Here is a 121,896-nt window from a genome sequence, read left to right on the forward strand (position 1 = left end):
GTGTTGCATTTTGCCTTTACAGACGCAACCTTGAGATCTCAGCTGTCCGTGTTATCACTGGCTGAGAGACTGCAAAAACTCCAGAAGAGACTGCAAAAAAGCAAAGAAGACGTGCTGCACAAAGTGATGCATCAATCTCTTACAGAGAATAAAAAAGCGCAGGAGTGGAGGGAGAGCAAAAGCAGGATCCGCAAGGAAAACGCAGCGCACCGGAAGCAAAGCACGGAGCGGCTGATAAGCATCGTGGAGCGCCAAGCTGACTCTATCCAGGTGCTCGTAGCCATGCAGGCAGAGCACTACCGCGCCCGACCTCCCCTGCAGCTCTTGTCCCAAAACTCTTTCCCTTGTGCCCCTATGTCACCTCCAACCCACTTTCCCCAACATCCGGGTTCTTACCACCACCAGCTGCCTCCATAACCTGTATCTTCACCAAGCAGCCCTGAGAACTACAACCCTTACCCTCTGCACTCAACCCCCATCACCATGCAGTATACCCATCCTGAAGTGCAGCACTCAATGCACAGCGCTCCAGATAGGACATACGCAAATCTGTGATTGTACCATTCCCCACTCCACCCCCTTGCCCTTTCTGATTCCCAAACAGTTGTGTTTCTTTCAATAAATGAATTTTCTTTTCAATAAATGGATTTTTTGGCTTTGAAAACATTCTTTATTATTGCATAAAGTAAAAGATACCTTAAAAGATACCTTAGCCCAGGAAAGAAACAGGCACTGCAAATCAACTTAGCAAACACAGATTCCTACTAACATTGTAACCACTGCACTTCACTCCTATGCAGGGCACCAGACATTACTGCTGGTTTTCAGCCTCAAATTGCTCCCTCAAGGCATCCCTAATCCTTGCAGCCCCGCGCTGGGCCCCTCTAATAGCCCTGCTCTCTGGCTGTGCAAATTCAGCCTCCAGGTGTTGAACATCAGAGGTCCATGCCTGACTGAATCTTTCACTCTTCCCTTCACAAATATTATGGAGGGTACAGCACGCAGATATAACCGCGGGGATGCTGTTTTCGGCCAAGTCCAGCTTCCCATACAGAGATCGCCAGCGGCCCTTTAAACGGCCAAAAGCTCACTCCACAGTCATTTGGCACCGGCTCAGCCTATAGTTGAACCATTCCTTGCTGCTGTCAAGGCTCCCTGTGCAGGGTTTCATGAGCCACGGCATTAACAGGTAAGCAGGGTCTCCAAGGATCACAATGGGCATTTCGACTTCCCCTACTGTGATCTTCCGCTCTGGGAAAAAAGTCCCAGCCTGCAGCTTCCTGAACAGGCCAGTGTTCCAAAAGATGCATGCATCATGCACCTTTCTGGGCCAGCCTGCGTTAATGTCAATGAAACGCCCACGGTGATCCACAAGCGCCTGGAGAACCATAGAGAAATATCCCTTCCGATTAATATACTCGGATGCTAGGTGGGGTGGTGCCAGAATAGGAATATGCGTCCCATCTATCGCCCCTCCACAGTTAGGGAAACCCATTTGTGCAAAGCCATCTACAATGTCCTGCACGTTACCCAGAGTCACGGTTCTTCTTAGCAGGATGCGATTAATGGCCTTGCAAACTTGCATCAACACGATTCCAACGGTTGACTTTCCCACTCCAAACTGGTTCGCGACCAATCGGTAGCTGTCTGGAGTTGCCGGCTTCCAGATTGCAATAGCCACCCGCTTCTCCACCGGCAGGGCAGCTCTCGATCTCGTGTCCTTGCACCGCAGGGTGAGGGCGAGCTTCTCACACAGTCCCATGAAAGTGGCTTTTCTCATCCGAAAGTTCTGCAGCCACTGCTAATCATCCCAGACTTGCATGATGATGTGATCCCACCACTCAGTGCTTGTTTCCCGAGCCCAAAAGCGGCATTCCAAGGTGCTGAGCATGTCCGTGAATGCCACAAGCAATTCTGTGTCGTATGCGTTACGCGACTCGCTATCATCATTGGACTCCTCACTGTCACTTTGGATCTTAAGGAATAGCTCGACTGCCAAAGGAGACGTGCTGGCGAGACTCGTCAGCATACTCCCCAGCAGTTCAGGTTCCATTTCCCGCAGACCGAAATGGAACAGAGATCGCGCTGCACAGAAACCGTTGAAAGATGGCACCAAATGTGGACAGAATCACAGGGATTGCTGGGATGCGAAGCGATGCATCACGGGGCGTTGGGACAGGACCCAGAATGTCCCGCACCCGCTGCCCCCTTCCCACAACCCACGGCGCCAGAATGGGAAGAGGTGCTCTGTGGGATAGCTGTGGGACAGGTGCCCATAATGCACTGCTCCCAATGCCGCTGCAAGTGCCGCAAATGTGGCCACAACAGTGTGCTGGCAGCTGTCAGTGTGGACAGACTGCAGCACTTTCCCTACTCAGCTGTACAAAGACAGGTTTAACTCACAGCACTGTACAGCTGCAAGTGTAGCCATACCCTTATAAAGTGGCAGTGTAGACAGTGCACCAGCGCTACACCCCTCATGGAGGTGGGTTTTTTATGCCATGACTACACAAGCCACATTAAAGCACTGCCACCGCAGCGCTTTAACGTTGCCAGTGTAGACAAGCCCTCAGAAAATCCTTGGCCCTAAGCCTGTTCTCAGACCATTAAATCACTCCTCTTTCTGGGAGTATCAGGGAAGTCTTATCATATGTATTTTCCTGGACAATGCACACCATGTTTAAGGGTCATTTTCCAAATGTATTTATCTTTTGCTATTCCTTTGCTTTTACATTCATGAAAGAAATGTTAACTTCCCCATAAAATATCAGAGGAGCCAGACAGCATCTGTCTTTCCTGACTATTCTTCTGTTTTGAAGACCACCTGATGCAAATAATACTTGCTTTAGCTAATTATTATTTTTGGCATGAATCAAGTCAAGTCCGTTGAATTTAGATGCTCTAAACATTTTTTGAAATACCAATTAGGTATATAATCATGGCCACTATCAGTAGTACTGACTATTCTTTTTCTGATAATGCCACAGCTCACAGGAGCTCATTAGCCATCCCCATATAGACAATCATTTAAGCATCCTGTAGGATAAGAAGAATGAGTTAGAGAATTAGCAAGTGGCCTTTTACTACGATATCCATCCATAGTTTTGGCACAGTTTATCAGACAAGGCCCAAAATTAATGAATACATAATCTCCAAACCCCCTCACACTCAGAGACAATATTGTCCTTTCTTCTGAAGTGTTTCTAGTGCAATTTGGATGTCCAATCCACATGTACTGGGTTGGGGAGAAACTGGACCTATATTCTGCCCCATCAACCCCCAATATTTCCAATACTTCAACATTTTATGAAAACTAGGGAAGACAAGAAAAGAAAAATATATATCAGCTTATTTCCCACTTCAATACACTAGGGGAAACATCCTTATCTGATTATAATGACTGTAAACCATAAAAATAGTCGCTAGACTTCTGTATCTTACTTCTATTACAATATGAAAGCAGTTCATTAATGCTTAAAGAATCAAGTCTCCACAGGAGGTTAATACTGTACTCGTTCTGCTGCTGGCATGATAATTTTTCCCAAGGACTTCAAAGTCTTTCTTAGGACCCTATGGAAGACAAAGGCTGTTGCAGATAAAGAGAATGAAATGTCTGCACATCACCTTAGAGGTTTTTGTTTGGACATGTACAAGGCATTTACTGTAGACGTAACAAGTTGCACCATTGCTGCTACAGAATGGCTACCTACTAAATAAGTCCATTGTTACCCATCTTTCATTATATAGAGACCAAAAGGCCAACAATACAGATTTATTTGTTTCTAACAGTCGCCTTCAGAGTGATGGAAAGAGGACAGGAACAAAGGAACAAATTAAAAAGGATATTGTTATTAGCCTTTGAGAGTAAAATGACGCATTTCAAAACCCATTCAGAAATCAAATTAGAGCATAGACATCATAATGCACCAGCCAAGGAAAAAATGCAGTGCCCCTTTCTTGTCGTTTGTATGCAGGCCATTGGTGACCCATGTGGACATTCACAGAGATGAGGCACCTTACCTTAGTTGTAGCATTAGCTGGACACCCCACTGAGCCAGACAGTAGTATGGAGATTTTGGATGCCCCAGAAAACTATCCAGTAAATAAATGTGATACCCCAGAGAGGGCTTTTTTCTGCTGCACTTGGGATTTATACTGAGATTCTGTCTAGCTGCACGACAAACCCTGGCCCAGCCACACAGCTGTTCTTATTTGGGTTGCATGTAAATGTTAGCCTTCCAAGTTATATTATAAAGGTGATTATCACAATGTAGCAGACGGACAAGTCTCTTTTAATTTCCACATGTCTCCTCTTAAAGAATGTATTGGTGGCACAGGGCTTAGAGATTGTGGGTTCCAAGACACTATATATTTTCTGTAGTAACTGAAAATAAATTGAAAGACATCAAGAAATGCTAGTGGATCCAAATTGTCTCTTTATGATTATAGCTTTTCTCCATCTCCCTTAGCACAATACAGTACTGCAGGTCAATATTTATGGAAGAAGAAAGTTATGGACTGATATAACATCACCTGGAGTCAGGTATAGTACAAAGGCAGACAGATGCTATGCAAGCTACTGAAGAACAATGCTAATACAGAGTGGGAGTATGCAGCAGGACCTGTGACAACCTTGATATTTAGTACTGAAACATCCTATTATGCTGAACAATATTCAGCTGTAGCCAAAACCAAATGGAACTAGTTTTCAGAGGTGAAAAGTGCAATACCCTACAGTGACACTATGCTAAATACTCCCTGTGGGTTTTGTTTCTTCTAGTCAGAATGTTACTTTCCCCACCAAACACTCATTTGTCATCTGTTTCACCGGTTACACTGGTATAGTGCTGGTGTGGGACATTGAGCTCCTGTGCATCCTTCCTAAATCAATTCCTGCCAATAGTGAATGAGCTGTTACATTTGCCTACAATGCAAATCTAATGGCAAAGGCAGCATCACTTTCCGCATTTAAGTTGCACTGATACTTGACGCTGAAAAGGGCAGAGACACATTTATGGGTTCCGGTAACTTAATTAAAAGTCATGCTGTGAACTAAGGTTGTACTTTTGAGCATTATGGTCAATAGAAGAATTTTTTTTCTAATGTGTACGCACACACACACACATGCACACACACAACCAATTGGAGTGAAGGTTAACCTAAGTAATCACAGACTATGAAACTTTCTGCACTAACCATAGCTCACTCTAGGAGTCAATTTTAGCTTTTTCTACAGGGCTGATGCCTTAAATAAATCTGCATACCCATCCACAAACTATCAAGCTAGCATCACTGTGGAGCAAAGCTACAAATCAACTGGCCAGATCAGATCAGATTCTCAGCAGTGGAACTTCTACCAGAGTAGCCCAACTCTAAGGGCATATCTACACTTACCTCTGGAGCGATCGATCCAGCGGGGGTCGATTTATCGTGTCTAGTGAAGACGCGATAAATTGACCGCCGAGCGATCTCCCATCGATTCCGGTACTCCACCAGAGTGAGAAGCGTAGGTGGAGTCAATGGGGGAGCGTCAGCCGTCGACCTACTACAGTGAAGACACCATGGTAAGTAGTTCTAAGTACGTCGACTTCAGCTACACTATTTTCGTAGCTGAAGTTGCGTAACTTAGACCAACTTAGCTCATATCCCCCCCCCACCCCAGTGTAGACCAGGCCTAACTGTTCATATCCAAATACAAGACCCACATCTTTAATAAAGACTCTTCAGTATCACCCTCAGACCTAACCATAGGCATGTTAGTTCTGTCTACATTATGAACTTATGTTGATATAACTACGTCACTCAGGGGTGTGGAAAATCCTGTAAGTGTAGACAAGCGCTTAGAAATATTGTAGATCAGACAGATAATTGTTTTCATTGTTTTGAGGAAGAATGGTAAAACGCAGAATACCGAAGTGTATAGGTACTGCTGCTAGATTCTGTAGATTCTGCAGTTTGAGACAGGTTGCTTTGATTCCTATTGACATCACCCCTCCACTCCAACAGGTCACAAAGAGGGTTTGTGAAGCTGCATGACTGCTGGTATATTTACTCCATTGAAAACAAAACGAAAACTGATTGTCCCTTTTTAGACTCAGGAGAGGGAGATAATCAATAAAACCCTAAAAAGGGAAGTAGACTGAGTTCTCAGATCACTAATAGCTGGATTGCTTTTCCTATTTGCTCTTGCTTTGCTCGTGTGTATTTATTTCTCTCTTGTGGGTTATCAATCCTTAGTCACCCAGTGATAAAACAGTCAGAATTAACATGCCAAAAAGTAACAAAATATGGGACACCTCATCAATCATGTAGGAAGGAACTCTGAAACTAAATGCAAATCGTCCTTTGAAACTTGTAAATGCTACTTGGAAGTAAAGTTATTTACTTACATTTTTTTAAATCTTATTTTGCATGTTCGCACTAACATTTTCCTACAATGGTCCTGCGCAGCTTTTCCTACATGCTGCATCAATTCATTTTTACAGGGAGATTTGTCACATTAAAATACACATTGCTCATTGAACAGATGGATGCCTAATAAACTTTTGAAACACTCCAAGCATAGAGCTAACTGAAATGGGATTCATTATCCTCACTTGAAAGGAGCTCATATCTCAACACACACACAAATAAGTCATCTTCCACTATCGAGAATCTAGGTAGGAGGCTCCCTTTGAGACTGAACAACTTCACACCATTAAAAAGAGGCTGGCTTTCTAGGTCAGGGTCGAAGCTATTAGAGGGGATACTGTGGAGCATATTGTGGTTGCCTGCATCATACTAGGTTTGGATAAATGGACAGCCTTAGCTCCCAGCACAGCAGCTTTCAAGTTTTCAGATGCTGATGCAGATTAAGAGAATCCAATGTCACTGGTGATGTGGGATTTTATACCAAGAAAAGCCTAGGGAAATCTAAGTATATTAAGATAAAAAGAAACATGAAGCCATCAAAGAAATGTTTTGGAGGCCTCCTGTGTGTATTATTTATAAAGATTCATGACTACTCATTAACCTTCAGAACTCCCACACTAGAGATCACCCACACTAGGGACAGCACACTGATTGTGCTACACCAGCACATAATATCACTAGTATAGACAGGGCCTAAGCTTGCTAAAGCAATAATGTACAACAGGCTGCACTGTTCACAGGACACTCGTGTCCATGGGTATGTCTACACTGGAGTTGGAGGTGTAATTTTCAGCTCGAGCAGACATATTCGAACTAGGTCTGATTGAGCTAGTTCATTCAAACTAGAAGTGTAGCCCTGTGGCAAGACAGGCTAGTCACTCCAAGTATGAGCCCATCTTAAACCCTAGGCAAGTACTCAAGGAGGCTAGCCCATCCCGCTGTTCACTTTGCTGAAGTGAAACTCTATTTTTAGTGCACTAGCTTGATCAGAGCTAGCATGGGTATATCTATCCAAACTGGAAATTATACCTCCAGCTCCAGCGTAGACATACCTTATATGTCTCAACTGTATTTTGGTGTGTGGAATGAGGCCAAATGCCTTCGACCACCCCAGAATTTTCTGTAGCATTCTGTTTTTATAACATAGGTTTTATTGCATTTCTGAAGATTGTTCATCCATATTATATTTTAATTGTATATGTACAACGTTCTGTACAGTGCTGAGCATTGGGTCATCACTGAACACATACCTAGAATGAGGGATTCAGTGTCAAGCATGGTGAGCAAGTCTGAATGGAGGCTGTGTGAAGGCAGAATGCTAGGTTCAGTCTTCTGCAATAAGTGGCAGCAACTCTCAAGCTTCCTCTGCAACTGCTCCTTTACTCACAAGTGTACAAGATAAAAAAATAAATAGGTATGGATAGATAATGTATGTGTCTGGGGAGATGTGCACTTGTATGATTACTATCATACTAATGAGGTGTTTACCCTTTAAGGCCTAACAACTGCACTCTCAGAGGAATCTACATGTATGCTATGCAGGATCAAGTCCACAGTGTATTTGTGTGCACAAGTAGCTAAACATCCAATTAGCCAATTTTATGCACAAGCTCCCTTTTTGCCAGCATAAGTGATTATGTGCCCAAGAGTTGGCATTTAACCAGAGACTGATTCTGAAAATGATCCAGACTAATGGCCCATGGCTGCAGGAGTGCAGAGATCACTGCCTGTCATGCTGACCAATACTGTCTCATTGTTTTTTTGCACGCAGGTTTGTATCCCTCGTAGGTCTGTATCCGTCTGTTACTTCTTGTCTTGTACTTAGACTGTAAGCTTTTGGGGAAAGGGACAGTCTTCTCATTTGTTCTGTGTTTTGCACAGCACCTGGCACAATGAGTGGAGCTCCTCTACAATCTGATACTAAAATAATAACAGCAACAATAATAAGGAAAACCAAAGAAGAAGAAGTGCATCTGAGAACCTAAAATGTAGGAATTCGGTGAAGGGTTTAACAAAACTACCCAAACCTATGAAGCTGGTGCATGGTCGGGATTTATTGGTGACTCCTGAGGATAATTTTAGACAGTAGCTTTCCCCTTTTTATGATTAAAGAACTTGTATGTTGGGAAGACTGTTTGTTTTAAATACATCTATCTATCTATCTCCATGATGTAATATCAAAGAAGAATAATTATAATAATAAGAGTTATGTGTATGGTACTGGGTTGTTAAATACACAAATCACTTCCTTTGAAGCTTCAGGGGCTGTTCTTACACAAAATAAATCTGAAATGTTTGGGTTGAATTGCTTTTGTTGAAGACTAATGGAAACCTTTGATGTCATAGAAACGCTTTTAACATTTCTTATTTCTTGTGTGTTTCGCATACAATACAAGTGTGGAGATGATGTCGATAGGATGCATTACAGAGTCCTGTGATAAACATATTTATCATTCACCTTTGACTGCTTCATCTGTCCTCAGCACACTAATCCATATCTGCTGAAATTACTTCCATTGTTCCCGAGTTCAAGTCCACTGACCATTTCATTGCCGAATAACTGCCTCTCAGGGGTCCCCAACAAATTCCAGCTATGTAAACACAGCCCAGAGAGAGAAATGTAATCCACTCATTAGCTCCCAAAATCTTCATAGACCAGGAAGTAGATCCCAACTGCTGCCATCTCCCTCCACTCTATTTAGTTGTTGCCTTCTGTGGAGGAAGGGAGCAGAAAAGGCTCCTACCCATATCTTCCTCCTCACCTTGGAATAAAGACCAAATAGGATACAAAAAAGCACCTATTTTTTTAAAAGCAGTAAAATAGATATTTTAAACATTTTTATGCTCCAACTCATACTTATAAAACCTTTATACCACCCTATCCCATCATACACACACACACACACACACACACACACACACACACACACACAGTGTGGTATATGTCTGAAACAAATGCTTACAACTAAACCAGAGAACTTGCCTTTTGCCTTACTGCTTGAGCCTAGTAGCAAATTATGCCTAAGAAGAAAATAATAGGGTATTGCTGTAGTCTGCTGTGAAAATGAATAAATCAGACATGATCGCTGCTTGAGCTCAGCTTCTGAAGTGTTGATTTTTAACAGATCTGTGAAGGAAGCTGATGGGCAGAATAATCTCTCTAATCACTAGGGATGAAATCCACTTTACCTCCATAAAACTTAAGTAATCAGGCCTTGTGCAGAGTACCAAATGAGGGGCTAGGAGAGATGACATTCATAGATACACATCTCTACCTGTGAGCAGGCCACGGGGTCACATAATGCAGATACTACTCTAATATAGGCATTAAAATAACAGGTACTGCGCCATCCATCATTGCTCTGAAGGGACTGGACCCCCATAAGCACAGATCCCATGACCTTTCCCTGGCTTACTATGCCTGCCCAGCCCCAACACAAGGCTTAATGACGTGCAGAGGATTTGCACCAGCCCATCACACTGGAATAGATTTCACTCCAATGGGGCTCCACTATAATAGACAATATGCCAAAGCTGTCTTGTATTATTCACACAAGTAGTTCAGAATGAGGCCATGCCTATACTATAAACTTTGGTTCAGGAGTGTCAAAGCACCATGGGCAGGTATCCCAGTGTGCAATCAGCCACCATACAGCGCACTGTCTTTTGGAAAGTTTTGACAATGTATGGTGGGGCAGAAATGACTCACACAGGAATGACTATCACGCACTGCCTCCTGATAGTCAGGCCTCGTGATTGGAGCGGAGGTCAAAACCCAGACATAGGGTTAGGACTGGACTGAGGGTAGCACTGGAGTCGAGATCCAGGGACAGGCAAGGATCAGAACTGAGTTCAGAGTCCGTAGACAAGCCCAAATCAGTACAATAGCCAGAGTCCAGGTGCAAGCAAGGGGTCGAAGACAGATGCTCAGAGTCCAAGGAGGGCCAGGAGGCAGAGGCAAAGCTGGAGGGAGTTTGTAACAGGGCTGGAGCAAGGTCGGAGTAGGACAAGGATCAGACTGGACAGGGCTCAGGCAAGGCTGGGCAGGAGGAGGAACAGGTTCCAGAGCAGTCTAGAGAGTCTGTTACACTGTGTGGCAGCAGGAGGGTCCCTCCCTGGCCAGGTAGTGCTGTTGCACACACGGATCTGCAGCTCTGGCAGGGTTGGGGAAATACCTGAGCCTGAGGGTCATCTAACCAGGCTCATCTTAGGGATTGCTACTGCGTACCTGAAGGCTGAGTCACTGCAGGTTCTGTTGGAAGGGTAAATCAGGGCACATACTGAAGCACTGGGTATGGGCCCACCCACATCTAAAGGCCACTCCCTAAGCCTAAGGGAAGGAGCCACCATACCCAGGCATCAATTAATCACGGGGGACAACTAATGAAAAAACAGGGATGGGAGTGAGGGTCACAGTTTCAAAATCAAGGATCCAGAGGGGGACCCTGAGCAGAGAATCCTGGACAGAGCCCATTGCTCCTCAATGGCATCCGGGGAGCCAGTGGACACTGCCCAGAGGAACGCTGCCCAGAAACATGACAGAAGAGAGGACCTTTACAGTGGGGCCATGGAATGGGTGTGCATAAATAAGGAAGTGCAGGAAAAAGTGCAGCCAGAACTTAAGGAAGAGGTTCTGGAGGAGCCATAAGAGGGGCTGGAACCTGGTGCACTCAATGTAAATGTGTGCCAGGGTCACCCTCTCGCCACAGAAGGAGCAGGTGTCAGGGGAGGCTGTGAATCATGCCAGGTACATGCCCATGCTCATAGCTCCATGAAAGAGCCACCAACTAATATCCCTGTCTGTTGGAGGAGCATCTATTGAGGCTCTGGAGAGCTGAGCAAGCAGCCCTGGTTTGACTGCAGGTTTGCCTCACACTGACTGGGAGCAAGGGGTCAACTTCCCAGTATGCAACTGTCTCCAACCCATAATGTCATGCATATCCCATAATTTTTGCACCTTTTAAAAAAATACCATGAACCTTCATGGCCCTCCTCTGGGTCTGCTATCTCTGACAGAAGCATGAAGCCTGCACAGCTCTGCACTGTTGTCATAAGCGTTGCAAGCACAGGATGCACAATCCTCCAGTATTTCCAGAGCCTTAAGAAGAACCGAATCAGCAGAGAACATAATTTCTTGGAGGACAGATTGCTGTGGGACAATTTGTCATTGGTGTCATTCCTGTAACAGCTACAGATGGAGGAGTGCCATTTCTAGACCTGAGAAACAAACACTGACAGGTGGGATCACATAGTAATCCCAGTTTGGGATGATGAGCAGTGGCTACCAAACTTTTGGATGTGCAAGGCCACATTCCTGGCTCTGTCTGCCAAGCTTGCCTCAAACCTCCAGCGCAGGGACACCAAAATGAGAGCTGCACTGGGAGTGGAGAAGCAAGTGACGATCATACTGTGGAAACTTGCAGCACCAGATTGCTACCAGTCAGTGGGAAATCATTTTGGAGTTGGGAAATCCACTGCGAGGCTTTTGTCATGCAAGTTTCCTGCTACACGGGTCTGTGACTCCTGGCAATATGCAGGCCACAGTCGATAGATCTGCAGCAATAGCGTTCCCAAACTGTGGTGGAGCAATAGATGCCATGCATATCCCTATTTTGGTACCAGACCACCTTGCCACAGAATACATCAACAGAAAGGGCTACTTTTCTATGGTTATGCAAGCACTGGTGGATCACTGGGGATGCTTCACTGACATTAATGTTGGCTGGTCAGGAAAGGTGCTTGATGTTCACATCTTCAAGAACACAGAACTGTTCAGAAAGCTACAAGCAAGGACTTTCTTTCCTGACCAGAGGATTACCTTCGGCAATGTTGAAATACCAATAGTGATCCTGGGGAACCCAGCCTACCTCTTGATCCCTGGCTCATGAAACCATACACGAGCCTTCTCAACAGCACCAAGGAAAATTCAACTACCTGTTTAGCAGGTACAGAATCACAGTTGAATATGCTTTTGGTAGATTGAAGGGATGCTGGTATTTATTACTTACAAGGTTGGATATCAGAGAAAAAAAATCCCAATAATTATAGCTGCCTTCTGTGTCCTGCATAATATCCATGAAGCAAAGGGGGAAAAGTTGCCACTGGGGTGGAGGTGGAACAGCTGTCTGCTGAGTTAGAACAGCCAGACACAAGGGCTATTAGAAGAGCTGAACACAGAGCTATTCAGCTGAGGGAGGCTTTGAAAGAGCACTTTAAAAGTGAGCCAAAGTAATGCTTTGGGGTGTGCTGTGCTCTACCTGACCCTGCTGTTTGGGGGCCTGTTGGGAATTGCATGGTGCTTGGTGTACATCTATGAATATGACACAGTCAATGACCTATTAATTTTGCAATGCTTCCTGTACATTTATGATTATTTCACTTCTTTGTCACTGATCCTGTGAGTTGTCACACTGAACAGTAACAAATAAGTAGGTGCCTTCAGAACTGCTAGGCACTTTGCAGCATATGTTGTGAACTAATAAAGATGAATTATTTTCCAAATAATAGAATTGTAGTCAGTAACATAACCAGTGCAAAGAAAAATCTGTGGAATTTAACAGCAAATATATTAAAAACTTAATAATTTAATGGAGCAAAACTTATGAAGGGGAAAAACATTCATGTCATTTTACCTACACATTCAGCAACAGTGGCTTTCACAGGTCAGTGTATGTGAAGCTGTGGTTGTCTCTAATGTCACCCAGAGTGGATAGTAGGGATAGGGATGAGACACCTGATGCCATGTGGAATGTTGAGGGGCAGGGGTAGGGAGGTGCTGTAATGGAGATCTCCGTGGACTGCAAAGAGAGGAGAGCCTGTGATTGTTAAATCTGTAGGTCCATAAGAGTCTGCAGCATCTGTGTTTGCTGCTGGAGAAGCCCCATTATGTCCTGGTGCATCTCCCTCTTCTTTTCCTGCTGGGACGCCAGAGCCTTTCTCCAGTCTGCTCTTTCCTTCTCCAGGATGTCTGCAATAGTCACCATCCAGGCCTTTGCTCGAGGTCTGATGCAGCACTGGCTTGCAGGATCTCATTGAACATATCATCCCACATCCTCTTCTTTCTCCTCCTTTTCTGGTGCAGCTGTTCTGTAGGTGTGGAGGGGTGACACCTTAGTGCTGCAATGGCAGCAGCTGCAGATAAAACACACAGAAGTACCATTTTCAGTATAGTCACAACAAAGAGCAAAAGTTAAGATTCAGAACTCCTTTCCCTTGCTCCCCTAAAGTTTTAAACAAGACATGTCTATTGACATTTCTACTTGGGAGTGCTTGTATATGGCACTACTCACAGCACCTGCCAGGGTGAGTATGGCCTGCCGGGGTGAGGGAAATGAGGAGGGAATTGCTCGGTTGCATGGAACTATAAGTATAGGGCAATGGCATGAGTATTGGCACCATTGTCCACAGGCAGTGGTGATTTTACCTGATATCTCACTTTTGTGTGTAACAAAGGCACGGAAAGCACGGCTTCTGCTGGTGTCTCACAGCCACCTGGACCTGTATGCTGCTAGCTTGTGTAATGCAACGGTGCCTGCCAAAGTTATCTCTGACTGGTGTGGGGAAATGTTGTACCGCAGAGGAAGAAATAAGGCAGCCATCACTAGAAGACTTTGGGGAGGATTGCAGAGTCCCTCCATGAAAGTTTCATTGAGATCTCTCAGGAGGATTCAAGGGGCATCCCTTTGTACATAAATAAACAGCTCTGCATGGCCCCCTGCCTAACTCCAGAGGGGAATTAAAAGCAATTAACACCTCTCTTTGTTGTACCCTACCTTTTCTAGTACACGTAAATGTAATGAAAAGTTGATAGCTGTGTCCGGAAAGTTGGGGTTGCCATCAGTACATTAATGCAATGGGAAATACAGTAGAACACTTACCCGAGATTCCTTCCTCTGCATCAGCCTTGCCTGTGCTCAACTGCCGGGACTGAATGGAGTGTGGTGGATTCTCAAACAGGTCCTGGATTGTGGCATAGCGGGACCCCGCGATTGCATGTCCCCCATCCTTCTCCTCTATCTCATCCTCACAGTTCATGGCAGGGGGTCTGTTGCTCAAGCTCCTCAGAGGAATCCATGGTGGTCTGCAGGGTGATGGTGGGGTCCCCACAAAATATGTCATGAAGCTCCTTGTAAAAGTGGCAAGTCTGCAACTTGGCACCAGATAGACCGTTGACCTCCCTGGCCTTCTGATTTGTCTGACACAGTTCCTTTCATGTTCCACTGCTGCTGATCTCTGTCATATTCCTTCTTCTGCATCCCCCAGGCAATCTGCTCATAGAAATATGGACATGTGTGCAAGCCTCTTCTCCCCACACGCCCAGGAGATCCAGTATCTCCTGTCTACTCCAAGCCCAAGCACATCTGGAGCGTGTAGCCAGTATGGTCAGCTGGCCAGCTGCACACAACAATGGAGTGCAGCTAGGTGAGCTGCTAGGACAATCAGGAAAAGGCATTTCAAATATTTGCAGCGCTTTAAAAGGGAAGAGAGCCTTCCTTTCTCCATGACCCCTGAGCAGTAGAGTTCACAATGTGACCAGAGTAGTCAATGTGGAGTACTGTGGGACAGTTAGGGTCGACATAAGCAATACAGTGACTACACTTGCACTGCATCAACCTCAGTACATTGATCATGGCTCAACTCTACTTAAGGAGGTGGTATCACTACGTCGCTGTAACGTGGCACTTACATCGGTGGGAGACAAATCTAAATGTACATTCATACATAACTAGGTTGATGCATGGTGGCTTACATCAACCTAACTTTGTAGTATAGACCAAGTCTGAGTAAGGCAAGCAGGAGCTGGTCCTATGTTTGAAACAACACACTCTAATTGAAAGGCACACAGCTGGGCTTTCCAAAGCAAATGTTGGCATTCTTTATCTCAGATAGGGGCACTATGTTATGTATGCTATGGGACTGTCCAAATCCCTGACAGAAAATAAACCACCAGTATTCAAATAACTGCAGATTTAGAAAATCCACATCTGTTTGTTTTAGAAGCCCTAACAATACTCCTAAGGATACCTACAGCTCCAGGAAAATGGTCACTTTGGGAATTCCTCATTGCCAAAAGAGTGATCTTTATCAAATAGAAATCAACAACAGGCAATATGTTGTTGCAGGGATGCATTGCAGGAACAAGCACTGAATTGCAGCATTTTGTCTTTAAAAGGAATCTCATTCCTTTCACTATCCAGGATCACTCTTATTAAGGGCTAAATCCTGCTCACTTGATCATGCAAATATTCCCTTGGGCTTTGTCCCTAAACCAGAAATTTGGGAAAGAAGCTGAATCTACACTGTTTGCCATGGTTTGCTCATCTCCATCACCCACTCTGTTTAAATCACAATCCACAGTGGATTCACTGAAATTGTTCCCCAGAATACTTAAGGGATACAGTTTAGTAAATACCTGTAGACTTGATACAGTTGATAACAACTGGATGAAGGTTATGGGTACCAAAAAAACCCTTCTCTACTTTTGTATGTATCTTCTTGATACCACCTCCACAGTCATTCATTTCTGTCAATTCATTATTCAACACCCTCTAAAAGCCCTAGTTCCTCCCATGGCACTCCTAGACTGAAGAAATCAGATTTAACTAGCAGACAAATAAAAGCCATCAATACAAAGCATAAAATATTAAAACCTAAAATAACACACCCAAACAGATCCTGTGGCACTAACACAATAGCTGCTCAACTTCACTCATTGCAACCTAAGCTCAGCCTTCATTTGTATGCTGTCTACCTACATGGCAAGCTGTTTAGGGCCAGGACCTTCTCTTTTTGTCCATTTGTAAAGCACCTAGCATGATGCTGGCCTTATACAAGTAATAATTAACCATAATTATACTCTATATCAAAAGTTTTGCCTGTTACAAAGGTTGGTCCCAAAAAAGAAAGCTGGAATTGGAAGGTATGTTTACCAAAGAGTTTACACTTAAATTCTGCTGAGAGTAAGAACACTGAATCTTTAAAATTCATTTTATTTCTAAAGGTCCATCCTTTACTGTTTAATTTTCATGCTAAAATTACCTGTCAACCACTAAGAAAATAGAGCAGGAGTACTGAGCTGTGGATACTGCATTTTTATTTTCATGCAATTATATATCATTTAAAATCTTTTTCACAAGCTCATTTTCTTTTCTGTTCATAACATTTTGTTTTATTGCTTTTAATCACTTCTCAGCAATTTACTAAACAAATATTATCAACTACTCTCAATTTATTTTGAAGATTTAGAGCCCAATGAAGTAAGAATTTGCAATCAATGCAAATAACACCCTTTATCTACTCTGGTATCTCTGTTCATGAATCATGATATGACAGTATCTATAGCTACAAGGTGCAACACTATTTCTAATTCACCTTGTTTAGTACCAGATCACAAAATCTTCATAAATCATATCCTGTTTTTATACATCTCAGCTGCAGACACATTCATTTTTCAAACTCCTCATTTCAAGCAACATTTATTTTCAACTTCAATTTCCTGACCAATCTAGTCATATAGGTTATGACATTCCTTAATAGGTTTTGTGTGTGTGAGTACACGCGTGCATGAGCGCACTCTTTAGAGCAGTGGTGGGCAACCTGCGGCCTGCGGGCCGCACGCAGCCCATCAGGGTAATCCACTGGCAGGCCATGAGACAGTGTTTACATTGATCATCCGCAGGCATAGCTGCCCGCAGCTCCCAGTGGCCATGGTTTAGTGTTCCCAGCCAATGGCTGCAGGTTGCCCACCACTGCTTTAGAGAAATGGCATTGTATTTTCTATGAACTATCCCAGCTGCTAAATCTAAAACCTCATTTAGTTATCCTTTTGCATCCAAAATCTATTGTACCTCACCAACTGTCCATAGGGCCTGATTCTGCTTCCATTGTAGTCAATGACCAAATTCCTATTAGTATATAGATACAGACAGATATAGATACAGATATGGCCTGGTAGTGGCCATAATGTGCTAGGCAGTTTCTAAACATAAAAGGAGGCAAGGCCTGGTCAAAAAAAGCATTAAATCTCTTTCAGTGGGAATAGGATCAGTCCCATGTCCTGTAATTTTAAAAGTAGAGACAGGCTCTAGACCTTGCTGAATGAAATTAATGGGAGCTGTATGTGCTCATCATCCCTCTAGGGCCAGATTCTCAGCCTCAATTCCATTCTCTTTGTACCAGCCCGGCAGCACAAAGGGGCCATCCCCTGCCTGGTTCAGAATTCCCTCTTTCTTTTCTCATTAAAAAAGAATTCCATCACTAAGGGTATGTCTACACTACCCGCCGGATCGATCTATCGGGGATCGATTTATTGCATCAAATCGATCCCCGATCACTCTACCGTCGACTCCAGAACTCCACCACAGCAAGAGGCGGAAGTGGAGTTGACAGGGGAGCGGCGGCCGTTGATCCCGCACCGCGAGGATGTGAAGTAAGTGATTCTAAGTCAATCTAAGATAAGTCGACTTCAGCTACGCTATTCTCGTAGATGAAGTTGCGTATCTTAGATCGATCCCCCGCCCTAGTGTAGACCAGGCGTAAAGGGCATGTAGGGGGAAGGAATGTGACTGGATCAGAGATGGGAAGCTCCACTTTGCTCCCTTAAGGCAAATTTCAGCTGGCATACCAGTTCCAACCAGCACCATAGCCATCTGGCGTGAGTTAAAGCTGCCCCTAGACGGCTATAATTTTGTCAGTGCCAGGGCAGTTTGAGAATCAGGAAGCTGTAACAGGCACCCTGACAGCCCCCTCTTCCTTCCTCCACTTAGTATATCTTGACACAGGTGTGAATGTGGCCTTCCTTTGTCTCAAATTTATGCATGGAAAGGATACGCCACTCACAAATCTTCCAACTTCCATGCAGATATGGGCCTCAGCTGACTCCAAGGTGCCATCCACTACTCTGAACCCTACTGAGATTTTTCAAGTAAGGCCATTTTCTAGCTGTGCAGGTATTTCAAAAATACAATTTAATCACAATAGTATAGAGTTGGATTTTTTTCTGACACTATCTAACGTTACTGTGATCTATCTAGCAGTCTCAATGCTAACACTTATCTTACCCAGTTAGTAACACAGTGGTCACTATAAAAAAAAAATCTGATACTCATAAACAGACATACTGGGAAATTTTATAATTCTTATTATGTTTTACCTTTGCTTAAAATTCTGAATTGCTGAAATACAAGATAATTTTAAGCATCTTTTCTCATTAATATTATGTCAGGAGAGATCAAGGTGCATTTATTTAGCCACTGAAATCATTAAATTTTTTAGAATTCTGTTTTTTCTCCTAATTTAGCAATGTTTGACATTAACATACTAGTATTACAAAGGAGGATTAAAGAGAAGCCACTGAATTCATAGAAATTAGAGATGGAAAAGACTTGTTTAGCCCATCCTTTGGGTGTACGATTGCTCCTTAAAATATATTTTCCAGTATATTTTTTTTCTGATTAACCAGACTGAATACCAGACCTCCTATTAGAAAGTGCACAGAAATTTCTCCAGAAGTAAGTAAGCAATGAGAATTGTAGATACACAATATGAGTTTTCCTAATTCAAAAAATGATATACCAATTCCCCAAATCTTCTTGCTTTACACTCTGAGAGTGTTATCGCAAATTATAGATCAGATTTTAAAAGCAAAAATTCTGGGTTTTCAAAGCAAATGAACAAGTGAAGATTCTTTTCCACAGACCTTGATAGAATTTCTGTCTTCCCTTTATTTTTTTTAAAGTTACTCCTGCTTTATCCTTGACAGCAAGAGATCCTAAAAGCTATAATGATTGTTTATCTTGAGCCTTAAGTGCATGCATTAGACTTACCATATTTCCAAAGCTAGCTGACTGATTTAAGAAATGCACATGTGCTTTTACACTTCACAAATACAATCAAATCTACATTTGGCGAACATTAAGTTGAAGGAGATAAAATAATGTCAGGTTCTATGGAAGTAATTTTATTTAAAGATAAACGGTATTTCAATTATATTTTTAATTGTCATTATGTGTGACAACCTAGCAAGTACATTTCCAGAAGCGTGTTTCTATAAAGGAGTATTTGGGTGTATCTGTTATGAGCCATCATGTCTGAGGGCATTGCCATTATTAGCATCACTGTCACTTTTCCAAGATGGCAGAAGATGATGTGCAGATAACTGGAATCTAAAATGATATTGAGAATAGTATCCCACACTAAGAAATGTTTCCTTTTTAATCTTATATGTTAAATCATTCATATGTGAAATTTCAAAGGAAATGTTTTCCCACAACCTTTGATCAGCTAGGTTTTACAAAAGAGCAAATGTCACACCAACCATAAACAAGGAATAAGAAAACGTCAAGCTCCTTAGCACTTTACTCGTTATTTATACAGAATCTCCAGGCGTATGGTCGACCTAGCACTGGTGATATTTGAAATCTGGTAAGAGTTTGCTGCTGCTTGCACATTCTAGCTGCTACAATATGTGTTCTATAACTCACAAACGTAAGTAAATTCTAAATCTCTCCCTGGATGCTTTAAGTCTTCTGTAATGAAATCAGAGTTCTAAACCAATAATATTTTGCAGATGTTTTCCATTCCATTCAACTGCTTCCATCAAAACTATGAAAAAGTTGTATATAGTAATTAGGACGCAACAGGAGTCAAAAAGACTCTCTAATTTCCTCCACTGTGTTAAAAATAGTGCCCTGTGCAGTACACTTCAATACTATTGCTGTAGCATTTGGAAGATTGTAACTAATGGCAGGAGAAGTTCCTTACACCAAGTTGAACATTTATTCTCAACAAATGTATGAGCTGTGGCACTGGCCTTGTCTTATGTATGGAAAAAGAATGGTGTGTTCTTAATTCAAGTTAGCTAACTTGAGTTAACTAACACAAGATAAAATCCTAGTGAAAACAAGGCAGTTTGTAGGTTTCACATTGAAGTTAAAGCCGATTAAGGAACCTAGTCTGTAACTCAACCTGCAAATTCAATATAAAATCACAAATTGCCATGTCTCCCTAGGATTTTACCTTTAGTTAGTTAACTTGAGTTAAGAACATATCTTTTTTTCATAGTGAAGGCAAGGCTTAAGGGGTTAAGGCCCCAAGGCCTGTGCCTGAATCAAGTAACCAAGGGTCACATGATGGTAGCCTAGAAGGCCACTTTACAGAACAAGAAGAAGCTCTTCTGTGGTAGAGTCGGGATGTGGAAGCTTGCCAGGATTCTGGTGCAGCTGCTAGAAGGAAGGCTGTGGCAACCCCCCCCACTAAGGGTGGAATTGCTGCAATCCCTTCAAGAAGGGCTGCATAGAACACTGCTAGCCGGAGGAGAAAAGGACTAGGCTAGGGTTGCCAGGCATCCATTAAAAGTCCAGTCGGTGGCGCAGCACGGACCCGAGGGCTAAGGCAGTCTCTCCGCCTGCCCTAGCTCCATGCAGCTTCTGGAAGTGGCCACCAGGTCCCAGCAGCCCGTAGATGCATGGGTGGCCAGGGAGGCTCTGCACACTGCCACCACGCCAAGAGCCTCCCTGGCTGCCCATGCGTCTAGAGGCCGCAGGGACTTGACGGCCGCTTCCCGGGAGCTGCAGTAAGCAACTTTGGGACCCCACATCCACTCCTGCACCCAAACTCCCTCCAGAGCCCACACCCCCCAGCACCCTACCCCAGCCCCTTTCTGCACCCCAAACCCCTCATCCCCAGCCCCACCCCAGAGACCACACCCCCAGGGAGCCCTTACCCCTCCCCTCCACAGCCCAACTTCCTGTCCCAGCCTGGGGCCCCTTCCTTCACCCCAAACCCCTCATCTCAGGCCCCACCCCTGAGTCCACACCCCCAGCCAGAGCCTTCAACCCCCCGCCCCCCAACCCCCTGCCCCAGCCCTGAGCCCTCTCCTGCACCCTGAACCCCTCATTTCTGGCCCCACGCAGAGCCCGCACCCCCAACCCAGAGCCCATACCCACCCCCACACCCCAACCCTTTGCCCCAGCCCAGTGAAAGTGAATGAGGGTGTTGGAGAGTGAGTGATGGAGGGAGGGGGGATGGAGCGAGCAGGGGTGGGGCCTCAGGGCAGGGGCAGGGCAAGGGGTGGGGCAGGAGTGTTCGGTTTTGTGCAATTAGAAAGTTGGCAACCCTAACTAGGCCTACAAGGGCAGATGGGATTATTCTTTAAACCTTGCTGATCAGGGAAGCAATTACTGGTACCTGGGAGGGCAAGTGAACTGCTTATGTTATGAATCTAGAATGGTTTAATAAAGAGAGGGAATGTTAACTAAAACTCCTAGGTGCATGTGGGGAGAGTCAAGAAGCTGAAACTGAGGCAACTGTGTTGCTATGCTGGGGATGAGGATAGTCTGTCCTGAAACAAGCTGTATGCATAGAGTCCAAAAGCTGACATTTACCTCACTCTGAATCCATCATAGCTGTAATGGCAGTCATCTCTTGTTCCCTACCTTTGGAACAAACTGGGTCCCTGCTACTGGGGAGGTATACAGTAATGGAGAGTCAGCAGTACTGTCATAAGCATGTGTTCAAAAATCATGAGTCAATCCTCCAAAACATCATGAGATATTAAAGAATAATCAGTTTGGGGTTCTTTGCCTACTGAACCTTTAGGTTACATTTGGGTCATATTTTTGGCTTTTCTCCACAACCATCAGGACTAATTACTTTATTTTTTAAATGACAGCTGAGATTGTCCTGACTCCAGGAGCTGGTCTTTAAGAAAAATAGCAGGTATGGAGAGTTAGCAACACTTAGTCAGTCTCAGAAAGTCTTAAATCTTGTCTCACCTCTCTGAGCATGTGGGTGGCCCAGTGCTCTCTGAAGACATCTAGGAGAAGGAAAGTGTGTTTTCTGATACCACAGATCTATTAAGAGCTGAAGATAAAAGTGTAGCATTAGGGTAACTTTTCTCATCAGTTCCCAATAATTTGTAGGTATCTACTGCTCTTATAATGCAATAAATATTTGATACAAAAAATTGCTAAATGGTGCTTTGGGAATCATATGGATTTTTCTAGGCTTTTAAAAACAGCATTCACTCAATATCTACAAAAAGAACAGGAGTACTTGTGGCACCTTAGAGACTAACAAATTTATTAGAGCATAAGTATCTAGTGAGAGACTCCTGAGCTGGAATTGATATGCAAACTAGATACAATCAATTTAGGATTGAATAAGAACTGGGAATGGCTGAGCCATTACAAACATTGAATCTATCTCCCCTTGTAAGTATTCTCACACTTCTTATCAAACTGTCTGTACTGGGCTAGCTTGATTATCACTTCAAAAGTTTTTTTCACTTACTTAATTGGCCTCTCAGAGTTGGTAAGACAACTCCCACCTGTTCATGCTCTCTGTATGTGTGTATATATATCTCCTCAATATATGTTCCATTCTATATGCATCCGAAGAAGTGGGCTGTAGCCCACAAAAGCTTATGCTCTAATAAATTTGTTAGTCTCTAAGGTGCCACAAGGACTCCTGTTCTTTTTGCGGATACAGACTAACATGGCTGCTACTCTGAAACCACTCAATATCTAGTTATGTATCAAATTATTTTACCTGAAGGCAAGGGCAAAGAACTGATTTTTTGTTTGTTTAATAAAGTGGGGAGATAAAAGTGAGACTACAGTTCAGGCTCACAGAGCATTCAGAGGAAACAAATTGTTGCCTAAACTTTTCAGTTTATCCCCACAACTGAGACAACAGATTTGCCATAAAATAGCTGAGAGCTTGAGGAGCTTTGGGATAATGACTTGCTTATGAGAATGCCAAGAATCCCCTTTCAATCAGAATTCCTATTCTTAGTATTGCCACATTCACAGCAGCTTTTGAAATTCAATTTACCTAGGCCAGATATAAAAATTAGAGCCACAGTGTTTCACTCTGTTAAGATTCATCAGCGTGGTAATTGGTTTGTTAAACAGAGCTTACACAAATCATGATATGACCTGACTTTTTGCCTGCATTAGTATTTCAGGCTAAGTAACTATGCCTATTTCTTCCACGTACTCACTTCAAACCACCAAAATCTCAAAAAGGACTACTAAAAATAAATCTCTTACAATGTAGAATATGTCTGAAAAAAATGAACATGTATTTGTGGAGGTCTCTGTAGCTTCTTAGGACAATCTCCAATCTACAGGAATTTACATATACTATCTTTTGCAAAATAAAAATGACACACTTTGTTCATTTGAAAGCCTAAGTTCTTCATTTTATTATTAATTATTATTTATATAGTGCCATAGGCAGGCATGGCACTTAATATATACAAACACAAGATCTCTGACCCAAGGGAAGCTTACAACTTGAGCCACATCCTATCATTGGGATTACTTGTCTATGTAAACCAGAAGGATGTGACCCTTAGTCAGACAGCTAACAAATTTCATGGAGAAGGACTGATGCCAAAAATAAGCTGAGGGCTAGGAAAAGCATTTTTCTTTCCTTTCTATTAACATACACTTGCTCAATGTGTTGTATTTATTTCAAATTTAATGGGCCAGATCTTCAGTCAGTGTAAATTTGCCTAGTTCCATTTAAATGAACTAGCTAAAGATCTGGCCCTATATCTCTTCACCGCTGGGTGCAGGACTGGTAATGTGCAGTACCCATGTGGAAATTAGGAATGGAAAGTAAACAATAAGAAGTATCATTAGTGCCTGATTCAGACCTGTGATGTTTTTTCTTTTTTTTTTTTTTTATTTCTTTTTTTGACCTGACACTTGATTTATACAACATGCATGTATGATATTATAGAAGGAATACAGAAAAGCTGGTGGATGAGAATAAAGGTCCTTTCAATTTCTGTGTGTGTGTGTGTGTGTGTGTGTGTGTGTGTATACACAAGTGTGTGCATATCTGCCCATATAAAATTTGAGATGCTCTGAGCTGCTAAAATCAATCAAGGTAATTTTTACATAATTTTTCTGGGCAGTGTATTGACAAAACAGACTTGATGGATGAGACTTTTTCAGTGTCAGGAACACATTTGAAAGAAACATGCTGAAATGCCCAAAAGCCAAGCCCAATTCCCACTTACTGTATGTTGTTCAGAGTCTCCAGACTCTTCCACTGATTGCATGCTTCCTCTAATGGGAACATATTCAGCATCGATCTTCACATCCATCCTCTGAACGTGAGGATTCTCTTTCCTGTGTAGCTTTACTAGTTTTGCAGACACATATGGATATGTGCTACTTTTCCCTCTGCTGCCAGATAATGTGTGAATTTTCCAGTATACTGGAGGTAGGTGAGATAGTCAATAAAGTAACAAATTCATCCAGAGCTTTTTAATTAATTTCTGCATTTGGATCAAGATGATCTGAGTCCAAATGGTATTTTTTCTGGTCTGCATCAGAAAAATACAAATCCCCAGACCTAATGTGTACCACATTATTTTTAGAATTGGTTTTTATTTTCACCACTGCAAGTGGAAAATTCTTTCTCACAGTCTTCCAGTCAGCTAGAACCTATACAATCTTTAGATTTTTTTTTAAATGATGTTTACTAGGGCTGGGTAAACTGGTCAAAGAAAATTCCAGACATACTTGTTTATTTTTATAAAAAACTTCTCTGTCAAATGAGTTAGCCCTCTGCAGCCATATAATTCCACTTGTCCTCTGGCACAGTTTTAAAAAACAAAAATGAAAGCTTTCCTTCACTGCCTTATCATTACTTCCCCATTACTGAGCTAGCACCCATCAGAATGCTACAGGGATGTTACTCCTTTTGTTGTAATGTCTAACTTAGGTCTAAGGATGATCAACCTATCAAATATTACCATCAAAATTTACCAGAACTGGAAAATAAAATCTGAGAACCTAGTGGATCCTCCGAAGTGTTTATTTACAGCAAGGGAAGTTAAATGGTTTATGTGCAGGCAGAAAAATGGGTGTGTCAAATCAAAATCATCAATATCTAACCAAAGAAATAAAAGTAAATGAAAGGTGCCACTGTGTTACACTGAGACCAATGACCTCAAGGGGCTGAAATAGGGATCAGCAGGCTGTATGGAAGCCTCTGACCACATTTCTTCTGCCAGCCATATCATCTACACCAGCAGACAGAAGGGAGGATGGTGTTGTAAGAGCTCCTATGCCAGCACTGTGGTGGTCCTCCAGATAAGCCATCTCCTCTGGCTCATTTCTGCCAACAAGATGAAATGCAGCCACACTGCATCCAAAAATCAAAAATGCATGAAGGTTTTAACCAGCACAAATGGAGCAGATCTGACCTTCATTACAAGAGATCTTGGACTCATTGTGGATAGTTCTCTGACAACATCCACTAAATGTGCAGCGGCAGTCAAAAAAGCAAACTGAATGTTGGGAATCATTAAGAAAGGGATAGATAATAAGACAGAAAATATCATATTGCCTCTATATAAATCCACGGTATGCCCACATCTTGACTATTGCATGCAGGTGTGGTTGCCCCATCTCAAAAAAGATATATTGGAATTGGAAAAGGTTCAGAAAAGGGCAACAAAAATGAATAGGGGTATGAAACGGCTGCCATATGAGGAGAGATTAAAGACTGGGACTTTTCAGCTTAGAAAACAGATGACTAAGAAGGGCTATGATAGAGGTCTATAAAATCGTGACTGGTGTGGAGAAAGTAAATAAAGAAATGTTATTTACTCCTTCTCTTAGCACAGGAACTAGGGGTCACCCAATGAAATTAATAGGCAGCACATTTAAAACAAACAAAAGGAAGTATTTCTTCACACAACGCACAGTCAACCTGTGGAACTCCTTGCCAGAGGATGTTGTGAAGGCCAAGACTATAACAGGGATCAAAAAGAACTAGATAAATTCATGGAGGATAGGGTCCATCAATGGCTATTAGCCAGGATGGTATCCTTAGCCTCTGTTTGCCAAAAGCTGGGAATGGGCAACAGGGGATGGATCACTAGATGATTACCTGCTCTGTTCATTCCCTCTAGGGCACCTGGCATTGGCCAGTATTGGAAAACAGGATACGGGGCTAGATGGATCTTTGGTCTGACCCAGTATGGCCTTTCTTATGGGTCTTCGCTCCTTACTGCAAAATGAGTCCCATGGTCAGTGAGTTTTAAGACAGTTTCAAGTCTGTGTTTTGATTTTCCTCCTGGAAATTATAAATTCTTTGTTGAAATGCAACAGATTGTAGGATTGTGAAAAAATAGATTAGATATTACAAAGCTCAATGACAGCCAATGGATATGGCAATGAAAAAGTATGGAGGCAACGACAAAAAATCACCATCCCCCTGCAATCATACAGGCTTCGACAGGGTTAAATGAGCAGTCCTCAGAGTGTACTATTGTACTGCTGGTTCAGACAAATGGGTTTCATTTTATTGCATTTGATAAGGTTTTTCGATTGATTCTGGTGAGTCACCATGCCTTACAGCACAGGTTGTTATTCTCAGAACAGCATCTAGTGCCCTTCACAACACAGTGGTTTTCCTTAAAACAGGCAGGTGTTATCAAAGCTAAAATGATCAGTGGAAGCAGTTTCTCAGATTTTGTGAATCAAATTAAATCAATTCTGCATCAGCACAATAACCATAACAACCAGAAATACCAAGAGACCAAGACAAAATAATGATATTTTTCTCTTCTGTCAATGTTTGGACAGCATGAAGATCCAGTAGAATCCACAATTTATAATCCCAATCCACAGCAGGAATAGTGTCAAAATATGTGTTTTCAAGTCACAAGTGCTGTTTTTAATGAGACTAAACATACTTTTCACTGGAATAATTAGCAATACCGAGAACTGTGACTTCAGTTTTAGAATGCAGACAACCAGAGTAGAGACTTTGCTACCTCATGTATGACCAAATTCTTAAAAGTGAAGCTAGGATTGTTTTTCCTTCTTCACCCTCACATAGGATTGTCTTTCCCTCTTCACCCTTACATTGAGTTAATAATAATGGGAGGTGAACCTCAAAAAGTTTCAAAAATGTGGATAGGTTTGTAATAACAAAAGCAGTGTATCTAATAATTAGAGCAGAAAACTAAAACTCAAAACTCCTATAGTCCAACTCTTCCACTGACTCAATGAGTAATATTGGAAAAGTCACCTCTCTGTACTCCATTGTTACCCATATATTTAAAAAGGGATAATAATATCTATTTACCTAACAGGAGTGCTGAAAGAATTCACTGTTTGTAAAGTGTTTTAGGAACTCCAGATAAGACACAATAAAAATGCAAAGTATTATTATACTGCCATTATTATCCATAGGTTCTGAAGCTTATTTTGAACCTCTGGATTGGAAATATCAAAAGAACAGGCTCTCCAGCAAACTTTGCAGTACTACTTCTTTGCGGGAATGTCAGAACTCCTGCCAGAGTAGTGTCTTTCTTAGTATTCTTACTTGTGATCATATCAAGCAAGTGCAGAGGCCATAAAACAAATTAAGAGTTAACTAAAAAATTTTCAAATCTTCCATTTGAGTTTTGGATGGTTTTTCTTTTATCCATACAAGTTTGTCTGTCCTTAGTTTTTGGCATTACAGTCAGACAGGTGTGCTCTATAGTTTAGACAAAGACTGATTAAAATCTGCTAGGATTGTTTTAAACCTCTTTTTTCTGGATTTTTCTTAAAACTCCTAAAAAAGTTCCAAACAAGAGATTTAATCTTATTCAACTCCTTCCTTGTTGTCTGTTTGTTAGCAACTAGAAACATGTCCAAGCCACAAACCAGACCATGCTTCTAATTTTCCCAAGATTTGAGGGTATTCAGAATCACAGTGCTGGTTTGGCTGGCTATGATAATAGAGTAAGGCCCAGATCCACAAAGGGATTTAAGCCCCTAACTCCTAGATTTGATGCTACTGTGATCCACAAAACCCCCATTCAACTGCTGCCAAACCCTACAGGTTCCTAAACTCACTCAGCACCTAAATTTTCACTGTAAAAGTCTCCTAGATGCTTAAGTTTGTGCCTCTGGCCATGTGCACTACTGCCTCAGGCAGGTATCCAGATGCCTCTCTCACTCCTAAACCCCAGTAAGATCATCAAAATAAGTGAAGATAGGTGTCACCCCACCTATCTTGCCAGTAGCCCAATCTACCAAGAATACTCACAGTATGCCTAACTCCACACAAAATCAGTGTGTGTGGGGGGGGGTGCTTTAGCCCAGGCTGTGGGAGACTCCACTTCAATTACCTCATCTGCCTGATGTAAAAAAGGTATTGAACTTGAATTTCCCACCTTTCAGGTAAGGGCCCTAACCACCAGAGTATAGCATGCTGTGGTAGGGGGCACTCTCAATCACGCTTGTTGAAGTTGTTCCACTTTGTGACACTAATGAAATATGCAGTGCGGTGAACCACAAAAAGGGGGAAGTCTATAGCCCAATGGTAAGGGCACTCACCTGAGATGGAGGGAACTCCTTTTCAAGTCCCTTCTTCACAAAGGGCAGAAAAGGAAATTGAACAAGGGTCTTCCACATTCTGAGTGAGTCCCCTAACCACTGGGATAAAGGTTGTAAGACACCTTTATGTCCTCCCTTCCCATTTTGTGTGGAGTTATACACGCTACCATCATTCTTGCAAGAAACAACATAGCCGTCCAACACCAGGAGCTGGTCCCCAGCTAAAGATCATAGACAGAGATAGACACCTAACTTTGGTGCCTAACCCCATGTGAGGGGCAGGGTTTAGGACACCCCCTTCTTTCAGCATCTCCCACTGGCTAATTTAGGCAGCTCCCTGCCTAGTGTGCTGGTTTTTGTGGCTCCCATTCTCAGGCACCCATCTCTCCACATGCATTGTATAAGGGTCCTAAGGTGCCTAATCCAGAGTTTTTGGATTCCACTAATTTTCCAGGCACCGGCAAGGTAGGTGTTGCAGTGTCTACGTTTCTTTGTGACTCCAGGCCAGGAAGTTCAGATGCAAATATGGAATTTCCCAGTTTCAAGTTGGTTTGATCCTGAGTTTTAATTCAAGCGCAATCTCTGTTAGAAAAATTACAAAGCCTTGACCTATCATACAGAAAAAAGTTCAGCGCCATCCTCTAGTGGAGCAGGACCTGTCCTTTTATACTCATGGGAAGCTTTACATCTGTTCCTGAGCTTTCCTTTCAAATTAGCTGCTTGTCAATTCTATTACCAAACAAACATGAAGCAGCTGTAGCTCTCAAACTCTGATTAGTATTAAACCCTCCAAATCCAGCCCAGCTTAGACAGCCTCCCTACAGTTCTACTCAATTGATTAACTCCAACTGGTTCGCTACTAAAACTAATCTATTAATTTAACAATCTGAAAAAGCTTCAAATAAAATGCTTCACACCAGAGGGATCCAAACAATAAATTAAGTAAAACATCAATGGAGACACCACAGAAGTGTTTTAGGAGGGATAAGTAACTTTACGTTTTAAATCAGTGAGTTTTCTTTTGCCTTATGGCACTAAAACTGTGGATTATTTTATTGATTTAACACTCATTGTTTTCCTTTGCAGAACACTGGAGGACTAGAATAATGTTATTATTAGTCTTCTGAGAGAGGTAACATAGAAGACTCTAGGAACCACAAACCAATCAGCCTACTATCTGCTGCCTATGATGTCTGTGGCAAAGTACTGAACAATTGATTTACAGCAAAGTTGGATTCCAACCATGCTAAAGAATAGCATCTCGATCTGAACTTTCCACAACATATACCACCTCTGTGCAATCAACAAAATACAGGAAAAGATGACAAGCTATAACCCATTAATTTGCATTATCTTGTTAAGTCATGATGTGTAATGACTAACAATGATCACTGTATTTTTATGACTAAGGCCGTTGAGCAATCATGATCAGTGTCCTGTGGTGGCTGGTATACCATGGGTGGAGGGATAGCTCAGTGGTTTGAGCATTGGCCTACTAAACCCAGAGTTATGAGTTCAATCCTTGAGGGGGCCACTTAGGGATCTAAGGCAAAATCAGTACTTGGTCCTGCTTAGTGAAGGCAGGGGGCTAGACTCAATGACCTTTCAAGGTTCCTTCCAGTTCTAGGAGATAGGGTTTCTCCATTAAATAAAAAAATGTATTTAAGTTCTTTCTCAGGCTAACCCAAATGAAGTTTGTTGCAGTAGTCCAGCCTAGAGGTCACAAATGTTTCAATAGCAAAAAGTAATGCAGCAAGCAGACAGAGTAGCAAAATACAGTGCTTTGTTAGGCTATGTCTACATTTAAACATTACAGCTGTAGTTAATCCACCTTCCTGAGAGGCAGTACCTAATTGATGGAAGAATTCTTCCATCAGCCTACACGGGGGTGGGGGTTAAGTCATCTCTCAGAGGTGTGGATTTTTCATACCCCTGAGAGATGTAGCTATGCCAATTAACTTTTCAAGTGTAAACCAGCCCCGAGAACCTAATGTTATATGCTGGGGCTCTGTTTGTTTCCAAAAAAAGCCCCAAGCTTGCATTCCTCAGGCCAGGTCTACACTACAAAGTTAGGCTGACCCAACTATGTCACTCAGGAGTGTGAAAAATCCATACCCCTGAGCAACATCATTAAGCCAAACTAAACCCCACCCCAACTGTAGACCGCACTATGTTGACAGAAGCATTCTTTATTCCGACCTAGCTACTACCTCTCAGGAGGGTGATTAAATACAGCAATGGGAGAACCCCTTCCATCACTCTAGTGAGTGTCTACACTGAAGCACAACAGCTGTGCAACTGCATTTGTATAAGTGTAGACATAGCCCGTCTCTGGTCTCATACTAATATATGTCCTTCTTGAAACCTGATCATCTTTTTCCAGTCCCACTCAGCATACTACATCAAAAGTGTGGATTACTATGGCAAGGCCAGGTTCTGGAAGAAAAAGTCACAGCTTCTGAATATTTCAGAAGCCCCAACTGGACTCCTGACCACGCCAGAAACACGGGCTTCCGTGTTCAATTTATGGACAATTTTTTTTTGTTTCTTTTCCTAACCAATTTTTTTAAAAAACAATAGCTTTAAAAAATAGCCTAACCAATATTTAAGACTATGTGGATATAAGTTCATAATATAAACTGAATTGATTTTGCTCACCTAATAGATTTTCATTAACATGAGTCTTGAGACAGCAATGCATGCTCTTGCTCCTCCTTGGTTTGTGCTGGTCTTAGAAACTCAGATTCAAAAAGTTAGACAGCCCAGGTATATTAGGTTTATGATGGAAAGAAAATATTGACAAAACAAAAGCAAAAAGTAGAATTACATGCAGATGATGTCTTGACTAAGGTACAGATTAGGAAATTATATGAATTGTATACTTTTTTCATTCCTGTCACTGAAACAAATGCAGCGGACCATTATTACCATTAGATGGATGTTTGGGTGGAAAATAAATGTAATGGTCTCATTAGTCAAGTTCTTAATGGAAAAAAACGCTAGCACCAACTGACACTGTTAAACCATATGGAGTGGCTCAAGAGTGTGAGTACCAACCTCAGAACAGATTGTTAAGAAGCAGAGCACAAACCCCAAACTGGTTGTGAATTCTATACTTAGATTTCACCAACCAAGTAACAAGTGTAAACTCCTCAGACACTATAACAGCCTACCCATGTGTCTGACAAAGTGGGTATTCATCCACGAAAGCTTATGCTCCAATACATCTGTTAGTCTTAAAGGTGCCACAGGACCCTCTGTTGCAGCCTACCCATGGAGTCACAGACAGTCCCCTTGGGTACTCCAGTCTATCTTGCCACCTAGGTAAGCTTGGCTTTTCTTACATCAAAAATCACAACAATATTCAGGTTAATCCCAGTCCCAAAGAACCAGTCATTTGCCCCAGGTCAACTGTACTTTAAATCTTACACCAAAGATGACACTTGTAGCCAATCCTATAATAAACTAACTAAAGATTTAATAACTAAGAAAAAGAAATAAGAGTTATTTACAAGGTTAAAGCAGCAGGTAAACATATACACACAAATGAGTTACAGTCTTAGGTTCCAAAAGGTGGTAGAAACTTCTATAATAAACAAATGTTATCTGTCCTGGAGGGCTAACCCAGGCCAAGCACTGGGGATCTTTAGCTTATGCTTAGTAATCCTTGCCCCCTCAGGATATGTCTACACAACAAAGAAAAACCCTCGGCTGGCCCATGCCAGCTGACTCGGGCTCACAGGGCTCAGGCTGCTGAGCTGTTTCATTGCTGTATAGACTTCCAGGCTTGGGCTGGAGCTCAGGCTCTAGGACCCTCCCACGCCACATACCCTCAGAGTACAAGCAGCACAAAGATACCCTTTCTTCTTGTCAGGGATTTTTATTCCCTTCCCCCAGAGTTCAAACTTATGGGACGAATCCACATGCACATCTCCTCTTCATGGGAGTGTAGGGGAGCAATCAACGAAAGTCTTTTGTCCTCTGATATTTCACAATGGTTTGTATGGTGTCTATAGGCCTTCTTTTGTTGGGCCGGAGATAACGCCTACTATGGCAAACTAGTATTTCACACTGGCTAATGTTTCTCTCATGACTGATGGTATGAGTTTCAGAGTAAACACTTTTACAGTTACAGAGCAAACACTTAAATATTATCTTATAACATGGGATACAGATATTATAAGTGAGTTTCATGCATGCGGAAATTTACAAGCATTTCATAAACACCAAACACATTTTTATAAACCTAATGCCTATTTTACCTATAACACATCCATGAGCCAGACTGGTTTCCACCTATGCATCTGTCAGTGTTCACCTGAGGCCTAAGGGCCTTGGCATGAGCTGAAAACTGGTCTGCTAGTGTCACAGATACCTTTGCCACAGTCATAGTAATGAGACTAGAGACTGAATGGACATGGAGAATGAACACCAGAGGTTTTCTTTTCAAGTTAGGAAGCTTGCTCTGGCACTGCCTGTGCTGTGCCTGTTCTGCAGATAATGATCCTTTGGGCTTTTTCCCACCTTTCACAAGTACTAAGTTTCCCCAAAACATTTTTTTTTAAATAAGTTGTTAAAAACTCAAGGATTTCACTCCTATTGGGTGTAAAGAAAATTGTTGTTTTGTGGGGACAGTATCTGGATTCAGGACAAATGACACAGAATCAGAAGCTCTGTAAGATAAAATAGAGGAAAGTCACCTACAACTGCTCTTCCAATTAAAATGGGCAAAGAAAACAATCAAATACCCTGGCAGTGAACATTTTAGTCCAGTCAGACAAAACTGTATAAAGAAATTATACAGCATTCCTGTGGGACAGCAATCATAATTTAGGAAGAAAAGGCTTACAGTTTTATGGCTGGGGAGAATAGCAGCAGTGAAAATGGACAACCTGCCAAGGATTCATTTTCTTTTTAAGCTCCGCCAATTCAAGTGTCTAGGGAAACTATAAATGACATCCACCATTGTATCACAAGATTTGGGGTGAGAGAAGTAAACTGCCAAGACTTACCAGTCATGTGCTGTCAAGGAAAAAAAAGGTTATGGGATGGGCCCTCTACAACACTGATAAATATCACTGGGCTAAACAACGAAGGACCCTGTTCCAGAAATATGGCCCTTCAAGTAGGCATCATACTAAGTTCTAGGGGATTTTCTGCAAACACAGATCAAGGGCACAGAGGAAATAATTGCTGAGAATGAAAAAACAACTGCTGAGGTAGCAGTTGGTAGTTTGAGGAAAACTTAGGTTATTACAGTAATTCTATCTAGGACTCAGGGACCAAAGCCTTGAAGTACAGGTCGGGCAAGACTCATTTTCTCAGGCAAGAATAAGGGATCCTGAGAAAAGGGGGAAAGTGGGTTTTATATATTCTTCCCTCAGAGAGGGGAGATTGTGGAGGCTGACAGTCTCTCCCAGAGCTACAAAGAACTGGGCCTATTTTGCTTCCAGCTGTGAGAAAGAAACCTTTTGAGGAATCAGTCTGATACAATAAAGGTAAACACTGGGTAGCAATTGCTTTGGAAAAATCACACAGAAATTAAATTAAAAATAAATAAAATACTAAAAAGAAAAGACTAACCTCAACAATAATGGAATCACATGAAACTCCAATCACTAAATTCTCTCTAGAATTTTAGAGACAGTTGTTTGAAAAGTTGGCTATTGCCTCATTTTCTTTCCCCATGTTTTCATTTCTCCCAGGATGTGAAGCTAGCATATTTGCACAATGAAATCAATACATTGGGCCACATCAACTACCTACCACAGGGAATTAATGTAATTACAACAAACCAAGGGACTGTCAATTTGATTACAATATAATAATGATTACTAAGAAACAGGAAAGGAAAGGCCAATATGTGAAAACCAGGAAGAGTTAGTGGAAAAAAGAACAATAGACTTTAATTTGGGAAAGAGCAGACAATATCATGCACTCACGAGGATAAAATGAAATCAGAAGGGTTAATCCCAGGCAAATCTATAGGGGCCAAAAGGACCATGGAACAGCTGTTCCATGGCTTTGCTGCACTTTGACTCCAATAGCAGTGCTGTGCAGAGGAGGAGCACTATATTTAATGGTTAAGCAAAATTCCACTGCCTTCTGCATTCTCTCCATTGCTCCCTAAAATATTATGCATTACAAAGATATAATACTTCCAGGCATCTCTGTTCTGGTGATATGCCTCTTCCTCCCACCTGCACAACTTCTAAATGTAAGAGGCATGAGCGGTGGGTATAATCGGCCCACCAAACAGACTGTGGTGCACCTCCCTTTAGAGATGCACCGGCAATCTGCTGCCTTTGGAGCACTGCCAAAAGGGCACCCAAGCCATGGCCCTGCCCACGCTCCTTCCCAAGGCTCCACTCCTGCATCCTTCTCTTACCAAGTGGAGCATGGGTGGGGCTTCGTGGAGCGGAGGCTGAGTGGGGGTGGGCCTCGGGGTAGAGCAGGGGGAGGACCATAGTTCAAGCACTGGTGGCATCTCTCATTTCTAGGGAACTTCTGGCGCTGAGGCCCAGCCTCCCCAAATGCAGGAGTCACACGCCACCCATGGTAAGAGGCATTCCTAGGGTTGCCAGGTGTCCAGTTTTTGACCGGAACACCCGATTGAAAAGGGACACTGCCAGCTCCCGTTAGCACTGCTGACTGGGCCGTTAAAAGTCTGGTCGGCGGTGCTGTAGGGCTAAGGCAGGCTAGTTCCTACCTATCCTAGCATCGCGCTGCGTCCCGGAAGCAGCCAGCAGGCCGGCTCCTAGGTGGGGGGTGGCCACGGGGCTCTGTGCGCTGCCTCCACCCTGAGCACCAGCTTCGCACTCCCATTGGCCAGGACCGTGGCCAATGGGAGATGGGGGGGGCGGGAGGGTGCCTGCGGGTGAGAGCAGAGCGCAGAACCGCCTGCTCCCCCACCTCCCGCCTAAGAGCCGGACCTGCTGGCCACTTCCGGGGCGCAGCGCAGTGCTAGGACAGGTAGGGACTAGCCTGCCTTAGCCCCGCTGCACCGTTAACTGGGAGCTGCCCGGGGTAAGCCCAGTGGTGAGCTGGAGCCGGTTCGCACCGGTTCACAAGAACCGGTTGCTAAATGTAGAAGCCGGTGTAGAACTGGTTCCTAAAGGGGCGGGCAGGTGGGCAAACCCCGGTCCGCGGGCTACATCCAGCCCTCGGGACCCTTCTGTCTGGCCCGCCTGAGCTCCCAGCTGGAGAGGCCAAGGCTCCCCCGGCCCCTCCCCCACTTCCCCCCCCCCTCCCCGCAGAGCCGCCAGAGCCCTGGGGGAAGCGGCGGGCTCCAGCGGCTATTTAAAGGACCGGGGTGGCAGAGGTAGCTGGAGCCCCAGCCCTTTAAATAGCCCCTGGAATCCCCCCGTTACCCCAGGGCTCCGGGGGCTATTTAAAGGGCCCGGGGCTCCCCTGCTTCTACCGCCCTGGTCCTTTAAATAGCCGCTGGAGCCCTGGAGTAGTGGTGGCGGGGTTCCAGCAGCTATTTAAAGGGCTGGGGAGGTAGAAGCAGTGGGAGCCCTGAACTTTTTAAATAGCCCCCAGACCCCCGCTGCCGCTACCTCAGGGCTCCAGCAGTGGGGCTCTGGTGGCAATTTAAAGGGCCTGGGGCTCCAGCCCCTGCTGGGAACCCCAGGCCCTTTAAATTGCCCCCTGGGGAAGCCGGGCCATCCCGGTATGGCGCACCAGCTCTTGCGGGTATGCCATACGGGGGCGTACTGGCTTACTTTCACCTTTGGGTAAGGGGTGGGGCTGCAAGCTCCAGCGGCTGTGTGGCATCCTTACTCAGCAGCATGGTAAGTGTCCAGTCGGGGTTGGGAGGAGGGGTTGGATAAGATGTAGGGAGTGGTTGGAGGGGGTGGAGGTTATGGGGAGGCGGTCAGGGGACGGGGGAACGGAGGGTTGGGTAGGCGTGGGAGTCCCGGGGGTCTGTCGGGGTGGTGGTGGATGGGGTTGGGGCAGTTAGGGAACAGGGAGTGGGGCAAGTTGGGTAGGGGGTGGGGTCCCGGGGGGCAGTTAGGGTGAGGGGTCTTGGGAGGGGGTGATCAGGGGACGGGGGGGGGGTTGATGGGTTGCGGGTTCTGAGGGGGGCAGTCGGGGGCAGGATGTGGGTTGGGGTCTGATGGGTGAGTGGCGGGGCGGGAGACAGGCACATGGGGCTTCTACTAACCGCGCGGTTCCCTACCGGGTCTTCGGCAGCACTTCGGCAGCAGGTCCTTCACTCTTATCCCTTCCCACACCTCAACCCCCTGCCTCAACCTGCAGTCCCCTCTCACACTCCAAATCCCTTGACCCCACCCCGCAGCCTGGAGCCCCCTCCTGTACCCCAAACCACTCCTACCCCAACTCTCTGCCCCAGTCCGGAGCTCCCTCCCGCACTCTGAACCCCTCATTTCTGGCCCCACCCCGGAGCCTGCACCCCCAGTTATAGCCCTCACCCCTCCCACACCCTGCCCCAGCCCAGTGAAAGTGAGCGAGGGTGGGGGAGAGCGAGCCACCGAGGGAGGGGTAATGTAGTGAATGGAGGTAGAGCCTAGGGGGTGGGGTCTAGGGGAAGGGGCGGGGCTAGAGTGTTCAGTTTTGTGGGATTAGAAAGTTGACAACCCTAGGCATTACAGAGGTTTTATGATCAAAATCTGTCAAATAAGCAAAAATTTACTATTAGCTCTTATGTTTTTTCTGATATCCTAAATACTGTATCATGTATTGACTAAAGTTGTAAAATACTTGTTTGAGAACGTTTACTTGTCCATGTAAAAATCTGAAATTAAACTTCTTTTATTTAACAAAACTGGCAATTTTCAAGGCATCTGTAATATCCAGAAGCTACAATAAAAACATTTTCAAAATATAGTGGACCAAAATGACTCTATTTTGACATCCAGAGGCTGTGCCCTGACTTCATGACTTGCATCATGATATTATGGCGACGCATCAGCATGATCACACAACTACACCTCTACCCTGATATAACGCTGTCCTCGGGAGCCAAAAAATCTTACCGCGTTATAGGTGAAACTGCGTTATATCGAACTTGCTTTTATCTGCCGGAGTGCGCAGCCCCGCCCCCCCCGGAGCACTGCTTTACCGCGTTATATCCGAATTCGTGTTATATTGGGTCGCCTTATATTGGGGTATTTTGGAATGTTGTGACAAAGCATTGCAAGGTGTCAGCCTGAGCTCCACCTCAGATCAGACTTCCCTCCTCCAAATTACCAAGCAAAATATAAACCTCACACAACCTACCTTTTATGCAGCTTGTTATATCTGCCAAGAGCAAGATATTTTAGGAGGGCCACCCACAGTTGTAAAGAAAAAGAAATTGAGCCAACTCCACTATTAAGAGAGTTCATTCACCACTAGAGTTTATCTTAACTTGGAAGATTTCCACATTTCCTAACTATACACTAAAGAGATAGACCTAGACCCATGCAAAGTTCAGATCCCAAAGTTCAAGGATGTTCCGATCTGGGATTTTGGTTCAGGCCCATCTCTAGCAAATGCATCTAGAGCACTTGGCTATATCCATGCAAGCACAACTTCATCTCTTTATTTCCATCACTTCAAAATGTCCTAGAGACATGTTGTTCATAAGGATTTTTTTATAACTTGAACTATGATGGTGCCCATTTTGCAAATGACACCTCAGCGAAAATGCCCCATTTGCATGACAGACAGCAAATGATCTCATTCTTCGGGGATCTTTATTATTAAAAAAAAAAAAAAAAAAAAAAGCCCATACAGCAAATTCCAAACCAGTAACAAAATCCATCTATGAAAAAAAAGATTGATTTGTTTTCTACATTTTCATATACCAAGGCTCCATTTATTTCCACTACCATAAAGAAAATGAACCATTACACTTTTTTAAACAATCATAGCTAGCACATTTTGGAAATGTTTTAATTTCAAAAATACTAACTGGCAAATTAGAATGTAAATAGCTTTCCTAAAATGGCACTATTTTAGACACTGTTTTCTGATTGATGGTATGACTTTGCCCTGAGGGAGAAGATTTCATAGTTTTGTATGTATAATGTAATGATGTCTTTTTGCTGTTAGTGTCGCTGAAATGAAAAATACTTTAAAATATGTAATTATTGTAAATAAAATTATACACATTAAAAAGAAGAGAACTTAAGTCTCACATTATGGGAGCTTGAGAAACTCACGCCTACATTTTTTTAAGCACTAGGAATGTATACTCTTAGCACCCTTCTCCAATGTAATGAGGAAAATGAAATAGTAAGTGTAATAAATATGGCCCCAATCCTGCAAAAACTTACACACATGCTCAATTACAGTGCTTAGTTTCTTCATGGACCACTCAAAATGCACAAAGTTAAGCAAGTGTGTAAGACTTTCCAGGATCAGGCAGATATCATTAGCAAACTGTAACAAACGTATAGGCATTATATTTTTCAAAAGTTTGTTAATTTTCATGTATTTTTGTGGATACAGCAACATCTGGTGGACAAATAGCAGAATAGAAAGAGAAGACATTTCAGTTATCTGATAAAAACGAGGAGTCCAGTAGCACCTTAAAGACTAACAGATTTATTTGGGCATAAGCTTTCGTGGGTAAAAAGATGAAGTGGGTTTTTTACCCACAAAAGCTTATGCCCAAATAAATCTGTTAGTCTTTAAGGTGCCACCGGACTCCTTGTTATTTTAGGTGGCTACAGACTAACACAGCTACCCCTCTGATACTTGACAGTTATCTGATGTATATGTAACAAACTGCAATCTGTTATTGCTTGCATTTATTTATAAAGTCTTACCAAAGAAAACCAGCTATTTTATTCTGCTTTTGCTAACTCTACAGTCAGTTTTTATATATACCTTATAACATATTATATTCTTAAGCAGAAATGGTCAGGACATCTTTGTTCCCATATTAGATACTAACATACTAACAATGGCAAAACAAGTATATAAACACTATAATACAGGATGCAAAATGAGCCTTCTACTCCCCTATAATCAACACAGCAGAATTCCAGCCAGCAGAGTTATTTTGCATAATGAACCAGCTAATCAACCCAGACTGCACAGCTCAGACTCCAAAGCCAAGCATTGACCATTGTGAAGAGCAGGGGCGGCTCTATGTATTTTGCTGCCCCAAGCACGGCAGTCAGGCGGCTTTCGGCGGCATGCCGGTGGGAGGTCCGCTGGTAACGCAGATTCGGCAGCATGCCTGCAGGAGGTCAGCCAGTCCTGCGCCTTCGGCGTACCCACTGCCGAATTGCCGCCAAAACCGCAGGACCGGCGGACCTCCCGCAGGCATGTCACCAAAGGCTCCCTGACTGCCACCCTCATGGTGCGCTGGTGCCTGGAGCCGCCCCTGGTGAAGAGCTATCAGCATATGTCATTGATAAGATAAATGTATTACATATGGAACTAAATTTGAAAGAAAATTCCACCCATGACCAGACTGTGTTATTCACTCCACCACCCTTGACTGAGTGCCAGAAGCTGGGAATGAGCAACAGGGAAAGGATTACTTAATGATTAAAAAATAAAAATAAATAAACTAATGGAAATATCCTATCTCCTAGAACTGGAAGGGACCTTGAAAGGTCATTGAGTCCAGCCCCCTGCCTTCACTAGCAGGACCAAGTACTGATTTTGCCCCAGACCCCTAAGTGGCCCCCTCAAGGATTGAACTCACAACCCTGGGTTTAGCAAGCCAGTGCTCAAACCACTGAGCTATCCCTGTTCTGTTCATGACCGCTGAGGCACCTGGCATTGGCCACTGTCAGAAAACAGGATACTGGGTTAGATGGACCTTTGGTTTGAACCAGTATGGCCATTCTTATGTTCTTAGTGTGGCCCATCACATAATGCCGAAGCTCAAGAAGCCACAAAGACTATTAGAGCTATGAACCTGTAAAATGAATCCATGTTCCTTCTGGCTGGCGAAAGCCAGCGAAGAACTATGCCTACTACTAAAGGAAATAGTCAGTGCCTCTTTCAGAAAAAAACATACCAGTAACTACCAGACTTGTTGAAAAATGCAACGGTTAGTCCAAACTTCAAGAAACCAACATTCAGTCCTGAATCTCTCTCCATCTACTAACCTAACTCCAGCTGCTGTTCCTGGGAAAAATAACTGAGAAAGTAGTAACCACTAAGTTCCAACAATATGTGACATCAGTCAACATCCTGGATGCCTCAGAGTGTTCAGACTAGCGCACATAACTGGCTCTAGTGGCACAGAAGATAATCTCCTCATGACCATGGGCACAGGTAAAATCTCCACGCTCATGCTACTGGACCTCTCTGCAGCCTTTGACGCCATGGACCAGAAAGTACTACTAACTTTCCTACTTGACACAGCAGACAACCCAGCACTAGTGGCTCCAATAATTCCACTCAAGCATAACTCAGAGTAGTGATGGGTAACTACTCTTCTCCCTCTGAAGACCCTCACCTAAGGGTCCTGCAGCAATCCCTACTATCCCCCCAACTCTTCAATATCTACATGAGACCACTGGGAGAGAGAGTGAGATGCTACAGGCTTAGTTGTCAACAGTATGACAATGAAACTCAACTCTATATCTCATTCTCAACTGATGCAACCACCACCACTTTTTAAATGTTAGAACATTTACAGAAAATAAGCTCTTGGATGAAGAGCAGCTGATTCAAGCTGAACCCAGGTAAGACCAAAGTGGTCAGAAAGAAGAACAGCTTGTAAGAGCTGGCCAAGTCATTGTCTTCACCTTCCATCAAAGACATGCAGCCCTCATTCGTCAAAGTGATATGAAGACTCGGGGTCCTATTTGACCCCTCACTAAGCTTGGATGACCAGCAAGCATCATTTTCCAAAAATGCCTTCTCTCACCTCCAGCTTGATATGAAACTTTGTCCCTCTCACGCGGACAAGGACCAGGCCATACTGATGCATGCATTTGTCACCTCCAGACTGGATTACTGTAACTCATATGTGAAAATGAATATGCGGATGATGCACTGACTAGCTGGTACAGAATGTGGCTGCCCACCTTCTCCATGGCTCAGGCCACCATGAACACATCAAGCCTGTGCTCAAGTTTCTTCAAGTTCTTAGTGTGGCCCATCACACTAGTTTCTGATGCTAGTTTAAAGCTTTCGTCCTGATTTTCTGAGCAATTAATGGATCAAGGCCCACCTACAGCAAAGTCTAATTTTTGATCTCTGAACCACCGTGACAGCTGCGCTCCTCTGGGACAATGAGATCTGAAAGCCCAGAATAAAGCATGTGAGAGCTGGGGACAAAGCATTCTCTGTTGAAGCGATTTGGCTATGGAACAATCTTCCTGAAGAAATCAGGTGAATCTAGAGTGTGACCATCTTTAGGAAATGTTGCAAAGCCTTCCTTTTTGAGAAAGCTTTTTCAACATAAATGATGCTCATAGTTCAAACAACTTTTTTATTTCCAAATGCCTTCCATCACCACCCAAAAAGAAAAAAAAGAATCAACCAGAGTTTTGACCCTGAAAAGGAAGAAGGGCTGGAGACCTCATGAAGTCCATTGGGTCTTGGCTATTGATATTGACTGTATGTGGAAGATGCTCAGATATTATGGTGATAGGCTGTACTATAAAACCCTTAGGGTACATCTATACTGCACACTCCTTTTGGTGGCATGTAGAATACAGACATTATGCACACCCCTAGCATAGATATATATAGTAGTGTAGACGGTGAGGTACTGCTTAGGCAAGTAAAAACATACCTGAACCCTTTGGTTATATCCCCTACATGACACTCTACACACCCAAGCAGTACCTCCCACCATCTACATGGCCATTTTTAGCAGTGTAGTGTCCCACTGCCTCCCTGCTGCTGGAGTATTTCCCCTCCACAGGGAAAGGTTCCAGCAGCGGGGAAAGATTCTGGCAGAGGAAAGGCAGCATGGAAAAGCTTTGGCAGCTCCCTGCTGCTGAGCCTTTCCCTGCTGCCTCCCAGCCAGACCCTTTCATCGACATCTGCGGCGACACACTGTAGTGTGGACACACGCTGCTTTTCACTGTGGTGTCTAGTTACACATACTCTACACACTGATGAAAAGGAAGTTGTAGTGAAGACATAGACTATGGGTATGTCTAAGCTGCAATTAAAAACCCGTGGTTGGCCCATGCCAGCTGAGTGGGGCTCATGAGGCTCAGGCTCACAGGGTTGTTTAATTGTGGTGTGGACATTAGGTCTATGGCTGGAGCCTGGGCTCTAAGACCCTGCAAGGTGGGAGGGGGCCAAGCCCAAAGGTCTACATGGCAATTAAACAGTCCCTTGGTCAGAGCCCCAAGCACCGGAGGCAGCTGGCATGGGCCAGCTGTGGGTGTCTAATTGCAGTGTAGACGTATCTCTAGCCCTGAGGCTTGCAGAGAAAAGCTGGACAACAGGAACGAGCGCTCCCTAAAGAGTGAAAACTCACAAGACAAAGACAATGAAGCCAGGTCGTTTTTTTTTTCACTCTTATGAGTGGGAGCCGAGGGGAGCCGCCCGCGCGCGCTGAGCCTTTGGCGTTGGCAATCCCGCCCCCGAGCCCAGCGCGGGCACAAGAACTGCATCAGCCCAGCACTGAGTGGCAGATCTGGGCCTTTTCCCTTCTTCTAACCTTCCCCCCGCCTCCAAAACCCCATCCCGTGCAGGGCCTCGCCCCGCCGCTGTGACTCTGCCCGGCCCCCAGCCAGAGCTCGGCCCCTTTGGGCGCGGGGGCACCCCCGCCTCCCAGCACTGCTGGCGCAGAGACATTCACAACACCCGCCCGTAGGGGGCGGGAGCAGCCAAGTGAGGGCAGGGGCTTCGATTCCCCACTGCGCATGTGCACACCGTTCGCACGCGTTGACTAAGGGCCGGCCGTTCTTATTTGTCCCTCTGCGGCCCCCGTCGGAGTTGCAGGAAGGGGTGGATTGTGTGTATGTGCCACCGCGCGGCGGCCTCTGTAGTTCAGAGATGGCGGAATATACCTGCGTGAAATCCACCAAGCTAGTTCTCAAGGGGGCGAAGGAGAAAAGGTGCGAAGCGGCCGGGACGTTCCTCCCTATTGGTCGCCAATGCGCCGCGATGAGCCCCGCCCCCGAGCATGGACAGGCCGGTCCGTCTCCGTCTGCTGCCACAGGCCCTGCCCGGGGCTCGCTCCCTTCCTCCCCAGCCGGGAAGTCACTGCGCGTCGCTCAGAGCGCGCGCTATCCCCCGTCCCCGTGTGGACGCGCTCGTTCCGAAGTGATGCGGCCTTGGCTTGCTGTAGCTTAAACTGACCAGGATCAGGTGTAAACTAAACCAAAGCAAGAGCGTCCACACGGGGACGTGCCCGGCTTTGAGTAAAGCGGTTTAAAAACCGACTTCTGAGATGGGTACAACGTGAGCCTGTGGACAGCGAGGTCTGCAGAGCCAAGGGTTGCCCTGTCAGAGTGGAGGTTTGCCCTGGTGACCTGCCCCCTTCTCCCTCTCTCCCCTGTGTTACTGCGTATTAGTGGTGATGATCCAGACACACACGGTTAGTTAGGGAAGGTTTATTATTTAGCCATTTTGTCATCTCGCTTTGCAGTAAGAAAAAACACAGAGATAAGAAAAGAAAAAGAGAAGAAAATGCAGAAGATCAGCTTGATATTGTTGGTGAGTTGGCTTTAAAGGACGTGCACACCAGTATAGAAGTAAAGATAAAGACAGGAAAAGTTAGGGTGTTTGTTTTGTTTCCTTGTTTGGAATTCTGGCATGAATACAAAACCCTTCTGTGTTTACTATATTTGTAGGCGTGTTTGTAAACCTATAAATCATAGTCCTTGTAGTAAAGAAAAATAAATTAATGACTTTGTTTAAAAAATCTGAACAGAAATCTTTTTTTATATGGAGTAGAAGGGAGGTCTGATGTCCAATAGCCTCTGTTTCTCTACACATACTATGTTCTTTTGGCTGCTTCCAAGAAAAGAGGAAAAGGCCATTCTAAGTTTAAGGCCACAAATAATCTTTCCAATAGCTAAGTCTAACTTCTAATCACAGTGTGTTACGCCATCAGTTAAATAGGGTATTTGGTGTTTGTCATTTATTCACTTTAAAGGGAATGATGCAGAACACTTTTGTTCAGCTTCTGGATTGTAATTGTTTTACTGCAAGAGCAAAGTAATCCTAAATATAATTATCAATCAAGGCTTCACAGCAAACTACCTAAACAGTAGAAGCTTATCATGCTACTACGTATTACTAGATAAGATCTATTTCCTACCCAGACTAAAATTCAACCTGTGTCTCGCTCCTTGTGGATGTCTAGCCATCAGCTGAAGCTCAACATGGCTACAACAGCTTTTAATCTTCCCTCAGTGATCTTCCTGCACCACTTTCTTTTTCAATCACCATGAACAACACCATCTTCCTGCTGTCACTCAGGCACATAATCTGGGCATCATCTTCAACTCAGACCTCTCTCTAGGTCCTCATATTTAAGCTAGCTTGCAGATTCTTTCTGCAAAACTTCTCTAAGATATAGCCTTTCCTATCCATCCATGCAGCTAACACTGTGGTGTAGGCTCTCATCATCCCAATCATTGGAACATCCTTTTCTCTTTTTAACATCCGTAACAAATGCAATCTTGTCCCACTCATATCCATTCAGAATGCTACTGCAAAGATCAATATTCCTAGCCTGTTTGACCATATCATCTTCCTCTTTGCAACCATCCACTGGCTCTCCCTTCTCTATCATGTCAAATATAAGCTGCTTCTCTTCACTTTCAAAGCCCTGCACAGTGTATCCCAACCCTACCTATAACTTCACATTCACAGTTGAGATGTTGATTCACATCTCTGATCTGCCATTGATGCCAGCCTCTATCACCCACTTATTAAATTTTCAAATAAGCACCTTAATGCTTTCTCCCATGCTGTCCCTCGTGCTTAAGAGCAGTTCCCCACAACATGGTAAACCTCTCCTTTGCTGTGACGCCTACAAAAAGACAGATGACAGTTAGGCAGTGGTCTCAGCATACCAGCAACCTATCATGCTAACGAATACTGTCTTGGTTCCTTGTACTCGTCTGTCTGTCTGTATCCATCTGTGGTCTCCTATCTTATAAGTCAGTTGCAAGTTCTTTGGGGCAGGGACCATCATTTTATTCTGTACACCTAGTATGATGGGGTTCTGATCCATGATAGGGCTCCTAGGTGCTATGCTAATTCAAATAATAGTATTTGGCTAAAATCCAGTTGTCAGTGTGCTATGTTATTTCATTTTCTTATATTTTAGGAAGCTGGTGGGCAGTAAAAAATTTTGGTGAAATCACAGGAACTGTGGCAATAGAACTGGACAAGGGAGCTTATATCCACGCTCTTGACAATGGCCTTTTTACCCTTGGAGCACCACATAAAGGTTTGTATCGAGAAAAGAGAAATTTTGCCGTGTTGAGATATGAAATGTATTTTACTAAATGGAGAGTTTTTATTCAAGTCAATAAACTAAAGATTTTTTATAGTGATGCTAGTTAATATACATAATAAAAAATATTATCCTATATGTTTGCATAGCACAGCGAAGAGGATAATAATCCTAATGAATGACCACTAATCAATTTTTCTAAGCTAGTTTTGATGTTTTCTTTATACGTGCAATTCAGTTCCTTTCCTGATGCTCACCTGTAGGTTTAGGCCTTTAACAAGATGGAAAGTAGTATGACTCTTGTAAGTAACCATGCAAAACGAGTATGAGGTCAATTTGTCTTATAAAAAGAGAAACTCAAATCAGACCAGGACTCTCATTTACCAACCAAAAACTCCCACTCCACAACAAAGGGTATGTCTACACTAAGGGATTAATCCGAATTTATATAATTCAAATTTTGGAAACAGATTGTATAAAGTCGAATGTATGCGGCCACACTAAGCACATTAATTCGGTGGTGTGCGTCCATGTACCGGGGCTAGCGTCGATTTCCGGAGCATTGCACTGTGGGTAGCTATCCCATAGCTCCCGCAGTCTCCTCCGCCCATTGGAATTCTGGGTTGAGATCCCAATGCCTGATGGGGCCAAAAACATTGTCGCGGGTGGTTCTGGGTATATCCTCCCTCCTCTCCAGGGAAGCAACGGCAGACAACCGTTTCGCGCCTTTTTTCCTGGGTGAACAGTGCAGACGCCATACCACGGCAAGCATGGAGCCCGCTCAGCTCAAGACAGCAGTCATGAACATTGTAAACACCTTGCGCGTTATCGTGCAGTTTATGCTGAACCAGAACCTGCAAAACCAGGCGGCGAGGAGTAGGCTACGGCAGCGCGGCGGCGAGAGTGATGAGGATATGGACATGGAATTCTATCAAACCCGGGACCCAGTGCTTTGGAGATCATGCTGTTAATGGGGCAGGTTATAGCCGTGGAACACTGATTCTGGGCCCGGGAAACAAGCACAGACTGGTGGGACCGCATAGTGTTGCAGGTGTGGGACGATTCCCAGTGGCTGCGAAACTTTCACATGCGTAAGGGCACTTTCTTGGAACTTTGTGACTTGCTTTCCCCTGCCCTGAAGCGCCAGAATACCAAGATGAGAGCAGCCCTCACAGTTGAGAAGCGAGTGGTGATAGCCCTGTGGAAGCTTGCAATGCCAAACAGCTACCGGTCAGTCGGGAATCAATTTGGAGTGAGCAAATCTACTGTTGGGGCTGCTGTGATGCAAGCAATCACTGAGCTGCTGCTACGAAAGGTAGTGACTCTGGGAAATGTGCAGGTCATAGTGGATGGCTTTGCTGCAATGGGATTCCCTAACTGTGGTGGGGCGATAGATGGAACCCATATCCCTATCTTGACACCGGAGCACCAGGGTACCCAGTACATAAACCGCAAGGGGTACTTTTCAATGGTGCTGCAAGCACTTGTGGATCACAAGGGACGTTTCACCAACATCAACGTGGGCTGGCTGGGAAGGGTTCATGACGCTCGCGTCTTCAGGAACACTAATCTGTTTAAACGGCTGCAGCAAGGGACTTACTTCCCGGACCAGTAAATAATCGTTGGGGATGTTGAAATGCCAATAGTTATTCTTAGGGACCCAGCCTACCCCTTAATGCCATGGCTCATGAAGCCATACACAGGCAGCCTGGACAGGAGTCAGGAGCTGTTCAACTACAGGCTGAGCAAATGCAGAATAATAATAATTAATGGAGATAGCCCATCTCCTAGAACTGGAAGGGACCTTGAAAAGTCATAGAGTCCAGCCCCCTGCTTTCACTAGCAGGACCAAGTACTGATTTTGCCCCAGATCCCCAAGTGGCCCCCTCAAGGATTGAACTCACAACCCTGGGTTTAGCAGGCCAATGCTCAAACCACTGAGCTATCCCTCCCCCCAGGGATGAAAAGAATGGTGGTAGAATGTGCATTTGGCCGTTTAAAAGGTCGCTGGCGATAGTAACTGACTCGCTCAGACCTCAGCCAAACCAATATCCCCATTGTTATTTCTGTTTGCTGTGTGCTCCACAATCTCTGTGAAAGTAAGGGGGAGACCTTTATGGCAGGGTGGGAGGCTGAGGCAAATCGCCTGGCTGCTGATTACACGCAGCCAGACACCAGGGCGATTAGAAGAGCACACCAGGAAGCGCTGTGCATCAGAGAAGCTTTGCAAACCAGTTTCATGACTGGCCAGGCTATAGTGTGAAATTTCTGTTTGTTTCTCCTTCATGAAAACCCGCCCCCTTTATTGACTCATTCTCTGTAAGGAACCCACCCTCCCCCTTCCCCCAGCTTGCTTTCAAAGGAAATAAAGTCACTATCGTTTACAAATCATGTATTCTTTATTAATTGATTATAAACATAGGGAGAGAACCGACAAGGTAATCTGGGTGAGGATTGGGAGAAGGATAGGAGGGAAGTAAAAGGCCACTGAAAAAATTCAATATAATGACAGACTTTTGGTTGGGCTGTCCACTGGGGTGGAGTGGGAGGGTGCACGGAGCCTTCCCCCCCCCCCCCCCGCGTTCTTACACGTCTGGGTGAGGAGGATATGGAACATGGTGAGGGGGGAGGGAGGTTGCACAGCGGCTGCAGTGGCACTCTGTGATCCTGCTGCCGTTCCTGAAGCTCCACCAGACACTGGAGCATGTTCGTTTGATCACGCACCAGACCCAGCGTTGCAGCCTGCCACCTCTCATCTCGAGCGTCCCTCATGACCTCACGTTCACTGGCATCTTTCCTATATTTAGATACCGTGTCCTTCCACTCATTCTAATGAGCTCTTTCATTGCGGGTGCATTCCATTATTTCTGAGAACATCTCGTCTCGTGTCCTCTTTCTCCGCCGCCTTATCTGAGATAGCCTTCGGGACGGAGGAGGGAGGCTTGAAAAATTTGCAACTGCGAGAGGGATGGAAAAAAGGAGAGAAGTTTTTAAAAAATACATTTTACAGAACAATGCTTATACTCTTTCATGGTGAACAACACTATTCACATTACATAGCACATGTGATTTCAGTACAAGGTCGCATTTTCCATCTTAATATTGAGTGCCTGTGACTTTGGTGTTAGAGATCACAGACGCAGGTCCGGGCAACAGAATTCAGCTTGCATGCGGCCATGGTAAGCCTTGTCTTTCGGCTTCTGCGCCCTCCTTTCCCACATACCAAGCAAAGCCCGTTGACTGCTGCGGTTTTCCTGTTAACCTTCAGCAGCAGAAAACAAACTAACCCCCCCGCCATCCAATTCTCTGGGATGATCGCTGTACCCCCTCCCCGCACCGCGTGGCTGGTAACAGGGAAGATCCCTGCTATCCAAACGCGAAAAGCTCAGGGCCAATTCCCCCCCACTCCCCCCTGCGTTTGGCTAACTGCAGGGAAGGATTTCTTTTCAGCCACAGGCAAACAGCCCAGTAGGAACGGCCACATCTGTCCCCTTAATTAAATTCCCATATTTCAACCAGGTTACCATGAGCGATATCACTCTCCTGAGGATTACACAGCGAGATAAAGAACGGATGTTGCTTGAATGCCAGCAAACACCGTGACCATACACTGCCAGGCTTTGTCATGCAATGATACCAGATTACAAGCATGGCGTGGTCAAGTGTCCTACCATGGAGGACGGAATAAGGCTGCACTGCCCAGAAACCTTGTGGCAAGGCTTTTGGAGTACCTCCAGGAGAGCTTCATGGAGATGTCCCTGGAGGATTTCAGCTCCATCCCCAAACACGTTAACAGGCTTTTCCAGTAGCTATACTGGCCACGAATGCATCCCAAGTCCTCAGGGCAAAGTAATCATTAAAAATGCTTGCTTTTAAAACAAGTTTTATATTTTAAAAGGTAAACTCACCTGAGGTCCCTTCCATGGGGTCATGGTCTTGGATACTGGGTTGGGAGGGTACTTCAGTCAGGCTGAGAAAAAGATCCTGGCTGTTGGGGAGAACGGAGTGCTGGGTGCTCTCCGCAAGCTCCTCCTTCTCCTCCTCCTCCTCCTCTTCCCCGTCCGCAGAATCCTCAGGGATGGCTGAGATTACCCCCGTCTCGGAATCCACGGTCAGAGGTGGGGTAGTGCTGGTGGCCCCCCTTAGAACTGCATGCAGCTCAGCATAGAAGCGGCATGTCCGCGGCATTGACCCAGAGCGACCGTTTGCCTCCTTTGTTTTTTGATAGGCTTGTCTGAGCTCCTTGACTTTCACGCGGCACTGATCTGAGTCCCTATTGTGGCCTCTCTCCATCATGCCCTTGGAGATTTTTTCAAAAGTTTTGGCATTTCGTCTTTTCGAACGAAGTTCTGCTAGCACTGAATCCTCTCCCCATATAGCGATCAGATCCAGTACCTCCCGTACGGTCCATGCTGGTGCTCTTTTTCGATTATCGGCCTGCATGGTTACCTGTGCTGATGAGCTGAGCTATCTGTGGTCACCTGTGCTCTCCACGCTGGGCAAACAGGAGATGAAATTCAAATGTTCACGGGGCTTTTCCTACCTACCTGGCCAGTGCATCCGAGTTCAGATTGCTGTCCAGAGCGGTCACAATGGTGCACTGTGGGACAGCTCCTGGAAGCCAATACCATCGAAATGCGGCCACACTAACCCTAATTCGAAATGACAATATCGATTTTGGCGCTACTCCGCTCATCGGGGTGGAGTACAGAAATCGATTTTAAGAGCCCTTTATTTCTAAATAAATGGCTTCGTTGTGTGGACGGGTGCAGGGTTAATTCGATTTAACGCTGCTAAATCTGAATTAAAGCCATACTGTAGACCAGGCCAAAGGGTGCTGTAATTGTTATGCAGATGTTCTGTGGAAGTGGCCTGGTAGCTGGTCTTTCCCTCACTCTGGGAGTGAGAGAGGCACAGCTCAAGTAGGGAATCCCTATTCTGGAAGCAGAGTGAATTTGGATGTCTTTCAACCCCAGAGTAAGGTAACGCCAGTCCAGGAATAGCGGCAGTATATCATTCCTGATGTTGCAAAAGTGGTGGTGGCTTTCAAAATACCAAATTCTAGTCATGCGCTCAAGTAAAACAGTGCAAGTACATTTTGTTATGAGAAGCTTATATAATGCATAGGCTGAGATTCACAAAGCAATTCAGTGGATTTAGATGCACATTTTCCATGAATTGCTATAAATTCTCAATCCTAAATTTGTCAGGGGCAGGGATTGGCTTTATTTGTGTCTTGTAGAGTGCTAATCATATAGGTGCTTAGATAACTCCTATAAAACTCTTTTTTGCTTTTACAGTAGTTGGATACTCTTTTGAAAATTTATGTCAATATCTGGCCCCGCATCATAGCCTTTTCCTGTATTGTACACCAATAATTCTTGTTTAATTTATCAGCTTTATTTAAACTTAGTCTCATAAATTCAAAAATTATATATCTAATGCTTTATACCTGATAATAATTTTCAAAAAAATTTCTCTTTCAGAGGACGATGGCCCTAGTCCTCCTGAACAGTTTACAGCAGTAAAGTTGTCTGACACCAGGTAATTACTCCAGTGGATTTTTGAAAAATTTGATGTTGTGCAGGTCTTACTTCAAGAATGTCTTATCAGTTCTCATTTAGACTGCTATATGCGATCTCTTACCCTGAATCAAAGCTAAATATCCCTCCTTAAAATCTCCTTTATTATAAAAGCTAGCTCTTAGAAGTATATCTAGAACCAAAATACTGAACCTCTTTGATATACTGAATATTTTAAAGTGTTTTAACTTTAAAACATTCTGCATCTTTTCCCCTCATTTCTCTAAGAATTGCACTGAAGTCTGGCTATGGCAAATACCTTGGCATAAATTCAGATGGTCTTGTTATTGGACGCTCAGATGCAATAGGATCAAGAGAGCAATGGGAACCTGTCTTCCAAGATGTAAGCTATCTCTAATATTAACTGCAGGTGATGTTCTTGGTAAAAATTGTTGTTTTAAACTTAACATTAATAGTGCTAATAGGATACACTTCCATACAGGTGGTAAAGCAATGACATGACAGGTATTGCAAGATTATAAAGAATAGTTAACTTGTAAGTTGCAGGTGGGTAAATTACTGTATTTTTAAAGACTTTAAATCAAAATGTTTGTCTGTTTTGGCAGCAATATACAATGTAAGAGTAAAAGAGACAGCAGATCCGCAAGGCTGGCTACTAAGAGTTCCTTAGGCAGAAGATGAGAAGACATCTGTGGTGTCTTCTGGAGTATTCTAGAATTAAATCTTATAATTTTAAGGCGTGTGTTTAAAATTTGTTCACAGTACTAACTTAAGTGGTGGTATTTTAACAGGGGAAAATGGCTTTATTAGCAGCAAATAGCTGCTTTATCACCTGTAATGAAGAGGGAGATATAGAAGCCAAAAGTAAAACTGCAGGGGAAGAAGAAATGATAAAGGTAATCTGTGTGTGTGTGTGTGATATATATACTTTATAATTATATTATCCGTTTGAATGCTATAATAGAAAATGCAAAACTATGCACAATCCATAATGTTTATGGAACAAACATTCTAACATCTTAAGTTTACATAATACCTTTCATCATGAATTTTTCTAATTCACTTTACAAACTGCACATAAAGGAGCATCTTCATTCATCACTGAATTACAGACATCTCCAAGGTGGTATGGGGCAGCTTTTCAACAAATCTGCTGCCTAACTATTTAAGACAGGAAGATTAATTATACTCAATTGAAATTGCAGGTAGGCAGAATACTCAACAAAACTGGCTTATACCAGGTAACCAGGATTGGAAACTCCTTACTCTTGTGCGAATGCCACAAGATCTCTGACCACAAGTGGTCACTGTCTTTTTCAGTCTGAACAAACCAGATTGTACTTCTGACAGCAAATTGCTCCCTAATAGTATGCTATATTATTTGTTCAACACTTGCTCAGAAGTGTACCACCTCCTCCTTGCCAGAAACTGACAGCAACTTGGGTTTTCCTTGGCGGTGTCGGGTGCAAGTACTAGATGTCCCTGGTTAGTAAAAACAAGACTGTCACAGTTTTTAATGGAAAAGCACTTAAGCTCCATCTATAATTCAACATCAGTTAAATTAAAAATGCAATGTATTGTAACTCCTGGACATTAAATCAGTAAAAACAAAAACAAAAATTCTTGTCTTGATTTCTAGTTTCTAAAATTCCATAAACTTAATCTAAAACTTGATATATAAAATTTGCTAAGAACTCAGTCTTGTAAGATTATACAATTTAAATAGGAGTCTCCAAGTCCTCTTTCATCTTGCCAAGGACAGATAATGTTATGTTTTAATTGCATATATATAGCAGAGCATTAACTATTTCAGAACTTGTGTGACATTACGTCCCATATAATTTGTAGAAATACTGTTACGATAATGGCATAACTAAGATGTATTTTATGCAAGATGGGTCATGTGAGATATCATTGGAATGGTTATGATTATGATTATCATATTTGTATGCATGTACATTTTGGTATCTGAAGTTAGGAATATTGTCTATACATTTATTTTATTTACCTATTATAAATGTGTTTACACCTGGGGAACACCCATTAAACAATGCAGTTGGTCTAGATTGCTGGCTGGAAGGGCCATTAGGAAAAACAATAGGTCTTTGAAGATGCTAATATCCCACCTTCCTGGAAAGCCTTCCTGTGGACTCTGCAAATAGACTTTGAGTTATGGCTGAAGGGTCATGTGATCAAGTCACCTTGTACTAGATTCCACGATAAAATCAGTACTCTTCCACTGGCCAAGAGTGGGAATCGCACTGGAAGACAAAGGATTCCAGACATATGTAAAACCTATTTAGGGCAGGGGAGTGACATAATTGTGGTTCATTCTTCACTGAATCCCTGCCCAGGACGACTGCTAGAAACATCTAAGGGTATGTCTTCATTAGCCACGTTAAAGCGCTGCTATGGCTTTAATGTGGCTGTTAGCTGCGGCACCAGCGCTGGGAAAGAGCTCTCCCAGCACTGTAAAAAAACCACCCCTGCGAGCGGAGTAGCTCCCAGCACTGGTGCACTTTACAGCTCTGAAATGTGCAGCACTCAGGGAGGTGTTTTTTCACACCTTGAGCGAGAAAGTTGCAGCGTTGTAAAGTGGCAGTGTAGACAAGGCCTTAGAAACAAAGACTGGGGGAGGAGGAGCTGAGCTGGAAGGTTGTCTAGTCTGTGAAAGAGATACCTGGAGTTTTAAGCTTCAAGCAAGAGCAGCTGGCTTTCAAGAACCTCTGCAATCTGCTTAAAACAACATTTAGGGTTAAAATTGGGTATTTCTACCAGTTACTTTAGGAGCTTGAGCTTAGTTTGTGTGTTTGTTTATTTGCTCAGTAATCTGCTTTGATCTGTTCACTATCCCTTATAATCACTTCAAATCTATCTTTTGTAGTTAATAAACTTGTTTTTGTTTTTTCTAAATCAGTTTGAGGAATTCTTAAGTGGGGGGCAAAAAGCTGTGCAAATCTTCCTCCACATTGAGGGAGGGAGCGAATTTCATGAGCTTACACTGTACAGTTCTCTGTGCAGCACAAGACAAGACAATTTTGGGTTTAAACTCCAGAGGGGGTGTGCACTTGAGTGCTGGGCAATTCCTTAATTGAGCTTTCCCATGCAGAGCTGATCTCAGCATCTGTGTGAAACTGCACCTGGGTGTGGCCCGACCTGTGTGTGTGCAGGAAGGGAGCTTGAGAGCCTGTCACAGCAGCACAGTGTAAAGGGAACCCAGGCTGGTGGGTCAGGCGAGCTCAGTGGTACGCCAGTTCCAAGTGGCACCCTGGGGGAACTGGTCACCGCATGAATCTTGGCTAATCACTTAAATGTAGTATTTAATATATCACTATAGATTCAGAATATATTTTGTTTGTATATTCAAGAAATATGTGAAATGTTATTTAGTGTTTGTATGTTTTATATATAAAATTACAAGGTAGGAGCAAAGACTTTATTAAAAAAAATTAACCAGAATAGAATAGAACCAACTTTTTTGTTAAGAGATCTTTGGTTATATCCTAACAAGCTGTGAAACTGAAAAGACCTACTCAGAAATCCAACATCTGTAATATCTTGAGTACCAGGAGAAGTTAGAATTTGTTTAATTTTTTCTTACTATCAATTGTAGTTCGTATAATGTACATTTTCTATTTTCCTTTTCCCCAATAACTAGATCCGTACTTGTGCTGAAAGAGAAGCTAAGCAGAAAGATGACATTCCAGAAGAAGACAAAGGAAATGTTAAACAATGTGAAATCAATTATGTGTATGTAATTGAAAGCTATATAGCTGCCAGCCTTCTACATTCACAAAATAAACTATCCATTTCCATATCTGAGCACAAAGGATTCCCCATCTCCCCTTGTTTAAAACAATCCTGACCCACCATCCTTCTAGTCAAATGAAATTCTCTTCAGCGTCTGTCAGCACTGCACATTAACCACCCAGAGAGGTTCCTGCTGAATGACAGTCTTCCCTCTCAGATGAGCCTCCCCTCCTCTGTTTTCCCCCACACACCCCTGCCCGGAGGAGCCCAGGGCTGGCAGAAGCCGCACCATACCTCCCCTTCTCTCTCTCTGGACCCAACCTGCCCAAGGGAAAAGCATTTGTTAGAAGACGGTTTTGATATGCCCCGTGCAGGTTCCAAGGGGGCTGAGGAGGTACATACTACCTCCTCAGCAGCCCCGGAACCTGCTTGGGGCATAATAAAGCAAAAACTTCACCACCAAACCCCGCAACCAGGGTCTGGCAGCCGCAGTAGCAACACCTCTGGCCTATTGTACCCGCCACCCATGAACTCAGAACACAGGGTCCCTGGGGAGGGCTAGCTCAGAGGTTTGAGCATTGGCCTGCTAAACCCAGGGTTGTGAGTTCAATCCTCAAAGGGACCATTTGGGGATTTAGTTGGGGATTGGTCCTGCTTTGAGCAGGGGGTTGGACTAGATGACCTCCTGAGGTCCCTTCCAACCCTGATATTCTATGATTCTAAAACGTTGCACCCACAACACTCAGTGCAACATGTGAGACTATTATAGATTCTCTTGCATCTTGTTCTACTTTTAGGCCACCAGTCTAGTTCAGGAATTGAACTTTGAAATCCCAGCACAACTATTGCATTTTATTATATAAAGTTTCAATAGAACTGGAGCTATTTTCACACTGTTTATTGTTTCCAGAAAGAAGTTCCAAAGTTTCCAAGATCGTAAACTCAAAATAAGCCAAGAAGACAGTAAAGCTCTCAAAAAAGCTAGAAAAGAAGGCACTTTCCATGAGACGCTGCTGGACAGGTATTTTAAAATCCAAATAATTCCATCTGTTAATTAAATGAAAGCTATTGACAGATGAATCTGTGATATACCTGGAATGCTAAAGACAACTAGAGTGAAGATTGCCTGAATGTTCTCACTGTAGTCCATTTTCTGCTGTCTATATATTTTTGAAACTCCCCTTTTGAGCTGAAATTTTTCAAGCCTGCCTGGTTTCTATCTGAAAGAAAACTTTTTATGGAAAGCTTGAGCAAAACTGGTTCAATCAATTGAGTACAAGGAGAGTGGAGAACAATAATATTGTATTATAAAAGCAAAATTCTTACTTTTATTTTTTTCAACAACCCTGACACCAAAACGGGGATAGAAAGTTGCATTTTTGTAGGGAAATAGCCACTATTGAGGATTCTTTTTACACTGTCTAGTGAAAACCAGTCTTGGTTTGACCAAGCTATGAGGGTGTGAGAATAGCACTTTGTACAGGTGCAGTATTTGGGGAATGCAGAATATCCCAAGCACTATTTACCAGTGTTCTGAGCAAAAGAAAGCTGTATTGTATACCTAAAAGTAATTAACTCAGCTGCAAAAAACATTAAAAGCTGTTTCTACCACTGTACAATTGTTGACATGTCGATTTAAGGCATTAGGGTTCCATAGGAGCCCTGCCCCATTGCATTGACTTGTGCAACTGAAAATTTTATGAACCTGGCATAATGTTTTCTGTGATGTTCACTGTGTACTCCAATGAAGCCTTTCGTTGTTAAGTGTGATGTGGCATGCCAGAGATGTCCAGCCTAATAGTTTTTGATTTTGGAATCATTTTTCTTTACATTCCCCGTCTTTGAAATAGTCCATTAAAAAAACAGTAAAAGACTAAGGCTTCATGATTCAGAAGTTAGAAAACTCCAAAATGTTAAGGTTGCATGCGCAACCAGCAGGCATATTCCTTACGGCTCTAATGCAAGAGCAAATGCTAGCTGTGCAAAGTAACAAAGCCACCAAACAAATCAAAAGTACTAACAGGCCTCTAATGTCATTTGCAAATGTTCCAAAGTTAAGTAGAAGCAAATGTTATAACAGCCTACTCATATGTCTTGTGACTATCACACTGTTAACATTTTATGGCTTTTGTGTAACCTAAATTTTGTCTGTCTTCTCTTTCATATAGGCGAGCAAAATTGAAAGCCGATAGATACTGCAAGTGACAAAAACAATTGGCTTGTTTGCTTGCTTTTATATCCTTTGGTTGTCCACCTGAACATACTATCTGAATAAGACATTTTGCAAAAGTGACTTTATTTATGGAAAGACTTTTTTGTTCCTACTTCTCATTAGAATTACTTTACATGGTATTGAAATTTGGTATGCAGAATTTGATCCAAAACTAAATAGCTTTAGCAAATTGAATTGTCGAAGGTTCAGAGAAGCAACTCAGTAATCTGAAGGTCATGATTAACAATAAAGAAGAGAAGAGCTGAATACAAAACTAACTACAAAGTTGCCCTGACAAATTGTATTTTCATTGAATAAATAAATATTTTATCAAACTAATGTCTCTCTGAACATATGGGACTGAAGTCTCAGCTTGACTTCCGTTGAGCTATGCTGCCTGATACCAACTGAAGATCTAGAATGGTTTTCAACATTTATAGAGAACAATGGGTCATTAAGTGAATACTTACATAAACTATGTACTTGAAAAACGGTATGGAGAAATGAAGAAATGTAGAAATTGAGGTTCTTCATGAGAAAAAGAGACCCCTTAATTACTCATATGTTGCTGATATTTTTATGTTCTTTCAGATTTTGCTAACTTAAAGCTGTTAGATGGACTTGTTTCTATCTTTTAAAGTAAAAATGTTAAAGAATGTTGAAAATGCAGATACTGTGCATTCCTAATAACTATTACGTAGAATACTGGTTGCTATTTATGCTTGTCACTAAAATTTTATTTTAATAAAATCCCTTTATGGGAACTATTCCAACTGTACTGATTGCAACACCACCTTCACAATTCAGTTCTAACCTGTCTTCAAAAAGTACTTGGTTACCATGCTCAGCCTTTTCGTCTCAATTCTTACTTCTCGTGATGCCCATAATTTAAGTTACCTTCATGCAACGTGTAGTCTGTACTGTTTTTTGTGGTTTTAAATTTGGAGCATGCAATTGCCTATAACCTAAGGCAGGGGTAGTTAATAAGGAGACCACAAGCCAAATCCGGACCGTCAAACACTTTTGAATGGCCCCCAAAATCTTTTATTTACTTACTGTTATCTGGTGTCTGGACCTTGGCTATATCTTGACCAAGAAATTTGGACCTTGACAAAAAATAATTGACTACGCCTGACCTAAGGCATAAAAATGGGATCATTAAAAGAACAGGTAGAGTCTGAGCATAAATACACATCCGCATAAGGCTGAAAGACAGTACTGCTAGTTTAAAGTGATGTCATTTCATAGCCAGCCTATGTAAAAATGAAACAGGATGAACTTAATTGCCTATATTCAGAACAAGTTACAACTGGTGCTGAAGCCCAGTTAAGAAAGAATTGCACTAGTAGAGCCGTATACACATGAAAGCATGTGTCAATGGTGTCAGGGAGTCATAAGACAAACAGGTGCATAGCTTGAGCAGATTTATATTGCTGAAAAACTCTCAGCTGACATACAATTTTACTGTCCCTCATCACATGAAAAGCTAACTGATTATTTACTATATCAGGATTAAGGACTGGTGCTTGGGAAAGTTTACTAGTTCTGTGCTAACTAAGCACCTTGATTGTTAGCTCTCCCACATGATTTTAATGCCAGGAATCTAATGGTCTGTTTTATACTATTAAAAAGATAAAGGATCCAAGCTTTAGATAATATAGAGCAGTGGAGTCCAACTCTTAGTTTTTTAGAAAATGTATATATTTAAAAAAATAAAAACCGTAACACTTGTCCATTATATTATCACCTACTTTTTATCCCTTGCTGCTGTTTGTCTAGATGTACCACATCATGCCCCGTTTAACCTTCATGCAGAGGGGACTCTGCACCTAGGTCTCCCTCATGGAAGGATGGGAACCATCAGCTGTACTGTTCCCCTGTGTTCCCAGTCCTAAAGAGAGCCCTCTGCAGGTCTGAGAAATCATAGGAGAGATAGGGAAGTGCTTGGGAATGTCCATTTCATTCTATGTCCATTTTATTCAGTGTATCTGACAGTATCAAGTAACAGATGCATCAAAGGTGAGTGCAAGAAACCCCACAGTAAACAATTGTGGTCTAACCTGACCTTCAGAAAAGTTTCTCCTTAATCTCTGTTACATATGCCCTGAAGTATGAAGGTTTATAGCCTTTCCTAAACATAATTCTAATGCTGGACATTTACTTGAACTATATAAACATCTAATCCTTTTTTGGATGCAGTGACCTGAAGAAGAGCTCTATGTAAGCTCGAAAGCTTGTCTCTCTCTGCAGGCTTGACTAAACTCTAGAATTGTGCCACCTGCAAATTCTGCAGTATCACTTTTCACCCATTTTACAAAGATAATTAAAAAATAATTGAACTCCAATCCTTGTACAGAGCCTCATGTCATCCTGCTTTAACCTTTTACCATGTTGAAAATTGGTCTTTCATTTCTATTCTGTATTTCTACCTTATGGCAGTATTTTACCTATCAGAGTAAGCTACTCCAGGGAGTTTGCAGATCATTTAGAATGAAATAAAGTAGTCATATAGTTACCAAATTTGGTCCTTGTTTTTCTAATTATTTCATGGACTTCCCATGGAATTATATCCCTCCCTTTACATAGGGTTCTTAATGCCCCATCCCTCCCATACCCACAGACACACATCATGTACAACATATTTCTGTTTGGGCTAATTGTAGGATTGCATATGAGAATTTGGCTTGAGTCCTTTGGGACACCACCCTAAGAAAAATTGAAGAGGCGTGTAAAGCCTTAGTCAAGCAGTAATGCAAATCATATACTGCTGCTGAAGCCTTAGAGGCAGGGTATGCATGGGTATGTTACAGAGATAACGCCCCATAAAATCAAACAAAAAAAAGATGCTTATGTAATTGGTGGATAAACAGTTTTTGTGAATGAGTTCAGACATTTTATATAAAGCTTACCCCATGATGAGATCACTCTGATTTTTTTAAATATAATCTTAGCTATGCCAATCTCTACATGAGTAGCAAAAGCCCAGTGTACATGGTTGTTTAAAAATGTGGAAATAAAGACCAAATAGCCATTTACAGTGTGTCTGGCATTACTACCAATATTTCTCAATTGTCTAAAATATAAATCAGGCACAGGCAGCTAAATAAAACACTGTTAGGTGAAGAATTCTCAAAAAGTTGGCAATTGTTAGGCTTAGAAAACTTTTAAAAGAAATGCTCAGTTCCTACTTTAAAGTGTGTTTGTGGTCTTAAAATTGACTGTAAAAAGAATAGCCTGCTACTGCACAAGTTTGCTTCATTTAATGACAAAGTTAAGATCGTCAATGAATATGTGTCAGTGTGAGATTGGAATCTTTTTAATAGCATCCATCGGGGCCACTCGTGCCCTATTCCTCCTCGTGCTCCTGTATGAGGACAGGGCAGGGCAGCTGTGACCCTCCCTCAGTTCCCTCTTACCACCCAGTGTAGGGAGACAATCTGGTAAGTTTCCAACACACTAGTTCTTAGTTTCAGAAAAACCTTCAGAACTCTTCTGATTTACTGACAGGACTGCTGTGAATGATACCGACCTGTCTGAACTGAATATTGGACCTGAAAAAGAGCTCTGTGATGCTTGAAAGCTTGTGTCTTTAACCAACAGGAGTTGGTTCAATAAGAAGTTACTTCACCCACCTTGTCTCTGAACTGAATACAAACCCTCTTGTACAGGGCTCCTCGATATGATGGATTTAAACCTGCAGGCTTAAATCCCTGCCTTCTCCTGTGATGGAATAATTCCACCGAAAGATAGATAAACCAGGGCCTCTTCTGTTTAGGAAAGTCCCATATAGAGTATGCTAGCAAAACTTTCTCAGTAACATTGACCTGCCCAGGTATAGCCACATGTGCTGGGAGAGTATAAAGAGAAAGAAAACAATTGCTGAGTAACAAAGCAATTCTTTTGTGAGTTATCCATACGTTGTTTCCAAAACAGAAAAAAAGATTATGAATAAAGAGCCTGTAATACTGAACTGATAAGCCTCCCTATTACTTAGGGTTAGAACTTTGGTGTCCTCTTCGATTCCTCTTTCCTTCACGCAAAATCAAAACCTTTGTTAAATCCTATCATTTTTTTCTTCTATGATATCTCTAAATGTAGCCTTTCCTCCATCATTACCACTCAGACTCCTGTCTATACTTTAGTACTGTATGCAACAAAAGTTGTCTATTCTTAGATAATACTATAACTATAGTATCTTCTTATGATCTGCGCTCCCTTGATACCATCTAACTTTCATGGTGTCCTGATTACTGCTGTCCTGACCTCATCTTATATGTCCCTTTACTCCTTCTTTAAAAAAAAAATGAGTTCTATTGGAAAGTAATAAATATGCACCATTGTAACTAGCTACAATAAGCATAGAACTCTGACAATATTCATGTTCTGAGGGTGTTAAAGTTTTCAGCACATGCTTCTCTTTTATCTTAATATTTTGTTATTACACAGCCCAATTAGTAGATATTAGTCTAATGCGGAAGCAACATAAGTGACAAAAAAACCACAACATTTGTATAGTGCACAATATTTTTTTTTTTCAAAGGAGTTTTGCCATGGAAGAATTTGGCCCACTGCATCTGAGGTTGAAGCTAAGTTGTAGTCCTGGTTTGATTTAGGAATCTAATATAAGAAAAACAGTAATGCATCCTTATCCTATATGTACCAAGGTTATCTGCATTAACTGCATACTTGAAAACTGGAAACCAGATGTTCAGCTATTCTCTGTTGGCATTTGATGCAAGTCAGTTTTCCCATGGAAATGGTGTAATATACTCTTGTACGCTAGCAAGATTAAGCTGGCTGGTCTCTTTTCTTCCAGTAGACCAAAACAATGCATCCAGCTACCACCAGTAAATATGAAACCAGTGTTCTGCCACATGCAAGATGTGTTCCCCTCCACCCACCCCCAATGAGGACACCCTAGTAGAAAGACAGCTAGACACCAAAGAAATTAGTGTAGGTGATTTTCTGTGCATTAGGTATTAAAACAAGCTTCCAGAGCCCTTTGATGATGAGACACTCCTGTCAAAGTGCTGAGCTCCCCATAGTTACAGCAGCAATTTTCCCTATTTCTCAAATCTGTACACTGACTTCACATCGTCCACATCAGGCTTCTCATCGTTACCTTAAAGGCTTTATGCAACTCCACACCTGTCTGCATCTATTAACTGACTTCCTACACACTGCTGCACACCCTATATTTGCTTCAGGCATTCTAACACTTTGTTCCCTTCATCTTTTTCTGACACTATACCTTCTTCAGTGCCTCCCACTCAGTACAGTAACCCATTGGCATTTGCCAGCACATTCTCTCATCTTCATACCATCCGGGTTTTATTTATTTGTGGGGCAGTTCAATACCTGAATAACTTGGATAACTGCATAAACTAGCGTATTAAAGAATTTATATCTTGTTTATGTGTGCTTTAATTTATGTGAGGTGCCTAGAAACTGAGTAGGCCATTGGAAAAATCAAAAGAAACAAAATTAAAATGTTCCCATTCCAGAAAGCCTACATACTTAACATTCACACACAATGCCACGCTATTGTTACTGTACTTGCAGTACAGTAGAGTGCCTATGTTTTAGTACAAAGCACATAGTATTCAAACAATACTAGTTTTTATTTTATTGTAAACTCTTTAGCATCTGGACCTTGTCTTCTGTTTGCTGAGTTATTTATAGCACTGCAGAACATCAGGTACAGTGATACATAAATAATAGACATACTGTCTAAGGTGGTAGGTCTAATGCTACATCTGTTAGCTCTGTGGCTGCATGCCTATGGGTCATCTGCCTGTTGCATTCTTGAGCAGGCAAAACAGCAAAAACTCCTTCCCTGCCCCCACATGCCCCCCACCCCCAAGAGTGTCAGGAGACTAAGCGTCTTTATTACCATAACCTGCTAAAAAGAAATAAGCAAATAGGCAGAGCAACTAGATAGAGCAATGCATACAAAATTAAACCTAGTGCCGCAGGTTTGTTCATACAGGGTTGCCTAACAGCGAAGGTAGAATCCTGGTGTTGCAGCCTCACTTTTGCATAACAGATAGTTGTTGGTTTTTTTTGCAGTCAGGACACTCTTTGTAATATGTATTTTTATGTAGATTCCATTTTGGGTTAGTGTTTTAAGTTGCTGTATCAGCTGAAAACCAGTCAAGTATCACTCTTTTAAAACGAGCCAAATGCAATCAACTAGAACCTGTTCATCAAGTTTTTGTTCAGTAAAACAAGTATTGTATCAGAGAAAGAAATGTCAAAAAAATAAAATACACTAATGCAGCATTACAGCTGAAATGTTACACACACAAGTTGGAAATTCAGCTGTTCAGACCTGTTGTTCTCAATGTAATAATTTATATTATTCTACATAGTATTAACTGTACTGCCATAAAGAGACACTTTCAAGTTAAGAATGAGTTATTAAATAGAGTTACTTAATACATCTACTTTCAGTATTTATGTGGTCTGTTTTGTTTTTCATTCTACTTAATAATGCAAACAGATTAAAAAGCGTTCACTGGAAATTTGGGAGGGGGATTCTCATGGAAAATTTAGACTTTTTGTGCTTATATGCTAACCAGTATTGTTTCATTGTTCTCTTATGCTCTCCATGAAAGCCTAAAATTTGGGGGGTTTAGATTAAAAGTCAAGATTTTCCATGGAAAGCAAACACTTTCCTCAAAAAAATTATTTGGTTGAAAACCTGATTTTCTGTTGAAAAACAGTTGATGGAAGCTTTCAGCCAACCCAAATGAATAATACTGTTTTGCCCTTCTACAGCACCTCTAGCCAAGGAGCTCACTCAGGTTTACAAACATTAAAGAATAAAATCTTCCTAACACCTTGTGAGGAAGAAAAAAATTATTATTGCTTTGAGGCAGAGACCATTTTTTCCTTTCAGTCTGTATAGCGCCTAACACTGTAGGATTTTGGGGCATGACTAGGGCTCCTAGAGGTTACAGTAATACAAATAAATAAAATAAATAAGCCAAGTTCACCTTTGTGCTTAGAAGTGCCTTGTTCTGTAAATATGACTTTAAGGAGGTGCTGAACCCTCCCAATTTCAGTTGAGATCAACGAGAGCTACAAGTGCTCAGCGCTACTGAAAAGCAGGCATCAAGTGACTTCCCGAACAGAGAGAAAATGGAATAGATCTCTCTAATGCAGGGGTAGGCAACCTGCAGCACACGAGCTGATTTTCAGTGGCACTCACACTGCCTGGGTCCTAGCCACCAGTCCAGGTGGGGGCTCTGCATTTTAATTTAATTTTAAATGAAACTTCTTAAACATTTTAAAAACCTTATTTACTTTACATACAACAATAGTTTAGTTATATATTATAGACTTATAGAAAGAGACCTTCTAAAAACTTTAAAATGTATTACTGGCACGCGAAACCTTAAATTAGAGTGAATAAATGAAGATTCGGCACACCACTTCTGAAAGGTTACCGACCCTTGCTCTAATGAAACCCAAATTGCCTGATTCTCAGTCCTGTGCTTTAACCACAGCCTTCCTCTGACTCATCCTATTTTGAACTATTCATGTGAGTAAGGGTTTGCGAAATTGCACCCTTAGACTGACTTTTTTCATAATCCATGTTATGTTATTTCTTATGCAGTAGCACAATGCCTCAGTGTTTGGAATGCAACATCTACAAAGTATATTTTTTGATTTTTGATATATTGTTTGATTTTCATGTTTTTTAAATCACTGCTGTTGAATTCAGCATGCAACTGCACAACTGGTGGGATAAGTGGGCCACTCACTTCTCATCCTGGTTCTGTCACTAGCTTGCTGTGTAGCTTTGGACAAGTTACATAAATTGTCCTGTATACAGATGCTTATAAGGAAAGTACCTCCCCAACTATAAGTATGTGTTTTAAGAGGTTTTCACATCTTATATTTGATAAGGTTTTCATTTGACCTGAGCACCTTGGGGTTGGGTGTTTCTGGGTGTATTACTGATAAAGTTATTAGGCCAAATTAATCCTCACTGTAACTCTTTTGACTTCACTATACTACAAATAACTATATCCCATTTTTATTAAACTATTCAATGCCAACACTCCTATAGATACAAAAGAAAAAACACATTAACTACAAAAAGACTGGACTGGTTTGATCAGGTTCATGCAACCTTCCTATCTGCCCACCGTCCTGCTATTGTGTTAATAATTCTATCCTTATCTCTAAAGGTAAAAACTATTTCAGCCCAAGGTTGGATTGCTATAATTTCAGTAACTCTCCATTTGCAATATCTAAGTGTTCCATCCTCTGCAGATGAAATGATACCTGTGTTAGATTTCTTAATACATTTCTTCATGTTCATGACTCCCATGCTTGCAGGAGGCACCACTAAAAGGAGATAAACCACAACACAGAACCAGATCCTACGGAGAAAGATTACGAACCAGTTCTTTGTCTCCTGTTCCAGCTGTTTTGTGCTGCAGCAGCAGAGCAAAACCGCTGGAAAGCTGCCTTAAAGAGTCCGGCAAGGATTCCCATGAGATAAATCATCAGCTGGTGGAGTAGTCCCTATGCAAGTGCTCCAACTGATTTAATTTACAGCATCCCTTGGGCTACTCTATGTTGGAGAGAAACAGTCCACAGAGTAGATTTGAGAGAATGGAAAGGTGACTTAGAGTCATCTTCACTTCCAGCCCAACCTCAGCTGCAGGAGCATGACATAGGCACAGCTGAGGGCTTGACCCCATATGTTTCATTTGACAGCTCAGAGTGCATCCACTGAGGTAGATATGGTCTTCCGCACTGCCGACAGTAGTATGAATGTTTAACCCAGGCAACAAGACAATAGCAAAAGTCTTTGGAGATTGCTTCACTCGTACTTATTCCTATTAATCATTCACTCAAATAAGTCAAAACAGGTCCCCAAAGATCAGCCAGCAAACTAACAGCTGTATCTTGATAATAAGCCATCACTCGAAGAGTTTGCAGCGTCAAGGCTGTCAACCAAATAATTTGGCAATTCCTGTTTCAACTACTTGAAATATATAATTTTGATACTGTTTCATAGTTCCGAAGCTATTCTACAATACTCCAAAAGCTGATCTCTTCTTGAAAAAGAACTCTGCGTCAGCTGATGCCGTCACAGATCAAAGGACAATGGAGGTCCTAAAACTCTTAGGGGTAAAGACTGTTGTTTACTGTATGTTTGCACAACTAGAACAGTGCAGCCCTGAATTAACTGACTTCTAGGCACTCCAAAATATAAATCTGTGATAAACGTAGCCCCCTTGGTATTTTGGGGGCTTGAGAAAAGGAGCTTCCAGCAGCTCATGCAGTCAGCAGCACAGAGGATTGGGGAAATTCTACTGAAACCGCTTGCCTGGCTTTTGCTTGAGGGACACAAACTGCTGGTGAGGCCTGGGGACCTGCAGTCTGACTGACAACATGGGGCAAACACATACAGACCCTTCATAGCCTGTGCATGGTTGCTGGGACCATCCTGACATTGGAGCTGCACCAGACAGACCCCTTGTTTGGGAGGAGGAGGAAAAGGAGTTACCGTGTCAGAACCTGCTTCCATGGCCTAGAAGACCATCTGCAGACCCTGGAGAGCTTGCATATGGCTGGGACCAGCCTGATGTGCACTGAGAGCCTAGACAGGGACACTGTTTGTGGGAGACAGCTGGCTGCAAGGAGTTGGGTTACAGCAGCAGGAGGAGAAGCAGACCTAGCGTTGCTCCCTGTAGCAGAAGGGAAAACAGCCCTTTTGTCTCTCTCAGCCATAGGGCTTGAGACTGAGCTAGAACTCCTAGCTCCACAAAGAAGAGACTGAGCTCCAACCCAGTGCTGTGACTGTCAGAGGCACCCCAGAAGCCTCCCCTTATGGTTGCCAACAGTCCCTTATTACGAGGGACGTCCTTTTTTTCTTATCTCTCTACAACAACATTGAGAGTTGCTGAGTGCTGGTGGAGTTGGAGCTCAGTAGGAAGGCTGTTGTCTCGCACTGTAGCTCTTCCTTTTGGCTGCAGTAGCCCTGCTGGCATCAGGCACTGTAGGGTTGCCAACTTTCTAATCACACAAAACCAAACACCCCTGCCCTGCCCCCTCTCTGAGGCCCGCCCATACCCCACCCCTTCGCCGAGGCCCCGCCTCCCGCTTGCTCCATCCCCCCCATCCCTCCATCACTCACTCTTCTCCACCCTCACTCACTTTAACCAAGCTGGGGTAGGGGGGTTGGGGTGTGGGAGGGGGTATGGGCTCTGAGCTGGGGGTGCAGGCTCTGGGGTAGGGCTGGGGATGAGGGGTTTGGGGTGCAGGAGGGGGCTCTGGGCTGGGGCAGGGGGTTCTGGTGGGGGGGAGGGGAGGGGGAGTGGGGGGCTCCAGGCTGGGCCAGGAGGTTGGGGTGTGGGGAGGTAGGGCTGGGGATGAGGGGCTTGGGGTGTGAGAGGGGACTCCGGGCTGGGCCCGAGGGTTGGGTTGCAGGAGGGGTGTGGTCTCTGGCTGGGGGGTGGGGCTGGGAATGAGGAGTTTGGGATACACGAGGGGGCTCCAGGCTGGGCCAGAGAGTTGGGGTGCGGGGCTCTGGCAGCACTTACCACGGCTCTCTGAAGCAGCCGCCAAGTACCTGCGGTCTCTAGGCACATGAATGGCCAGGCAGCTCTGCGTGGTACGCGCTGCTTTCGTATCCGCAGGCACTGCCCCCTGCAGCTCCCATTGGTCGTGGTTCCTGGTCAATGGAAGCTGCGGAGCCTGTACTCGGGGAAGGGGCAGCATGTGGAGCCTCCCAGCGATAGGGGCCGCAGGGAGCCGGCGGCTGCTTCCAGGAGCCACACGGAGGTAGGGCAGGCAGGGAGCCTGCCTTAGCCCCGAGCCTCTGCTGCACTGCTGACTGGACTGGTGTAGGGGAGCGTACTGTACTCCTAAAGCCAACTAATCTTGTTGTCTACCACTTCAGAGCTCGCCTCCCTTCCAACACTACAAAATAATTTAATTTAGTCTTACGGCAAGGAACAAAATCACTAGTTGCTTCCAAACTAAACTACAATTCATGCCTAGCTGGGTAGAGTTGGGAAAAGTTTCTCATCTGGGAGGATATTTTGCCAATAATTATAATAAGGTATTGAACTGTTCAGAACCAACTATAATCTCTCAGATACTTTTAGTTATCTGCATACAGTCTTCAAGACCCAGGTAGAGAACAAGTAAGAGTCTCACAGAAATACAAACTGAGAAATCTCTTTCAGTGTGGATGGACTCCAAGCAATTCACCTCTGAAATAGTCTCTTCATGCTCCATGCAGTGAACTCTGAGAATAGAAACTCAATATTATGTTGACTAGTGATCATTGCTTTGAGATGTTGCAATAGCCAACCTCATTCCCAATGTGCTATAGATTGTATGCCTCAAGTCTTTCTTTAAACAGCTAAAATTCTTTATATAACATAGATTGCAAAATAGGACTTGCCATACTAGGTCAGAATGGTGAACTATCCAGTCTAGTACAGTATTCTGCATCTGGCAGCAGCTAATAGATGCCTCTGAGGAAGGGGTACTCCTGGGGGAATTTAGCATCACTGCACATGCGCAAAATTCATGACCTCTGCAGATTTCTTTGCTTCCCTGCAGAAAAATGATTTCTAACGGGGATGCAAAGGGAAGCCGCAAGAGTGGTCACGTGCCCTCCCTGGCAGTGCAGACAGGTCAGTTTGGGCCCAGAGCAGCCGGTAGAAACATAAATCACCACCAGGTAGGAGGGCTGGGCAGTCATAAGTCCGTCTTGCTTGCTATTGTGGCATGCTTGGTGTGGAGGGGCAGGGCTTTGGGGTGTTTCTGAGGAGGTAGGTGTGGAGCAGACTCTGCCTGCTTAGTGAATTGTTCCCATTGTTCTTAGTGAATTCCCCAGGAGTATAAAACAGGTGTAAAAATTTTAAAGCGCCTTTACATTGCCAGAGTGGTGTAAAGGAGCCTTATTGTAAAATATAGTGTGGCCTTAGAAATGCTTATGGCACTTTATGCATCTGAAGAAGTGAGGTTTTTACCCATGAAAGTTTATGCCCAAATAAATCTGTTAGTCTTTAAGGTGCCACCAGACTCCTTGTTGTTTTTGTAGATACAGACTAACACGGCTACCCCCGATATATGGCGCTTTAGTGATTAGAACCTGTCTACATTTTTGGACTGAAAAAATTTTGTATCAAATTGTGCTCCATGAACGGTTTGCTACTGACTTTTCTGGAGATGGTCAGAAGCCAATATAAATTGTGAGTTTGAGTCCCTAGCCCTTACTTGCTCTTCAGTTGTCTATGATGTAACACTGAGCATATAGCTGCATATATTTGTTGACTAACAACTAGACGAAAGGATCAATACTAGCTAAATTACTATTAGAGGGGATTTGAGGATTTCCTCCAATGCTCCCTACTACCATTCTTCATCCATTGTATTGCAGTTTAAATAAATTACCAAAATAATTGAAATCAGCGTGATTATATTGTGTTATTTTGACAAATAAAATATGCAGAATTTTAAAATACTGTGCATAGAATTTTTAATTCTGTGACGCAGAATTCCCCCAGGAGTAAAAGGGCAACAAATCCTGTAATGGACAATTATGGAATAATCTGCCCATGAGGGAAACGTATTCCTTACCCCAGGAAGTTAGTGACTGGTTTATTCCAGGTGGCTGCATGAAGGCTTATAGCCCTGAAACAGTTTTAATCTTAACTAATGCAAGCCTGGGTGTTCTCACTTCACTGTCCATATAACTAGCCCGGCCCTTCCATTTTTTTCAATGACGGCTCTGCATCGCCGAGGCAGTACATTCCACAGGCCAATCGTGGGGGGTGCAAAAATAGCAAATTTCCCTATTCCGGTTTTGGCGTGTGCTGAGGCCTGCTGCTCCCTGCAGAGCCGCCTAGCCCAGCGGCCCGCACCCGGACTCCTGCACTGCCCCTTGTTTGCTTCTCGCTGGGTGCCAGTGGAACATTCCTCACCCTCTGCCCCCCTCCACCGTGAGCGGTACCTTCCTGGAGATGATGAGTCACGTGGCGCGCCCCACGCTGGGCGTGGGTGGTGCGGGCTCAGGGCTGTGTCACATGACACCGCTTTTCCCTTAGTTCCTGCGCGTGCCGGCTCTGTCAGTCTGTGTGCGGCGGGGCCTAGGAGCAGGATGAGTATCTCGCGCTGGCCGCTGCTGGCGTTCGCTGCCTTCGCGGTGCTGGCCGAGGACCCGGTGAGCGGCGCGTGGGGGGCTGCTACGTGGGGCATTTCCCCGCGGGTTGCAGCTGTCGGTGCGGGGCTTCCCCCTTCCGCGGCGGGCAGGTCCCCCCGAGTCTCGCCCGCAGCGCCGGCGGGCGGACTGCAGCTGTCCCGGCCGGGCGAGGGCTGCCCCTGCTTGCGGGAGGGAGCGCGGCCCTCATCGGCTCGGGCGCTCGCTGGGGTTGTGCCACCTGCAGCGTTCTCCTCTCAGGCAGGGGCGGCCCTCACCTGATGCTGCCTCTGGGTCCCCGGGGGCGGGAGCCTTGTCCGGAGCAGTTGTGTGCACGGGCCACACCTCGCTATTCAAGGCATCGCCCCAGGCTGATAGAGGAGACAGTGGGCTGCCACTCCTGGGTTAGTAGCAGGCAGGTGGGAGGTTTAGGAGCCTGGGAGTCAAGCTGGTTTTATTTGCTCTTGTAATTGGTATTGGTCTAAACTTTCAGAGTGGGGTTCCCGAAGCTAGGCACCTCGGTTAAGCACCTAGCATTGCACAGCTGTAGTGTCCCTGACGGCTTGTATCCTATCCTCTTTGGCTTCAGTGGAGGCTGGGGGTGCTCAACCCTTCTGAAAGTTAAACCACTTAACTAGGTGCCAAGCTCAAACTGTAGCCCTTGTTAATGATGTAGATGCTTGGTGTTTTGCTGTGCAGAAAGTGGTACTGTCCAATCTACAGTAAGATCAACTGCTTTTCATCCTGTTGTGTGCGGCTGAAGTTACAGGTTCCTCTCCTCTTAACTATTTGCCCCAAACCACTCTTTGTGTGGGTTAGTTGTAAAGTACAGCTATATTCTGTAAAGCAAGAGGTGGTTAGGGCTGTTCATGCTGTTTGGTGATGCCCTGAAACAGTTAACTAGTAGTTGTGTTGGTTAAGCAGCATGATTTAAATGTGCAGAACTTTACTGGGAAAACTTGATAATTCTTTGTAAAAGGTATAGGCAGAAAACCAGTATTCAAATGAGATCTTCTAGGAGTAACTAGAAGTATTTATTAGTCTGCTTCCTACGACAAAACATACAGTTAACACCTTCCCTGGGTTAGGAAAAGTACAGACATAATAATACACAGAAAAACTATTGTGACCTATGGGAGAACATTTGTAAGACCCAACTTTCCCTAAAAACTCCAGTCAGGTTAGTGTCCCAGGGAACTTTTCTGAACTGAAGCTTGGATTTTCTTCAGTGGGAAAAGAAAACACTTGAAGGTTTGGGCAATAGTCAGAATAGCAGAAATCTAGCCAAGCTAGTTAAACTCCTAGCTGATAAATTTACACAAATTGACTTTTGTTTTAGCCCTGTGCAGCTGCCCTGTAACTTTTGTAACCTTCATATACCTCTGAACTAATCCTCTCCATACCTATCACTTCATTTCAGGAGTAGATGAAGTGAGCTATGTGTATACACTTGTGAAGCACTTTGGGATACTTTGAGATAAAAAGTGTTCTATGTTTGGATTACAGTAGTTTCTAGAGACCTCATTCAGCATTGGGATCTCATTGTACTAGGAGCTGTGCAAACAGTAATAACTTAAACCCCTGTCCTGAAGAACTTGATCCTGAAGCACTCTCTTCAAAGTGTTTGTATGTGAGTAACTTAACTTTGCATATGTGAGTAGCCTGAATGCAAGACTACTAATGTGTAAGGCAATGCACCTGTGTAATAAGTATTTGCAGGACTTTGGCCTAATTAAAGACAAGATGCAACAAGTGGATGCCTTATGAATCACAGCAGCTGCTGTTCAACTGTGTAGTGCACGATGTTTAAGTCCTGGATATGTTAATTTTAGATCATATGTAACCACTTTAAAAATATTCTGTTTTTAAATTTAACAAATTTCAGTAATGGGCTATATGAGAGCAAGGCCCTTTATTTATCTATTTTAAATTACTTGATTAGTAAGCTATTGTCCTGGAAGTTGTTTTCCTTGTGCTTGCAATGATTATTTTGCATCTTATATTTACTTAATATACACTTCTGACTTTTTTCTTTCTTGTATGAAAGATTAAGTTGGCAAAGGCTTCTTGATGAAATACTGCAGTACTGCACACAAACATACCAATACAGTTTTTAAAATGTGAAGGGGGGGGAAAGAATCTCAAGAGGACTGCATGCCGTGTTTATTTGTAGTGTTATATAAATAGAGAATTTAAGATCATTTACTTTTAAACCATTAAGTATAGTTACAAATTTTTATTTTTAGAGGGAGTAAATACCAAATTTATTTTATTTGAACTAGATAATTTATATAAAATGGTTTCCAATTTTTAAACAATTGTTTAGTAGCATAAATAATTGATATATTTTTCCTTCTAAAATACATAACAAAACAATAAACAATCCTAAGGATTCCTGAAAATCTGTACTACTACTACTGAGAATAAGGAATTCAGGAGGAGAAGTCCCATTGACTTTAATAGGATATCTTGAAAATCTCTGCCAATATAGTTAGGGCAAGTTCTTTGTTTTAGAAGAGTCCACTTTGAATTTATCTTCTCCCTACTCCACAGCAATGTACAATTGAACAATTGCTTCCTTTTATGACTTTCTGTGGTCTAGGTAACAGTTGTCTTGTTTCATAAGTGAACCTTAATTCTATTACAGTATCCTTTTTCAAAACACTGAAGTGACACTCTTACTTTTGTGTCAGGACACAAAATGTATTGAAGACATGCTGTGTAAGCAGAGTTCATCATTTTGATTGTTTTCCGCTAAGTAGTCTGCATCAAGCATGCTGTTAGAACATTGCATATGAATGAGCTCACATACTCCAAATTCTAATTTATACATGACTTTTTGATGCAACTGATCATATCTTTTTAAAATATGAAATGTGGCCTTCACCAGTACAACAAATATTTGTAATAAATTTATAATGAAAGTATTGCAAAGGTAATTGAAGAGAGGCAAAGGGGATCTTAAAATCCAGCCAGATTCTTAGATCTGGATCTTGCAGTTGACTGCACACAGGTGTATCCTTGGGGCTCCATGTTGACATGGAGCATGCTGCTGTAGTGGCTTAGAGGCCACTGTGTGAAAATGTGTTTGGGTAGGCTATTTAGAGGTGTGGCAGGAGAGTTGGTGGTGAAGTGGATAACTATATGACTGTCATCTTTGAATTTGTGTGATTCAGTTTCTTATAAAGAACTTCAGGTTTCTCTTTGATTTGATGCAGATGCATTAGGTTAAAGTATACTTCATACCACTGGTAATCAAGCTGGTTTCTCGTCACTAGTAATAAATATCCTATAGGGGACATGCTTTCAGTTACAGCTGTGTAACCCCATTGTATTGAGAATTGCACAGGTTGTAACTTAATGCCTTCAGTGGGTTGTACACATGTAACTGAGGGCAAAACTTGGTCTTGCAATTTCAGCTTAGATAGAACTGAAAGCAAAAGAAAATTGGGCTCACTTGTCATATCTACATTGGTTCTGCAATGCTGTTAAGTTTTTTGTATTACTTGTTACTATTATTCTGAAGGATGAAAAACATCAGTAGGATTATTACTGCATGGCAGAATACTGCCCTGTAATGGGAGAGGTAAAGAAACTGTTGTTTTATGGAATGTGGAATTCTAAGCTGTCTTTAGTTACAAAAAGGATGCTGAATATCAATTAGTCCGATAGCTTTTAATTTGATTATCTTTAATCTATAAAATACTATTCAATGTTATAGTAGTGCAAAGGGAGATTACTAGAAATAATAGGGTTAGGTAAGGGAAATCTTAGACTGAGTAGCGAGGAAAATTTCCAGAAATTCTGGAGTACAGAATATTCTTCCAAGGCAATGATGAAAACGCTGTTGCTTGGAATGGACAATTTAAATGTCTGGAATGAACTTTATAAATGTAAATAGGCTAGGCTTGAAAAGTTTACCCAACCGTTACTAATCTGGGCACTAATGCTACTCTCTACAGTGACAAATTTGTGGCACCATGGCTTCTGCAGTTTACAAGAACTAAAACGGCTATGTTCTACATTTAAAATGTAACTGTCAGCTTTCTATTTAATAAACTCTGAGTAAATGGATGGCTGACTTTTTTTGGACTCACTTTCTTCATAACTTGGCTTCACTCACTTTGATCACGGCATATCTTTTCTATGTTGTCTTCAGTGTCTTTCATCTTACCTTTTTCCCTGCATTGCATTATCTTTCTCCATTATATTTTTTCCTTCCACTTCACCCCCACAATCTATCGTGTTTCTCACCCTCTCACATACATTCATGTACACGAGATTTGGAAAAACTTTACCCAACATCTAACAGTCAAAACAAAACCTGGTAGCAAAAGGTTGGTAAGAAAGATGCAGCCTGTTTGGGTCAATGTCCAAGCAAGAAGCTATCCTATCTCCAACCAAAACTTCCTAGCTATTGAGAGAGAGGAAAGTATAGGAATTTTTACCAAGATGCTGCTTCAGGTCCCTGCTTCCAGGCTCCACTTTTTGTAGCAGCCTCTGATTAAGTGTCTGACATACCTGAAGCCCACTTTCATGGCTTCTGAAAGGGAAGAGAAGATCTTTCTGTCTACTAAGAGCAGCCTGACTGTTAAGAGGAGAGGGTGTATCTCCTCTATCCTTCCTCCAGTTTCATGATAGTTGTGAAGGAAGGGGTCTCTCCCTTACCACACTAATAGCTCCAGACCTGTGCTAATTTCATTCTGTTGCTGGGACATGTGTGTCAATTTCACTGCTGCTCCAGAGGAGCTTCTGAACAGCATCAATGAAACTAATCAGTCTTGTCAATTTCATGCTTTTGCTTAGGAAAGCTGTGAATAGTAGATGCTCTGGAACTGTCTGAAGATCTGGGAACAGCAGTGTATGTTGGTTCAGGAATGGAAGGCTATCTCTGTAACTCTCCATCTAGAAACTTGTCTGTTTTCTTGAACTTAACTTTCCAATCAAAACACCACACCTAATGTTTAAAAAATTAAAAAAAACACTTAAAACGTTACATAACACACACACACAATGACTATAACTGAAAGACTAGAGAAGTCACTTCTGGTTTTTAAGTTTATTTCCTTTGAGTACCCACAAAGGACAGTTTCACATCCCCACCCACCCCACACCCCCTTTGATTATGTGGGTTATTTTACACAACTAGAGAAAGGGGAAGCCTTTTAAGAGTGATTGTGGAACAGCCAAAATTAGCTTGGGGCATATGTAATAGCAGCATATGTAGGACCTGAAACACCAAACTTTTTTTTTAAAGTTGGATTTCAAGCTAATGTCCTATTATGTTCAATTTGCTAGAGGCAATAATGTTTCCTCAATTCGTATAGGCATGGCCTAGGTTACCATATTGAGCTGCTTATCAACAAAAGGATTCTGGAGTATCCAGCTATCACTTTACAATTTCGTTATGAAGGGATAATGAGTTTTTAAACCATGCTGGCAACAAAACCATGGATCATTTTGAGATACTTGAATATTTGTCTGCTTAGCAGTGTTTTTCAGCCAGATATCTATTTTGGATGTGGCACTGTACTAATTGCCTGACCTAGTTCTGATTTTGCTTTATCTGTTAAACAGAGATGCATGTGATGGAATGTTTCCTTTTTTAGTATTGCAAAATGTTAGTTTCACAAGATATAGTTTGGCTGTTCAGAATTCAGACTCTTTATAGCCTTCTCTGTCACCTGATGTCTCCAGCTAGCTTCCTTATTTTAGATTCCTTAATTTGGTAGTTAGCCTCTGTAAATTTGAAATTTGTTTTACCTTCCTCTTAATTAGGAAGAGGATATAACAACTGCACCACACTGTGTTCATGCCCATGAACCTGCATACTTCCTATAGTCACATCTAGCATGAGCTGTGATTCCCCTCATAAAGTTTCTTCCCAATCATCCCAAACAGAGAGAATACAATTTTATTACATTATTCAGTGCTCTGCTGATTGCTGTTCTTAGCTGTGACTATATAGTGACTAGGACAAAAGGGTAAATAAGAAGCAGCTGCCTGCCAAAGAGTAACCTCTATGATAGGTATAAAATCTCTTTGCTAGATTAACTTGTTACAGATCAAAAATCCATACCAATTATATTGCACAAGTATTAATTAACTTTAACATTTTTAAATGCCCTGTCTTCCTCTGTGATTGATACCATTGAATAACTTGTAAGATAGAAGGTACCTTGCACAGTGTCACAAGCTGTTTGAATTTATGAATCTAGGAAACTTAAGATGAGTTGCCCAAGGACAACTTGTGTCTCCATCCAGATTGTTGAACATGGATATATTGGCTGGCAGTTGTTTAGTCTGAATGAGTTATATGCCCTTTTGTCAAGGACAAACTTAATCTTTCTTACTGGTGCAACCAAACAAACTGCAAATAGAACAGGAGTATTTGTGGCACCTTAGAGACTAACAAATTTATTAGAACATAAGCTTTCGTGGACTACAGCCCACTTCTTCGGATGCATACAGAGTGGAATAAATATTGAGGAGATATATATACACACATACAGAGAGCATAAACAGGTGGGAGTTGTCTTACCAACTCTGAGAGGCCAATTAAGTAAGAGAAAAAAAAACTTTTGAAGTGATAATCAAGATAGCCCAGTACAGACAGTTTGATAAGAAGTGTGAGAATACTTACAAGGGGAGATAGATTCAATGTTTGTAATGGCTCAGCCATTCCCAGTCCTTATTCAATCCTTTGTTGATTGTGTCTAGTTTGCATATCAATTCCAGCTCAGCAGTCTCTCGTTGGAGTCTGTTTTTGAAGTTTTTCTGTTGTAATATAGCCACCCGCAGGTCTGTCATTGAATGACCAGACAGGTTAAAGTGTTCTCCCACTGGTTTTTCAGTATTATGATTCCTGATGTCAGATTTGTGTCCATTAATTCTTTTGCGTAGAGACTGTCCGGTTTGGCCAATGTACTTATCAAACTGTCTGTACTGGGCTCTCTTGATTATCACTTCAAAAGTTTTTTTTTTTCTCTTACTTAATTGGCCTCTCAGAGTTGGTAAGACAACTCCCACCTGTTTATGCTCTCTGTATGTGTGTATATATATCTCCTCAGTATTTATTCCACTCTGTATGCATCCGAAGTAGTGGGCTGTAGTCCACGAAAGCTTATGCTCTAATAAATTTGTTAGTCTCTAAGGTGCCACAAGTACTCCTATTCTTTTTTGCGGATACAGACTAACACGGCTGCTACTCTGAAACCTGTCAAACTGCAAATAATTGACAGTCTGCCTGTTAATTTGTAAATGGCATTTGTGCCCATAAAACACTTTGGGGTGCACTTGTTCTGTAGGGCAATGTGGGGGTGTGCTTGGGTGAACAAAACTCAGAAGCAGGCTGGTAATTTTTTCCATTACTTCTGTTAGCTGGCTACACTTACAAGTCAAATGAGGTGAGTTGCCAGAGTGGAATAGCTGGTGCAGCACAGGATTGGGAGCAGGGAGACTGACCCTGATGCTGACTCCTAGACTTCGCTATAGTACAAAAAGTATTCATTGCTCACATTGGGTGCAGCTGTTATGCTTGGGATTATGCTGGCAGTTAATCAGTTTCTGTATTGGTGCTGAATGTAAAATTAAATGGTGCCGAATGTAATTTCCCCTTGGCTACATTTTATTTAAGCCATATTCAGCACCAGTTTAGCTGCACATGTCAGCAGTAGGTAATGTCTGTACCATATAGCAAGGTCTCGTGACTTAAGTGGTTTGCTAAATTTGTATGTGCCTTTGCCACCCATCTGTAAGACAAGGATAATATCAAACATGCCTATCTTGCACGTGTGTGGTGATTTACTTAATGCTTCTGAATTATTCTGACCTCTTAACAGAATGCTTTGTAAATGCTAAGTGCTATCACTGGCACCTCTGATCACAATAGGAGCAATCAGTTAATATATAGGATTAAGTGCAAGCCATTAGCTTGTCCACTAAACAATAAATAACTTTAAATTCACTTGTTCAGCTTGGACTACCAAAATATGGGATTTTTTCCTAGCCTGTTGTGATTGCTCAGCTAACCAACTGGTTAGATTATTCTTTATGATAAAAGTATGAATGATTCCTTATCATTCCCAAGCACCTGCTTGTGTCTGAGCGTCTTAAGGCCAGGGTTACTGTCCCACTTCCTCTGTCAGGCCCTTTAAGGACTCTACAGCAGACTGTCCTGTTTCAACACCCCTTCTTGGGGCCCATTTATTACAAAAACATAATGCAAATAATCCAGAACAAAAGGACGATGCTTTGGGACATCTATCACCAGCAGTGCATCTAATCCTTGACATAACACATACCATGCTCCCAGCGCCTCTTTGGTCCTCTCCTGGCCTTCTGCCAGGACAGCCACCCAGCCCTTCTGCCTGGAGTACAACCTCACTATTCCCAGCAGGAACCCCTCTCTGCTGGGAGTTCATCCATGTCAGGGAACATACCTCACTCCTCTCCTGTTAACTTCTTTCAGCTCTCCAGCATGTAGCTCTCATTGGGTAAACCCCTCTGTTGCACCCTTGCCTTCAGTCTTCTCTGGTCCTTTGTTTCAGCTCTCCAGCTTGGAAGTCAGTAGTTAACTCCCTCTCCAGCTTGGGGAGGTCAGCCAGTGAACATTTCTTCAGTTTTTCCCCAGAGACTGCCTTCCCTATGTGTTTCTCCCTGATCCTTCATAGCTGCATGTGCTGCCTGGTCCCCCTAATTGGTCAAACTGGAAGCCCCTGTACTGGCACAGGGGAGCTGGACATGCTTCATTTAAAAGGACCAAAAACCTAAGACTACATAGCATATTAAAAACAAACAAACAAAAAAAGGTAACCAAGAAGTTGGTTAAAAAAAAAAAAACCCTTTACATTCTTAAACAGTACTGTTTCTCTCTTTACAGTTTGGAGAAGACTGCAGAAGTAAAACATATCCTCCTGCAGGACCAACGTGAGTAACTCAAATTACTGGTACACTTTCTATCACATTACAGGAAAACAGTGAATTGGGGGGGGGGGGGGGAGGCAGTTTAAGCTTCTGGCTTGCTCGCATAACAGAATCAAACAAAAACATATTTCATAGTTTTGGCCTTGTACTTGGTATAGCACAGTTTTATAAACTTTTATAAATATGAACTTTGGTATCTGTTTTTCAGATTCAAAGGGACGGTTCCAACATACATCATAAATCTTGATTTACCTCCCAGCAGAAGATGGGATAAGTTGCTGAGTGACAAAAAAATAGAGGTATGAAATAAAGCTTTTGCTCTTAAGTTTAGCTTTAACTTTTTTTCATGGAGACTCACAGGAAAGAGTGAGTGGGAAGAATTTACCTTTGAAATATTTAATGACTAATGTTTCTAATTCCAGTTTTCTGTACTTGAACTAGTCTGACTTAAGGTCTTGACTTGAGGGGGGTGGGGGGGGGATGGTGGCTTAAGTAAACACTTTCTTCCTACAAAATGTTTATTCTCAAACTGGATCTGACATAATAGAAGGTAAGTTAACTAGTAATTAGAACACTTTGAAGAGTGGTGTTTCCTGAGGTGGACTTCATTTTTCTTATCAACGTTTTCTCCTTAAATCTAAACACATTTATTATGAGGGAATTGTGCCAGACAGCCTTCTGGGGGCTGAAGTATTCTATCCACAAACACAGGATACAGCAGCAGTAGTCTTAACTTTCCCACACGATCCAGTCAGTATGCCTCCTTCCTAATTTGGAGAAACTGACTCTGGTGCTGAATGGATAGTCCATTCCTCATCACCATACTGTTTTTGGCCCTCGTAACACTGTAAATTAGGGCACCGACTGTGGTGGAGCTTTTTGTGGTATGGAAAGAGGTCACTAAATTTGGTTCATTCAAGCTATCTAATAAGCCATTGGGTAGAAATAGCTCTTGAACACTATTCAAGTGTGTTTGGTTTGAACCTAAAGAGAAAAGGAACTGTTTCAGATTTTCAAATCTGCCTGTCTCTAAAGTTAGGCTTAAAATTCATATTTAGGCCTCTAATTAGAAGTAGCTTTTCCCCCCAGATGTGTTGAAGTCAATGCGAGAAGCAGATGCCCAATGTCAGCTGGGGCTGTTCATCACCTCTTAAAACTAAGCTAGTTCTGCTTTTGCCCAAATATAGGTTTTAGGAACCTGTTTTTAGCTAGACTTGAAAACATTGGTCTATATTTTTACCAATATATTAGACCATGTACTCCCTCTTGAACCATGTAAACCAAATCAGTGGAGTTTCACCATTTACAACAGGACTGCATTTGTTATGTGCACTCAAGTGGAGCAAATTTGAAGCTTTTCTAGTGTATGTACTTGAGATAAGTTTCTCAGAATAGGGCCCTTATTGTTTTGTGTGAATAAGATAGTGAGCAAGGGTTCCAGAATTAGGCCCTTAAATGGCTGCAGAAATTGGCAATGTTTGTCTCTCATCACTAGCATCAGATGATCATTTTTGCTTTTATCATTTCCTATATTAAAATGCAAACGTTACCACAATCTTGAACTCTAACTTAATTTTTGCCTTTCTAGTTGAAGACTGTAATTCAGAGTATTAAAAATATAGCAAATGCATTCGTCCCTAGTGGCAAAGCTGTTGAAATAGTGGATACTAAGTTGGTAAGTATCTTCAGTGTCTGGGGTGTGTGTGTGTGTGGTTTGTTTTGTTTGTTTTTGTAAACACATCAAATTGTATGCACTAGCCCCCAGAATGCAATCCTAGAATCCATCGAAATGTAGGGCAGGAAGGGACCTTGAGAGGTCATCAGGTCCAGCCCCCTGCATAGAAACAGGATCAAATACACGTAGACCATCCCTGACAGGTTTGTCCAACCTGTTAAAAACCTCCAGTGATGGGGATTCCATAACCTCCCTTGGAAGCCTATTCCAGAGATTAACTACCCTTATGGTTAGAAAGTTTTTCCCTGGCTGTAGATTAAGGGCTTGTCTATACTTACCGCGCTGGTTCGGCGGCAGGCAATCGAACTTCTGGGTTCGATTTATCGCGTCTTGTCTGGACGCGATAAATCGAACTCAGAAGTGCTCCCCGTCGACTCCGGTAATCCTGCTCGCCGCGAGGAGTACGCGGAGTCGACGGGGGAGCCTGCCTGCCGGGTGTGGACCGCGGTAAGTTCGAACTAAGGTACGTCGACTTCAGCTACGTTATTCACGTAGCTGAAGTTGCGTACCTTACTTCGATTTGGGGGTTTAGTGTAGACCAAGCCCCAGTCTATTACTTCTCCAGAGACTGAGACTTCAGATATGATACTTACTCTTAGAATTTAACTCACGAAAATAAGTTTTCTAAACTATCTGAAGCCAAATGCTAAACTGAGGAAAAAATGATCACAAGTGTTCTGTTTGGGGGAATTCTTACGAATTCAAGAAAGTTTGAACTTAGTCTTCCTATCCAGTAGGAAAATTCATACGCGATTGACAATGACTTGGTCTCTTTAACAAAACAAACATATTGCAGTGCTGTTTTTTCTGCTGTGCTGTACTCCTTCTTAGTCAGTTCCTTTAGTTCATTGAATGTGGCATAAGTGTCTGACCACAACAACACTAGTGAATTTACCAAACGGTCTTGATCAGAGTCCATTGTTTTGGACTAACAGCAAAACTTTGGCCCCTCCCCCTTTAACGACTAGCAGATATATGAAGTATTTGTGTAATTCACAAGTGTGGCAAAACTGAATTGAAACAGTAAAGTTTTGAGCAGTAGCAGTAATATCTGGAGTTAAAAATACTATTTTACTATGTGCACTTTTGCAAAGGGTAAAAGGGACAATAGCAAGAGAAATTGTGGCTGTGGTTGATAAACCGGCTGATCTATATTGTAAGAGACATGTCTGTGTATACTGCAATTTCCTTTTTATCCTTTGTACATTTTTAGACCTCAGCTGCTAGACTGACTGAAATGATTATTCTTTTTAAACTCTTAAGATAAGGAGACCCACATGAAACAGTCCTAGTGATTCAGAAATGCCTTTTATGTCTTGCTTTTAGAAGTTAGATTCTTTGGGTCAAACCTTCAAGCCTGGTTGATGCAGGCTTGGTACAGGACCTGAGCAGGGAGCAAGATGACATGGCCACATATGCTAGCTGTGCTCAAGCTAATGTGCTAAAAATAGCACTGTGGATGTTGCAGCATGGGCTAGCCACCCAGGGGGGCCAGGCAGGCTTGTACTTGGCCAGCTAATTCATGCCATAGCCCGGGCTGCAATGACCACATTGCTATCTTTGCCATGTTAGCTTAAGCAGAGCGAGTGTGCCAGTCCTTCTGGACTGGGAAGCGCACTGCTAGTTGCAGTGTAGACATAACATTAGACAACTCTGCTTGCCTCATCCTGAAAGCCACAGGAGGCCAGATCTGTACCTACACAATTTACAACAGTCTCATGTCACTGGATTAGAAGGCACTGTGGCTACACCCCATCCTACTTCCTCCCATTCCAATTTGCCTCTGTGGTGAATGGGTGGTGTAGGTAGGGATTCCCCTAATCAGCATTACTGTGAATAGTGCCTGGGATTTGTCTTGGTCTTAATGGTGACAAGACTATACTTCTCTCCCCATTACTGTCTGTGGTCTCAAATTAACTGGACATTGTGCCCATCTCCATTGTTTGAGTGTAGAAATTTTAATAACTTAATTTTTATTCTTCAGGTGCTTCCTTGCCTTTCAGTTTCTTCTACAAACCCCTCAAATATTTGCAGAGATATTCAATGTCCAGTTTTACAATGTCCGCCTAGAAAGATGTGACTATAAGGAGGAAAGCGCCTCTGTTTAGAGACCAAGATATTATTCATCTTCAGTTACAATTTAAACAAGTCTTTTTTTTGTCCCCCAGGTTCGACTGATTTCCACCCTTCCCTACCCTTTCAATGAAGAGCTCAAAGGGATTGCAAATGCTTCGGGCATTCCTTTGGGTAATAATTTCAACATTTCAGTTCTATAATGTCTGAATCACTGGTTGGTTGGTTGGTTGGTTTTTTTGTTGTTTTGTTTGCCCCCCTTCTTTAAAATTGCAGTGCATTTATCGATAACATTAGCCTTGACTCCCTAATTATTGAGTATATAATTGGTAATTTAGTGAAACACTTTGTGATGCTTTAAATTAAAACGTTATCTGTAGGAACATGATGATCGCAAATGACACTTGAAAGATTGTGACTTGTAATCCTTCTGTCCAACCATGCCCTCTCCCTGATGGCCTTGTGAAGCAGATCTTCTGCTGGGAGATATGGAAGCTCTCAACCTAGGACTGCTAGAAGTTGTAGCATTCCTTTGGTGAGAGTTCTTCGCCTTTCCCTACACCCACTCCCAATATGCCAGAAGGAGCAGGATAGGATTGCTTGTGGGACTTTTCTCCCCAGAAAAGCTGTGTATAGCTACATGCCATAGTGAAAAGCAGGCCGCATCCACGCTGCAATATGTAGCTACATGTGCAAATGAAAGGCATCCCACTGCCAGAGCAACACTGCTAAAAAATAGCCTTGTAGACGGGGGAGGTGCTGCTTAGACATGTAGAGAGCCATGTAGGTTACATACCCACAGGGTTCAGATGTGACTTTACTTGCCTAAGCAATGCCTCACCATCTACAATGCTGTTTATACCCATGCTGGGGAGCATGCAGTGTATGTACTCTACATGCTGATGTAAGGTGTGTGCAGACACCCACAATGGATCTCTGGGTACTCCATTTTCTCAGGCAGATCAGGAGAACCACTGATCTGTGCTTTTTTCCCCCAACAATCTTTGCAGTGTGCAAGCAACGTGAGCAGTGTTATGTTGAAGATTTTGTGTGATGCAAGTTGCTGAACAAGGAAAGCTGTATCTTCAGTGTCAGATTTGGGTGGGCACATAGGTGCAAGAGAATCTAGCCCCATGTTAGTTTAGTTCTTAAGATATTGAAGCTCCTTAAACCTCGTGAGGCTCTTGCCTTTAAGTGAACTGACTATTGACTCAAACCCCAAGAAAGTCAAATTGAAATTTTGGGGAGAGGTAGTGCTGTAGGATTCTCCTTTCTCCAATAGACGTCTTTTCTAATAGCTACTCTTTTTATTGACAGTCTGGCACTTTGATTGAATGCTCCTCCTTTTTTTTTCTAGGAGAAATTGTTCTGTTTAATATCTTCTATGAAATCTTTACAGTATGTACTTCAATAGTAGCAGAAGACAAATCAGGTAAAGTCTGTTCCTAACCACTTATTGTGAATCTTATGGGAGCAATGGCTTTTGTCCTGTGTAAATACTTTTTGGTTGAGCTTTGATAATAGTCCACTATGAACTTTGCTATTGCTGGCTTCTGTTTCTTGCTCTGTTGTTGTCCAGCTGGATGAAGTGATTTGCTCAAGGTCACTGCTCCCTGCCTCAGTTTCCCCTTCTGGAAAGTAGCGATGATGATATTGAACTCTATAAAGCACCTTGTGATCTATAGATGAAGAGCACTATGTACAAGTTAGGTACTTTATGTGGAAGGTGCTCAGATACTGTAGTGATGGGCAGCATTTATATAACTCTAAACCAAATAGTTTTAAGTGGCTGATTCATACCTACTGAATTAAAAAAAAAAAAAAATCACTCCATGGTCACAGTGTTCTCAGTTGCTAGGTGAGAGGACTGGGTTTCAGGTTTTGTTTTCTTGGTCCATTCTTTCCCCTTCCTAAACTGCACAGGCACTAATGAGTTGTCTCAAAAGAAGTCTTCCATTTCTCAGCCAAATGGGTGATAGCTTTGAGGGTAAGAGTGAATTCAAGTGAACAAATGGCATGAGGATTTCATTTGCTGCTTTTTCCCTTCCTATAAATGAGTTCTGATATTGCATGGTCACTCTCCCCATGAACATTCAGAGTTTTTACAGTGCATAAAACACCTTTACAAACAGAGTAGACCATCTACTCATTTAAAACAAAACCCTCAAATAGCTGTGGATTGAAGCAGTAAACTGGAACTGCTTTGTATTCATCATTCCATGGACTCTGAAACACTAGCCCAATCTGTAAACTATTATAACTTTCCCTATGTTTCAGATTTACTAGGGTAGTTGAAATGCCTTTCCAAGTCTCCAGGAAGACACAGCACTTTTAAAGTTACCCGATTATGTATTCATTCAGGTGTTCTATCATGTTAATTTGATAACATTCCATTTTATTTAAAAAAAAATTAATGGGAAAACTGGGATAATTGTATTTTAATGTCCAAATAATGTTGGGGATTGGAGTCCAGTTTGAAATGGAAAACAATGGGACAAGTGACATTTCATCAGATTAAAAAAAGCTAAGGTTAAAAAACATTAAATTTTAGAAAGGAAAAGCTTTAGAAGCAGGCTTGTTCCAAATATCTTTTTGGCAAAAATAGCTTATTTGGTCTCCCCAATCATTCTTAATATAGAATGGTCTTCCTTAGCATCCATATTGGTATAGCAACACCCACAACAGCATCCAATTATAAAATCTTATATCCGCTATGAGTTCAGCTTGCCTGTTTTTCTTTAGTCCGATAGAGCCGTAACCCCCTAGACATGTCTGTTTAAAAAATATATTAAAATAACTTCTCTTCTAAATCCAGGAAAGCTGTACCATGCTAGAAATTTAGATTTTGGACTATTTCTTGGGTAAGTACTTGTTTCTGTCTGTCCTTTATTTGGAATCATTCTATGATTTCTGAGTCCTAAAAGCAACTTAGGCTTGAATGTTACTCTGTTTGCTGTTTTTCAGTACAAGCTATTAATTTAACATTTACACATTGTCTGACTGTTGCAACTAGTTACTGTAACTTTTCACTGTATATTTCTGGTATAATGAAAAAGACTAGTACGGGCTAAGAGTACAGCTCTCCTAACCACAAGCAGTAAAATTACCCTTATTCCATACTTAGCAGAAATGGCTGTCATTCCATTTAAAAAAAAAAAAAAATCATCTTGTCCTGCTAGCATGGAAGAACCTCATAGATGGTACAAGTGACTTCTTCTCTCCCCCCCGCCCCCCCCCCCTCCCCGGGAATGGGCGTGAATAGTTGCTGGAAACACGTGTGCTCTGCTCTGTCCCAGCACATGGAACTCACTCTGGCAGAGTCTGCTGTGGCGCAAAACACAAAGGAAACAATATAAAAGAAAAAGAGTGGATCTCTGGGGTCACCAAGTTGTGTGTGTGTTTTTTTTTTGTTTGTTTGTTTTTTTGTCAATATCTAATTCTTCTAGTAGCATCATGTGAACTGAAGAAGCACTTGTACCATGCCATCTGGATTATTCCTGCTGCTTGTTTTATGGTCCTATGTATGTATACACACACATGCTACAGCACCATCAGTGTGAACTCTGGAATTTAGTTTCCTTAAAAGGATAGCTTGGGTCAAATATAGACTTTAGCTTTTACATCTCCTAAGATCAGTAGAAATGTTTCCATGGAATCTTCTTTTAAATTATCTTGGAGAGTTTGCATCCCAAATATTGCCACATGCTAGTGCATGAGTCCAGTAAACAAAACTGACCAGTTTATATTTTTCTTAACTCAGAGAATGTAAAACATAAATAGTGAAAAGTAAACTGAGTATGGAACAAGGGTGAGAATTTACCACTCTTAAAACTATCTATGGTGCTGCTTAGTGTGCTTTGTTTTTTAAATGTGTATACATTTAACTTGGCTATCACTGTTCTTTCAGGTTGTTTTCAGTTTTTATTCTTAAATAACTATAATTCATGAAGTTATATGTCCCTAGTAGGCCTACTGTCCACCTTGCTGCTTATAGACAGATGGACTAAAGATTAAACTGTAATATTCTGAGAAATGTCTCTCTAAATAGTTCAGTTTATATTTGGGTAACCGATATTACCGTACTAGTCATTGTTTTCTTGACCTCTCTCAGCATTCACAATCTCTGTTCTGTCCAGAAGCTGGTAGTCTAGTCACTATTATATATCTTCTAATGATCTGGTGTTTGTATCCATATAGATTCTATATCGGGGGCGGGCAAACTTTTTGGCCTGAGGGCCGCATCAGGTTTCGTAAATTGTATGGAGGGCCGGTTAGGGGAGGGGGACGTGGCCCAGCCCCCACCTCCTATCTGCCCCCCCCTCCCTGGGCACTACTGCCCTGTCCAACCCTCCCTGTTCCCTGACGGTCCCTCTGGGATCCCTGCCCCATCCACTCACCCTGCTCCCTGTCCCCTGACTGCCCCCCGGGACTCCTGCCCCCATTCAACCCCCTGTTCCCTCCCCAACCACTATCCACACCCCTGACCACCACCCCGGAACTCACCTGCCCTCTGACCAGGCCTCTGCCCCTCCTCACCCCACCCCCTTACCGTGCTGCCTGGAGCACCGGTGGCTGGCAGCACTACAGCCGCGCCATCCAGCTGGAGCCAGGCCACACTGCCACCACACAGCACAGAGTACGGGTCAGGCCGGGCTCTGCAGCTGCGCTGCCCCAGGAGCTCACAGCCCCGCCACCCAGAGCGGGGCAAGCTGAGGCTGTGGGGGAGGAGGGACAGTCTCCCAGGCCAGGAGTTCGGGGGCCGGGCAGGACAGTCCCGCAGGCTGTAGTTTGCCCACCCCTGTTCTATATCATGTTCCCTTCCACTCACTTTGTTTGAATAGTCTGAGCTCTATTGTTTGACAGTAGTTTTCCTCCCAACTGTCTTAATAGCCAAGAATTTCAGAATTCCATTAATTTATTCTCCCATTACATTTCTGAAATGTCAATTTTATCTAGGTTTTTCTTATACCTCCACAAATTAACCATAACTACTGTCTTCTCCATATTTTTACTAGAACTTCTGCTGTTTTGTGTGAGCTTCATTGATCCGTGCTCCTCAGCATCTTTCAAATTCCCCCTGATTAATATCAATAACCTCCCCACAAAGAACTTCAACTCTGGTTCTTTTGGCTCTCACAGAGAACCCCTATGTCTCTTTAATGAATCCTGATAGTATTGTGTCTTTGCTTTCTCAATGTCTGTATAAGATAGGGGCATGGCTGAGACTTTAAACTAAAGATGGTGGCCTCCCCAATGAGATTTGATCACCCTTTGTCCAAGAGGTATACATCTTTGGCGTGCTTTAAAAGTCTCAGTAGCTCCTGGAATTCCAGGTAATATCTCTGCCAAAAGTGGTACAGTTGTTATGACAATTGAGATTATTTCAAGACCTCTTAATAATAGGGTTAAGGTGTCTGGGTAAGTATTGTGTAGAGTTCCAATTTGGCACTGAACAATTGAGTATGGGCCAATATTGGGTCTTTAAAACCATATATTCACCCATAAACTGCATTTTATAAATTCGCTTTACACTTTCTTCATGCATAGATTAGCTAGAAGTAAGGAATTAAAAGTAATGCTAAATGTGGAATTAGGAACACTGTTGCATTGGGTGCATGTGTACATTAATGCATAGTTAAATGTTGCAGTCTGTGTAATAACATGGGTTAGAGTTTTTTCTTAATGCACACTTTCCTCCTGTAGGTGGGACATAAAAAATAGTTCCTGGATTATAACTCAGGAATTGAAGCCCTTAGTGGTGACTCTGGACTTCCAGAGAAACAACAAAACAGTATTTAAGTCTACAAACTTTGCAGGATATGTGGGCATGGTGTCTGGAATCAAACCAGTAAGTATTCTTTGTTTGCAATGCTACAAAACTTTCTGGCACAGATTTTCTTTAAGAGCACAATTCACCTTCCTTCCAAGGATCAGTTAGGAACAGGTTTGAAACTTGTTCATTAGTCACCTTCAGAGACTGTCCTTCATCTTTTGTAACTATGAGCCCTTTACACAAGTTAGTAGCCTCCAAGTTTACTCATAGTTGAGATGGAAATGTACGCTTCCAAAGAATGGAAGAAGAAAGGAGACTTGTTGGAAAATGCCATTGATTTGCACAGTTTCATTATAAAAGGAAATTGCCCACATAAAATACTTGAACTTTGAAGCTAGGTTGTGTAGCTAAAAGAAAATTTCACTCTCAAAATTCAGAATCGTGCAGTCTTGTATCCAACACAGATTTAGCTTTAAAAAACGAAAAATTAGATGAGCAGCTTTGTGAACAAGCAAAAAATGAGATCACTTGTGATTCCCAAAAAGAGGAGAAGCAGTGAACTTGGAGGTCGGGTACGTTATTGGCGGGCAACTGATGTGATGCTCCTGTAGTGGTCTGATGGGAGAATGACCCCCAGCATTGGATTAACACAACAGCAAAATCTACAGTAGACTACAAACCCCAGGATCCATCTCCAGTTCAGCCTCGTCTAACCCACATCTAGATTAGTACAGTTCTGCTGCACGTGTATCTAATTTTGCAATCCCTTTCTCAATGGATTCCACTGGTGTCTTCTGGGAATATACACATGAACAGATTATAAATCCAGCTATATGTCCACCTTAAAGTACAGTGTTACTTGTTGCAGTGTCAGTAACTAGTTAACTTTCATATGAAGTGAAAGATACTTTAACTTATTTTGTTTACTATTTCCCAGGGAATTTTCACTCTTACAATGAATGAGCGCTTCAGTCTTGACGGTGGTTACATTGGTGAGTAACAGACTTGTTGCTTGAATATATAGCAAAGTTTTCAAAATTTAGGGGCGCCTGCTGACTTCTCTCTCTCTCTCTCTCCTCCCCCCCCCCCCCACGTCAGTGTCAGACGCACAAGACCCGGGGGGGGGGTGGGGGGCGGGCGAAGGGGGAACAGAAACCGAGGCTAGGAATTATACCAGGTATGTAGAAACTATAAAAATCAGGAGGAAATAAGGTTGTGTGTGTCTGGGAAGAAAAATTGTTATAACTGGTGACTTCTTTCAGGAATCTTTGAGTGGATTCTTGGGAGGAGAGATGGTATGTGGATGGGCTTCCTCACCAGAACTGTGCTAGAGAATGGTACAAGGTAACACGTTTTTTTTGCTGATCTTTGTTTATAGTGGTAGTGCTGTGGATATTAACATTTAGAACTCCCCAACTACTTTTTTTTTTATCTCCTATTAGAAGCTTGAAAATTAAACTGGTCTCTGCCTATTTTGAAAATGTGTGGTAGATCTTTTTAGAAACTGGAACAGGAACCTTTTCCTGGCATGCATGCATGTGGGTCCTTGATGAGCCCTTTTTTCCTTAAATGACAAAACCTCTTCAGACACTAGCACAAGTTAGGCTGTTGTCGTGATATTGGAAAGAATGCTTTGTTTCACTGCAGTGCATGAGGGGGAGTGCAAAACACTTCAAATGAGTTATAAAGAAGTTCCTATTTGTCTTGACAATAGTTAAAAGAAGACTATCCAGGAGACTTCTCCCAGCAAACTATAGGCTTTTTAAATAGTGAATCAAATTGTAAACATGAGCAGCTTGCTATTGGGAATTTTTACTTATACAAACTCAAAATATTGTTACTTTATGTAGTTCTATTAAAGTTTACTTATTGAATATAAGAGTCTGATATAATGGAAAATACTTTCTTGTGGATTGATATTTGGGTATCCGTAGGGCTTAAAGCACACACACAAAAACTGTTCTCTGATGCATTATTTAGTTATCAAGAAGCAAAAGACCAGCTGGTTAAAACAAGACTACTGGCTCCAGCTTACTTCATACTGGGAGGAAACAAATCTGGAGAGGGCTGTGTGATCACTCGTAGCAGACAAGCTGCCTTGGATATCTGGGAGTAAGTACACTTAAGAGCAAGACAAATTCCATTGACATAGGTGTGCTACATCTGTGTGGCTTTTTTTTTTTTCCTTAAGAGAGCAAGCTGACTCTAGTATCTTATTGCTTGATTTTAAAAGCTTTTAATCCAAAAAGCAGTGTTTTGATATAGTATCTAGTTTACTCAGGAAAAAGTGCTTTTATAATCCTATTTCACTAATCTGCTCAGGAATCTCAAATTCTTTAACTAGTGTTGGCGGTGAAATACTTTCCCCTATGCTAACCGTATCTGTGGAGTATTTAACCGAAAATGAACACAAATTTACATCTCTTTTCAAGCCTTGATGCAAATGGGGGCACATGGTATGTGGTGGAAACAAACTATGATCGTTGGAAGGCTCCCCTTGTCTTGGACGACCGTAGAACACCTGCAATGAAGTGCATGAACCAGACAAAGCAAGAGGTAAATATTTTTTAAATAACTTATGTAATTTAGTATTTTGAAATGATCTGAACTCAAGCCACCTCCATAGCGAGGGTCTGCACTAGCCATGGCAGTTCAGGGCATTAGCTTGGTAACAGGAACAACTAAGGCTTTGTGATGCAAATTTGCCTACATGATTTATGTATAATAAAGCTCAGCTAGCTGCTGCTAGGTTTAATGGGGAGACTTCTTCCTGGTCTAGCCTGAGGCTCTCACTACTTCGCATTTTTAAACTCAAATTTCTGAATTTTTTTCTTCTTATGCAATACAAGTAGATTGGGGTACAACTGCGAATATAAAAACACGTCCTAAACTACGTATAGGGATTGCTTCATCCATGAGCGAAATAGTACAGCTGACTTAACAGGTGCCAAACGCTACAAAACTGCCCTACCTGCAGCAAAGCCTGGCCTGCCAATCTCTAGTGCCCACGTATCTTCTGACCGGAGGATGGTTGGGGAGTTATGTATTTTTTTTTCAGTCTGCTTTAACTTTACAACTGAAGTAGTCAGCAAGAGGATAATCATTGTACTCAGCATTCTGTTCTCGGCATGATCTTGCTATGTAATTTTGTATGTAAACATGAGCTAATATAAACGTAGCCAATTGTGATCTACTTGTCTTTCAGAACATCTCCCTACCAACCATCTATGATGTTCTCTCCACAAAGCCTATTTTAAATAAGGTAACCATTTTTTCCACATTTCTTGCAATGGAGGTGTATTTCCACAAGGTGGGCATATCACTTTAGGCCAGATTCAGTGGAGTTTCACCTATTTATGGCTAGGGCTAAATTTGACCAGGGTTGATCTCTGTATATTTTGGCAGAAACTTGAAACAAAAATAAAAAACAAAAACAAAAATATTATTGGTCTTGAAAATGTAAAAGAATAACCAGCAAGACATCTACTGAAACATCAGTGAAAATTCAGTGCTCATACTAGTTTGTAAGAGGATGTGCAGCAAATCCAACTTGTTCAGAAAAGGATGAATACCTCATCTTTTCTAATAGCAGTCAAATTACACAAGCAGGGGAAAGCACTGACATGAGATTCTCAAGTAAAACTTCCTTCAAAATATGTTGGAGTCAAAGTTCTCTGGCACTTCACAAAATGTATATGAAATCATTTAAACTTGTATCTGTAAATAGAGGCAAAAACACTTAGCATCAGATTTGGATGAGGTCAGACTTACCGTTACCCATGAATTTAGAGGTTAAATATCCAAGGGAAAATCTGGTCCAGTCTGCTTACAAATTGCGACTCATATCTCACACACACCTTACCTTCCTTAGTGCCAGGAGCAAGGAATCTACATAAGAACGACCGTACCGGGTCAGACCAAAGGTCCATCTAGCCCAGTATCCTGTCTATCGACAGGTGCCCCAGAGGGAGTGGAGCTAGCAGGCAATGATCAAGTGATCTCTCTCCTGCCATCCATCTCCATCCTCTGACAAACAGAGGCTAGGGACACCATTCCTTACCCATCCTGGCTAATAGCCATTAATGGACTTAACCACCATGAATTTATCCAGTTCTTTTAAACGCTGTTATAGTCCTAGCCTTCACAACCTCCTCAGTTAAGGAGTTCCACAAGTTGACGGTGCACTGCGTGAAGAAGAACTTCCTTGTATTTTTTTAAACCTGCTTCCTATTAATTTCATTTGGTGATCCCTAGTTCTTGTATTATGGGAATAAGTAAATAACTTTTCCTTGTCCACTTTCTCCACATCACTCATGATTTTATATACCTCTATCATATCAAGGAGACATATCAATCTAATGTCAAGGAGCATAGATCAAAGGATGAAAAGTGATTGATTATGTTTTGTAGAGGTGATGTAAATTTTAGGATAATGTCTCCTCTTTTATAAATACACTGATTCAAGAACACTTCAGAGGTTCTGGGCCTTCATTAAGGATCAGTCCAAAACTGGTTAATCAGCGATCCACATAACTTAGACTTAATTCTTCTAAAACTTTCGGGTTACAGCTCAAGATGCTACTTCTCAGCATGCCTAAAGTTGCTCTCTTAACATATAGAATGGACACTTGATGGTTCTTCAGTGGGATTAGGATTAAGTTTGTTATAACTGATCATAGTGGTTAACTAGGTTTTTTTACCTTTGTGTGGATGGCAAGAACATAATCTTATTCTTGCTCTTACAGCATACATGTAATGTTTTACTAAAAACAAACCTCATAATATACACAACTAGAAATATTAGAAGCTAGAAGAGCCAGATAGTTCTCCATCCTCTGTTCCTCAGCAACTATCTGAAATAAGTAAATGTGAATCACAGGAGGGATAAAATGAGTTTCCTTTTTCTTGCTAGCTGACTGTGTGCACAACACTGATGGAGGTTACAGAAGGCCGTTCAGAAAGTTATCTGCGGGAGTGCATAGGTTCCTGTAGTCCATGGTGATCCTTCACCTATCTGGGATGAGCTCTGCCTGTTGGAATTGGATGCCCTTCACTAAAAAGAACTGTACCTCTGGAAAGGGGCTCTTCAGCCTCCAAATGTTTCATCAGAACTTTGATAGCTATTTGCATATAGCTATTAACGAGCTAAGAATAGATCTAATGTAGCACAGGTCGGTCATCTGCTTTCTTAATTGACAGTTCAGACTACTGTGTACTAGCATTTTGTTTCTACTTCCAAGTATATTTCTGTAAGTGTAATACAACAATCGCCTATTGGTCCCTGCTAATTTGTTACCGCAATTGTTCACTATCAGAAAATTCCTTTTTTAGATTAGATACTTTTAAACTACAAAATTGCATTAGCGTGGCACCCTCTCCCAGTATGAGAAAACTAGAAATGGTGTAAAGGCAGTTGATGAGTTCTGCTACTCTTCCTTTTCACAATAACAAATTAAGAGTTATATAGTTGTTTGGAAGAAAGTTTAATGTTGCTAGTCCAGTATTAAGGATGTATTTCTAAAATGTCTGTGTAAAATGACCTATCCATAAAATAGCTCCTATTACAATAAGCTGTTGGGGAATGTCTTGTGTTACATCTGGGACAGAAGTGGCCTTTGGTGTTTGGGAGATTTTTACCCACGTTATTTCCTTGGCATGACACTTGCACTCTAACAAAAAAAAGCGAATGTTTCAAAACATGTATTAATACTAAATATTCCTAGAGAATATCCATCTACTTTTGACATCCAAAGTGCCTATGTATGAGTCACTTATGCACAAGACACCTATGTACACATTTAATATAACTTAGTCTGTCACTTGCAATGAAAATAGGACATTGCAAACAACTTGCATAAAGTAGAGAAATTATCTTGTGAGGAACAATCAATTATTAAATTAGCAGATAATCCATAAAGCTGTATGGAGAAAGAGGGTGTACTACAATAGAAAGTATTTGAAAGACCAGTAATGTTGGTTCTATTTCTCAGTTGTTAAAGATCCTTACATAGGACAAAGGAAATATAGAAACTAGAACTAGTAAATTGGGATGATATTCAAACTGTAAGGAGAAGTTTAAGATGCCTACTAGAGCTAAGTGAATGATTTTTTTTGTTGTTCCTGGGCAGAACTGAAAAATCCCCAAAAAACACTTTCTAAGTGAAACTGTTTTTGTTCTTGTTTCTCTACTTAAACTGAAACAAATTGTTTTGGGTGGGTTTTTTCTTTTTTGTATCAGAATGGTTTTAGGTGTTTCACCCTCTAAGTAAATAACTACTTCTGAATAAAACAATTTTGAAATGAAAAGCAAAAATATTTCATTTCAAAACGGCAACATGAACAGTTTGGCGCTTTTTTTTTAAAAGGTGAAAGTAATACAGACACATTAACTTGTGCTGTATATACTTGGGTCACATTGGAGGCTTTTCCCTCCACCCCTCTGATACTATCTCAGACGTATCAGAGAACTGTTATCTCACACACAAATGGAAGTTCTGAATGTTGATTTTAATTTTGGCAGGGATATTGATATTTCAACAGTTATAATAGCAGTAATCACTTAACTTTCTGGCTTCTAGTCTCAAACTATAAAACGAATTAGGTTCAGCAGTTTTTCAGCAGGTGGTAGAACATATCATTAAAATGGTTTAGGGGACTACTCAGTAGGTTTTAATTGCATCCAAACAGAGGCAATATTCGGTTAACTTACAAAGCGCCAACTGTCATTTCAGAGTTTTGGTTGTTTTTTTAAAACCAGTGTCCTATTTAAACATACATAAGTGTGAAAGGGGAATATGTATACAGATATGTGGGAAAGAGACTAGAGAGTATTCCAATGGTGTGGGAAGACCAATGTTTTGTATTCAATAGCCAAAAAATTCCAAAAGTGAGATTTAAGTTTGTCTTCACTGAAGTGCTTATTAATTTAAAGCAGACAACAGAACTAAATGTGATTAAATATTGAGAATATGGTGATCCTACAGATGCTAAATTCACACCCCACTTTGAAATATTAACTGGACTCAGACAGCTACATGCAACTTATCCTAACTCCATTCATTTGCAAAGTGCTGTAAAGATGAAAAATCAGTACCTCAACACTGGATGTTAAATAGGTCATGAGCTTAGTGTACAGAAGCCATAAACCTACAATGCAACAGTTATGAAAGTCTCATTTGATGCATGTGATTATAGTGGGCAGATATTACCTCTTATATATACAGTTGCAAACTATTCCTGTTAGAATTTTTTCCACAAATTCAAATTTCTAAAACATCCACCTTTTGGTATTTGAACTGCTGTTTGTTGTGTGCTTTAAGGAACATTCCTTTGGAAAGGATGGACTAAGTGTCTCCAGCAATTTTAATGCATTTAGAAAAGGGAAGAAAAACTCTATTTTAATTCCACCACTTTTTTAAAAAAAACTAATTAAATGTTAGGAAAATAGTAGTCCCAATCAGTTTGCTAAAGCCATACCTTATTAAAATGATTAAAGCTTTGATTTCTCCCCCCACCCCCATCTCTTTCCTAGACCACTCTCCCTCCCCCATATGCTCCCACAGGAGGCTGGAACCTGCCTTAGCACTCTGTCACAGGGACCTCTTAAGCAGCCAGCCCCTTTATTTTAGTAAAGTCACAGGTGGATTTTTATTTTATTTACTGAAGTTTAAATAAAAGTATTCATCCTTCCCTAAACTGCAAAGAGATGTGCCCAAGCCTGTGTGTGTGTGTGTGTGTGTGTGTGTGTGTGTGTAAATATCAGCCAAAACCACTGGTCACATTCAATCCAGCTTTGCAAATCATTTCAGTGCTCCCTCAAAATGCATTTTTGGCAAATGTATTATGGGTTGAAAAACTTTGCCACTCTAATGCTTAAACATGCAATATAAATGTATGACCAAGCATCAGTTTACATCCATAGTTATCCTGCATGACTGGCACTGAAAAATTTTACACAACTAATGTTACTTGCTTTGCAGGATTCCAAAGTGAATTAATAAAACTTTGATGTCTGGAGTATTTGTCATTGATTACACCTGGCATTAGTGCCTAGCCTCCAGCTCTGTGCATTAAGCATATAGGACTAAGTGTTTTTTTTTATTTCTACCCACAGCCTCTTAAATTAAATTTATGTAGTAGATAGTGTTTTATGGTAAACAGCTGAGCAGCCACAAAGCTGAGCCGTTCATGCCTAGCATATGAGCAAAGTGGCATTCATCTGTCCCTTCCAGATGGTGTAAACAATTTTTTCTCCTACTATCCATATCTGGATAAATCAATGGGGAAGCAGGTAGTTCAGGTGCCCTACCAGCTTTTATATATTTCACAAAATCACTGTTTTGCCTGAGGCATTAAAATAAAGTATAGTGACATTAACAGACTGAAACTAAAGCCGCTACATTAAACATTTTAAATTAGTTAAGTCAGCAATGATGCTGAATACTTGACACCTATATAATTTTCTTTTCTTTCATTTGAGGAAAATCTGAAAATTAAGCATAAATTTTTCAGAGTAATTATCCATTGGCACAATTTACCAAGGGTCATGGTCAATTCTCCAGCCCTGACCATTTTTTAAATCAAGATCAGATGTTTTAGTAAAAGATATGTTCTAGGAATTATATTGAAGAAGTTCTAGGGCCTGTTTTGTTTGGGAGGTCAGACTAGATGATCAAAATGATCCCTTCTGGCCTTGGAATCTGAATCTATGGGGGAAAAAATCACTACATAAAACAGCAAGCACACCCCTCGCTTCATAGTAATAAATATAAATCTAGTCATTTTGTTCCATTTAGTAATCTGGGAAAGCAAGAGGGAAGATCTTATGTATGTTGGAAAATAAAGTTAACACTAATTACAAACATCAGTGCAGAACTTAATGGTGGAGTGTCCACTGAGTTAAATGTCCAACAGCACTGTGGGGGACAAATTAGTTTACATTTTGCCATTGCATAGATTTTAATAATGAATCTTACATTTTACGATACATAACATTCACCTGAAGATAGTGAAGCACTTTATAAACTTAAACCTCGGCCTAGAGTGAAGTAAGTCTCATACCCAATTTACAGTTAGGCAAAGTGTGACATGCACATTTAGAGGAGCCTAGGTAAGTTACTGAGAAGGGGGAGGGCAGAACTGGAATGAGAACAGGACTCAAGACTCCTAGGCCCTGGTCCCTGAGCCTAACAGGGGTGTTACCCTAGAAGTTTAGACACCAATTAAATTACCTACAAATTTCTCTAACAAAGGGTAAGCAAGGTTGTGGCCCTAAAGGAATTGCTAGGGTTTTCCCCAGGGGGCTTGTCTCTGACCTGCAGAGGGCTCCCCAGAGCAAGCTAGTCTTGTTGACCCCTGAAAGGACACCCATACCTAGGGACAGCAAATGTGAAAAATCGGGACGGGGTGGGGAGTAATAGGAGCCTATACAAGAAAAAGACCCCAAAATCAGGACTGTGCCTATAAAATCAGGACATCTGGTCACCCTACACATATCACCTTCTGCTCAAGGATTAACACACAAGCAGAAATTCTTCAAAAACAAATATTAAAAAAACCCTAAGAAGTTACAGGAAATTTAGAAAAGGAAGAAAGTGCATAGAAATAAAACAATAGAATTACATTCAAATACACAGCACAGCACACAAAGAGGCAGACTATATAACAATGTAATCATTCACTTAACACTAAGTCACGTTTAACATGTAACACTAACAATTATTTAATAACTACATTAATATTTACATTATCATTCTGAGCGCTGATCAGAGAATCATAGGACTGGAAGGGACTTCGAGAGGTCATCTAGTCCAGTCCCCTGCACTCATGGCAGGACTAAGTATTATCTAGACCATTCCTGACAAGTGTTTGCCAAACCTGCTCTTATAAATCTCTAATGATGGAGATTCCACAACCTAGTGCTTAACCACCCTGACAGGAAGTTTTTCCTAATATCCAACCTAAACTACCCTTGCTGCAATTTAAGCCCATTGCTTCTTGTCCTGTTCTCAGAGGTTCAGAAGAACAATTTTTCTCCCTCCTTGTAACAACCTTTTACATATTTGAAAACTGTTATGTCCCCCCTCAGTCTTCAGGGTGGGTTGGGGAAATCTCATTCAAACACAGGCATCCAGCTTTACTGACAGATGCACCTATATGTTCCTTACTAATAGATGGGGGAATTACACTTACTTCTATTAGCCCCTCAGTATCTCTTGAACCCTCAAGGTCCTTCTGTTCTGTCTCAGTGCTGTTCACCTCAGATGGTGCACGATGCTAACACTGATTATGGCAAGTAGCTGAGGAAGCGACAGTGGCCCTCCAACAGCAGTTACAGAGCTGCTGCTGGTGAAGGCTATTGGCTTGGTTGCTACAGCAATTGTTGCCAGGGCAATCTCAGGGTTCTCTTGCTGCTGCAACTCTTGCTTCTTGAGGTTTCTCGCAGGCAGTGTCTTTCTGGAACCCCAAAGCAACCCCCTGCCAAAGCCTCACAAGACTCCACCCAAAATCTAGCTAGTTTTGCTTGCTGCATCTTGTAAGTGGCAGCTCTTCGGAACCCCAAAGCAACCCCCACCCAAAGCCTCACAAGAGTCTACCCAAAGCTGCCTAGGAACCCTCTTCCCAGATAGGAGTCTGGTAGCTTTTGTTTTTCTTGAAGGTCCCAAACTGCTACAACGTCAGCCTTATATACACTTTCCAGCCTACACTGCTCATCTCTGATTGGTCGCCATTCAGTGGCATGATATTTTCTCCGTCTCTGATTGGTTGCTCTTTCAGTGGGATGATATTCTCTTAGCCAATCAGCTACCTGCTTTCTAACTCATGTGTACCTACATGTGACTGGTCCTCCCTGACACCATCTTGGGTTCTAGGAGTTCCTAGAAAGTTCTAGGTGATCTTTCCCTGTATCTGTATTTGGATTTTCTAAATTTAAACTATTTTTAATTTTTACTTATTTAAAGCCTTAATTTTATAACTAATTACTATTTTATGCAGACTAAAGTGTCCTGATGCTGTCACCACTCTTTTTATATCCAACTGAGAAAAAAATTACAAATTTAAACCCCCTTTTTCTGCAAGCCTTTATTCAGAACATTCATGGCAAAAATCTCTCACTACACTGGTAGTCCTCGCTTGAGCCTAGGGTAAAATAAGCATCCAAGTACTTAACTCAATTGACCTGAACAAAAGCAGTGAGAGAGTTTCTTTAATTCTGTACCTAATCAAAAAATGTTAACAAGTGAGCCTCCAGCAACACATCATTCAGTATGTGGGGTTTTTGTAATTCACTATTATCTTTCAGTTCTTTCTTTAATCTGATTGTAAACAAGTTTGATTTGAGTTTAAGCTTTAACCTATTTTTACTAAGACTTGAGCATAGTGGAATAAGGTGTCTTTATTCCCACATGGACATAAACATGTATACATGATCCACAACATACCTGACTAATGGTGCAGTGCTATGGCTGACATGAACCACTTTACCTAAACAAACAAGGGTAATCAAATGTTATATTTCATGGCATTAAAAAACAGATTTTTTACTACTCCATAATCCACACCCTAATTCAAGAGTTGGTACCATTAAGGTAATTAGGACTACTTGTGGAGTAAGGTAGTAATCAATGTGAAAGAGGGAGGCATAAATCTGTTCCTAAATTAGCCTGTCCTTGGAAAAAAAAACAAAAAAACAACAACTTACCATCCTATCAACATCAGTAGTGAATGCAATTGATTTACAATATTCTGCAAAAAGTATGACAGTACTTCTTTGCAGGTGCTCTAAATACTCTAGCAGCTCTCTTAGTTTTATCACGTCTCCTTAATAAGTAATAAGAACTTTGGCTGCCTCTCATGCAAAATAACCTGGATTTGTTGACTTTCAAGGTATACTGCAGGACTCATTTGTTTCACTTGCCTTTCAAAGAGAACCAGGAGAATTGAGCTATAGGCTGATGTATGATTTGAATTTTGTTTTTAATTCCAAGCTGCTACTTCTTGCAAGGGACGAGCTGCCTGAATTGCATTTTTGGTTTTGTAATTTTAAACAACTGTCAGGGTGGTCAAAGTCTATGGATGGGTGGCCTTTTTGTTATGCTGAATAAAAGAAATAAGTCAATAAAGCAGGGATCCAGTGGGAAAAATAGTGTGTGATGATATAATTGAAGACTGTCATAATACATGTGGACAAAGGATCTAATTAAGGTTGCACAGGCAACCTTAATTTTGGCATTTCCTAACATTTGAGTGTTTGACTTTGCAACCTTAATGTTCATCTAATTTAGTTTTCTATGTAATTTCCTAAATTAAAAAAAAGTAAAAATTTGTTCCACGTGATGACATTTTTGTGTTTTCATATTGACCCTTGATATGGAGCATAATCAGGATTGCGGTCTTTAAATCCACAGCATATATCCATTATCATATAGTCTTTAATTACATGAGCATATACTATTTTTTCCACCAGACTTGTGCCTCATTCAGTGCACAGGCTGGATGGTGAGCAGCTATTCAATATTAAATTTTCTCCTCATTGTTTAATATGTAGCCCCAAGCTTTATTTACTGCATGCTATTCTGCAGATAAGATTATTAATGTCTTCATGGGCTTTTTTCCTTTGGTATCTGAGGTCTTCACAAACACTAACTTATTTTCACAACACCCCTGTGAGATGAGTAGGGAATATCCCTGTTTTACAGATGGGGAACCAAGGCACACTGATTAAGGTAAAAAATATCCACTAATTTTGGGGTGTCCAATTGGAGACACTTAGGACCTGATTTTTCAGAGTACTTAGCATTATGTAGCACTTTATACACTCAAAGCACAGCTCCCCTTGCCTTCAGATGCAGCTGTCAGGGCTCAGTGCTGCTTCAGTTCAAAACCCAAAATATCAAGTTGGACACCCAGAAAATGAGGAACACACAATTTTAGTGGCCACCTGTGAATCTACCCAGAATCATATAGGAACTCTGATACAGGCAGGGGTAGAATCAGATTCACAAGGGCAGCATTCATCTGCAAAACCTGAGACCTCCTTTCTCTTCCTGCAATTCCTTGGCTGATCCACTACACGCCTTCCAATTTCTGCAAATGAGTCACAGATCTTACACACAACACTTTCCTTCACTACACAACTGTATTCATCCCCAGCACAGGCCTGTGCTGTGCACTAAATGAGGTTGGGCGCCTGTGGAAAAAATAATATGTGACCATGTAATCAAAGACTATCTTAATGCACATGTACAAGTGGGCCAAATTATGGTTGCACAGGAAACTTAATTCTGGCATTTTCTAACTTTCAAGTGCTTGTCTTTGCAAGCATTCCTTTAACATCATTTTTTTTATGTAATATACAGAGTAGAGCCTCTTCTGTGCTGTGCTTTCTGAGAGATTCCGTAAAGAAGTTGATGCCCAGGGGGAGGTAGGGTAGGGGCAAAATTTACTTTAAACCACATTTGTGCTACCAAGAGTCTTCTTCCCAGACCAGGCGACACTGTGGACACTAGTGTAAGTTAGAGCAGCCCCAGGACCACTTACACTGGCCTTTTGCTGCACCTGTTCTGCTGATCAACGTACTGTATTTGCCCAGTTTCTTGTGGGTCTTCTACAGCCACCAGACCAGTGACCAGAATGTGACCCAGTGTACTTATTGTTTTGTTTCTCTTTTACTTCCTGCTCCATTCTTCAGTCTCCCTTTATTTGTTTTTCACTCTGTCTGCTCCATTTTCCATTCTATTTTTTTCATTGGGTATGTTTCCTCTGTCCTCTCACTGCTTCTTCTATCAAGTGTTTTCTAAGTGCAATGCAAATGCCATAATTTTCAGATGAACTTTCAAACCATGTTCAAGTGGGTTTGAAATGAGGCAAAATGCATTTGTCTATCCTGGTCTCTAACTCCTATTTTTCAGTGAGGGTTATATTCCAGAGCATTATGATAGCACGTTAGCATGAAAACAGAACTCTCTAGAGGCTGTGTCTTGGCTATGCGTATTGGGAAATCCAGTGCAATCCACGCCTTATTTTACTCTGATTACAGGTCTCACTTTTACTCTCTCAAACTGCACAGCATAAAGCCAATGAAAAGGGTGATGGGTAAACAAAATAATGTCATATCAAATTCTCTGCTAACCTCATTGCCAGTGAAATTGCCTGACTGAACAACCATTTTTGTCAGTGCTGTGGAGATCAATTGCATCCACTTCTGAACACTAGTTTTATTACTCACAACTTGCTCAGATTTTATGCTCCTGAACAATTTTATTTGATGATGAAAATGTTATAAGCCAGGTCACAATACTACTTATTTTAGAAAGCCATTTAATGTTTTCTTGTGATCTAGCCCCCTTCTCCCCATTGATTGAGGACTATTTGAGGATAAGATTGGTTAAAATGCTTTGAAGTTGGAAAGTGCCATATAAGTGCTAGGTATTATTAATTGTAAAAATTCCCAAGGCTCAGGTTAAACTTGATCTGTATGGTTGTTTGTATCTGCAAAGTGCTGATGCCCATGGCAATAACATTCTTGTTATTTGGTTTGTTCTAATTTAACCAAAACACAGTCAACTGAGTGTATTATATTCCATGTCCTATAATGATTTTTGAGGGGTAAATCCACTGCGTTTACTTGTACAAATATTTTAGAAATCTAAATTCCATTTTTATTTTTGGAATATTGGGGTTGAAATACTGGAGTCATTCTTATCTGTTACATTCCTCTGTTGTACTGGTGTATTCACCAGATCTAGATTCACATTTAATGGGGTTTTAAAAAGCTGTGACCCTCGCCCCAGGATCGAGCATTCCATTGTTGCAGAGCTCACTTGGTAAACTTAAATTAGTTCCTCTTTTCTCAGTTTCTGGTTTGCAGAACAAACATTTACTGTAGTTTCCAATCTGTGTGTTCCTCTTGGACCTCACCCCTCCACGTGCTCAGTGCCTTGAGCTCTCACTGAAGCTAGTGAGATTTGCACCCTTAATTTTGTTTACAGTGTTGTTGTAGCCATGTTGGTTCCATGATATGAGAGATACAAGGCAGGGGAGGTCATATCTTTTATAGGACCAACTTCTCTTGGTGAAAGCTTGTCTCTCTCACCAACAGAAGTTGGTCTAAAGAAAGATAATACCTCCCCTGCCTTGTCTGTCTCTCCCTGAATTCTGGCACCCTGTGCTTCACAGGCTCAGGCTCTTTGGCCCTTGATCCTGCAAGCTGCTCCACTGATTTTAGTGGGGCTGTGCAGGCACACAGGGTGCCCCCATGCCAGGCAGTTTACAGGAACAGAGCCTCAGCGTAGGGGAAAACAGATTTGTGGTGAGGAATTGGCAATATGTGTCATATGAGTGTGGAGCTCCTATGGACAACCACATACAGGAACAGATATGAGCACATATGTGTAGGAGATGTGCTGGCTGATGATCAAAGCATGGAACTTTGAAGTTAGGCTCTCCAGTGTTCTAATCCTGGCTCTGACACCCTCTCTGGCCTTCTCTTAATTTTTCTACCTCAGTTTCCTCATCTATAAAGGGGAGATTATATTACCCACTTGCTTCCCTATGTCATGGAGATGTTGTGAGGATTAACTCCTTAATATTTGTGAAGGGCTCCAAAGATGAAAAATACTAGTATACATAAATAGATTGTTGACACACAGGAGTTCCATTCTCTCTTCTGCAAAATATACCCAAACTGCATATATATTTGCAAGCTGCTGTGGTTATGAAATCTTCTAAATGCAAGTTAAAACAGGTAAGGCTAAGGATCTGTTGTGCAACCAAGTAAAAGGGCTTGGGTTTAGTTTATTCACACTAAGAGATTTACTATCAGCTTGAGGAAATAGTGAATAGAAATCAGTTTAGTAATTCCACTTACCCATTAGTTCTTTTCCAGATTGCTGAATTAATTATGCTGATAGCTTTAATCTTCTACAGAACACTAATTAAAAAGGCTACTTTTTGATTGCAACAACTAACCATAATCATTTCAATCCCTTGTCTGCTCTGAGTGTGTTTGTTTAGCAATAATATTTGCATGGTATAATTTAAATGTTGATTTCATTCTGGTGCTAGAGAATCACTTTGAGTGTCTCTCCTTCCAGATGGCTATCAGCTTGGACTCATCATTGATAGGCCCAGGAAGAGGGTGGCAAAGAGTTAAGTTTGGGTGAGGGTTGGCTCTGAGTCCTTGGAAAAGGGTTATATCTGCTGCAAAATTAAATCAGAAACTTTCTAGGGAAAGTTGGTCCTGTATGCTCCCAGAGAGGTAATAATGAGCGGTTTAATTCAACTGCAAGGGGTTTGATTGTATAAGACTTATTAAAGATTTTGGTATAATAAATCCCAGCATTTTAGTATTTCTAAAATGCATAAATTGATCAAACTATCACTGATAAAATGATTGTGGGGCAGTTTTTACTTTATTTCTTAATAGCTGTGGTAAGAAATTAACTTTAAGCAACTGGCTTTTGAAAATCCTGCTGCATATACTGTGTATGGTGTCTGTTAACTTGAATTCTGCTTTGATAATTGTCTATCAATTTGATAAGTAACCTTATGTAAGCATTCCGTAAGCAAAAAAGCTCTGAGGATAGTTTCTACATTCTTTATTTTAGGCTTTTCCCTGGGAAGTGAAGCTAGTTATCATCCTTGCAACTTGATTAAGTTGCCTATGATCTAATGTCTATATTTCTTACCAACACTGGCAAGTGATGTCTCAGTACAGGGTGGGAGTGTTTGCTCCCACTTCTATCTATAAGGAGGCTTTAGAGCTGTGGGATGGAACTGCTTTCCAGGTGCAAAGCATCTTGCTTTAATAGAAATGAAATTGGCTTTGCACTTGTTTAGAAATTGAAAGTTCTGTGCAGTGTCTACTAGACCATCTTAAATAATGCATTAGAGAGAGCGAGAAAGCTCCCATTCTGCTGAAACCAAATCTGATTTAACAATGGTTAGGACTAAGGCTGAAGTAAATCAGTTTTTTTAAAAATACTTGTTCCTAAACAGTTTTATAAATTAAAAAACTAAGTTACACTTGTTCAAGAAGCTGCAAATGTACCTGGCTTCCTCGCATGGGGACTTGGGATGCTGAGCCTGCAAATTACTGAATGTAAATAGATCCACATTGAAGTGAATAGGGCTCTGCCTTCCAGCAGCTCAGAGAATTGCCCCTAGTCTCCCAAGAAGTCAGTGTTAGAGGCAAGACCAGAAACTATGGCTCCTAGCAGCTATGTCCAGGTCTGCACTACCAGACTACAGTGCATCCAATCAGATCACTTAATCTCTGTATCTTTATTTCTGTCTCTCAAATGGAGATAATACTGATCTGACTCCCCTGTGTGGGTACCCATCCCATGGCCCTCTTGCTTAATGCAAAGCTAGCATCTAGTTTATGGTCACTGCCATGTAATGACTTGGTGAGGTGTGTGGGAAAAACAGTTCACCACCTAACAAATATGTGGTCCAACTGTCAGACCAGTGAAAATATTTTATGCAGGAGTATGTTACGAGAGGCAGCTTCAAGGGAAGGAAACTTAGATGAGGAGAAAGGGGCTGTTGGTACTACACTGTCCAGCAAGATGCCCTGATGTGTGGTGTCAAAGCAGCATTGAACAAGCTAAGGATGGGAACATCTCTCGCCCCTGACTTTATGGACTCAGTCGGTGGGGCCGACGTGGAGAGGGATAGTCATGAGATGACAAAAACTGACATCTCAACAACTTGCTAGGAAGGGTGGGAGGAAGCTCTTTGCAAGGACAATAGCAGTCAGGAGACATGGGACTTTACCTTCCACCACCCTCAATTACACACCTCTCCCATGCGGCATACTAACAGCGACTTGTCTCCTGCAGCAGGAGAATAGGGCTCCAGGGTTCTACTCCTGGTTCTGCCACTAAATTCCTGGGTGACCGTGGGCAAGTCTCTTAACTTTTCTGACTCCCCATCTATAAAATGGAGGTAACGTTAGTGAATTACCTCACAGGGGGACAACGCATTGTCTACATTTTAATTATTTTATTAATTTTATTAATTAGTTTATTATAGTGCGAAGTCTATTAGTTGGTGCCTGCTGCAGCTGGGGTAGCAGTACTCCGGGTAGACTGCCCCTGTCAGCAGGGCCGCCCAAAGGATTCAGGGGGCCTGGGGCAAAGCAATTTCGGGGGCCCAGTCCATAAAAAAAAAAGTTGCAATACTATAGTAACATGTATTTGGAAATGTAAACAATAACCAGTGAAATACATTTAAACATTTTTTAATAATTTGAAAATACATGAAACACATTATTTAAAAACATTAAATGCTTTAATGGTATGTATACATTTGCAATTACATAATGGGCTGTCGCTGGGTGATGGTGATGGTTGGTGCCAATGGGCTGTCGCTGCCTGGGGGTGGCGCTACTGTTGCCCAGGGCTGGGTGGGGAGGTGGGCTCTGGGTTGGGGGGTGCCCGGCTCAGAGGGGCTGGGCTCGAAGCTGGGGGTCAGGGCTGTGGGGGGGATGGGGTCGGGGGGTGTCGGGCTCAGAGGGGCTGGGCTTGGAGCTGGGGGTCAGGGCTGGGGGTGGATGGGGTTGGGGAGGTATCTGGCTCAGAGGGGCTGGGCTTGGAGCTGGGGGTCACGGCTGGGGGTGGATGGGGTCGGGGGTGCCTGGCTCAGAGGGGCTTGGCTCAGAGCTGGGGATCAGGGCTGGGGGGGTGCCCGGCTCAGAGGGGCTTACCATGCTGCTTACCCCCCTCTCCCAGAGCCTCAGCGAGCCGCGTCCAGGAGCTTCTGCCGCTCGGCCTGCTGGAGCTCGCAGCCCCACCCCCTTACCACGCAGCTCCAAGTGGGAGGACCTCAGGCCCCGCCCGAGCCATGCCACTGCCGCGCTGTCCAGGGCCGCTCCTGGAAGCGGCGCACTGAGGTGCCGGGGGATGGGGGAAGGTGAAGTCGGAGGGAGGGGGGAGCCTCCGACATTCTCGTGGGGGCCCCTGTGGGGCCCGGGGCCTGGGGCAAATTGCCCCACTTGCCCCCCCTCTGGGCGGCCCTGCCTGTCAGTAGCCTAACTATGCTGCCTTTCACAGAGTTTTAAGACAGGGAGGTTATCAGAATATATGTAAAATGAGAATTACTAGAAGGGGTTTGAAGAGGAGAAGGTTTAGCAGAAGCATTTGCTGTGGAAAGAGAATCTGATTTATAAAGACAATGAAAGAGAAACAGCAGTGGGTCTTCTAGCCATGCTGAAGGGGTGGCAGAGTGGTCTAAGCACAAAACTTTGAGATATTTAGACACCAGTTCAAACCTAGACAGGATTAGATCAGCTATACATCTTCAAGATAGATAGACTTAGCTCCATGCAGTTTGCTGTGGGAAGTATTCTGGCCAGCCTTAAAAACTGGAGCTCAATGTGGACATTGGAGAGTATATGATGCATCTTGCAAGAGGAGGCTTTCTCAGTGTCATTACACAGAACATCCTCCCACTCACTCACCCATCTTGTGCTGCAGTTGGCAGGTGTCCGCCACCCCAGCGGACATGGCCTTCTATTCCAGTGGTGCTTTATGTATATACTTTAGAGAGTGTTCTCGATAAAAAGTGCTGTGTATAATGTTACAGGATACTACTCAGCCTGGACATACTGAATCAAGATGTTTTCTTTTGGGACATATCCAGGGAACAGATTTCTTTTCCCCTGATAACCATCATTACCGTTAATGGTTAAAATAGCTGAATTAGAGAGTATGAGGATAAATTCTAACGAACAGGACTGATTTTGTGACAAAGGCCCCACAAAGGGCTAGAAACCAGTCAGATCATCCCACCAGGGAACATCACTGTCACAGGGAGTATTTCTTGGTAGCTATGGGCAAGTGGAACAGTCTTACGCTGCACCCTGTCTACACGGGTATGTTGGGGGAAGGCTGGAATAGGCCTAACCCCTCTGTGTTCTGACTCTTCTGGGTTGCTGAACATTCCTTCCCTTGGGGACCATTGCAATCTGGACAGCAGTCAAGCATTTAGAAGATGGAAAATGCCACATTAAGTCTTATAGTTCAATCTCAATGCTGCCCTCTTGTGTTTATCCCTTGGAATGGTGTCATGAGGTATGTTAAACTATTTTATTAATTAATACAAGATATCTAGGGTTGCCAACTGTCTAATCACACAAACACCCTTGGCCCTGCCCCTGCTCGCTCCATCACCCCTCCCTCCTTTATTTGCTCTCCCCAACCCTCACTCACTTTCCTTGGGATGGGGCAAGGAGTTGGGATGTGGGCTCTGGGCTGGGGCTAAGGGGTTTGGAGTGTGGGAGGGGGTCTCTGGGCTGAGCCTGGGGAAGGAGGCTGGGATGCAGGAGGGGATGTGGGCTCTGGGAGGGACTTTGGGTGCAGGGGGGGACTATGGGCTGGGGCAGAGGATTGGGGTGCAGGCTCTGGGAGAGAGTTTAGCTATGGGAGGGGGTTCTAACCTGGGGCAGAGGGTTGTGGTGCAGGATGGGGTGTGGGGTACTGGCTCCAGGAGGGGGCTCAGGGCAGAGGGTTGGGGTTCAGGAGGGGATGAGGGGGGGCAGGCTCCAGCCAGGCAGTGCTTACCTCAGGCGGCTCCCGGTCAGCAGCGCAGCAGGGCTAAACAGGCTCCCTGTCTGCCCTTGCTCCACGCCACTCCTGGAAGCATGTCCGGCCCCTAGGTGGAGGGGAGGCAGGTGGCTCTGTGTGCTGCCCCTGCCCCCAGTGCTGATTCAGCAGCTTCCGTTGGCCAGGAACCGTGGCCAATGGAAGCTGCAGGGGTGGCATCTGCAGGCAGGGGCAGTGTGCAGAGACCCCACCTCCTCCCCTTGCCTAGGGACCAGACATGCCGGCTGCTCCCGGGAGTGGTGCAGAGCCAGGGCAGTTAGGGAGCCTGCCTTAGCCCTGCTGTGCTTTCAGACTTTTAGCAGTTTAAAATCTCCTGGATTGGCTTCAGTTTTCTCCAGGAGATTAAGCCCAATTCTGGGAGACTCACGGCAAAACTGGGAGAATTGGCAACCGTAAGAGATCATATGACACTTGTAGAGACTTCTCACTAACCTTGTACACAGTAAATTCCAGCACAGGGCATGCAATGTTCACTTCAGACCTGAATTCCAATTGGTGTAATCTACAAGCCAAGCTGAAAGAAAACAGTAGTCTTAAAGGTGGGGTGGGTGACCTTTAGAAACCAAAATCCCGTCGTCATCCTACCTCCATGTCCACCCTCAGAGGAGATAGCTCAAGGGAAAATTCTGTCAGAGGAAGCTTGTGGAGTTTTTCTAACACCTTCTCTCTTACCCAGCAGGGGGCATCTGTTGTATAGATACTCACTAATACACAGCTAGGCCCAAAAGCATTCAATAAGCTTTAATATCCAGATGTGGTGGGGTTGATCAGAACCTAATGACGATTGCACAGAATGTAGACACAGACTCAGACTCCTATTGAAAGAGCAGCATTGCAGATGACTTGCTTTAGAACCAATCTGAGCTATCCAAAGGTTCACAAAACACTTAATATTGCATACAGCCTTAATAATGAGGCTGTATATGTAACACACACGCCTCCTGCGTGTGGTGCTCTGTCCCATCTAGTGGTGCTGAGAACACTTAGAGAAAGATATTGAGTTTGCTCTACAGCCTTAGCTAATAGCCATATGGCTTTTAGTTCATGCTGTAGAGGCTCATGCACTAAGCTCCAGAGGCCCCAGGTTCGATCCTGCCCACTGATAACTGGGGTCTGTCGGTGTTACATATACTAACACTCCTCTTTCTGACACAGTTTAGTTACTGATGGGAGATCAAGATGTTATTACGGAAGTCCCAGCAGCACTGAAACGGTTGGCCAAATACATGGTGCGTGGCTTCTATGGGGTAGAGTACTCACTGGTCCTTGATGTGTTGATCCGATACCCCTGTGTGAAGGAGGATGACTTGCTGCTACTGCTCAAGTATGAACGCAAACAGTTGCGCACTGTCCTCAACACGCTCAAGGCAGATAAATTTGTCAAGCTGCGCATGCGGGTTGAAACAGGGCCCAATGGGAAGAGTACAAGGCATAATTACTACTACATCAACTACAAGGTGCTGGTGGATGTGGTGAAGTACAAACTGGATCATGTGCGCCGGAAGATAGAAGCAGATGAGCGGGATTCAACTACCAGGTCCTCCTTCAAGTGTCCGTCTTGCTTCAGCACTTACACAGACCTGGAAGTAAATCAGCTGTTTGACATATTCACAGGTATGCCAGCTAGACTGCTCATCCACTCTCATCCTTCAGGAAATTGTTGGCAGCATTAAATGTGTCTGCACCTGTGCACGTTTCGTAATAGAACCAGGTTGGTTGGGTTTTGTTTTTGGACAGTTGCCCTAAAAAAAGTACAAGGAAATAATTGGGCTTGTAGAATGAGCTGTGGTGAAGAGGAAGGATATTCTTGTAGCTAAGATGCAGCCCTGGGATTCAGATTAGTCTCAGCTCTGCTATGGACTTGCTGTTTGACTTTGGCCAAGTAGTTTAACCAAGTTTTACATGTCTTTAATTTCCTCACCTTTTAAAATGCAAGTAAGTTGTCCATTTCATCTGGGTGTTGTGAGGTTAAATTAATTTAATGATTATAAATGCATGAAGATCCTGAGGCAAGATGCCATAAAGTACTAATAAAACAATTTGAAATACTATATTTTAAAAAACATTAACTAATTCTCCTAACACCAGAGTGGGAGGTATAAGCATCCCCATTCTACAGATAGGGCAACTGAGACATAGAGGTTCAGGGTCTTCCCAAAGCCACATAGCAAGTCAGGAGCTGAGCTGACATAAGAACTCAAGAGTTTCTGCCTCCTCTTCAAGCCAACTGAACCAGAAGTTGCATTTCAAATTCACTGGACAAGGCATGGGGAGGTGTGATGCAATGGCAATCTGACACCTACCTACACTATAAACAGCTGGGGAGCTGGTAAGGATGAATGAACCAGAAAGAATTAACAAAGCTTGATTTTGATATTGTAAAGGGAATTTGCAGGGCTGTGTGCTGGCAAAATCCTTGGCTTGTAAACTGAGCAAATTTGATCTGTAAATCATTGAAACAATAAATATGGAAGCAGCTGATGGTGACACTTTTACAGAGTAGCTTTTCAGAGTAGAACTATACGCTTCAAACAGGTTCCTTGAGGTAGAGGTACTAGTTTTCACTGCTGGATTCAGCTAGAAATAGCACCATTGTGTTTAAAAGGACACTGTCAATTTAAACATCAAATCTGCCAGAAAATATTTTACCTCTTGTTCCATGTTACATCTAAGATGAATGAACAAGTATAAGATATTAGAGAGAAGAAATTGACTATACAGAAGATGTTGCCAAATGCACAATTTCTCTTTCCTCTGGTAGTCTGTTTGTGTGGATCTTTTACACAAGTGTGTCATAATCAGAGGCAAATGTGATTGTAGAACTCTCGTTATTCCCCAGGATTCAGAGGCAGGAATAGTATCAGCAACTGCTTTTTAACAAAAATGTTTTGAAATTAACAGATTTCAAGTTGATTGTGTCCCTTCAATAAACGGTTGTAGCATGGAACTGAGTTGTTCTTCAAAAGTCTTATTCATTGGAGGAGCAAATTCCTTGGCAAAGCTCACTGCTAAATTTTTGTATCTTTTACTAATCTGTAAATTTCAAATGGGGGTGATGTTGCAGAGACTTTCCGCTGCACCTACTGCAATGCTGAAGTTGAGGAGGATGCCTCTGCACTTCCCAAACGAGATGCTCGAACCTTGCTAGCAAAATTTAATGAACAGATTGAACCCATCTTTGCACTGCTGCGGGAAACTGAAGAGGTTGTTCTACCACATGATTTGCTTGAGCCTCAGCCAACGGAAATTCCAGAGCTATCAGAAAGGTATGAAGAGAAATCTCTTCTCAATACAAGTTATAACTTATGGAAACCAAATCTTTTCTGGCTCACTTCTTCCAGAGCATAATTTAAGCTAAACTTGTAAAGCTTTCTTCCCATGTAAGTGGAGGACAGAAAGTGGCCCAAGATGGTGAGGTGAAATCATGCTGACTAGAATCATGAATTGTCTTTCAAAAGGCCACTAAGGCCTATTTTTACATAATTTTAGTTCTGACTCCTGTGCATATAAACGTTTGGCAGCTTTTCGTCACTGTGCCTTCCTTAAAACTACCAGCCGACTCCTTCTCTGTATCTGCCTAAGATCCTGATAACTACTTAAAAAATTAGAACTGACAATTTGCTAGGCTCTCCTTCACTTCTTTCCCTCCATCTTATTTTTCATGCCAATCTCTTCCTTCTCCTATATCTCCAAACCAGTTATCTGCTCTCTTGCTCCTGACTCCTTCCACTCCTAACCTTAATCCCCTTCAGTCACCCATCTGTCTCAATTTCCTTTCCACATTCAAACATGCCCTTGTTTTCCTCTCTTTTTAAAACGCCATTGGATTCACTCTCACAGAACCCTCCTCCTCCTCCTCCCCTTCGGCCTCTGTTCCTACTACTCTGCACTAAATAGTTTCTAATATTTCCCTCTTCAACTTTTTGCCATGTGGCTTTCTCCAACTTTCCTTCACAGAAATTACTCTCAGGAAAGTCCCCGATAACTGTTGCTTGATCAAGTTAAGCCCTCTTCCACTCCCCCCCACCCCCCGTGGCAATGTTTCTGATCTCTCTACTCCCTCTGACATGATATGTTGTTATTCCCACCTCAATTTTGTCGCCCCCCCCCACGCACACACACACACCTTTCTGAAGTCTTTGTGTGGATTCCCATGGTCCTCTACATCTTTTTTTCCATCTATGTTCCATGACTGATTTGTTCCTCATCATTGATACTATTACTATTTGACTCCCAGATCTGCCTAGCTGACAGGCTATTTTTGTTTTGTTTTTTAAATTTCCCACTTAAGCCCTGTCCTCTCCTCTTTTCTTAATCCTTCCTATTACCCGAGCTCACGGCCTTGATGTCACTTTTGATTCTCCTCTGCCTCCTTTCCTGCACTCCCAGGCCCTCAAGCACATCTTACTGCTTCTTTCTTTACATTTCCAAAGTTCCAGCCCCCCCAAAACTACTCGTTGGCAGGCTTTCCTAACACTTCCTCCTTGACTACTGCTATTTACTTCTTACTCACTTTCAGCGTTCTGTCTCCATCCCTATTTGTATCTTTCTGCACACCTGCCCAACAGCTCCTTTGTCTCCTCTAAACTTTGTCATCCTTTCACAAAGTCTAGAATGGAGTCTCTCTAATGCTGCACTGAAACAAGTTCTTGCTTAATATGTGCCAAGTTCCATGCATAGAAAATAATAAAGAAAGAAACCTAAAATCCTTTTCTGTGCAACATTATAGGTTCACTGTTCTTTCTACTCTCTTTGTCTTGTATTGTGCCTGAGTGGTTTGTGTTTTTGTCTTTTCCAGAACTGCTTAACATACAGACCTGTGTTAGTTTGGCATATCTGTAGTATATGGCACTCTAAAAACTCCCAATTATTAAATGTATGTATTTACCCCTCAAACTCAAAGATTTTTTTTTTTCACATTGGGGAGAGTTTCTTTCTTCTTAAGTTTGTTATATTTCTCTCAATACTAATTTTAGCTTCTCTTGTTCTCTTTACTCTCTACTGTGAAACCATTACATTAATCCTGACAATACACTTGATCCAAAAATGTGTTCTAGAAAAGAGTATGCAGCTATTAAGGGCTCAGAACCACACACATTAATCATGGATTGGGGAGGAGATTATTTTTATCTCAAAATACAGTGTAGCTGGCCAAACTGAAATTAATCTGGTCAGTTTCCTTGATTTGAGAGATGAGGTGGTGGTGTTGTGTTTTGGGCAGGGGGGAGGAGACTGAGGGGGCTTTTAAATACCCTAGGGTTTGGGAGAGTGACACCCTGCAAGCAAGAATTAAACTTTTTTCCTTCAGCTTTGAACAGAAGGTATGTTCAAGCATCCTAGACTCCAGTAGCCATCCTGAGAAATGGGCCAACAAGAATTCATCTGTCAGTAATATGTATGTTCAAAACTTGGTCATTGATGTCCAAGATTCTGAACCAAAGACGAAAGGGAAGGAAAAAGTGACTAAAGAACATCCTATATGGATGTCACAAAGTACTGTACAAGGAGCATCTTCATATGCAACTGACTCCAATACTGGTAAGACAAAGTTTGAGAACCTAACATTTGAATGTATGGTCATGTTTTGATATGTCCATGGAGTTAGGAATGTACTGTAATTAATTATCTCCTCACCACCACATTAGTAGCTGGTGGATGCTCAGCACTTTTGAAAACTGTCCTCATGTAAGTCCTAAATACAGACTTAAGAACCTTGCTTTAGGCACCAAGTTCTGAAAAATCCCAGTCTTTTAGTAGCCTTCTATTTTAAAATATCTTCTTGAACGATGTATTCTATGTAACAACAAATCTTTGTAAAGCTCTTCTAAATCTGGGAATAGCAGGAAACTGAATGCTTCTTTGGGATATTTATATCTGTACAAGTACCTACCTGGGAGACTTCTGCTAGTAGAGGGCTCTTTAAGCAAGCAGACAAAAGCTTAACAAGATTCCATGGCTGGAAGCTGAAGCTAGATAAATTCAAGCTGGAAATGAGGTGTATTAAGAGGGTAACTAACCATTTGAAAATCTTGCCAAGGAAAGAGGTGGATTTTTTTCATCCCTTGAAGCCTTTAAATCAAGGTTTGGTATCTATATAAAAGATAATGTCTGAGCTAGAATGTATGACCTTTGATATATAGGAGATAAGATTAGTTGATACTAGTTCCTTCTGGCCTTTACAAATATAAATCTACACAGGACAAGGTTTTTCAAATGCTAGTAGTGATTCAGCATGTTCACCTAGCCTAGAGACACTTTAAAGTGTACTAACTTTCAAAAAGTGCTGGGCACTCCTTTTTGAAAATTGGGCCCTTTCTGGGCACCAAGTTTGAGAGACACCTTATTCACTGATCACTTACGAAAACGCTGGCCTCAGACTCCAATAGCTGAACATGAGGTTTGGATTAGATTTATGAACAAAAATCTGAAGGTTTAAAGGAATATTCTGTACATAAGGTTCGGGGGCAAATCTACTGATAAGCAGGAAACTAGTATTAACCACAGAACAAACCATTAAAGTAGGTCAGTTTAATCAAAAATGATCTTGTTCAGAATTTTTCAGTAGAGGAGTAACATACAAAGTGCTAGATGCAACTACAAAAAAATATCTTCAGTGGCTCAATGCTTCTAAGATAACTTAAATAAGAAGCTATATTTCAAACACAAATCTAATTTTATTTCCTGATACATCTGGTGCTGAATTACAGAAGCAGCCAGGGTGCCATGTTTAGAAAACCATTGAAACAGGTATGCTCAAAATCAGATATCAAAACTACAGCTGAGATGGCGCTCTCTCTATTTTAAAGGAGGGCTGGAGGTGCATTTACTGTCCATATCTCTCCATCCCATTTTAATATACTTCATATACCCTGCTTATAAATGAACAGGAAAACATTCATTCCATTCGCTTGTGAAAGATGTCTTATCCTTTGATTGCAATTGTCAAACTTAAATAGGATTGTTCAAGGGGAAAATTACTGGTTTATTTACATGTTAATTGCGTATGGCTTATTTGGTGCTCTTTTGTTTTTGGGAACAGAAATGTCCAAAGAAACTGATGACTATGTTAAGGAAGTTGTTACTGATAATGAAGTAATAAAGACTCTTCTCATCCATGAATCTAAGTCTTCCTCTGGCACAGGGCATCCCCCTCCTCTTGCCAAAAACAAACTGCATGAGTCAGAAAGTGACACCAGTGAATCAGAGGAGGAGGCCAAACATGCAAAACCTGTGGTAGTTAAAGCAGCAGGGAGTGACTTGGAACAAGAGGAACAGGAAACACTGGATCCTACAGTAATGGTTGCTGGACAGGCCCACTTGTACAGTGAAGTTAGTGACAATCCAGAGCTAGTGTCACTTATGACAGATGAAGAGAGAGAAGTTTACATCAAGGTGGGACAAGAAATGTTCCAGTCTGTCTTTGAGTGAATGAATTAAAAAGCAATTGTACTGCACATGTAAGTTTTTTAGAAGTGCTGTATGAAATTCCTGTTGTAGCTTAACCTACAGTTGTTGCTGGGTGAAACAAATGTAAAGTTCAGGATATTTTTTGTGAAGGTGATGGTATAGTCTAAATGTGCTCTTTGGAGAGCTTGCTATTTAATTTGTACTTGTGTTGCTTCTCCAAAGCAACAAAGTGAAGATGTTGCAAATAACCTTGGTTGGTTTCAAGCTAGAGAATTTAAATTGTTTCCATATAGTTCCTGTTTGTGAAACAGTCCTAAATTTTGTTTAATATGTTAAGTATTGTAATGAAAAAACAAAATGTAATGCTTTAATTACTTTAGAAGCAGGAATCATCCTGTCTGATCAATAAATAAATCTCAACAGGACACAATTGTCTGAGTGCTAAAATAAATGCCTAAAACCAAGTGACAGTCAGAACCTAAAAGGATTTAACAGGCCATGTAATCCATCTCCCTGCCAAGGTGTTGTTAGATTAATTTCCGTTTCTTGATAAGTGCGTTAAACTCATCGCTACTGTAACCTTCACGCCAACGTGTCCAACGATTCTTCTGGAGTGGATGCTCTTATTGTGGTGGAGTATTACAGGCAGAGCAATCAGAAAGGAATGTCCCTGCAACAAATCCCTGCACCCAGATTTCTCTCTCTAGAGTTAATACTAATACTTGAAATCAAAGCAATGAACAGTCATAACAGTTTGATGGCTAATTTAAAGAGAATTATCTGGATTAGAAAAAACTGTCTATTCTCCCCGCCCCTCCCCCCAAAAAACCCCCACACAGCTAAAAAAAGATTACTAAGTGCTCTCTAACTGATCCCTTTTGGGATGGATCAGAATTTAAAAAAAAAAAAAAAAAAAACACCTCAGGGTAAAGTGTGAGCGAAGTCCCAGAGAAGAGGTGGGTTCCTCCATAGGAAATTACCTCATTCATAGAGTCCGAGGCCAGAAGGGACTATTGCAATCATCTAGTCTGACCTCCTGTACAACACAGGCCAGAGAATTTACCCACACTAATTCCTAGAGCATATGTTAGAAAAAAAATCCAACCTGATTTAAAAATTGCCAGGGATGGAGACTCCACCATGACCCCTGGTAAACTGTTCCAATGATTAATTACTCCTATTATTAATTTCTTATTTCCAGTCTGAAGTGCTCTAGCTTCAACTTCCAACCCCTGCAGCATGTTAGTCTTTGGCTGCTAGACTGAAGAGCCCATTATTAAATAGTTATTCCCCTGTAAATATTTATAGACTGTAATCAAGTCACCCATTAGCCTTCTCTTTAAGTTCAATAGAGTGAGCTCTTTGAATCTACCATAAGGCATGTTTTCTAATCCTTTAGCAGTTTCTTCTCTGAACCCTTTTCAATTTATCAACATCCTTTTTTGAATTGTGAGCACCAGAACAGGCCATACTATTCCAGCAGAGGTTGCACCAGTGCCAGATACAGAGAAAAAATAACTTCTACTGAAGATTCCCCTCTTTATGCATCCCAGGATAGAGTTTGTTCTTTTGACCAGTGTCACACTGGGAGCTCATGTTCAGTTGATTATCCACCATGCCCCCCAACTCTTTTTCAGAGTCAGCTTCCCAGAGTAGAGTCCCCTATCCAGTCTGTTTCTATGGTCTGTTGTTGGTTCCTAGATGTACATGTTTACATTTTACATGCAGTTTTTAAACTAGGAGATGGGGGGGGGGGGGGTTGAGGGAGAAGCCGCCTGTTGCAGAGGAGCACGTGGATCGGACAGCGACTTCTTAGATTCTCTAGGTTATAGTCAGGAGCAGAGGATGGAAGAGGATAATGTGAGGGCCAGATCAGATGAGAAACATTCCCAAAGAATTAGACACATCAGAAAAGGGCAGACAAATAAACAGTGACAAGTTTTTAAAGTGCTTGTACACAAAAGCTAAAGTCTAAATAATAAGATGGGTGAACTAGAGTGCCTCGTGATAAAGGAGGATATTGATATAATAAGCATCACAGAAACCTGGTGGAGTGAGGATAATCAATAGGACACAATTATTCCGGGGTACAAAATATATCGGAAGAACAGAACAGGTCGGGGGGGGAGGAGGGGGACTATGTGAAAGAAAATGTAGAATCAAATGAAGTAAAAATCTTAAGTGAATCTACATGTTCCATAGAATCTCTATGGATAGAAATTTCATGCTCTAATAGATCCCGAATGTTATATTCTTATCTACCACCTGACCAGGACAGTGATAGTGATGATGGAAATGCTATCAAAATTAAGAACTCAATAATAGTGGGGGATTTCAGTTATCCCCATGTTGACTGGGAACATGTCTGCATTTCATCCTGAGGTGACAATTTCTCGATACTTTAAATGACTGCTTCTCGGAGCAGCTGGTCCAGGAACCCACAAGGGGGAGAGGCAACTCTCGATTTAGTCCTGAGTGGAGCGCAGGAGCTGGTCCAAGAGGTAACTATTATAACAGGACTGCTTGGAAATAGTGACCATAATATAACAACATTTAACATCCCTGTGGTGGGAAGAACATTTCAACAACCCAACACTGTGGCATTTAATTTCAAAAAGGGGAACTATGCAAAAATGAGGGGGTTAGTTAAACAGAAATAAAAAGGTACAGTGACTAGAGTGAAATCCCTGCAAGCTGCATGGGCGCTTTTTAAAGACACCATAATAGAGACCTAACTTAAATGTATACCCCAAATTAAGAAACACAGTAAAAACTAAAAAAGAGCCACTGAGGCTTAACCACCATGTAAAAGAAGCAGTGAAGGATAAAAAGGCATCTTTTAAAAAGTGGAAGTCTACAATTCAAGACATATCAGTTAAGTTAAACCCATTTAATAGAATTCTAGTTTTTTAATCAATGTTGTGCTTTTTGTAGTCATGAAGCTTCAGGCTGCAATGGTGAATCTGAGGTAGAGCTTACATTGTTCTATGAAAGTAAGTACACACAGATTTACCATGTTACTTCTGTTTTGGAACTAGTTTATGCTTCAAGCAGTAGTGGCAGGTATTGTAATATGCCTTTGGTCCCTAAAGGGTTCCTAGCCAATTCCTTTTTGATGTAGTATTTGATTTCCTCTAAGCAATAGTTACCTTTTATAGGTATATAAAGTTCTTGAGTACCTTTTTGCCCCTGTATCATTTTTGATGATAAAGCCCCCAGAACACTGGCTTAAGTCCACTTTCTCCTGAAATCCTGTTTAAAGTACTATACTCCCTTCTGGTATTATGTAAATGTAATCTAAGTTATGCAACTTTAATAATAGGATGATTAGGCAGAGGAGGGAAGGATGAGTTCACAGGATCTATGGACTAGAACTACAGTTGGAAAGGAAGTGGGGCATTGTCATGAGAACTATTTTAGCTTGGTGGAAAACACAGAAGCAGCTCTATTCCTCCATAGATACATCTGCTAGCTAAGATACCTCTTACAAAAGCTCTAAGGCAGGGGTCTTTTTGCCATTTCAAGTGTTCTGAACACTTATCAAAATGGGGGACTGCAAAGATATAGAAGTGATATCTGGATCAGCCCACAGAGAACATACTACAACATTTGGCCTCAAATCATTTTCCTTGGAGAATGAAATGTTAGGAGCCCTTAGTGTAACTGATGTGAAAGTGAGTCCTGGAGACATTCTTTCTGAGAGCTAGTTTGTCTGTTCAGTTCTTTATTAAACAGCTGAAGTTGGAAGTCCAGACATACAAGATGCCTGAGGCCTTGGGCCAAGTGCCTACTCACATGTACACCCCAAGCACTGACTGTAGTGCTTTAGGAAAAACTTCTGCTGTCTACCAAAGCAGACAGACTTAAGTCAGCTTAAGAAACAGCGGATGTAGCTCTTTCTATTCATCTTCCCCTTGGTGGTTCACTGCTGACGTGTGCAAATTCAGAGAATGCCTTGTTCAAGGAACTTTTAAATTCTAAAGAACATCTTAAAGCACTTATCACTATGAAACAGTAGTGATTTCTCCTACTCTAGCTGCTGTAACTGCAGCAAGGAAGATTGTTCTGACCAATAAATACTGCAACCAATCTTTAGTTCAATGGCTAAAGTGGCATAACCATCTGGCAGATTCCCAACCCCTTGTTTGAACCATATGTTCACATATCTGCAGGCTTCAAGAGTACCACACAGCTTAGGGGTGTCTTTTTGGCTTATAGCAAAAAGCAAACAATCCTTATCAGTTTGATCTACGTAGAGATTAGAGAGTTTTGCCCCCTCTGTTCATGTCTCTCCCTGTCTCCCTCCCCAAATTGTACAAAAGTTGAGCAGTTATTAGTGGGTCTGTATTACTCCTCTGTTCTGGACTCAAGTAGCATTACAGTTGCTGAACAACTTGTTCCCCCAATTGGAGAGAATGACTTCCACTGTGTAATGATCAGCAAGCAATAAGGAAAGGAATTACTCAACAGATGCAATTACTGGAGCCCCAAAGTCAGGGATGCTTTCTGCACCATGTAGGGAAACAGCCAAAATAAGATAATTAGGATAAAGGGTAATAAACATTTAAGTCAG

General features: G+C 42.2%; 4 protein-coding genes across 7 annotated transcripts; 3 read left to right on the forward strand and 1 right to left on the reverse strand.

Moving 5' to 3' along the window:
- The first annotated feature begins 43,608 nt into the window (after nt 1-43,608).
- FRG1 (FSHD region gene 1) lies at nt 43,609-58,394 on the forward strand. Its single transcript, XM_005282057.5, has 9 exons — nt 43,609-43,768; nt 44,302-44,369; nt 45,994-46,116; nt 51,609-51,666; nt 51,933-52,047; nt 52,457-52,561; nt 55,324-55,415; nt 56,326-56,436; nt 57,584-58,394. Exons 1-9 carry the CDS (start codon nt 43,707-43,709, stop codon nt 57,618-57,620), a joined length of 771 nt encoding a protein of 256 aa, XP_005282114.1. The 5' UTR covers nt 43,609-43,706; the 3' UTR covers nt 57,621-58,394.
- Nucleotides 48,799-50,693, reverse strand: LOC135983708 (myb/SANT-like DNA-binding domain-containing protein 2). The gene is made up of 2 exons (XM_065596813.1): nt 50,031-50,693; nt 48,799-49,079 (listed from the first exon to the last, which is right to left on the reverse strand). The coding sequence occupies exons 1-2, from the start codon at nt 50,563-50,565 to the stop codon at nt 48,952-48,954; spliced, it is 663 nt and encodes a 220-aa protein (XP_065452885.1). The 5' UTR covers nt 50,566-50,693; the 3' UTR covers nt 48,799-48,951.
- A 12,096-nt stretch (nt 58,395-70,490) lies between the features above and the next one.
- On the forward strand, nt 70,491-97,326 carry ASAH1 (N-acylsphingosine amidohydrolase 1). 2 transcript variants are annotated; one of them, XM_005282058.5, is made up of 14 exons: nt 70,491-70,828; nt 79,686-79,732; nt 79,938-80,028; nt 81,318-81,404; nt 83,633-83,711; nt 84,895-84,969; nt 86,353-86,398; nt 89,241-89,385; nt 90,248-90,302; nt 90,573-90,654; nt 91,291-91,422; nt 91,743-91,866; nt 92,516-92,572; nt 94,223-97,326. In XM_005282058.5, the coding sequence occupies exons 1-14, from the start codon at nt 70,766-70,768 to the stop codon at nt 94,310-94,312; spliced, it is 1,173 nt and encodes a 390-aa protein (XP_005282115.2). In that variant the 5' UTR covers nt 70,491-70,765; the 3' UTR covers nt 94,313-97,326. The 2 variants fall into 2 exon arrangements, with proteins under 2 accessions (XP_005282115.2, XP_042697894.2); XM_042841960.2 differs by lacking the exon at nt 91,291-91,422 and having other exon boundaries at nt 70,636-70,828.
- Nucleotides 97,327-105,397: 8,071 nt separating this feature from the next.
- On the forward strand, nt 105,398-118,150 carry LOC101944498 (general transcription factor IIE subunit 1-like). 3 transcript variants are annotated; one of them, XM_065596810.1, is made up of 5 exons: nt 105,398-105,458; nt 111,072-111,530; nt 112,981-113,182; nt 115,225-115,454; nt 116,956-118,150. In XM_065596810.1, exons 2-5 carry the CDS (start codon nt 111,083-111,085, stop codon nt 117,342-117,344), a joined length of 1,269 nt encoding a protein of 422 aa, XP_065452882.1. In that variant the 5' UTR covers nt 105,398-105,458; nt 111,072-111,082; the 3' UTR covers nt 117,345-118,150. The 3 variants fall into 3 exon arrangements, with proteins under 3 accessions (XP_065452882.1, XP_065452881.1, XP_065452883.1); XM_065596809.1 differs by having other exon boundaries at nt 105,428-105,568; XM_065596811.1 differs by lacking the exon at nt 105,398-105,458 and adding an exon at nt 109,276-109,385.
- The last annotated feature ends 3,746 nt before the right edge of the window (nt 118,151-121,896 follow it).

The sequence above is a fragment of the Chrysemys picta genome, chromosome 5 (genome assembly GCF_011386835.1).
Source record: "Chrysemys picta bellii isolate R12L10 chromosome 5, ASM1138683v2, whole genome shotgun sequence".
NCBI lineage: Eukaryota > Metazoa > Chordata > Testudines > Emydidae > Chrysemys > Chrysemys picta.

Coding starts and splice junctions, on each gene's coding strand:
- FRG1 (XM_005282057.5), top strand. CDS start 43,707: ATGGCGGAATATACCTGCGTGAAATCCACCAAGCTAGTTCTCAAGGGG. Junction 51,667..51,932: donor GTAAAGTTGTCTGACACCAG/GTAATTACTCCA, acceptor CATTTCTCTAAG/AATTGCACTGAAGTCTGGCT. Junction 52,048..52,456: donor GGGAACCTGTCTTCCAAGAT/GTAAGCTATCTC, acceptor GTATTTTAACAG/GGGAAAATGGCTTTATTAGC.
- LOC135983708 (XM_065596813.1), bottom strand. CDS start 50,565: ATGCAGGCCGATAATCGAAAAAGAGCACCAGCATGGACCGTACGGGAG. Junction 49,080..50,030: donor CCCCATGGAAGGGACCTCAG/GTGAGTTTACCT, acceptor TCCCTCTCGCAG/TTGCAAATTTTTCAAGCCTC.
- ASAH1 (XM_005282058.5), top strand. CDS start 70,766: ATGAGTATCTCGCGCTGGCCGCTGCTGGCGTTCGCTGCCTTCGCGGTG. Junction 86,399..89,240: donor GATTTTGGACTATTTCTTGG/GTAAGTACTTGT, acceptor TTCCTCCTGTAG/GTGGGACATAAAAAATAGTT. Junction 89,386..90,247: donor TGGTGTCTGGAATCAAACCA/GTAAGTATTCTT, acceptor ACTATTTCCCAG/GGAATTTTCACTCTTACAAT.
- LOC101944498 (XM_065596810.1), top strand. CDS start 111,083: ATGGGAGATCAAGATGTTATTACGGAAGTCCCAGCAGCACTGAAACGG. Junction 111,531..112,980: donor GCTGTTTGACATATTCACAG/GTATGCCAGCTA, acceptor GTGATGTTGCAG/AGACTTTCCGCTGCACCTAC. Junction 115,455..116,955: donor TGCAACTGACTCCAATACTG/GTAAGACAAAGT, acceptor TTTTGGGAACAG/AAATGTCCAAAGAAACTGAT.